General features: G+C 42.7%; 1 protein-coding gene across 10 annotated transcripts; it reads left to right on the forward strand.

Moving 5' to 3' along the window:
- The first annotated feature begins 14,763 nt into the window (after positions 1-14,763).
- Armc3 (armadillo repeat containing 3) lies at positions 14,764-116,932 on the forward strand. 10 transcript variants are annotated; one of them, XM_050152735.1, is made up of 21 exons: positions 14,764-15,059; positions 18,095-18,229; positions 32,506-32,641; positions 34,630-34,678; positions 43,818-43,935; positions 46,233-46,358; positions 52,748-52,816; positions 53,282-53,457; positions 57,611-57,805; positions 62,237-62,420; positions 74,784-74,936; positions 75,018-75,123; positions 93,927-94,176; positions 96,338-96,474; positions 101,602-101,770; positions 103,681-103,778; positions 104,680-104,781; positions 105,158-105,265; positions 108,700-108,897; positions 110,125-110,287; positions 116,347-116,932. In XM_050152735.1, exons 4-21 carry the CDS (start codon positions 34,631-34,633, stop codon positions 116,554-116,556), a joined length of 2,610 nt encoding a protein of 869 aa, XP_050008692.1. In that variant the 5' UTR covers positions 14,764-15,059; positions 18,095-18,229; positions 32,506-32,641; position 34,630; the 3' UTR covers positions 116,557-116,932. The 10 variants fall into 10 exon arrangements, with proteins under 10 accessions (XP_050008692.1, XP_050008694.1, XP_050008691.1 ...); XM_050152734.1 differs by lacking the exon at positions 14,764-15,059 and having other exon boundaries at positions 15,467-18,229; XM_050152732.1 differs by lacking the exons at positions 14,764-15,059; positions 18,095-18,229 and adding an exon at positions 31,940-32,170.
- Positions 116,933-144,179: the final 27,247 nt, after the last annotated feature.

Here is a 144,179-nt window from a genome sequence, read left to right on the forward strand (position 1 = left end):
CAGCCTTGTTTTGGTCTTAATTTTAGTGGAATTGCTTTGAGTTTCTCTCCATTTAATTTGTCTCTAGGCTTGGGGTATATTGCCTTTGTTATGTTTAGGTGTGTCCCTTGTATTCCCGTGCTCTCCAAGACTTTTATCATGAAGGGATGCTGGATTTTGTCGAAGTTTTTTTTTTTTTTTTTTTTTTAGCATCTGTGGAGCTCAGGGAGTCCTGTAGAGGACAGGAAATAAGGATCAGAAAAACCAGAGGGGACAGAAGCACCAGGAGGACATGGCCCACAGAATCAACCACTGGGACTCATAGGGGTTCACAAAGATTAGGGTACCTAAAGGGGTCTGACCTAGATCCTTTATAGTGGTATATTATTTGTATTTTAATAAATAAATCTTGCCTGAAGACCAGAGGCAAAACTAAAGCCACTGGAGTCAGGTAATGGTGATACACACCTTTAATCCAAGGACTTGGGAGACAGAATCAGATGGATCTCTGTGAATTCAAGGCTACCCTGGGCTACACAAGATCAATGCAGAAAAAAATCCAGGTGGTGTTGTCTCATACCCTTAATCCCAGTCCTAGGAAGTCACATGCCTTCAATCCCAGCACTAGAGGGAATATAAAATGAGAGGAGAGGTTCAGTCTGCTTAGTTTGTGGTCGCCTAGCCTTTGTAGAGGAAAGACATCTCTAGTGGCTTGGCTGCTTTGCTTTTCTGGTTTTCAGGTTGAACCCCAATTTCTGTCTCTGGATTTTTATTATTCATGCTACAATCCTCTACAAATATCTTATGGCTGAGTAACTTGAGGTTGTGAGATTCCTAACAGTGTTGTAATGGGGGGGGGGGTAGTTGCTGACTCTTTTACCTGCTTGTGGGACCCTTTTGTCCTACTGGGTCACCTCATCCAGCCTTGATATTATGGTACGTTCCTGGTCTTACCATATTCCTGGGAGGTCCGAAGATGGCAGCGCAGGGGAGGTAGATGTGGGGTAGAGAGGTGGTGGAGGGAGAGACTGGGGGGAAGGAAAAACTGCGGTAGGGAGAAAATATTTGAAAGAAGAATTAAAGCAAATCAAAACCAAACAAGCAAATAAACAAAATATCCAAAAATAAACATGCTTGGGGCTGGGAAATGTGTCTTAGTTGAGTTCTTAAAATGCTTGCTTTGCAAACATGAGAACCTGAGTTTGATTCCCAGCACTCAAGTAAAAAGCACGCATGGTGTCACATGTCTGTAATCCTAGACCTCACTTGTCAGTGAACCCGGCCGAATCAGTAAGCACCACATTTGCTGGAAGACTGTCTAACAAAAGAAGGTGGGAAGCCATTGAGAAAATCACTCAATATCAACCCCTGGCACCCATATGCATATAGACATAGATGAACACACACACACACACACACGTTAGGTGTAGCCATACTGTGTCTTTATATTTGACAACAGCTGTTCAATGTAAAGCAGTTAGCATTTTGAACACCCACTGACAGGGTGCTGTCTGAAAGAGGTTGTTTGAGAGAGAAGGGACCAGAAGCTTCTGCAAATAGAGGCTTGTAAACTGCTGCGATTCCTACCTGATTCTTGCATGCTGTTTTCTCAAATTCCCAGTGATAGATGTTTCCCTGGTGACTGTCATAAAGGAAAATTGTAATTTTCCTAAGCCCACTTGAATGCTTCTAGCCTTAACTGAGCTGCATACTTTGGGGACACATTTTTACTTTTCCAGAAATAATTTATAACTAGTTCCTGGGTTTGCCAATAACTGGAATGTGCATCAAATAGTGGTTTTCTGTAATTATGTTTGTGTAGTGTGCTATTATATAATTATCAAATTTTAAATTACTATAATATACAAGAGAACATATATTTTATAATGTACTAATTATATGACCCACAGAATATTGTAATTTGCAAGGAAATGCTTGCCTGTGAGTGTTTTCCAAATGCGTTCGGAGGGAAGGCAGCCCTTGCTGCTACTCAGCTGCAGAGCACTTCCCAAGCCCAGGGTGAAGTTTAGCAGTGGCAGCTTGCCGCACACAGAGCTGGCTGCCATGCCAGCTTCTGCTGATAGAAGAGTGTTAGCCACAGCCTGGCTATCCATCTTGAAAAGAGATCCAGCTGAGAGCGGAAATAGTAGGCAAAGGGGAGGACTATAAACACAAGAAAGGATGGATTATAATTGAATGGAAATTTTTCAAATTTGTCTATTTGACCACTGTTCCTTTTGCTATTTTTAACCTGAAAACCAATTACACTATTCACTGTTATTAATTCGTAATTTACTGCAGTGTTAGCTATAGCTTGAATGTTAAATGTCGTTCAAATGTCTGCATGCTACAGGCTTGGTCCACAGACTGCGATACTATTGACAGGTAGTAGAACACTTAGGGAGATAGGTTATTGGGTATACAGATTTTAAGGACACAATAGGATCATCTTGTCTCTTCTTTCTTCCCAGAAATCATAAACGAATAATATTCCTATACTATCAACTCCCAACATGGTGTCTTGTGCAGCCAGAGATACAACACAATAGGGGTGAGACAGCATGAGCCCAAAACTTTAAAGCCATTAGCTAAACTGAGCTTTCGTTCTTATAAAACAATCTTTTTAGGCATTTTGTCAAAGTGGCAAGAAGCTAATGTGCTGTCCAATTACAAAAGATCAAATAACACAGATCAAATAACGTTGTGTGTGTGTGTGTGTAGCTATCCATTCATCTATCTGTCTGTCTGTCTGTCTAATTTAAGTCAGGTTTACAAATCCAGATTATAAAATATTTTGTGCAATCTCACTGGGAGTTGGAAGTGTTAGTAGATGTGAACATGGGGACAGGACCTACAGTAATTGACCTCATACCTGGCCTCTGGCCTCTAGGGTCGTGTTATTCAAGAGTTGACAGTGAGAACCACCCCTGTGACTTCTAATTTCTCAGTTACCATAAGGTAAAAGAGACAGTGGGGATAATTGTGAATGATGTATTTTACTTAACCCAATATACATATTTATTGCTTAAACATGTGTGAACATAAAGTTATCAATGATGTATTTTGCATTATAACTTAACTGGCTCGTCCTTCCCACTGCAGTGGCTTTCCAAGCTGTTCTGTGTCTTTGAAATTCAATGTGTATATTATGCCTTCAGCACACCTTAATATCTAGCCACATTTCTAGTACTCAAAATTTCATATGACCAGAGAATACCATTCTTGGGAAGCTCAGCTCCAAGTGGATTTCCCAAAGATTTTTTAAAAATTTTGAAGTCAAAGTAGATTATTAGATTTTTAAAAGCCCATTTATATTGCGGCATAGAACACAGAGAAATAGACAGACCCCAAGTGCATTTTGAGACCTTTTCAGAGGACACAGTTGGGCTGGAGATATGAATCAGTTATTAACAGCATTTGCTGCTCTTGTAAAGGACCCAGGTTCAGTTCCCAGGCCCCACATGAAGGGTCATAACAGCTTGTAACTCTGGTTCCCTTCCTCTGGTCTCTGTGGGCTCGTGTATGCATGTGTTGTATATAAACTCATGCAGGCAGGCACAAAGACACATAAAATAAATAAATGAATGAATTTTGAAGAAATCAATTTTTAAAAGAACATAGATCATTACAATAAACTGAATGTCACTCTTGCTCCCTTAGATTTTCTAATAAAGCCACATACACTGAAATGTTTTCTTCCTTGCGCCCACTTCCAAGCCACACCCACTTTCAAGCCACACCCACTTATGTAACCCAAAAGAAGATATTCCCATAATGTTGAAGGCCAGTCCTTTTCTGTGGTGTAATTTCATCTTGATCATAAGCTTGGATAATGGAGCCTTAGAAATATAAAAACTCCTTATGGTACCAAGCCAAAAAGGAAGGTTGAGGGATGCCATCACTGGCTACTTAAAAATTTGATATGCATGAGACCCTATACAAACACATTACATTCTCTCTCTCTCTCTCTCTCTCTCTCTCTCTCTCTCTCTCTCACACACACACACACACTACATAGCAAGACACACATGTACATATGCTTGCAGGCACACATATACACCGAGAAAGAACATGCACACACCGTATTTAGACTTTTCCTGGTTCTCATTCAGTTTTAAGTACACGATAATGTGGACTCAAATAGCTTCTTAATCTTCTTTCTTTCTTTACAGTCATTAATCTGTGGATGAGAAAATGCTCAGTTATATCTGCTTTCATGGGATGCTGTGAAGACTGTAAATGTTTTTAATCAGATGAGTTTCCTTTTATAATAAGAACTGGGTATAAAATTTATCCCCAATAAACATTTTTCATAGGTGGGAGGGTAAGAGGCAGAATAAGCATCCAAGTGTTTGTGTAAGTCTGCAATACTGACTAGACCTAAGATTTATGGATGCAATGTCTTTCTAGAACACGATAGATGAGCAAGTATGGAAGCAGGGAGGCAAACACTACCAAGCTAGAGATCAAATTATACATGCTTTGCTGTTTCTTACAGGAGACTTCTGTGGGGGTGTCAAGAACCTTCCTCTTCTGAGAGTGGTCTTTCTTGGGGCAGACACTTCAACAGAATAGAAACTTTCATTCCTGCTGTGAAGGGTGTGGCTCCCTCCCTATCTCTTTCTGGCTCATCCTTCTTCTTGAGTAACTTTATTTGGAGGTAAATGTGCCCCAGCTATTTCCAAGCACCTGAGGAATGAAGGACATAATGAGAGATGGTCTGCCACAGTCATTTCAGTGGTTAAAGATAGAATGGCAGAAGCCCAATCTTTCCCTAGCTTTGTGATATTTTGCCACACCCTGTTCTGGAAAAGTGAAATGAATCTACAATATTAGTGAAGAAAGAATGAGGCTGCATAGTCTCTGCCCTTTTTCATATACTGTGACCTAGCCCCTGCCATGTCTGCATGTTTGCATGGGATGGAGTGTCTTATTATCAAGGAGTTGGAGTGAGTCCAGGGTATTAAATCTTTCAGATTCTACACAAAACTCTTGGGGGGGTTATTGCTTGAGTAAAGGCCTCTAGAAAATTCTGAGTTGAGAAAGGACACCAGAACATCCAGGAATAAAGTGAGTCAATATAGTCATGATATTTATATGCAAAGGAGATTTTAAGACAAGGAAGAGCTGAATTTTCTTTAACCAAAAAAAAAAAAAACCTGTTGACTAATAAAAGTATATTATGCTGTACTGTGAGAGCTCCAATAGAGCCAACAGAAAGGAGAGTTCTAAGTTATTTGCATTTAGCAAGAAGAGACAGCTATCTCTGTGACATGTGTCCTGTTATAGGAGGAGTTTGGGCCTGGGATAACCCTATGAAGCTCAGCAACCTACACTGCAAACAAGAGAAAGATGAAGAAGTGGAGGAGGAAGAAGATGATGATTATATATGCAAACACAAAAGAATCCAAAAGGAGGCTCTTTCTTGCCCTCTGTCTTTCTTTTTTACTGGTAAAACCCTGAAGAGAAGCAGAGGATACAGCTGAAACATCAGAAGTCTGCTTTGTGTGCAATTTCTTCTAGCTGAACTCATCAGTGTGGATCCTAAGCTGATGTCAGATTCCCCTCTGTATGCTATGAATATTATTGGTTAATTAATAAAGAAAACTGACTTGGCCTGATAAGGTAGAATAGAGGTAGGCTGGGAAAACAAAACTGAATGCTGGGAGGAAGAAGGCAGAGTCATGGAGAAGGCATGGAGCTGCCACTAGAGACACATGTGCTGAAACTTTGCTGGTAGGCCATGGCCTCATGGTGATGCACAGATTATTGGAGATGGGTTAAATTAAGATGAAGAGCAAGCAAATAATAAGCTAGAGCTAATGGGACAAGCAGTGATTTAAATAATGTGGTTTCTGTGTGATTATTTTGGGAGTCTGGGCAGCTGGGAAACAAACAAACAAGTGTCCTCCAACAACATCATCTCTTCCTCCAATCACTCACTCTCAGAGTGACACATACAGTCAGACTCACAGGTACAGAAAGCTATGTGTTAAGCATTCCCTCATTTGACTTCCAAATACGCAAAAAAGTCAGTTCCCATTGAGACAACCTTGTCCTCCAGCGACCTTTATTTCAGTGAATAACAGCACCATGTCTGTGGTTTGCCAAGTGTGACACTAGTTATCTCTGCATCTTTCATGTCAGTGATCTGGTTTCTGTCACTCACCAGTCTGGGTGGTTCCAGATCCTGGAACCTCTACACCCATCTACTTTCCTCTGCTCCTCTTGACTCTACTAATATTATCTCAGAACAAGATTTCTTCACACCAGCCATATCCCTGCACTGGGCATAGGGCCTCCTCATGTACACGAACTATTATAGTGAAAATAGGAAATATCTCTTACAAGCTCAAGTCACTTGAATGCCTGGTCTCCAGCTGGTCATACTGTTTGGAGAGGTTGTGAAAACTTCAGTAGTGGGGAACCTAGCTAGAGGAAGTAGATTCCTTGAGTCAGGTCCTTAGAACTATCATTTCCCTAACTCCTTCCTCTTCTTTCTACCCGTCCACCATGATGTGAACAGTGTCTGTGTCAGGCTAAGATTGCCACAATGTTCTGCTTCACCATGGATCTGGAATCAATAGGGCTAAGGACTATGACTAACACTTCTGTAACTGTGACCCCAAATAACTTCTTCCTCTTAAGTTGTTTATGTCAGCCTTTCTGTAACTGTGATGGGAAAGCTACTAACACACTAAGTAACTATGAAAAACACAATCTGTCACAGCTTAAAACCCTTCAAAGGCTTTCTGTTTCTCTAAAATCAACTCCAACACTTCAGCAGCCTAAATCAGGCTGCACATAAATGGCCGATTCTGCATTCCCCCACCACGTGTGTGCACACCATTTATGATGTGGGATTTGCCTCTGTATACCATTGGTTAATAAAGAAGTACTTTGGGCCTATCACTGGGCAAAACAGGGTAATGTGGAAATTCCAAGCAGAAATAGAGGAGAAAGTAGGCAGAGTAGGTGAGAAGCCATGTGGCTACTGGAGGAGACAGATGCCTGGGGAACTTTAACCAGTAAGCCATGGCCATGTGTGATGTACAGATTAATAGAAATGGGTTAATTTAAGATAAAAGAGCTATCTAGAAATAGGCCTAAGTGATTGGTCAAGCAGTGTTTTAATTGATACAGTCTGTGTGATTATTTCAGGTCTGAGCAGCCAGGAAACAAACAACGGGCCTCTGCTACAGAATGGCACCCAAATGACTGGGGCTAACCCATGTGGCAAGCCACACACTTTAGGTCTGGGTACTTGTATGCCCTCTTGTGGTTAGGAGGAAAGTAGTTGAAAGTAGGTCTGCCACTTAGCATCCCAGCCTGGGCAAGTAGCCAGATTGGGTCTGCTAGGAGTGCACAGGCAAAAATGTATGGTGGATTCTGGCTGCTACACACAGAGATATTTCCAGGCCACATAGTGTTCTGCATGGCAAATTTAGCTTTTACTCAGATAAAAAGAGTTTATGTGCTACATGGAGCTACCCAGAGTTGAGGTGTCCCAGAGCTGGTGGTATGGTACCTCTGCCATATTGAAAGCCTGAGAGAGGCTGAACCAGTATCCAGGGCTGCAACCACACTGCTTACCATTTTAAAATGCATTTTGTCAGAAAAGGGTTTCAGATACACAATCAGACAGATAGATTCAGACATAAGAGACCTCTTAATGAGACACAGTGTGTTTGAAAAATATACATAGGGTTGGGAGAGAGAAGAAAAAGAGTATAGAGAGTTATAAAAAAAAGTACATAGTTTTTTTAAAAAATAAAACAAAGTCTTTAAAGAGGCACAATACAGACAGTCATAAATTAAAGGAGTAAAGAAAAATAAGCCATGTAAAGCTGGAAAATACACAGAGTGTCTGGATTATATATATTATTTTGTTTTCTTTGAATTTTTTGACTACAGAGAGATATTTGATTCTGGAAGCTGCTATGCTAAACCAATATATACACTTTAAAGGTATCTTGACTTCAAAATTTGGCTCTAAAGATATGTTGCTTTGGAAAAGAGGTTCTGCTTTTGTTTCCACAGAGGATGAGAACCTGTGAATTCCTTTCAGGCTAATGTGATTTGATGGACCAAGATCCTCTGAAAGGTCTCCATAAACCCCCTTTAAAAAGTTACTTCACCCAACAAAAAGCAAGAAGCAGTTTGGAAAGAACAATGCCCAAATTCCCTAAATGGTTGTTTACAAATGTTTGTTTACATTTAAAGGGGGATATATGCTATAGAGATGAATACTTTGCATTGGTATGGATCTTAGTTTATTGATACAAATTTAATGTTAATTTGTTATATGTATATTTCTGCTCTTGACAAAGGTATTGGGTTTGTGTAGCTCATTTAAAAATGCCAGCCTAATCTACAAGAGCTAGTTCCAGGACAGGCACCAAAAACTACAGAGAAACCCTGTCTCGAAAAAATAAAATAAAAAAACCAAAAAAATGTAATGTACAATTAAGAAATACAGATTAATAGTCATCTATAAAAGTCAAGCTTGTAGTCATTTTAGTTAGATTTTCTAGATGTACTGAGATATATTTCAGAAGAATAGTTGTTCTTTAAAACTTTCAAAGACTAACAGAATATGGCACTTAAAATGTTTTAAGAACTTAGGACCTTTCATGACAATGAGACACATCTGCTCCCGGCAGAACCAATCTACTTCAAGAAGATGATGGGCATTGAAGAGGCTCCTTATGGACTTTGCTAGCCATTTGGGCAAGAAAATGCTCTTGCCTGGACTGCTTGATGTTATGCTGTATGAGCTGGACATCCAGGACCCACAGAAAAATGACAGCTGAACTTGCCTAAAGGCGAGACAGTCCTTCAGGGTTTCTGCTTTATGAAAGAATCTGCCAGACATTCTATAGGATACAGAAGAAAGTGACTGACAAGTTGCCAATATAGATGGAACTGTCTTTAAATTTCCTGTTTAATAGAAAAGTCTGTCAGATACTATGGGTTTGTAGGCTGAAGATGGATGCCACAGTGTTTCAGAAGAACTTTGGGTGACTCTCCAGGTAGCAAGATGTCTCTGTCAATTCTAGAGTTTTGGAAGTTGCTCACAATGTACTTTTTGTTTACCTAGGTAATATTATATCCTTCTGGAGTCTTTGATGGAGTTGAAGAATAGATAGTTATAATTATAGCTTTCCTTAGTTGTGATAAAAGATAAAGTAGATATAAATATTGTAACTGTAATTCTCACTTGATACCTATTTTTATATGTAATTTTACTAAGCTAAAGTTAAAACCTTCCTTTTTATTTAGACAGAAAAGGGGAAATAATGTGGGATTTGCCTCTGTATACCATTGGTTAGTAAAAAAGCTGCCTTAGGCCTATCACAGGGGAATCTGAACTGGCAAACCTTGGTACATATCCTTTTATTCAAACATACATTTATTGGTACGTGTTCACTGAATGGGGATTAGAGTGATAAAGGTAGTAGAGAAAGGAAAATGAAGCTCCCAAAATGGTGGCTTCTTGTTCCTAGAATACATTGTGAGGGGAAACAGCTAGAAGGTGTAAATGGGTGTCTAAATTGGGCCAATAGAAGAAAGGGGAGGACCCAGCCCTATAAAACACCCAAGCCAGGCTCTGTGAAGCTGACTGTCAGACTTAGGACTGCTCCCATCCCTAAGAGGTAATACAGTTACTTTTACTCCCCTCTGTCTTGGTCTAATATCTTTCTAAACTTTACAGTTCTTTGTTCATGCCAGGGAATGAACTCAGAAATCCCCTAGACAAGAGCCATCACCCCATTACAGAGTGTCTTCATGATAGCTGAGAAAAGGTATTATGTCCATCTCGCTCTATAGTGTTTGGCTGGGTATAAAAGAGATACCCAATAAGCAAGAGTTTGCTGAAGAATGAATGAATGTAATAATGTTTGAGAGGGCAGCCAGTCATCCCAGAAGAAGTAGAAGGAGACCCTAAGCAAAGATATAATGAATAACAGGGACTCAGGCATCAACCCAAGCTTAGTAAAATTTGGGATCAGAGACACAGATATTCAAAATGGCCCCTCTGCTAAAGACCTCTGACACTAAACACAGGTTTGTTTGTTTGGTTTGTTTGGGGAGAGGGCTGGGGCCACCCTCACTTCAGAGAAGCTGGATACAAATCTAAGGGTCTCCACAAACTCTTTTTGACTTTATGTTTGCCAAAGGGGCAAATAGGGAACTCACAATGGCATTATAATTATAGGCCTATTGTGACAATAGACATAGGTCAGAACCAGTTAATGGAAAAATCTCATAAGGTAAAGCCTGGGGCGGGGAGGGTCTTATAAACCAAGCATCTATGACTTTAGGGAGATGTCACCTCTTCTGCCCCATGTTGATATATGGACACGTGCATGTGTTGCTGACTTGAGAAGTTCCCATATTGCTTCTTTGGTGAAAGAACATCCTTTTGGTCCTATACTTCTTTAAGTATATAAAAGTCTATGATTAAGGAAAAAATAGATTGTTTAGGCAGGCATGCTTATTTTGTTTTTTGTTTACTGTAAAACTCATGGTATAATTTCCTATGAAGAATGCAAAAGGCAGAGAGAGGGACAAGAGTTAATATTACTGATTATGAAAATAGAAGGCAATGCCACGGTGAGCAATGCAGCAGAATTTAATTCAGCCAAAGAATACAATAATCTTGCCTTACCTGTTCCTAAAGATTTATAGTTCCCAAAGAGTTTTAGATGCCCTACCCCTTGAATTAAGTGTTAGTGCTACAAAAGTATAAATAATTTAAAAACTGAGTGGCAATTAACAGAGCCAAAAGATCATTCAACTGGTTTTATTTAAGAATTAAATTATCCTAGAATTCATTTTTCCAGCACAGCAGAAGCATGATTTACATAAGAATTGATATGCTAATTAAGATTAAGCTTGGAATTTTGCTGTGATATACTTTGTTAATAAACTTCCTGATATTTTCTAAATTTGAAAGTTCATAATTTGGTAGGTAGTATATTTTTGCCCTGATTTTTCCACTTTAAAAAAAATCAAAAGTATGGCATGGAAAATTATGGTGAAGAAATTTGTCCCATCAGAAGGATGTTGTTTTCTAGTTAAACATAACATTTATTCATCACTGTGGTTTGGATGTTGCCCTATACCCCATGTGTTGTGAGGCTGGTCCCCACAGCAGTAACACTATAAGACTGTGGAGAGATGGGATTTAGTGAAAGTCCTGGGATCGTTAGAATTCCTGACACAGGAAAGGATCAAGGCATTTCCCCAGGCTAGCTGTATTGGTTACTTTCCTATTGCTGTGATAAGACCCCATGACCATAGAAGAATGCATTTAATTTTATTTATGGCTTCAGAGTGTTATAGTCCATGATGGCGGAGTGAAGTCATGGTGGGCGGGAACAGGTGAGAACACACATCTCAAACCACAAGTAGGAGGCAGGAGACTTAGAGGAATAATGTGAGGTTTTTGAAAAACCAACACTTTCCCCAGTGACATAACACCTTCAACAAAGCCACACTTCCTATTCCTGCCCAAATAATTCCATCAAATGGGGACCAAATATTCAAACATAAGGGGCTTCTTATTCAGACTTCCACACAGCCTTGGTAATACTCATGAGAACACAGTTATAAAAGGAGCAAGCTGCACCCACTTTTCTCTGAGCTTCCTGGTTTAAGACATGGTTTCTGCCTTGCTTGTATTATGTCTGCCTGCTACAAGGTCTTCACATGCAGTGTGCTGTACTGCTTGGATTTCGAGCCTCCAAATCAAGAACCTATTAAGTCTTTTTATTACATAAGTAGGGGCCTGTAAAGTGGCTAAGATACGGAGTGTTTGCCATTGAGCCTGAGAACCTAAGTTTAATCTCCCAAACCCACACAGTGGAAGCAGAGAACTGACTTCCACAAGTGGTCTTCTGACTACATATATGCCAATTTTCCACATAAGTTCTAGATGGTTTATGTTTGTTCTTATATATGAATTGCTTTTGTCCTTGTTTCCTTACAGTTCTTCTCTTTAAGCTTTTGGTTTAACTATGGTATATCTTGGTACATATCTTTTTTTTTTTTTTGTTTCCAGTACTTATTGATTTGTTAAAAATTCTTCATTCTACAGATTTGTGGCTTTCATGAGAATTAAAATACTTGAAGTTATTGTCTCTCCAAATCTTCTATTCTCCCTGTCCCCAGGGAAGCTCCAATTGTATGTGTCAGTGCCTCATTGGCCGCTAAGATCATCCACTGTTTGTGAGGTCATGTTTCTCTCCTTGCTCCGTATCAGAGTTCTTCTCCTAGGTCTTACGTTCACTGATCTTTTCTTCAACAGAATAAAAAAGGGTTATTAATGCCACCTAGCAACTTTTTTTTAGTAAATATGTTATTTTTATTTTTTTAATTTTTACGATTATTTACACTTCCTTCCCTCCTCCCAATTCCCCCCCCTCCCCCACACCGCCAGAGGGCCAGGAATATTTCTTATCTGTGGCTTAGTTTCTTTCCCTATTGTGCTAATGTATTTCTTGAAATTTTTTAATAAAATAATAGAAATGGGTTAATTTAATATGTAAGAACATGCTAGGAATATGCTATAGTTATTGGCCAAGCAGTGATTTAATTTAAAAAAAAAAAAGAAATTTTTTTTTCCTTGAGATGTTTTAAGAATAATTTTGAGAGTCCTTTTTGGCCAGCTTCATTATTGGTGTCATTCTGAGCCTATTTTAGATTAACTGGTGTTTTTATTCCTCTATATTATGTACTGTTTTAACATCTAGTACTATTTATTTGGTAATGGATGCTATCAACATTATGGTATTGAGTCTGCAGAGATTAATGGAAGTTTTCTCCTGGCCTCTGAAAGTTTGCTAGTTGAATTTGCTGCTAAAAAAATGACAATAGACAAGTGGGGTGGGGGAAGAAAGGCACATAGAGTTATTATATGTGCCAGGATTTGGCAGGAAGTGAGTACCCAATGATTCAGCAATGTTTAGAATCTTCTAGATCCTTTCAAGATGAGATGGAAATCAAGATGTAATTATTTTTAAGAGAAAGAGTAAATTTTTTTGGAAGGGGGTGAGGAATGGTCCTATAGAAAAGACAGAAGCCCAGGACAGCGTTCATCTGGTTTCTGACTATAATGTTAATTTTGACCACTTTTCTGTGAGGTAAGCTTCCATGTTTGATGACACAATGGTGAGTGGGATGCTGAGTATTGGACAAACCCAGACCTCCCCCGTCCACCATGGGGACTTAGTCGGGAGTCTGTCAAAGCAGGATCTCGTTTAATGGTATCAGGCAGGAACTGATATATGGTTGTGATGGGGGTGGAGAAACTTGGGATGGGTTGAGGCAGAATAAGGAATAAGGGCCAATAATATCCTGCTGTGCTAGCGGTGGCTGGCAGAGGTGGGTCTAGGTTGGGTAGCCAGAGACAGGTCTCCAAACTTGAGCCAGGCTCAGGAAATTATTCTAGGCCTTACCAAACTCAAGTTAAGCTCAGAAAGTTACAGTGGGCCTCACGCCCAGGCCTCATGAAGCCCAACACCTTCCTTTCCGTTCCTTTCCTTTCCTTTCCTTTCCTTTCCTTTCCTTTCCTTTCCTTTCCTTTCCTTTCCTTTCCTTTCCTTTCCTTTCCTTTTCCTTCCCTTCCCTTAACCTTTCTCTTTCTTTCTTTCTTTCTTTCTTTCTTTCTTTCTTTCTTTCTTTCTTTCTTTCTTTCTTTCTTTCTTTCTTTCTTTCTGCTTATTTAATCTTGGTGTTGAGGGTTGAACCCACAGCCTCACATATGCTAAGTCCTCTAGTCAGATATTTATCCTCAATAAATAGCATTTTTTTCCTGAGCCCTAACAGGTAACTGAACCTTTTCCAAAACTTCTTTTAAAGAGTATGGGTTTAGACTAAAGGCAAGGTCTTTGTGGACAGCATGACCTTTCACCCTTGTGATGGTTGTCTACAAACCTTAGGAAGGGATGATCCGTGCTACTTTAGCATTGTTACTAACTTGGGGGATTGTGGATTTCTACTGAATGTTGCAGGGTTTACTATGGTCTCTCCATACTAGCTATTTAAAAAAAAAAAGTCAAATGTCTCCCAGCTCTGCATGAGGTTTGTTGCTTTTGCTGCTGTAGCTCCTATACACAGCCACATAGAGTCTAACTGTGCACAGTATTTGGCATACAGCCAAAAACATGACAGAGCTGTCATGGTTCAAAAGTCCCCTCAGAATCTCATAAGGACAGCCTATCTTCTATATGCAAAAGCATTTGGAGTTTGGTGTTTTGGCACTTAATGAGGATTTGATAAGTGAGGTTCCCTGTGGTGGGACTAGCCAGTTACACTCTGTTTCTTCAAGGAAGTCCTCTGCCACATTGTGTTGTGGACCGAGGACCACACCTGCTGCTGGCATCTTGTTCTGAGTGTTCTTAGTCTCTGAAAATATGAGCGAAATAAACTTAATTCTTTACAAATGACTGCTTTTGGTATTTTGTAATAGCCACAAAATCTAGACTAATACAAGATCCATTAGAATCTGTGGGGTTCTGGGCTGCTAGCTCTGCAGTTCCTACTTCCTCAGTATTCTGGCTTTCGTGTCCCACTTACACTGCCATTTCCAAACTCCAGTTCCTGTTTCCTGAGCTCAGCTGGATCCAGAGGTCATATCTCTATTTCTGTGCAGAAACAGAGGTGGCCATCAGTTTCATCTCATTTATTGTATTTCGCTTCTCTCTGATATCACAGTCCTTACTGTTTCCCAAGGCCAAAAAATAGCTCCAGTTTCTAATATTGTCCAGTCTTTCTGCTGTTTATGCCTATGTCAGTTCCAGGTATTTAATCATGGCTGAAAGAAGATATTTATGTTCCTCCTGGTTTCACAGTTGAGTCATTGAACATGAAAAACAAATAATCTTCAGACTTGGATGCATGAGCCATTTTATGACAGTATGAGTTGAAGTTTTCTGCTACAATTCAGCAAAATGCATACCCTAAGCAACATACCGTACAAAGAGCATCTCCAAGGCTCAACGTGAAAGTGCATTCACTTTACTGTTCTTTGTTTCCAAGTGGATCTCAGCAGCACAAGCCTTGCCTTAATCCAGGTCAGTTGTTCTCTGCTTACAGTGGGCACCTACGTAGGATTCTGATGTTGTGTCTGACACGAGGGTTTATGAGCAAAGTTTCTTCTCTCAGGAAGCTAATTGTGATGTGGGAGTGTCATATATCAATCTGTTGATTTCATTGGTTAAGGAATAAAGAAACTCCTTGGCCCTGATAGGTTAAAACATAGGTGGGAGGAGTAAACAGAATAGGATGCTGGGAGGAAGAGGAAGTGAGCTCAGACTTGACAGCTCTGCTCTCTGGAGCAGAGGCCCTGCTTCGCTCTCCTGGGCACATGCGATGAAGCTCAGACCCAGGATGGACGTAGGTTAGAATCTTCCCGGTAAGTGCACCTTGGGGTGCTTACACATATTATTAGAAATGGGCTAGTCCAGGTACGAGAATTAGCCTAGAAGAGCCTAGATAGAAATGGGCCAAGCAGTGCTTAAATGAATACAGTTTGTGTGTTGTTATTTCGGGGACGCAGCCCCGCGGCTCTTATTTCAACATAATTGTTTGCTAGGGGGAATTTTACCTTCAAACAAACAAGGCCAATACAGTTGGTTGTGTGTTGAATTATGTTCCCTTCAAAGACAAGATCAAGGTCTCCCTTCTGGTACCTGTGGAGGTGATTTCATTTAGAAATCATTTTTGCAGAGGCAATAAAGTTACGATAAAGCCAGGCCAAATTAGAGTGAGCACCAATTCAAAGGCTGGTACCCCTATAAGAAGAAGAAATTATGAACACAAACAAGTCCCGTGAGAAACTCCATATGAATTCAGGGACAGTAGGACAGACAGGTGACACAGGACGATAGAGGCAGGGTTAGAGTGATAACATCCGTAAATAGGGGGTGCACAGGCTGTTAGCACCCCCTAGAAGCTGGCAGAGAAAGGATTTTCCTCTAGGATCTTCAAAAGGGTAGGATACTTCTTCAAGTTTGGGCTTCTAGCTCTCAAAAGTGTGAGAGAGTTCTCTTGTCTCTGGGAAGTCAGTATGTTCCTTTTGTTCTGGTAGCCTTACAAAATGAATAGACAGCAACAGAAGATGTGCACAGTGAAGAAGTAGCCAAAGGGAGCTCATGCAGCCTCTTCAGGCTGCGGAGCATCTATCGAAACTGAGTGGAGGACCCTCTCTCCAGATAATAATCTAGGTACTTTGTGCCTCTCGGGAAAAGCCAGAGGGAGGGACAGCAGCAGCAGATTTGAAGAAGCACAGCCATAATTTTTCCAAAATTGAACAAAAGATTCTGCACATCAAGAGTCCCAGTTTGTTTGTTTGCTTGCTTTTGCTAAACAATAAGATGCCTTTCTCATGCACACAAAGTCCACTGAAACTATGGGTAACTACCAGAATATCTGTCTTCAGGGTAACGATCACCAGGATCTGTATAAGTTTTCAATCTCATACAGCATCCTCATCATACACTCCCATCCTCAGCATGGCCGCAGTACCAAGTACTTCTCATCTGCTGGCTTCACTCTGGAGTCCTGTGTTCATGTCAGACACAGTTCTGCTTTGATTGGACTTCTGGCTCCCCTGCTAGTCCTGATTATTTTCCCTTTTCATTTTAGAACATTTATTCCATGGTAAAATAATGAGTTTTAGTTATTTCATTACCATATGTTTATTAATTTACAAACTAATGGGCTTCATTATGACCTTCCCATAAACCTGGGTCTCCAAACACTGCCATTTCCATGTTCCTGTCCCCCATGCCCTCTTGCTGTCTCATTTCCAAACAGCCTCCCTGTCTACTTTCAAACTTTAATTTGAAAAGTCAGATTCCATTTAAGAGAAAACACTCAGTGTTCATCATTCTGAGTCTAACTCAAACTGCTTTGTTTAGAGTAATGAGCTCCAGTAGCATCCATTTCTTATACGAAACATAAGTTCATCCCTCATTATGACATAATAAAGATTCCTTGTATCTATTTACTGCTTTTGAAATTCACTTTTGGTGGACATCAAGGTCAATTCATAACTTGACTCATGATAAAAATCTTATCTTCTTAATTCTGTCACCTTTACTGCTTCCTGGAGGATCCAACATTTGACTTTTCCTATCTCATATCACAAAAAGACTGGCGAGGCGGTGACAACAGCCGGCGAGGCGGTGACAACAGCCGGCGAGGCGGTGACAACAGCCGGCGAGGCGGTGACAACAGCCGGCGAGGCGGTGACAACAGCTAAATCCTTGTGCTGCTTCTCTGCTGTGGGATTCTTTAGGATGCATTCGAGGAAAAACAGCTGTTTTATTTTTTACTTATAGTCATAAATGCTGTCTTACCTCTGTCCCAGTTCAGTGTGGATTAACCTGGCCAAAACAAACAAACAAACAAACAATCAAACAAACAATGGCAGCATCAAGAGAGGGGCCAGCTCTGTTCCTGATTGCCAATCAGTCACTGTCTGAGCTTTTCCATGACAGAAAGCAAAAGCCCCCAAATTGATTTTTCTTTAGCCTTCTTCTCCCAAAGGAGTGACAAATGACAGTTCTTGTGCACTGAGAAGAATTCTTTGTCATGCTGGGGACTGTGAAGGTCCTTTCTGCTTTTGCTCCTTAGCCATACAAAGCCTGCTTCTCGTCTTCCAAAGACTGATCTCTAAAGTAGCGCCATAGTACTCCACTGCATGCCCACTTTGCTCTTTTCAGGTGATATCAACTATAGATTATTCATAATTGATACATATGTGTCATTTTTTAAACATAAGAACATTATCTTATAAGTGAGAAAACCATTATGTACTAAATTCGACCCTTTCTGGCAAAGACTTATTTTGATTTCATTCCCTTGAAATTACAGATAACACTCAGGTAAATATTCTTGAACATGTGTCATTTTTACATGTGAAAGCAGGTACATTTGATATTTGCTAATAACTATTTTATAGAGTTTTTATGTATTTAAAACCCCATCATAGAAATACTTACTTCCTCAGATTTTTAACAGAAGGTGTTATCAAGCTTTTAATTTTAGATATTCCAACAAAAATAGCATACTATGATAATGTTTTACTTTCTTCTTACTGCAGGACTGCTGTATTGCTGTGCATGTTGTGCATGGAATGCATTCAGGAGCATCTCACGTTCAGTTTGATGTAAAGAATACTGCCTTGAAGTCTGTGATGGCGAACTGGCACAGCTAAGTGTGGTGCCCCTGCTCTGTGGTAGGCTGAAGCTTAGTTAACTTCAACTTCCTAAGACTGAGCCTCATGTAACTCTTTTTCTTTTTTTTTAAATTTATTTATTTCTTTATTAATTAATTAAAGATTTCTGTCTCTTCCCCACCGCCGCCTCCCCTTTCCTTCCCTCTCCCCCAATCAAGTCCCCCTCCCTCGTCAGCCCAAAGAGCAATCAGGGTTCCCTGCCCTGTGGGAAGTCCAAGGACCACCCACCTCCATCCAGGTCTAGTAAGGTGAGCATCCAAACTGCCTAGGCTCCCACAAAACCAATAGATGCAGTAGGATCAAAAACCCATTGCCATTGTTCTTGGGGTCTCAGTAGTCCTCATTGTCCGCTATGTTCAGCTAGACCGGTTTTAACTCTTTTTCTATTAACGTTCTTGTCTTTTTTTTTCTCCCATACATTGTCTGTGTTTTAATTTTCTATTTTTTTAGTTTGTAATGAATTTTATATATTATATAAGATATACTATATGGGTGGTCTGCACCAGAATGTTCCTTGTGTCATAGGTCAATAATCACATTTCTGTTCACTTTTCTAATGCACACCATTATAATCTGCTCATTTTCACCCCAAGTGACCTTTCAACCTTCCCCTCCATCCACTGGTCCCCCTCCCCTCAAAAGGAGTCATTCTTTTTCTCTTATGTATGAGGAAGATGACCTGGAATCTATAATTGCCTTGGATAATTGATCTATGAACATGGTGGTGGTCTTCCTATCTGCCACTGTTACTCTATGAACATGGTGGTGGTCTTCCTATCTGCCACTGTTACTCTATGAACATGGTGGTGGTCTTCTTATCTGCCACTGTTACTTTATTAATATGGTGGTGGTCTTTCTATCTGCCACTGTCTTTGTCAGTTTCTTTCCTTAGTATTTTAGTTTTCATTCTAGTCTTTTACCTCCTTGCTTCAGTTTGCTCCTCAGATTATTTTTAAAGCTATTGTAAATGGGCTTATTTTCCAAATGTTTTTCTCCATATGTTCCCTATTGGTTTATAGAAAATATACTGGGTTTTATATGTTGATTTTGTATCTTACAACTTTTCTGAGAGTGTATGTGTATATAATTCTACCAAACAGCTAGAGAGAGACACAGGACAATATCAGCATCACAGAAGTCATCCCTTCCAATCAACACATTCCAAGGGCTCATCTTTATTGTGACATAGAACGCCATGAGTGCTTGGCCTATTTCTGAACTTGAATGAAGAGCCCCCCCATGACATGCATCCTCTAGCAAGGCTGCACCATCTAAGCCTACCCCAACAGCACCGCCACCTGGGGTCTAAGTGTTCAAATGACGGAGACTATGGATGACAGTTCTTATCCAAACCACTATGCCATCTGCAATTCTAATAACCAAGGTCAGTCACTCTGCATCTTCTCCCCATTTGAAGAGGATATCATGTAGTCTAGGAGGAGCCCATGCTCAGCTTGAAGTTTTCATAGCCTCTGCTGCTTTCTTCATGCCCACTCTGTCCGCTTAAAATTTTTTTTTTTTACAGTGGCCCCCTAAGGTTCACTTAAACCCTCAGTTATTAGCAACATAGGCTGTGATATCCAAGATGCTAGTATTCAAATTTTTAGGGGTGAAGAATATGCCATCTCCTCAACATCTGCCTCCCTTCCTTTCAAAGGGAGTCTAAATAAACAAGACAGTCTGGACAACACCCTAACACTCTTTTTGATAAATATTTGCTTCTACAGAAAAGAAGATTTCCTATCTGGCAAATTCCCATCTCTTGACCAGCAGTCTTGAGAAATAGGGTTTTGGCTGAACTGGGTTCCCCAGAAATGTAAATGTTTCACACACAAAATCGCTCTTCTCTAGAGCAGCTGTTTTCTAAGCAAACCCAAGGATTACACTGAATGAGATTTTAAAATGGAGATAAGTAATGACTTTAATATCTGTTCTCCTTCTTCATCTACGAAAATAATTCTGTTTTTTAAAAAATGATACACTCAACTTATTAAATAAGTAAATCTCGTCCTTGCCCCCACAAAGAACTATGACTGCAGCCTTCATGAAAACAACAATAAAAACAGAAACTAGGTTGTTCCTGTTCAAAATATAAATAACAGAAGCAAAATGAAGAAACCTTCACATGAAAGACTGAGGCTCTCAGCAAAGAAAACAAGCAGGTTATCTGATTTTATGGACAAAGATGTTGTGGATAAAGAGCAAGGATTAGAGATATGATATGGTGTTTTTATTGCTTTTCTCCCCATGGTCTTAAGTTACTTCCTTTTGACAGTTCCAGTAATATCAGTATTCTGGGATAGATGAGGAGGCCAGTAACCCATATTTCTTGAATTACATTCTACAAACTGGGGAAACTAATAGGGACATGAAATTCTCACTCAGAAAAATGTTAGCTTTTGTATTCTCCATACTATCTTTTGATTATCTGAACCCTGTGCTATTCTACAATGAGTCACTTCTTGTCCCCCAATTTTTTATGCACCCTGGCAACACATAGCCTTTACTTTGATACGGTCAGTAAGTTTATTCTCCACGTTCATTCCCACCAACACTGCTAACAATCCCAGGCTAGTGGAATCCATTTTCTCTCAATCACTTAAACTTTGATTTCAATGACTTCGTACTTACGAGCCAGAAATACTTGCACTGGCTGTTTTCTTATGTACATAAAACAATCTTCAAATACGAAAAATAAAATTTCTTTTGTTTTTTTTTTTTTTGAGGTACAGGAATGTTTATAAAATTAAAATATAAGTGTTTAATTGAACTTAAATGTTAGGTTTGCAGTTGCTGCCAGGGCACAGCGCAGCAGAGCTCCACCAAGTAGTTGCAGCCATTATGCAATTTTCCAAGCCATGGTCCTTACTAGCTCACATTAGTGCCTGAATACATGTGTAAGTCCTTGCCTGTAGTACGCTTCCAGATCCCTAATCACAAAAATGAATTCCAGCAGGCATGCTTTGAAAGTCAGATCAGTAAATGATCTCTGAATATTTTAGCAGGTATGGAGAGTTTCCTTGACTTTAGACCTCAAGAAGAGTTTTATCTTAACTGGTGATACTTCAAGGATCATCTCGAGCAGTCAAATTATAAAGAGTTTATGCTAGACCCTGGTTCTAGGGGCTAAGATAACGAGATGACGGAGGGAGACATAGCAGCCATCAGCAGGCATAGCTTCTGGGGCAGAGCGCTGAGCGTGCCCATCTCAACTGCAAATACAAGCAGGGGGAGGAAACTGGGCCTAGGGCCAGGGCTGAAGTTCCCAAGCTCTGACCTAAGTAACATAATTCTTTCAGGAAGACCACACCTCCTAAGGTTCCCAAAGCCTCCCAAAACAGATACCACCGACTGGGAGCCAAGGGTCTAAATCATGAGCTGTATGGGGACATTCTCATTCAAACCATTGAAAGGATGATCATCCGTCCGTGTGTCAGGTCAGCTCTGCTCCAGGTTAGCTAAGCAAGCCCAAGAGATTAAGAATCCAGCTTCATTCAGTCCATGTGCTTTTGGATTTTCTCATTTATAGAATAACAGGCTAAGGGAAGGGCTTCTAGAACCCTGCACTCACTGCCAACCCTCTGTCTGTCTTGGTGCACCCCCACAATCATGTATTCATCACAAGCCATTCAGGTGATTCTGATCTGGACTGCCTGGGTACAAGGGTTCCTTCCTTAAAAGACACAGTGTTCAGCTTCTATTTAAAGAGGGGTTCAGTGTGCAGAGACAAACTAGAGAAATTGTTTCCAGCCAAGGGGCTCTTCCTGTTGCTTTTCTAGCAGCATGGGTTCCATAGTCCACGCAGAGACGATGTGGGCAGAGGAATCATTCTCTGTCATTTCCACAGAATGGCGTCTCCAGGAGATGTGTTGGCACAGGCTCGTGTTACCATTTTTTCTCTTTGAGTGGGATGATCTCCTATTTCCTTTTAAACTTCAGCAACTCCAGTAAACAAGCTGATAGGTCCATGGTGTGATTACAGAAGTCAAATTCAAAGTCAAAAGAATGTAAAGACCAGCCTAAGCACCAAAGCATTGATCCTTGTGGACTTCTCTACTAAGTTAAGCTGATTGTAAAGGTTCGTAGTCAACTACACAATGAGCATTATTTACTTTGAAGTTCTACCATTCAGACTTTCAAATAATCTGTTTTCTGGGGTGGCCGCCTCTCCTGTGCTGAGATTGTATTTTACCCCACGGATGCTTACTTAGTACCATGACCCTTTTGAATAGCCAACAGGGCTTCCCGCTGCTTCACGACCTACACACAATGTTAGTCTTTAGAGACTTTCATTTTTTTTTCTTCCCTGGTACAAGAAGACAAACGAACTGAAATTGTGCCAAGATTTCACTTCGACCATAGCATGAGATAAAGAGGATTTACAAGCAAAGAACTCTCTTGAACGGCTGCCAAAACAGCAGATAACTTTTAAACAACACAATGTGGTAGCAGAAAATGCCTGTGGCAAACCTACTGCTGAGGGATAGAGGAGCTGCTCACAGAACATGCTGGCAAACTGTGAGCTTAGGCTCTGGGAAGAGTGATGGGCTCCTCCTCCTCACACTAACCTGGATGGTACAGAACACACAAGTCTTTGGTTTTTATTATTGATCTTTGACAAATTTTGACTGATGTACAGCAATCAACTATGTGACTCATTTAGTTTGAAAGGACTTTAATTCAGTACATTAAATCAGAATGTGTTCTGATTAAATTAACTAAAACATGAACGTACTCTTACTTGAGTCAGGCTTAGGGATACCAATGGAATAGAGTAGATCATTTCTGTCTTTACTGAAGATTGTCCTCTTTCAGGTTTCTCTACAGATAGGACAGACTGCATGCACTAAGCATTTATTTTTTACAGTCTTGAAGTTTGATGCTCAAGGTCAATTTTTTTTTTGACAGATTTGGGGTCTTATAGTCACATTCAGTGACCAGAAGAAGATTTTCTGGAGTCACCAGGTGTCTTGGTGTAAAACAATGATTAAATGTTTTTTAATAACATATTTATAATAAGGAAAATAAAAGTTAGCTTCTCCTGTATGAGAATTTCTTTTTACAGCAGAAACCCTACGGGCAAAAAGAGAGTAGTGTAATATATTCACAACCCTGGAAGAAAAAAACCTTAGCTAAAAATATTATATTCAACAATTCAATTTCTAGAAAATAAAGGGGAAAAAAGACTTCCTCAGACAATCAGAATGAGAGAGAGTTTATCAGTGTTAAACTAACCTTACCAAAACCACGACAAAGATTGTCTCCAAGTTCAAAGAAGAGAATGCTAATTAGCAATATTGAAGCATAAAAAAATTTACAGACCTCACTGGTAAGATAAAGTCCATTCACAAACCCCACATACTTAAATACCCTCACATTTACGGGGAAATGGATTCAGTGTCAGGTATCAAGGTTTAACACTGAGACTATTAAAAGAATCTAAAGCTACAATGATGTCGTCACCGGAGTAAATTATGAAAATCTGTAAGTTACTCCACATGAATATAAATATGAGCGGAAGATGAGTAGCAGTGTACAGTCTGTGAGACCATCAAGGTTGTTTGTTGCTAGCTTCAAATAGCCTGTATCAAGTATTTTATGTGAGGATCAGAGAAACCGCAAAAAACAAATCCAATCATACCGTTGCAGAAACCACAAATCCTGAAGGGAAACAGCTAGACGGGAAGAAAGGAAGAACAGATCTACAAAACAAGCAAAGACCATTAGTAAAGTAGCCTTAGAAAGTCCTTACTTAGCAACGATTACATAAACTGTTTACAAACGAAATTCCTAAATCCAAAAGCGTCTCAGGTAAACAATCTGGCGTTATTTCCTGGAACTAGAACCAGAACAAAGGAGCTGCAAGGTGAGCAGAACAAAGGGAACTAAGACCAGAGTAGAAATAGATAAAAAGATTTGGATCCAGCAGAAAAGATGCATGAAAATGAAACGTGCTGTTCAAAACTTAGTTTCTTATTCTCTGTGTGTGTTGCTTTCATGTAGGTCACAGGCAAGGAGTCCATGGGGGCCAAAAGATAGCATCAATTCCCCTGGGTCTGGAGTTACAGAGAGGTGTGAGCTGCCACGCAGATGCTGGGATTTAACCTGGGTCTTCTAGAAGAACCAGCCCCTAAAAATGACTTTTTAAAAGAAAAAACAAACAAACAAACAAAAACTCATAGCTAGACTATGTTACAAAACCAGTAAATAGGCATCATGAGATGAACATCATGAAACTCCATGCACATGTGGACTACACGAATAGGACTCATAGACACAGGAGAAGAACAGTGGTTACCGTAGGGGAGGAGTGTGGATGTGCAGAAAGGAAGTGGGGCGGATGAGTTCAGGTGATCTACTGCAAACAGGATGATTGACATTTTAGAATAAGCAAAAGGTTCATTGCAGATGCTCTCCCAGCAGAGAAATTTGTGATGGTCGATATGATAATTAGCCTGACTTGAGTATCCCACAATGCACACGAATCCAAACATCACTTGTACCCCATAATAAACATGGTTATTTATCACTAATAAAATAAAATAGAAAACTTAGCAGATATTAAACACAGAGGAACTGGGAAGATGGCTCAGCAGGTAAGGAACTTGCCATACAAACGTGACTGTGGCGTTCGGTTCTCCAGCACCCATATATTTATATGTCAGGTGGGTGTGGGACTCACCCTGAAACTCTGGCCTAAGAGGACTGCAAAGGGGCTCCTCAGAGCAGCTGACCGGGTAGAATACCTGTATAGGTGAGTTATGGGTTCCATTGAGAAACCCTGCCTAGTGAATAAGGTGGAGTGTGGTAGAGGAAACCTGGCAATAACCCCGGGCTCCCTGCACCCACACACACGCAGCACACACACACACACACACACACACACACACACACACACACGTGCACATACCACATACATAGGTAAAAGGAAAGAAAAACTGAGAAAGGTAAAGAACTCCCGAGGAACAGCACCTGAGGTTCACCGGTCACCCTTACACATGGGCATGTGAGCCTCAGGTGTCCAGAGGACAGAGTACTCAACTTAAAGGGGCTCCTATTTGCCAAATTGGAAAATTAAAGGTAAAAAGAGAATGGTGACCTCAATAGGCTTAGCTCTGGGTAACATGCTGGGAGCCCATGTGTTTATACTGACATTTAAAGAGGAAGCAGCCTGAAAGCACTCACTTGGAGTTGCAAGGACAATGACTCATCGGGAAACCCCTTTCTCTCAGAGGCGAACACTACTCCAGTTCCCGGCTGAAGCATGCTCCACAGCACTCCTGGTCTGAGGCGTGTTTCACAGCAGTGCTTCTGAGAATTGTAGCGAGCAAATTCAGAAACAAAAAAGGGAAAGGAAAGAACAAAGGCTATAAATAGATAAACAAATCTATATTGGATCAGGGGAAGGAAGACTGTTTGTAGGTAAAACATTCTAACAAATCTGCACACAGTTTACCAGAACTGAGGACTAGGATTAGCAAGGTCACATCTTAGAAGATCAATATATGAAACTCAGATTTAATTTTCTACGGGAAAATTTTGACATTGCAGAGTATTCTTTATAATAGCATAGACAATTGACAGAATACTTAGATGGGAGCCTTTAAATATGAGACCTGTAGATGCAGAGAGAAGTCTTAAAGTGCTCAAATGGAGAAAGATATTGTGTTTGTGAATTGGAGAACTCAGCGTTATTAAAGTTACCAGGTCTTTCTGAATTTATCCATGGATTTCATGTGATCCTAATCAATATCCCAGCAGGTTTCTTATAGAAATTGACAAGCTATTTTCAAAATGTGTAGGAAATGTAAAAAGGTGTAGGGTGGCCCAAAGCACTTGAAAGGTTTCTAAGACTTACTGGAAAGCCAAAATAATTAAGACGCTGTAGTTATTAGTGAGTGGATAGAAATATTGATCAAAAAACAGAATAAAGCCCAGAAACAGCCCTCCTTACAAAGGATGGATTTATTTTTGAGAAAGGTATCAAAGTAACTGAACACATAAAGCAGAAAATTTTCTTCAAGTGTTCTGGTAATATTTGGACATTGATACACTAATTGTGGTGCCTAAACCACCCATAACATCTGCAAAACTTAACAGGAGATGAAGCTAAACAAGCATAAGATCAAACTATGAGCCTTCTGAACACAGGCAAAGCAAGCACAGAACAGAACATAAAGGGGGTTGGAGAAATGGCTCAGTGGTTAAGAGCACTTGCTCATCTTAAAGAAGACCTGGGTTCGGTTCCCAGCAACCACGTGGTAACTCAAATTTCAAATATCTGTAACTCCAGTTCTAGGGAGTCTAATAGTTGTTGTTTTTTTTTTAAGTAACAAAGAAATTTTATTTTATTTTTTACCTCAGGGTAGGCAAGAACTTCTTAGATAAAAAGCAAAACAAAACAAAACAAAAAATCAGCAATGAAAGGAATCTAAAATGAATGAATAGAACTCCATCTAATTTGAAGGCTCTGGCCTTTGAAAGATATATTTAAGAAATGAAAGATAGGGGGCTTGAGAGATAGTTCAGTGGTTAAGAGCACTAACTGTGCTTCCAGAGGGTCCAGGTTCAATTCCCAGCACTTACATGGCAGCTTTTAGCTGTCTGTAACTCCAGCTCCTGAGGACCCGATGCCTTCTTCTGGCCTCTTCAGATACTACACACTACAAAACATGGTGCATAGTCACGCCAGCAGGCAAAACACCTATACACACAAAAAATTAAAAACTCAAAAAGGAAATGAACCAGATAAACCAAATATTGATGAGAAATATCTCTAAATTACATTCTTGACAGATAACAAAAATACAGAAGATTTCTTACAATTCCAAACAGATACTTCCCGAAAGAAGATAAACACTGTAAGAACATAGGGGATCATCGCCATTCCACGTGAGAGAGATGAACATTAAAAACCAGAAGAAAAGGGTCGGCGAGATGGCTCAGTAGGTAAAAGAGCTTGCAGCGCAAGCCTGGAAACCCGAGTTCAATCCCCAGAACCCCCACGGTAAGGGAGAGAACCGACTCTCACATTGCCCCCTCCACAGGAGCACCATGACACACATTCCCTCTCCTTACAAAATGAAGAAATAAAATTAAACAAAACCCAGAAGAGCTACTGCTTTCCAGCCACTGGGAAGACAACAATTGGAAGAACCAACAGTATCCAGTCCTGCAGAGCACGCCGCCCAACTGGAGTTCACACCTATTTGCAGATACAGGGTAGGTGTTGGGGAAGCAATTTAGCAGGTTCTTATGACACTAAACACAGCCTTGCCTTAAGACCTAGAAATGAAATTCCACTCCTGATATTTCCCCAAGGAGGAGGAAGCATGCTCTCCCCAACCCTTGTATAATAGCTCGGAGAAGGTGGATTAATACCAGCCCCAGATTAGAAAGCGGTTGAATCAACATCAGCAGCCGTCCATGTATTCAACAGCATTCGTCAACAATGAAGAGATGCCAGGAACAATGCGCGGCAACATGGTGGAAGATGAAAGGGGCCGGGACAGAAAAGGCCACTCGCTGTATGGTTTCATTTACAAGACATTCCAGAAAAAGCAAATTATAGGGAGAGAAAGAAGGCAGAGCTTCCGCTTCCAGGGAAGGAGCAAGGGGAGAGAGGGCTGACTTTCAAGAAGCATGAAGGACACTTGGGATGACAAATGTTTTGTGTCCATGTGGCGTTGCTCACATAACTGTAAACCCTTGTCAAAGCTCACCAACTGCGTGTTTTTAAACGAACATGACCAAAAAATGGAAAAAGGCAGATGGAGTCAAGAGGAAGTCTGTGAAAAGAACAAAACAGCAGTTTAAATTATTTCATGAAAACCCCTTTATGGCTTGTTATACTACTGTGTTCTGAAGACCTGTGTATGATGCATTAGTTCAGGACCTGGCAATAAAAGCCATGCCAACCTCAGTTCAAGTCTGTCTTTGCCACTTCTTAGAAGAGTGGCCTTACACCAATTATTGCATTCATACTTCAAAGATGAGGCTAGGGCTTAGTGACTCACACTAACCGCTCACAACTCTGGCTCAGGATAAACATTTACCAAATGAGCATTCTGAAGACCGTTTGGCGATGACACACACACTACTTATAATGTCATGTGAAAATACGGGACGTAGCCCATGTGTGAGGTAGAGTGCTGGTGTAAAACAAGGAATGGTTTCGGTGCCTGGAAGCTGACGGAGACTTTCTGAAAGAAATCACGACGATATGAAAAAAGAGGGCCGATTAAATGAGTGAAGGACAGAAAACGTCACTGGGTTTGAGAATTATGTGCATCTTGCTATTTCTTGGTGTGAAGAGAAGTTATTACGAAAGGGCGGAGTCAGTCAGCATACAAAGGGCTTTGAAATGCCAATCATGGTGCATGCCATCCTGTGGTGGAGGGTGGGGGAGACTGCATCTTACAGGGTTGACTTTGATCACCCTGGAAAAGAGCAGCTGAAGCAAGGTCGAGGTTCCAGGGCTAGAGACATATCGAAAGGCTTTTTGAACCCAGGAAAAGGATGGTAGTACTCTGGGCATGGGCTGTGGGGGTGAAGAGATAAATCTGAGAAATCTAGAATCTGATAGCTGAGCATGAAGGAGAATGAATGTCAGGTTTCCTGTATGAGGGCACCAGTGCCCCGGGCCACTGGTTCTTAACCTTCCTAATGCTGCAAACCTTCAATACAGTTCCTCATATTGTGGTGAACCCCAACCACAAAAGTCTTTTCACTGCTGCTTCATAACTGTAATTTTGCTACTGTTATGAGTCATAATGTAGATGTCTGCTGTGAAAGTATCAATCGACCCTAAAGAAGTTGCAACCCTAGATTGCTACCTTAGACAAATCAAAGAGCATGTTTCTATCAGATAAACTATGAATTTAGGTGAATCTTGTTGATATATAAGGTGCCTGTGAACTATGTAGCAAGAGAAAGAAGATTTGAGCCTAGAGTTTATTATCAAAGTTAGATGCTGTGGGGAGAGACAGCAATTGAAGTCACAGGTAGAAGCAAGATCACCCCCCGCACACACACACACACACACACACACACACACACACACACATAAAGCATACAGTGTGAGAGAGAGTCAGAAACATATTACTGAAAAATATCAACATGTATGGGGGTGTAGAAAAGACCTTAACTGATGGGGGAAGCACAGAAAGCCCAGAGTTTCCTGAGGGAACTGCTAAGAGTGTCATGTGCACAGCAACATCAGAACACAAAGACCAATAAACATCCTATGGATCTAGGCAGTGTTAGTGCTGGGGAAAAAACAGACTCGAATGGGAAGTTAAAACGTGGAAGTATATAGCTCAGACTAATTTCCTGGAGAGCCATAAGTGGGAGCAGAAAAATAATTGAACAGCAAGAGACACAGTTTGCTATGGCTTTTATAAATGTTCCCCAAAGGCCCATGGGTTAAAAACTTGGTCTCCACAATGGCATGTTATTGGAGGGTCCCATGGACATTTTAGAGGGATCCTGTTGTTTTTAACTACGTCTCTATCATTTGATTTTTATCAATAAAGACTCAGGAGTCAGATGCCGCAGTGAAAACATGTTAGGTCAGAAAGGCAGAGAAAGTACCCAGCTGCTTCCTTCTCCATGGGCTTCCCAGAAAGAGAGCTTTCTCCTGTGCCTCAAACAAAAGCTACTCCAACCGGATGTCTCTCCCTTCTACTTCTTATGCATCTCTCTCCATCCTCCTGACTTCCTCTTCCTCTCTCTGTTCTTTTTTTTTTCTCCTGTCAACTGGTTGCTTGCTCTGCCTCTTGACCTATAGTTGATTTCATTTAATCTGTTTACAATATTCAAGCAGAAAGTTCTTGGATTAAAGGTGTGTGCGAGGATGGAGTCACACAACACCTAGAAGCAAGTTTTCCTGTTCGGGTGGAAGTTCCACCCCAAACCCCTTCACCTGGAGTTGCCTCAGTCCAGACTCCATCCCCTTCCTCAAGAAAGACCACTACCAGTGCCTCCCCAGGGCATTAAAAAGCCCCCACCTCATGGGTTTCCCTTGTGATCTCTCGCCTCAAGTTTCCCTGGGGCCACCCAATGCTTTGCTCAGAATAAACCTGTATATATTAATTTGGTTTGATTGACTTATTACATCAGTGGCAGTGCATTCCAAATAACCAGGAATTTAACTTAACATTTTCCAGTAAATAACACAGTCTTGGGGTTCACAGTGTGATCAAACATCCCGTAACCCTCTTCTGTCTGGCTTTTGGCTCCTAGCTTGTGAAAGGTCTCTATGATGCAGCACCCTAGCCAAAGGATGACACCTCCAGAATCATGAGTCAAAACAAATCTACCATTTTATGTTTATTATTTCAGATATTTTTTATAATAATAATGGAAAGCTTGGTAATAAAGAAAAAAATGTTTCTAAATTTTTATTACTTATTTTCTCTTTCCTTCCTTCTTTCTGTCTTTATCCCTCTTTCTGTGTGTGTGTGGATGTGTGCGCTTGTGGGGGGGGGGCAAGGCATGTGCCACGGCACATATATGGAAGCCAGATGAAGACTTCATGCAGTTGATTCTGTCCGTGCAGTCAGGCACCAAACTCAGGTCTCCATGCTTGCTTCACAAGCGCCTTTACACGTTGAGCCATTTTGCTAGACCCTGCCTGAAGGAAATTCTAATTTTGTTTTTATTTTCTTGTGAGGGACAGAAGAAATTATTATATTTATATACTTATTGGGAGACAGAAAGAAAGTCAATGAATTATATTAGTTAAGATATCAGTCAAGGTCTAAGCAAAATATAGAAATCACATGAGACACCAGATCTTAAGTACTTTGATAGAAATAGTTGTTAAATATGAAAACATCTGGATGTGAGGTGACTAAAATGGTGGAGAGAGAGTAGAGAAATAAACCAGCAGCTGGAAGAAGGATCCAGCTCTGTTAGGGCTGAGGTAACGAGGCTGGGTAGGAGAGTGGAAGGGGTGAAGAGATTGTCTCCCAAGATAACTGGTGGTTGTGCCTGACCAAGCTGAGTTACGGAGAAATGAGAGAATGTTCTGAGAGTTGCATACAACCTGGCAGATAACAGGTGCTTTGGAAAGCGTTGCTGGGAAAGGAGAGGAGGTAGAGTGTGAAGACGCCAGAGGAGGGAGTTTGGGGAAACCGGGGAACGGAGAAGAAAGGCTGGAAACAAAGTAGAGGGAATAGGATAGAATGGGCAGCCAGTCTTCGGGTTATCGCTGTGTTTTCCGAAGAAAGATGCAGACGTTTGAGCAGTGGAGGGATAAGACCAGAGCATCGATTTCTGGAGAGCCAGAACATCTGAGTGGAAGAAAAACTGGGAGGGAAAACCAGAGTCATATCTGCAGGGCCAAATGCGGTGGCCTGGGCTGTGGAGGCAGTGAATATTGGAAGGAACCAGTAAGAAAGGGAAGGCTCCGATTAACTGTTGGCTTCTCTGCTGCCTGTGGCTGGGGGCAGGGGCGAGAGAGCAAACAGGATCTTCCTTATTGGGCAGTTAGAAAGGATATCTGAGGTTGAGGAATTGAGGGAGAGAAGGAGAGTTTGAGACTTGTTAGTTTTGCCACGGCACGATTACGGTTCCTGCAGGATTGATCGCCGCCTGGGCGCTAGACAATGGGCGCCTTGGAGCTAAGAGCCAATTTCAGGCCGAGCACGCAGGCGCAGCCTGGTGTCGCCTAGCAACCAGGAAAAAACAACACTGACCCGCGAAGGCCAGTGCAGTTTGTTAGGTGTAGGGGGCTGCTGCTCCTAGGGATTCCGTCCAGGTAAAGGCAGGCCTGGCTGTTCACCTGCCCTGAGGGTGGGACCCTCTGGGACAAAGTGAGGGGACACCTGAAGAGCTGTCCCAGCCAGCACCCGCAGGTACCAGCGGCACCGGGCACTTAACAGGGAGAACCCGAGGCTCCAAGAGGGACGTGGGGGTCTAAGACCCTGTCACTTGACTGTAAGTGACTCTTGAAGCAGGAGTCTACCTGCTCCAGCCCTTCTCTGCGGCTTTAAGTCCGCTCAAAGCCAGTTTCTACCTTTGGGAATACCTGAAACTCAGAGACTGAGGGGGCGGCAAGGGGGGGAGGGTGGAATACAAAAGACAAATCGGGAGATAATATAGCTATGAAAGGCACAATCTTAAGTCAAATCCATTGCCATAATCAGTTTAATGAACTTAGAACCCATTCATCCCGCTCTCTTCCAGCTATATTTATATTCCTAAAGAAACTGAGAGGTGGGTAAATTTTTTATTTCTAAAGACATTCATTGCAGCTTTGCCCATAATTCCAGAAAATTGGAAATGAGAGGCTAGACGAGTAATGGATTCGAAAGCATTATTTAAATGATGTGCTGATCCACTGAAGATGCTGGGGAGAGAAATGGAGATGGAAATGTTTTGGACTTGCCCCTTAGGGAAATGATCCAGGTAAGGAAATTGATGATAGGCAGCAGAATTCGGGAAAGATGCTAAAATCACCGTAGAAAACACGCACACACAAAGGAACTGTAGCAAAATAACACAAATCCACCTGGGCTTATCTTTGGGTGAATTTTCTTTTGTTCATTGTGCTATCCTTTGTTTTCCCAATTCTCGACGGTGAAATGCCTAGTCTTTATAAACAACAACAAAAAATTAGCTTGTGTGGCTAGTTGTTCCCACCTGTACTAGTGGTTTACTCCAGTCTCCCCCAAAGAGCTATCCCGATATAGTGGTCCAAGTCAGCCACCTCTAACCTCATGGTGTTGCCCAGGATCCTTTCCAGGATTGCAAAGCTGTGTGTCTTTATCCTCTGCACCCTTCGTTATTCTATTGTTCAAAAAACCTACCCTGGAATAGGAGACAATAGCACGAGGAGAACGGAGATAACTACAGACAATGCTGTGTGGGTGTAACTTAACTGTTTTCTTCAGAAAGAACCGTTATAATTCTATATATAGCAACTGCTGCTATATCATAGAATTGCTTACAAACTTAGCTCCACACCTAGAAATTGACTCTCTGATAGCTGCTCGGGGTTCTGGAATTATTTCAACGTGTTTCTCTACATGAAACAGGCTCACAGTAAAGGGCCTATGTACTTTTCAAGCAAGTATGAATATTTGCAATTTGAGAAAAATGTTGGCTCTAATCTATGGAAAGAACATTGAAAACAAGTATTTTAGAGTTGTATTTATATTATTTCTCCATACATTTGAAAATAGTTTTCTCATCTTGTAAGAATTTTCAGGCATTCATAATAGCTGCTGAGAAATTTCAAAGACAAATCCTGATGAAGCTGTGGGGCCAGGGATGGTTCAGGGGTTAGGAGCATCCGTTGTCCTTGCAGAGGGTTGTGAGTCTCATCATCCACACTGCTGAGATGTCCGAGATGCTGGGGATATGGTTCAGGGGTTAAGAGCATCCGTTGTCCTTGCAGAGGGTCATGTTTGAGTATCATCGTCCACACTGCTGCTCAAAAGTCTGTAACCCAGTATCAGGGGACACACACTCTTCTGACCTCCTCAGGCACCTGGAAAGCACACCGTGCACATACATGAAGGCACAACACCCCCACGTATAAAATAAATAAACCTAAAACATATTTGTACAAAGTTATATTTAGTGAAGAATGTATCTTTTAACATTTTAGTATACTGGATAAGGCACAAGGTACCCCAGGATAGGATACACCTGCCCAGTTTCTCAAAGGCCTTATAACTCAAGTTAGGCACATGGAATTGATGTCTTTTAAAAGCTCCTGAGTTACTGTGGTTATGTGGCCTTTTGATGCATTCAGTGCATTCAGGGTCTTTAAGACCTGGGGCAGTTTTTGACTCCTGACAAGCAGTCTGAACTACTTCTGACACTGAAGGGCCTTTTCAGGGATCTTATGCCTTCCGAGATTTCTCGCAAGACTTCAGTAACTTCTTTTCAGCAAGGCATTAGTCACAGGAAAATAGAACTAACAATTTCCATAATATTGAATCCATATCATGTGCTAGATACCTGCAGGTGCATGACATAGTTGCATGCAAAAAAAAAAGGGCACAAATGGCTGCTTTGTGGCATGTCATGTGAATTTCAAAGACTTAACCACAAGTCCAGCATAGGTGATGTGTAAAAGTGCTGTGCTATTGCTCACTTAGTCGAAAGTCAGTTCACAAATATAGTCACCTTTCTCAGCTGAGCAAAACAGCGGTGCTCAACTGTCTTATCAGTAAGTTCTTCCAAAACCAGTGCTTCCAACAGGAGCATATAGAACAGTTTGTGCACTTGCAGTAATCCCTACGTACATTGCAAGCTTTAATTGGGTAAAAAATGTGAAGAAGAAATGGCCCTCCTCCAAAGAACATAGATAACTGAGAAAAATGATGGATGTACGAATTAAGATGTGCAAATCACACTTTCATACTTTTTGCATATTTTTTTTCTAGGATGGGTAAAAAGATAAAGAAAGAAGTTGAACCTCCCCCTAAGGATGTGGTAAGTTTCTGGTGTAAATAACCACCAGTTTGAAAAAATCAATTGTTCTGACAGTTTGGCATGTCCCACGGTACACATGAATGCATGGTGGCAGAAGTCCAAAGTCTGACTAATGATAAGATTAGCCAGAGAAACCTAAGAGAATATAAACAAACATGTACAACATTGTCATTATCTAATTAGTACAATTAAACAGCGATTACAGTTTTTCCAGCATGTAGATAGGATGTTTACAGTCTAGTTAATGAACAGAGTTTCAGTGTATTCTTTTAAATACTTGAAGTTTAGATTCACTAGCCACTCATTAATATGAATTATCCAAGAGAATTTTCAGAAATAAAGGGAAGTCATGCTACAGTGCTTACATATTTGTTTATGGCAGCGGCTGGTGGTCTGGGACATGAGATGTTCTATATTTTCCAGTTGGAAAGTAGTCTGGGGTCATCGGCTCCTTCTCTTCCACATGTTAAGCATTAACATGGCCCCTTACAGAAAGCCCTTTTCACTCTTTTGTTTTGTTTTGTTTGAGACACGGTTTCTCTGTGGCTTTGGAGCCTGTCCTGGCACTAGCTCTGTAGACCAGGCTGGTCTCGAACTCACAGAGATCCGCCTGCCTCTGCCTCCCGAGTGCTGGGATTAAAGGCATGCGCCACCATCACCCGGCATCCCTTTTCACTCTTAAACACTTGGTTTACCTGCTCACTTTAATCAATTACTGAAAGACTACATTACTGTAGAAAATGACCTTTGAGGATACTGACTTTGGAGACTTTCTTAAATACATGTTTGATATGTTTGTCATCAGACGCAACACAAACAGAGATGAGGAATTCCCAAGTTTTCAAATATTGAAAAGCACAACAGAAAGTTGCCCTCCAAATTAGAGCACTACGGTCAGGCTGGAAGCTTTGTCTTATGGCCCCTTACAAACTATATTAATCACTTTGACCAAATTGCCAAATTTGGCCAAACTATTTCAGCTTTGTTTATCTTTGAAATGGGAATTGGGCTCTCTGACTCATTTGGATTGCTATGTTATTAGTCCAAAAAAATTATATGAAATTCTCAGGGCTTGACATATAATTCAGTAAAAAAATATTTGTTATTGTAGGAATCCTCAGTACTCCTCTCTCTCTCTCTCTCTCTCTCTCTCTCTCTCTTACACGCACACACACACACACACACACACACACACTGATGCCCACCAAGATATATGATACTTTATGATGGAGTAATGATGAAGGCTTCTCTACCAATCACTTCTGCCCGTTTGTGCATTGGGTCCACTTCCAGACCTCTAGGCGGTTCACGGAGGATGCTCAGAGGGTGAAGACCCACTCCCAACAATGAGCACTAGACAGCACCAGGTGCTTGGAATACTGCTGAGCACCAGCCACCACCCCAACTGCCCCACAGGCCCAGGGGTGTGTGCCTACATCAGGACTCAAGTACTTTAAGGTCAACTTGGACTACACAGTGAGACCCTGTCTAAAAAGAATGAACAAAAGCAAAGCAAAGTGAGCCTTGTGAGTGCCATATTGAAAGGCAAAATGAGGAACACCACTGTCTCTGAAGTTCTGCTGGAGAGCGATTTCTTACGGCAGTTATTTCCCTACCGGAGCTGGGAGACTGGCTCTGTACACCTCAGAGCTCTCACAACAGACTGGCCTTAAAGAGCAGAGCCTAGCCAGGTGCTGCTGCTTACTGTCATTCTTTCTGTGGTAATTTTGGCTCACCATTCATTTTATACAGAGCGTGACATTGTAATTTCACAACAAGCTTGCTGGTGGCTGACTACCTCACGGGGAAGCAGATGGGCTTTGTGATTATAACTCGGTATTATTTATTTAGTCGTGTGGCATTCTGTTACAGTCATCATTTTATTCTCAGCACCTTTTTAAATAAAGAATTCCTGTAATACTGTAGGCCCCGCAGGAGAAACAAATGCCAGGCCAAGCTCCTCCACTGTCTGCCAAGCACCGGCATTTCTGCCACACAATTGCTCATTAGAGCGTAGCTCCTCTGGCCTCCGTCTTCCTTTATGTTTCTCATGATCTATACTGCCTTGTTCCTAGTGATGACTGGAAGGCACAGCAACGTATCAGAGGGTTAACTAAACCTCCAGGAGAGATCAAATGGTGTTTAGTTATCACTCTTGTTTCAATGGATTTTTATGTACTCTCTCTAAAGACTGTAGGTGTCATAGCATTCTCACATGCAATCATTGCAGAGTTAGTTGATAAAACAAGCTTTAAGATAGTCAAATACTGATTGAGAGTTAGTTCTTTATGGTGTGACTGTAGTCTCAGCTACTCTGGAGGTTGAGGCAGAAGGGTTCCTTGAGTTTGGGGTTTCAAGGTCAATCTGGGCAACACAGTGGAAGCTAATGTCAAAAAAGAAAGAGAGAGGGAGGAAGGGAGGAAGAGAGGAAGGGAGGGAAGGAGGGAGAGAAGGAGGGAAAAGGGAGGAAGGGAGAGAGGAAAGTAGGGAGGCAAGGAGGGAGGGTCTTAGGAAACGGTTCAGTTGGTGATGGTACACAAACATGAGGACCTGAATTCAGATCCCCAGAACCCACAAAGGTGACTCTCATCTATAACTCCAGTACTGTGGGGATCACTAGAGGATGGGGAGACGGGTAGATCCGAAGCTCGATAGCTAGCAGTCTCTCTAGTCAGATCAGCGAGCTTGGGTGTAATGTAAGAGAGCCTGCAAAAGAAAGAACAAAAATGTGAGAACTGATTAATAAAACACACTTCCATCACACCCTGGCCTCCAGATGCACTCACACTAATGTGTACACACCACACCACACACACACTCATACACATAGAGGGGGAGGGAGAGAGAAGAAGAGGTGAGAGAGAAGACACGAGGAAGACTTATATTAGGAAATTAAAGATCTGAAATGGGGTTAAGCCTTTTTTGAGTGTGGACCCAAAATGTTGGGAAGAATAGGCAGCTGGAACGTTGAAAAACTGTTTAAAGTCTACCCACAGCTGTGGTCCTCAGAGAATGACAAGCAGTCAGGGAGCCTTACGAGGGTAGGACAGAAATTCAAGATACTTCCGCTGTGATTTCCGAAACAGAATGCACCTTTTGAAGCCTGTTGATGGTTTAGGTTTCCTGATATCAGAAGGCAGTGCACACATAAATCACCTTAACTTCACAAACTGAACTCAGGAGGCCCAACAAAACATGGGGTCCATAGCTTCAACCTTTATTAAGGAAAACAATGAAATGATCAAGAAATGGTAAGAGGCAGGTGACATGGTAGTCCCTGGTGGTGGTAGCCTTAGAAATGGTCCTTTTGAAATTTGATAAAAGTTAAGTTCAGCTTGGATAAGCCAGCAGAAAATGGAGAAAAGAAACATTTCACCATGTTTTTGATCCTGAAAGGGATGGCAGGGCAGAGGGTGGATAGTATCTAAAGAAAGTTTATTTTTTGTTTCAAAATAAAAAGAGATTTGATTGGGGCACAGAGAACCAACCAGAAAGGGCCAACAGCAGAGAAGTCCAGTTAATGGTCCCCTGGAGACTTTAAGTTGTAAACTGTCTGGGTGGAACTGTGCATGAGAATTAACATGTGTGAACTACTATGTACTGAAGGATTTTTAGAGCTCACATGAGTCTGGGAATTCTATTTTTCATAAGAATGTCTTATTGAGTTTCTAGGGAATTAGCAGGCAGAGTTTCCAGAAGTACAAGGTCTCTATAGTATGACTAGCCTTGCCGAATGGTAAAGGCTTTCCTGGATTTGCCATGACAAGGTTTAAAAATGGGCTTGAAGTAGACATTGACCCGGATGTAGAATAAGTGCCTGCCATAGCAAAATCCAGTGCCCGCTCAGTTCTCTTCATCCCTATCACCAAGAAAAAAAGATCTATATACTCAACTACATAGTTTTCATAATGTTAAGCAGCTGTTAAAAATAATAAATGATGAAAAAATGTGAATTATATCAGAAAAACAACCAATAAGTCATTAGAGGAAATAAAATAGAAAGCTAAAAAAAAATCAGTTACCAAAAAAGAAGACAGGAAAAAGAATAGATTAGGGAAAGTGGAAACAGAAAGATGGTCAATAAAACTCAGCCATATCAATAGCACACTACATATAAATGTTGCAATGCCTTTAAGGTGAGAGATTGTCAAATTAATGAAAAGACAAGACTCAAGAAAACTTTAAGGATATATGGATACATATAAGTTAAGGTTGGACAGAAAGACACATGTGCCATACAAACGCTAATCATAAGAAAATGCCCATATAGCCAACAAAATAATAATTACAGAACAAACATTTTTATCAAAGGACAAGGTGGCATTTCATAATGATAAAAATTTTCATTTTTAAGAAGAAAATGATCTTAAAGCACAAATTTTAAAAATATGAAAAAGGGACATTTCTATTGCATAAAAATGAAATATTTAAACACAATATTAATTTTGCCAAAAATCAATATCCATATCATATAAAGCACTACAGAGACAAAGTAGTCCTAATGAAGCAGACACACTGTGCTGCATACAGGTACGTTGATGGTGGAATTGCAAAATGGCTGAATTACTTTGGGGAAACATGGTGTTTTCTTGTGAATTTAACTACACACTTGCCATTAACTAGAAGTCTGTATGAGTGTGTGTGTATGTGTGTGTGTCCAGATGTATGTGCTGTTCATCAATTTGGAGGCTAGAGGCCAGCATCAGCTATTTTCTCCAATCGTTTTTCACCTCTAGTTTTTGAGATGGGTCCATCAAGGAACCTGGGGTGCACTGACTTGGCCAGAAAGTCCCAAGGCTGCTCCTGTGTCTGCCTCCCAGCACTGGGATTCCAGGGAGTCCCTACTGCATCATCTATTACCCCTGGGTACCAGACACAGAAATTCTTTATCAATGTTGAGACAGTACTGTCCTAAAATCTGGCAGAAGGCATTTGCAGATAAAGGAGCATGCCACCCATCCTGATGACCTGAGTGTAATCCCAAGATCCATATGATAGGGGAGCGCCTGCTCCTCTGAGCCGTCCTTTGACCTTCCATGTATTTGCACGCATGCACACACACACACATACACACACACACACACACACACACACACACACACACACAGAGTGAACTAAGAATATAAAAATCTTTCAAAAATCCAAGATGTTTTTCTCCTGTGTGTGATTTTTTTCCATTACTGATACAACCTTTTAGGTTACATCCAGTGTCCATTTCCCTTTCCTTTTTAACCTCGTTTCACACAATGAGGTCACCTTATATCCCCAAACTTACTGAGATGTTCAAATAGGAAGAGTCATCCCAGAGAACCAACTAGCACTTGTGATGTGGGAATGATTTCTTACTAATAAAGAAACTGCCTTGGCCCATTTTATTGGATAGAAAATTAGGTAGGCGGAGTATACAGAAGAGAATTCTGGGAGAAAGAAGGTTAGAGGAAGGGTCGCCATGATTCTCCCGCTCCAGACAGACGCAGGTTAAGATCCTCCCTGGTAAGCTAGCTCGTGGGCTACACAGAATATTAGAAATGGGTTAGAACAATATGTAAGAGCTAACCAATAGGAAAACTGGAACTAGCCGGGCCAGGCAGTGTTTGAAAGAATACAGTTTCCGTGTAATTATTTCTGGGTATAAGCTAGCCATGCGGGCGGCTGGGTGCCGGGGACGCAGCGCTGCCGCTCCTATTTCAACAGATGGCGCCCAGACGTGATGGGCTAAATCCACTTAAAAACCTGAGAGGGCTTAAAAAGGAGAGAGAGAGAATTTAAGACAGCTTTTTGCTGTTTCTGGGTTGCGTGCCACAAAGAAATTGTCCTGACTCGGCAGCAGGAAAAAACTGGCTGTTTTAAAATGCCGGCTTTCTGGGCTGTGCCGCCATTGTGATCTCTGTCTGGCTCCGGTGGGAGACAGAGCTTATGAATGGAGCATTTGGATTAAAGTGCTACGATTTGTTTGATGGCAACTAGACTGCTGTGTGCCTTAAAAGGGACATTGTGTGCCACAGCTCAGAGGCACAAGCAGCTCCGCCATGCTACTGGTGCAATGTGCAAGGATCAGAGGCACGAGCGGCTCCGCCATGTTGGACTGGGCGGAGCCAGCATACAGTACCTGTTTTTGACCTAGGAATGTCACAGCTTAGATTCTTAAGTGCTTAGTGATTTAAAGGCGCCAAACAAAGTGCTCCTGGATAGTAAAAAATTACAGATTCACAATAAAACAGATTCAGACACTGTTGGATGAATGTACGTAGGCTTGGAAAAGAGAAAAAAAAGAATATAAAGAATAAAGTTAATGTCTTAAAAAGAAAAAGGGTAAAGTCTTTAAAGAGACAGAGTACAGATAGTTATAGATTAAGAGAAATAAAGAAAAATAAGCCACGTAAAAATGGAAAATTCACAGAGAGTCTGGATTATGTACATTGTGTTTTCTTTAAAATTTTTGGCTGTGAAGGAGCTAAGTACAGAGAGACATTTCATTACGTGGGCTGCCAAGCTAAACCAAAATGGATATAAGGGTATTACGATTTCAAAATTTGGATTTAAGGATATGATGCTTTGGAGAGGGTCTTCTTTTGTTTTTGCAGAGGATGAGACCCTATGGATTTCTTCTATTCCAATTTGGTATGATAGACCACGCCCTCCTGAAAGGTTGCTGTGAACACCCTCAAAAAATTACTTCACTCAACTGCCAACTGAGATGACCCTGGCACACAGGTTATACCATGAAAGATCTAATTAACGACGCCCCCATTCAGCAGGAAGCAGTTTGGAGAGAAAAAACTACGCCCATGTTCCCAAATATTGTTTATAAATGTTCTTTTACATTTAAAGGGGGATATGATATAGATATGAATAATTTGCATTGGTATGGATTTTAAGGTCAATTTTGTTATATGTATATGTATTTTTGATCTTGATTAAGGTATTGTGATTGTGTAGTTCATTTAAAAATGTAATGTATAATTAGGAAATATAGGTTGTTAATGGATAATCATCGCTAATACTTAAGCTTGTAGTCATGTTAGTTAGATTTTCTAGATATATAGAGAGATATTTTAGTTAGATAGGCATTCTTCATATCTTTCAAAGGCTGCAGAATATGGCATTTAAGATATTTTAATAACTTAGGGTTTTTCATGACAATGAGACACATTTGCTCCTGGCAGCACCAATCTATTTCAAGAGGAAGATGGGCATCGAAGAGAATCCTTATGGAGTTTGATAGCCATTTGGGCAAGAAACTGCTCTTGCCTGGACTGTTGCATAAACTGGACACAGAGAACCCGCAGAGAGAGGACTGCTGAACTTGCCTAAAGGTGAGATGACCTTTTGGGGTTCCTGCTTCATGAAAGAGTCTGTGAGACATTCTGCAGGACACAGCAAAAAGTGACTGAACTGTCTTTGGAATTTCCTGCTTGATGAAAATGTCTGCTGGATACTGTGGGCCTGTAGGCCGAAGATGGATGCCCCAACGGTACAGAGGAACTTTGGGTGACTGTCCAGGCAGCGAGATGTCTCTGTCATTTCTAGGGTTTTCTTATTTCTTGTTTGATAGGTAATATTATATCCTTCTGGAGTCTTTGATAGAGTTGAAGAATGAATAGTTATAGTTTTCCTTAGTTATGGTAAGAGATAAAATAGATATAAATATTGTAACTGTAATTCTTACTTGATAACTGTTTTGTTATATGTAATTTTACTATGATAAAGTTAAAGCCTTTCTTTTTTGTTTAAACGGAAAAAGGGGAAATGATGTGGGAATGATTTCTTACTAATAAAGAAACTGCCTTGGCCCATTTTATTGGATAGAAAATTAGGTAGGCGGAGTATACAGAAGAGAATTCTGGGAGAAAGAAGGTTAGAGGAAGGGTCGCCATGATTCTCCCGCTCCAGACAGACGCAGGTTAAGATCCTCCCTGGTAAGCTAGCTCGTGGGCTACACAGAATATTAGAAATGGGTTAGAACAATATGTAAGAGCTAACCAATAGGAAAACTGGAACTAGCCGGGCCAGGCAGTGTTTGAAAGAATACAGTTTCCGTGTAATTATTTCTGGGTATAAGCTAGCCATGCGGGCGGCTGGGTGCCGGGGACGCAGCGCTGCCGCTCCTATTTCAACACACTTGGAAATCCACTTACCTGCATCATAAACAGAACTCCTTCCTCCATTCGTCTCTGGAAATGGAAGAAAACTGTGTCATAATTTGCCCCCAGAAAGCACCAATGCTATGAATTTGGTCTCGCTTGTTTTCACTACACAAGAATTGCCCAGACTCGGCCTGACACAGGTCTCAGAGTCCTACAGCTTTCCTCTGTGCTATGCTACCAATACCCTTTCCAGAACTTACTCAAGTTTGTATCTTATTATATACATTTCCCACTTTTTTATCATTGTTCCTTTTCACATATGTTATTCCTGCTTTTCCATTAAGAGTCTGGTAGTTGGAATACATATTGACTGTTGAGACAGGGCACCAGATATACTCAAGGATTCTTGTGCAAGGGCTTAGAACAATAGCAATATATCTTTATTTCAGTGAGCATCTGTGATATGACAGACAAGGGGTTAAGTGTTTCATCATAACCTCTCTAACCCTCCCTTGATTATTCCAGTTATGCACATTATCCCTAGAACACAGAAATAGGAACCAGCATTCTAGAAGCTTCAGCAACTTATCTGAGACAAATTAAGAAACCACATCTGTAATTCAAATCCTTTTTCCCCTTCTCACTGTGCTCTGGAAATCAGAGATCTGTCTTTAAGACTTTTTCTTTAATTTTATTCTATGTGCTCAGGTGTTTCACTTGCATGCATGTCTGTACACCACATGTATGCAGTGCCCACAAAGGCCGGAAGAAAACATCAGACCCCCTGAAACTGGAATTACAGAGCTTGTGAGCCACCGTGTAGGTGCTGGAAACTGAACTGGGATCTCCTGGAAGAGCAGCCGGTGCTCTTAACTACTGAGCCAGCTCTTCAGCCCCGGGGATTTCTTTTGAAATAGGAACGTTCTATTTCACCTACGGGGTGGAGACCACATCTTTTTGCAGGAATGTGACTTCTTTAAATTTTAAACCACTGTGCATTGTTTTGTGACATTTAACATGTGAACCTGGTTACTCTTCTTTTTTCATTTCAGTTTGACCCACTCACAATCGAAAGCAAAAAAGCAGCCACTGTGGTGCTCATGCTCAACTCTCCAGAGGAGGAGATCTTGGCCAAAGCCTGTGAAGCCATCTATAAGTTCGCTTTGAAAGGTTTGGATTCCTTCAGTTTGTCTTTCTATCTCATTTCTATTTGCTGCAGGCTAGGACCTTCTTCACTAGTCTGTAGCTTACTTCCCGTGGGAACATTAACACCCTACTTGAAGGCAGTGCATCTTCCTGTATGCTTTACTCGGTGTCCAAGGGTCAGTCACAGTATAGAGAAGTTAGGCTACTCACTATGGGAAAAGCATAGGAGTCAAGCGCACGCCCGTCATCTCAGGATTTGGGAGGTGGAAGCAGAAGGTTGTAAAGGCAAAGCTAGCCTGGGCTATGCAGTAAACACCCTTGTCTTTCCCATCACTCATTCACCCACTCACTCACTCATTCAATCAACCAACAAGAAGAAATAATGCCACAGAAGCAAAAAGAGCCACCATTTGAGCAGTAAGATAAACTTGCATTGGATCATAACCCAAAGTATAAAATAAATATCCCTGTGTATAAACAATATTGATATGAAGGGTAAAATTTAAGACCAGCCCCCCCCATCTCTATGCTCCCTTCCAGACAGTAAATATCCTTTTACTCCCCAGAAGTCCCCATTCTGACTTTGTTCTGTTGTCTTCCAAAGCCCCTCCCTTAGAGACTTCATTTGCTCTGTCTCATTGGCCCTTTCCCAGTTTCCTTGCTTTTACCCATATTTCCTTCTGCTTGGATGTGCAGCTGTAACAGTTAGAGGCTACGGTCCACACAGGAGTGAAAAGAGAGAACACAGTGTTTGACTTGCTGATCCTGGCTTACCTCACTTAAGGTTTTCTAGTTCTGTCCATTTTCATGTTAATTTTATAGTTTCATCTTCCTTTACAGTGGAATAAAATTCCATTTAAATAAAATTTACAACAGAGAGAGAGAGAGAGTGTTGTATTGAATTAAAAATCAAAACCAAACTACATGCTGCCTTCAAGAAAGATGCTTAGACTATAAGGGCTCAAATAGAAGATGAAAAGAGATCACCCATTAAAAGACTAAATAAAATAAACCTGGAGTTGCAGTAGTAAAATAAGATAAAGAAACAGCAAAAGGAGTCAGAGGTCATTTCATTATGATAAAGAGGTCAAATCCCATAAAGTCTGCAGAATCTCTTCCCTAGCTAAGGACCTAAAACAGGAACTTCCAAATGCATGAAACTGGTATTATAAGGAGAGATAAGCATCCATACACACTCCCCAGAGAGAGAATGCAAGATCCTTTTTTCAAAAAAAAAAATCAATAAATGAAAGAATGAATAGACCACATGTATAAGAATATAGAAGATGTGGCCATCGATACTACTGAGTTTCATCTAGTATTGAAAGTGCTCTCTAAGAACTGTGGAGTGAACATTATTTCTCAAAAGCATCTCATAGAACACTTGCTTCAGTAAAGTGCATTGTGAGGCATAAAACAAGACAAACCAAATTTTAAGGGTTTAATTTTAGAAAATTTAATTCTAAAATATTCAAAAATGTATCTCTGAACCGCAGAGGAATCACATTAGAAATCAATAGTACCAGATATTCCGGGCAATCATTAAACACTCAGAAAGTAAACAACATACTCCTATGTAACTCACGAGTGAAAGAAAAAGGGGGATAAACATGAAAATTGAGGTAATCTATAACAACGTATAGAGGGCTGGTGAACGAGTTTCAGACAAACCTTTATTGCACCACGTTAGAAAGGAAGCTTTAGCATCAGGGAGCTGACTCAGTGGGGTTGGGTAAGGGTGCTGTCCTGAGTTTAAATCCCTAGGACCCATGTAAAGTCTGACTTCTATCCATGTGCGTGCCCTCACATGCTAAATGCACACGCGCACATACACAGACATAAGATTTTAAAAGTTTCAAACTAAGCTTCAGTGCTTTTTTTTTTTTTTTAAAGAAAGCAATGGTAAAGGAGAAATTAAACTCAAAGTCAGTGATAAATATAAGAGGTATCTGAAAACAAATCAATGGAACAGAAAATAATAAGAAGCAAGCAGAAACTGTGAGCTAGCAAAAATGAGGCAATCTTTAGCTCAGTATGTCTCTTAAACATGGGTGAAGAATTTGTAAAGAAAACTCTAGCAAATTAAATCTAACAACTGAGTTTCACGTGAAGACCCCAAGATTTGTTTAACTCTGAAGGATGAGTCAAGGTATTCTATGCTATGTGATAGACAAAGAGAGAAGTGAATATCCAGGGTGCTGGAGCACCTAGATTTGTTCTGAGAGAAAGCAAAGGGCAAATAAGAAACTGAAGTCGCACAAATTGGAGCTTCTGGGATATACAAGGCACTCACACGTGGTCTTGTTCTACCTGGCTGTCAGGTGAGGAGAATAAAGCAACTCTCCTTGAACTTGGAGCTGTGGAGCCTCTGACCAAACTGCTTACCCACGAAGACAAAGTCGTAAGAAGAAATGCTACAATGATCTTTGGCATCCTGGCTTCCAACAGTGAGTAACGATATTTTGAAATGAACAAATTTTCCCATTTTTTTCAAAGTTAACTTTAAGGGATTTGCCTAAATTTAATTTATGCCAGCTTTAACATCGGCAAAAAATGTGGTCAATGCAACACATGATTTCATAGTTTTAAAAGATGTGTTTATTTAATGTGTGTATATCTGCACATGAGTGCAGATGTGCCTAGTGACCAGAAGAGGGCGCTGGATCTCCTGGAGCTGTCCCATGTGGGTGCTGGGGACTGAGAAGAACAGCAAGGGCTCTTGAGCAATGAACCATTTACGTATCTGATTTCCTGTTTGAACAGATTATTAACAGAGGTGGAGACAAGTATAACATCTCACCTCAAAGTTAGTGATGATGCCCTAATCTAACAGGTTAGGAAAGAAATTACCTCTTAAAATGAGCCCCCCCCCCAGTTAATATAGTGTAATTTGCCTGCACGCATGTTGGTTATACTTCAAATAAATTTCCTAGTATATGAAATCGACAGTAGATCCTGAGAAGTTGACTTTTTAAAACTGTTAACTATGGCTCATATAAAAATATTGAGCCATATTGTATATGTTGAATTCAAATTATTTAAGTAGAATGCTCTTGAATCAGAATTTGATTAATTTTTTTCATCTATTTAGGAGTGTGGTATTGCAGTATCAGCTAACACATGCTCTTCTGGCTGTTAGAAGGGCAGTTTGGCAGGGCCGTGCCAACAACGGTGGTCTCCACTGGTGTTCAGCACGTATTTCTCCAGACATAAGTCACTTCTCTGTGTTTTAGGATAGTTTTTGAGACACAAATTTTGTAACTTACAAAAGTTCAAAAAGTATTTTGAGCCAACATCTTTGTAACTACAAAAAGATTTAATGATACTCTTAGTAGAGTATGAATTATAATAGAGAATGAATTCAACCAAAGGTAGACAGAAATAAACCCACCTCCCAGAAACAGAATGTGACTAATATCATCACTTTTTCCCTTGCCATGACTTCCACTGGGTACATTATGGATTTTTCCCTTTCTGTCCCTAACTGGCAGTTTTTCTAGACAACATGTGATATACACAGATTTTTTACATATTCAATGACTTTTTCCTGTTTGTTTTTTTCTTAATTTCTATTGATTCTCTTACTTGTTCATTCATTCATCTATATTCTAATATATAAGGTATTTACTTCTTGAGCAACTCTCCACACTGTTGGTGAAACTTCTCAGCTCAGGATCTGCACATTGCATTTTCTGTGTTTCTGGGGATTTTGTGACACCAAGTTACTAAGAATTGGGGGCTGGAGAGATGGCCAACAGTAAAGCATGCATTCTTCCCTTGCATCTGCACTCACATACATATACCCGCACACTACCTACACACATACCCACACACATACCCACACATACATACCCACATACAGACTTACACACAAACACACACACACATACCCTCACACAGACACACACACATACCCACATACAGACTCACACACCCACACACAAACACACATACATACCCATGCACAGACACACACAGAAACACACACAGACAAATATATATACACACATACCCACATGATTTAACTTTTTAAAAATTTAAAGAAATATTTTCACGTGTGGGTCTTAAGTGAGGGGTTCTCTGGGATCTCCCAGGCCCAGCCCCCACTCTATAAGATGAGTTTGATCAGTACTAGGAGGACCACCACATCTGCTCTGCCAGCGAGGAGAGCACTGCTGCCTTCCGGGTCCCTGTAAGTACCTAGTTCTGTTGTCTGAATAAAGACGACAGGTCAAGAATACATACCTGGTGTGAGGAGCAATTGTGGTATAATAAAAGGCTTTCTTTGGATTTCATGAATTAGATGCAATTTGAATTGGTTGACTTGTATCTGATGGTGTGGCTAACACATGGCATCCCCAGCTTGGCAAGGTCTCCTTTTCTTGGAAGAATCGACATGTTCACAGCTAAAGCTCCACTTGCCACACAGGTCCTAGAAAACTTGGATAGAAGTTGAATGAATACCTGTAGATTTTATCGCGTCGTGCCTCCGTGCTAATCTGTAAATGAGTGCACCTTCACACTGCTGGGCTACAGCATCGCTGGCGTGTCTAATAACAGCAACAGTGGCTGCCCCTTAGAAACGTGCCGTCCTGTGGCTTCCTACTCAGTGAACAACTGTGCTCCTGTCAGATGAACTCATGTTTCAACAGGATGCTGGTGCTGAAACTCCATGTGAGACAGCTCTCCTTTCACAGCCTCCTCCTCTGCGGCCTCCTTCACTCCTTCTCCTCCTCCTTCCCCTCCCTCTTTTCCTGCCTCTCCTCTTCCTCCCTTTCTACTTTTTCTTCCTCCTCCTTCATTTCTAATTACTCCTCCCCCTACTCTTTCACTTCCTCCTCTCCCTCCTTGCTCCATATTCTTCCTCCCCTTCCTCTTTCCCCTTTCCTCTTCCTCCTCTTCTAGAAGTTACTGAGCTATGTGTCTCTGCCAAGCTGGAGTGATTCAAAAAGACAGTGAAGTTACTTTACTGGATCTTCTTTTTTGGCCCAAACACAACTGCTACTGTCTTCTTTCTCCTGCTAGTTTTTACTTAATTCATTCAGAGCACACAACAGACACAGTCAGCCACAGATGCAGTGATTGTAAAACAGACGCAGTGGCTGTAGTCAGTCACTAAGAATTCACCATAAATCCTGTGTCAGGCTGTAGTAGGGAGGAGTGGGCTGCATCCCACTGCCTGGCTAGCTTAACTCCCAAAATAACCACACAGAGATTGTCTTAATTAAATTACTGCTTGGCCCATAAGCTCTAGCCTCTTATTGGCTAACTCTCACATCTTGATTCAACCCATTTCTAATAATCTGTATGTCACCACGAGGTCGTGGCTTACCGGGAAAGATTCAGCATGTGTGACCTGGAAGCTTCATGGTAGCATGGCTCTATCTGCTGTTTTCTTCCTCCCAGAATACAGTTCTGTCTTCTCCGCCTATCTAAGTTGTACCCTATCAGTTTCTTTATGGTTAACCAATGAAAGCAACACAAATACTGAAAGACCTCCTACACCATCAGGCAACCTGAGAAACTAGCACTTTGGATCCCTCAAAGCCAGCAGAGAGAGGTGGTGCTGGAAACCAGTAAAGGCCAGGAATGAATTACATGGTAAAACCAAGACACTGTGATTAGGAAAGTAATAAAGCCTGATACAGCGGTGCCCATTTACAACGTCAGTATGGCGGAGCTGAGGCAGAGGAATTGCAGTGAGTTTGGCCTGGCTACCATAATAAATTTAGCCCTATTGGGACTACATAGTGAGGCTCTGTCTAAAAAGTAAATGCAATCAGAAGAGAGCTAATGAAGTTAGAGCAGGGATTAAAGCCGTTGGCAGAGCTGCCTTGACCAGAAATCACAGTGACACCTGCTCAGATGCTGTTCACCTGGCCCGGCACAGGTCAGAATTTCCATCCAGTTGCCGAAGTTGAGGCGCTTCCCTGGTGAAAAAGAAGGAACCAAAACTAATATTGTGTTTACAGAGCTTGAAAGAGCAACTCACCTGACATTTTCTGCTGATTTCACATAAAAAAAAAAAAGGATTAGATTCTCTGAATGATCAACTGTCAAAAGGAGTAACCAACTGGGACACAGTTCTCAGAGCTGCAGTGAACTAGAACCTTTTATCCAGCAGGGAGGAGTGGCTCAGCAGACGGGATGGACCCTGGAGCCGGTCTTGGGCACCTCTGGTCATCTGGTCTAAATTTCATGGCATGAGACTCTCTGGAGAAGACTTCTAGCTTCTTTCGGCAAAGCAAGGTGTGGTGTCCACCTGAGGCCACAAGGACCATGCAGCTATGGGCTTTGCAGGTGACTGCCAATAACCCAGAAAGAAAGGAACTGACAACCACACATCACCAACATGGCCTACCTTAAGGTCGGGATCAATTAAGAAGGTCTGAAGTGCATGGGGATGGTTTTATATATATGGGGAAGTGCTCAGAGATCCAACTTCCAGAGATTTTTAGGATGTTTTCAAGCATCTAAAAATAAGGAATTTTCCTACAGCTGTCACAAAAATTGTTCTCGCCGTGCCAACTGGCATCGGAGCAGCACTTGTTGAGACAGGTGCATGGAATTTGGGTCCCAGAACCTTGCAAGGATCTAAGTATTATGCCAAGGCTGTTACCTGTCAATCAGTGGAGTAAACACTTCTTAAAACCTGGTGTTGGACCATAAATGTCATCCCCTACTGTGTCGAGCACAGATTGGGCTAGAAACCTGACTGAGTTGACAGAGGAATGAAGAAATGGCAGATGTACATACAGAAAGTCTGGGATCAGGTGGGCTGTAGTCAGGCTGATGGAGAGCAGCAACTTCTACCCAAGAGCCCAAAGAAGGCTTTGCCATTTCCCTGACCCTGACCTAGAAAAGGCTATGTCAATCTCCTGAGCCTAACCCGGGAGAGGCTTTGTCAGTTCCCATGGGTCTGAGGCACTGGGGTCCTTCTCATTAACACATGCTCCCCCAAAACTACCTCTACCTCTGCTTCCCACAACACAGTACCCTGGAACATTGCATGTCCTGGGACATTGCACGTCGGGAACATTGCATGTCCTGGAACATTGCATGTCCTGGAACCCACAAAAGCAACTGTCCATTTGCTCTGCCTTCAGCCACTCGCAAGAGAAACAGAGAAATCAGAAGTTTTGACACATTGAAGAAAAGTCACAGCTCTGAATTCCTCAGGAAAGGGTGCTCAGTGAACACCAAACCTATTCAGCTATTAATAAGGACAAACTCATCCTAGACCGCGCACTTCGGTGACCTTTCCTTTGAATCTAGTGGGGTTAGCCTTTTCTTATAGATAAAGGAAATGGATTAGAAGTTGCAGAACTAAAGAAACAGAGGTATCTTTTTTTCCTCAAAAAACTGGAGTTAAGTCAGCAAGAAGTGGAGGCATACCTGGCTACCCTTAGCCTAACAGACAGTGAGCTTCAAAAGCCAATGTATTTATCTCTGAGTACTTTTGACATCTCTAATAACTAAATAAAGTGTAAGCAATAAAAATATATCAGTCAAAATATGTTAGGATAATTGTCTGCACTCTACACAAGTTTATGGAAATCAAACTTAAAAATCACCTCAAAATAAAGAGAATAAGTGACCATAGATGCCCACCTCCATCTGATGCACCTATGTAAGCTAAGGCTCTGGAGAAGCCAAGGAAGAAGGGTCAGAAAGACTGTAGGAGCCAGAGGACCAAGACACCTACTGCAAAATAGGGTCTTCTAGACATGACATGAAGAGGCACCGATGGAATCTCAACAGTATGGTTTCCTAAACAAGGCCTTGCATAATGACAACAGTCGATGTGCCAGTGTGGATGGGAGAAATGACACAAAGCTCCACCCCTACGTGAGGAGCTGCTCCAAGGGGATGAATCTGTTTTCTCATGAACAAGCTTGATAGGTTATACAATCCCATATAGTCAGCTTAGTAAGTTGTACACACACACACAGAGACAGACATCATATCACATCACACACTCAAGAGAGAGAAAGGAGAGCAATGACAACAATTGAAAGTGCCAGCATTGGCAAAAGATACCCCAAGACAAGTTCTTAGCACAAAGGAGACTTATTTGCCCCAGAAGGACAAAGGGCAGGGAATAAGAGACAAACAGAGGAGACAGAGGATAAAGAGAAAGGAATAGGAACAAAGGAAAGGGGAAATGATATTTGATTGAGCATGTTAATTAGGGTAGCCAAAAGGGGGCTTTTGATTGCTGGACCTTGGTAGTCAGCCTCAAGAGGAGGAAGTGGCCAAATACAGGAATAGTCTTCATGACTAGTTTTAGGAATGTAATCTAATGGAGTTTTTTGGGTTTTTTGTTTGTTTGTTTGTTTGTTTTTAGCAAGCAAGAGGAAACAGGGAAAGGACAAGGCCTGGCAGAGCCATGTTTGCCATGCTCAGACTCGTTAGAGCATCTTCAACAAGAATTAAAGAAAAGATCATGAATTTGAGAGGAAGTGAGGGTATGGGAGGAGTTGGAGAGGGAGGAAGGGTGGAAACAATGTAATAAACCATTCATGTATAAAAATTTCAAAACAAAAGATTAATATAATAAAAAATATAGGACACTGTAAGTCAGATTTTCTGATGTGTTCCTGGGTATATCTGGAAATTCTGCTGTTATTCTTTTTAGTGTTGAGCAAAAGGTAGTGGCTAGATGATGTCCAAGTGGAATCAACTGACCTGGGCATGCATCCTGCCACTGCCTTTTTGCTGCTTAGATCTCAATATCCTTACCATGAAATCAGACAGGAACACCTATCTTAGCAAATGCTTAGCAGACGTCACTATTACTTTAACAAACATCCATATTTTGTCTCTTCTTTTGTAGGTGATGTTAAAAAGTTGCTGAGGGAGTTAGAGGTCATGAACTCTGTTATTGCTCAGCTTGCTCCAGAAGGTAACTTTGCATCCTATGGCTCCAAAATGGGACTGATTTCTTTTTATATTTTATTAAACTACATATTGTAAAGAACTTACGAGCCATCCACTGTGAACTGTCATTATAATCTTTCAAGCCACAGCACAGTTTTAACTTTTCAGAAACTGCGACGTGAGCAAGATTTTTAGAGCTTTGGATTGCAAAGCTTCTGTGTGTTTGTGGTATGTGTGAACACGTGTGTACACACATGTATGTGTGTGTGTGTATTGTGTGTAATGCTAAAATTGAGTAATTGAGTCCAGGGCTTCGCATATGTTCAGAGAACACTCTACCACTGCAATATATCCCATAACCCTGGATTTGCAGAACCTCCTGCCCCAGCCTGCCAAGTAGCTAGGATCATCACACTCCTCCTCAAAGCCTATTGTAAAGCAGAGCTTCCGTAATAGCTAACACATTGTCTTGTTTATCTATGACATACAGAAGAAGTGGTAATCCATGAATTTGCAAGTCTTTGTCTCGCAAACATGTCAGTAGAGTACACTGGGAAAGTACAGATCTTTGAGCATGGTGGACTTGAGCCACTCATCAGACTGCTGAGTAGCCCAGACCCAGATGTGAAGAAGAACTCTATTGAGTGCATCTACAACTTGGTACAGGTAGGGATGGCTTCTAAACAACGTTCTGGTGGTAGGGAATACAACTCAATGTTAACATGCTTGCCTAACACACAGAAGGCCAATTGTGGGGGTGGGGCCGGAGAGATGGCTCAGAGGTTAAGAGCACTGGCTGCTCTACCATTGAACCCAGGATCAGTTCCCAGCACCCACATGGTGGCTTACAACTATTGGTAGCTCCAGTTCAGGAGATCTGATGTTCCCTTTTGGTCTCCGTGGGCACTTGTGTGCATGGGATACACAGGTATGTAGGCAAACAGCCACACACATAAAATACTTTTTTGAAGCCCATCATGGAATTTATCTTTTCGTTTAAAACAAAATTTAAAACTCACCAGTTTTACATAGTAGTTCTCAGCCCATTTTGTAGTAGGAGTCCCCTTTTTTGTTCCCGGCTGCTCAACCCCGAAAAAAAAACACACAGAAACTGTATTAATTAAATCACTGCTTGGCCCATTAGCTCTAAATTCTTATTGGCTATCTTAATTTAACCCATTTCTAGTAATCTGTGTATCAGCACGTGGCTGTGGCTTCCCTGGCAAACTTCCTGCATCTGTCTCTAGCAGGGCTACATGGCTTCTCCTGAATTCATCTTCTTTCTCCCAGCATTCAGTTTAGTTTTTCCTGCCTAGCTCTTCTCTACCCTATCACAGGCCCAAAACAGCTTCTTTTTTAACCAATAGTATTCACAGCATGCAGAGGGGAATTCCACATCACCATTTAGTACTTATCACTCAGAAAAAGATATGAAAATTCCATGTAGATGCCTTTCAAATTTACCATTTGATAAATAATTGTCTACCACATGAAAAGAAATAAATTTCTCTTTTAAAAGAACACAGTGGCATACATATTAAGGTAGGATTCATGTGAGTCCACTGTGTTTCTTTTAAAATGGGAAATCTACAATTCATGTCAAATCTGGGAAGTGTCAACACAAAAACACAGTTCTCATCTAAAAGCTTATTCTGAACCCAAACTTGAGTTTCCTTGCCCTGGAGAACAAGAAGTTAAGCAACCCCAGGTTCCATGTTCCCATGTGGAAGCAAGTTCATGAGGTTTGATAGTAAGCAGAATAAAAAAGTCACAAATCAAGGCAAGTTGAAAATACATGGGGGGGGGGGGTTACATCAGAGATGTGGTTACAGCAAGTAGGGAAAATCCCTCCTGTAGGCCTCAGATGGCATCTGGTAACATCCTTAGCTTTGGGTTGGTAGAAGTTTGTAACATAACAGATTTCAAAAGATGTTTATCTGTTAGCCAGGGGATATCAGTTCTGACCCAGAGATGGGTCAGAGGGGGCTGAAACTAGCACAAGATAAGGTAGTCAGGCTCTGAGCTGCAATGTTCCCCCCGTGCGCATCACTTGCTAAGACAGCATCAGTCTTCGCAGACAGCTGCCTTCCAGAATTCTCATTTGATGTGGGAGTGATTTCTTATTAATAAAGAAACTGCCTAGGCCCATTTGATAGGCCAACCCTTAGGTAGGCGGAGAAAACAGAACAGGATGCTGGGAAAAAGAAGCTGAGTCAGGGAGTCGCCATGATTCTCCTGCTCCAGACAGACACAGGTTAAGATCCTCCCTGGTAAGCCAGCTCGTGGGCTACACAGAATATTAGAAATGGGTTAGAACAATATGTAAGAGCTAGCCAATAAGAGGCTGGAACTAATGGGCCAGGCAGTGTTTGAAAGAATACGGTTTCCGTGTAATTATTTCGGGGCATAAGCCTGCCATGTGGGAGCCAGGGGTGCTGGAACGCAGCCCTGCCGCTCCTTTAATACTCATTCATAAAGGCAAATCACTGGGACAGTCCTCTCGGGCTTGGAGGACCAGCTGGTCAAGGCTTTGGACTGTTCATTGGTGAAAAGTCTCATCTGAGTCTGCTCAGGGCAATTCACAACAGCAAAAGCTGTCTCATCAGGCTGCTTTCCTGTACATAGAAAACAACTCCATTCCGCTCCCCGCTGCGCTATTCCCTGTGTCCTGCCCTCACCCACAACCGGTCAGTTTAGAAAGACCTTCCCTGCTGCTTTTCCTGCTCAGGCTTCTTAACAATGAAATAATGTGCTTGGTAAGCAATGGGCTTTCCCTCACCATCTCAGCTTATTTTCTTGTTGCTGTGATAAAAACACCCTCACGAAAAGCAGTTTCTGGTCCATAATTCAAGAGTGTATAGTCCATCCCGGCACGGAAGTCAAGATGGTGGGAGCTTGCAGCAGCTGGACACATGACATCCACAATCAGGAAGCTGAGTGCAGTGGATCCCTATGCTCAGCTAATGTCCCCCATTTCATATAGCCTAGGGTCTGCCACCCAGGGAATGGCCCCCACAGACAAGATGGCTCTTCCCACAGCAGTGAATGGAATCAAGGTAATCCCAGAAGCTAGAGAACCTCTTAATCTAGGAAGCCTCTCACAGGCTTGTCTCTGGGATGATTTTGTCTTATTCATAGTTGTCAATTAACACTCTTTATCCAACTCACTCAATGACTTAAAAGTGCCCATCCATGATATGTGGTTTTAACCTCATGACTCCTCCTGGGTGCAGTCTTCTACTTTTTCTTTCAAGTGAAAATAAAAAGCATTGCCTTTACAGTTCTTCATAACAGAAACGTTGGAGACTAAGAAGATATTAGGGCTGCTGCAGCTAAATACCACAAACAACAAAGTGGAGTTCTGAGCCTAAAGGTTCAAAGTCATGGTGTTAACATGACTTATGCCCCAGAGACTGGGCAGGACCGTTCCTCAACTGCCCAACTTTTGCTAGCTGCCAGCACTCTAGTCTCTGCCTTTGTCATCTCCATCCTCAAGGGGGCATCAATTTTTCCTTGTAAGGACACCATTAAGCCGGGCAGGTGGTGGTGTATACCTTTAATTCCAGTCAGTATTCAGGAGGCAGAGGCAGAGGTGAACTCTTGTGAGTTTAAGGCCAGCCTGGTCTACAAGAGCTAATTCCAGGACAGACTCCAATACTACAGAGAAACCCTGTCTCAGAAAACCAGGGAAAAAAGACACCATTAAGGACTATGCTCCGCATTGACCCCGTCTTGTCTAGTTATATCAGCAGTGACTCTCTTTCCAAATGCAGTCACATTATGAGTCCCTGGGGACACTATCTTAAAGGTCACCTATAACGTTTATGCCTGAAGGAAACTAAACATTTAGAAGTTGGGTAAATGATGAAAGAAGGAAGGCTAAGCAGAACACAAGAGTTTTTCCAGAGAGTGTGTCTGTGTGCGTGTGTGTGCATGTGTGTGTGTGCATGTGTGCATGTTGTACATGCATATTTATGTAGGTATGTGCGCATCTGTGCATGTGAGTGTGGAGGCCAGAGATCAATGCCCCGTCTTCGTCAGTTACCCTCTACCTTATTTGTTTGAGGCAGGGTCTCTCCCTAACTAATGACTAAGGTAGGCTGGCCGGCCACTGCGTTCTGGGAATCCACCTGCTCTGCCTCCATCACACTGCCACTCTGACTTCACTACATGAGTTCTGGTAGCCCACACTCATCTCCTAGGCTAAGTGGCAAACACTCCATCGATTGAGCTACTTCCTCACTCCTACCCCCCTTTTCCACCTTCAGTGCTATTTTAAGCACCTTTGAGTTTGTTCCAGAGTTTTCTCCACTGCTCAATACAACACCCTTTGCCCTGCTACCACTACCAAAACTGGTTCATCGCATATAGGAATTTAACTACACTGACTATAAGAAATTAAGAGTCTTAAGTAAAGATCATGTATTTGAAAAAATCCTGCTTTAAATTTGCACACTGGGTTATCTACAACACCGAAAAATGTTGCTGTTTCACAAACAACCCCTCAAAGAGCAAGAATCTAAGTTATTTCATCAAATACTATTTGAAACAGTATATTCATGTGAAAAGAATTGTATTATGTATAAATTTTAACATAATATTGTTTATAGAAGTTTGTAGCAATATAAATCCTGCAAGAGATAGTTAACATTGACTTCCTGTTGACAATGTCTATGTCAATAAATTTATTTTTACTGTCCATTGAGAGTTTTGCTTTTTTTTTTTTTTTTTTTTTTTTTTGTCTGTGAGTTGTTTTGGAATCTGGGATCAATGCTGGAGAAACTATAACTTAACAATGTTCTCTACCATTTCATGGCAGGATTTTCAGTGTCGGACAACACTTCAAGAACTAAATGCAATCCCTCCCATCTTAGAACTCCTGAAGTCCGAGTACCCAATCATCCAGCTGCTGGCTCTGAAAACCCTGGGTGTTATCACATGTGATAAGGAGTCTCGGACAATGCTGAAAGACAATCAAGGACTAGACCAGCTCACCAAGATCCTGGAAGCCAAGGTATTGGCCATATTCCCGTTCATGCAGCTCTCTGAAACATTGTCCTAAAGTCTGAAAGTTTTTAATTTTAGTAAGCAAACTTTACAGGAGTAACTCATTAATGGTTGTGCAAACTTTATTTGGCTTCTTAAAGCAGGCTAGCTGTGGAGGCCATGGAGAACTAATAGAAAATCTGGCTTTGAAGGTTTAAGATTGTTCAGAAATACCTAGAAGTAATCCTTTAATTGTCTGTGGGATGAGGAGAGAAGAACAATTTACCTTCTAAAAACAACGAGAAACACTGGAGGTGAAGGTGCACAGTTCCCCTAAGGCTCGCAAGGAGTCTGTCTCCAACTTTGTGTCTGTCTCATGTCTTCTGGTTACAAATGCCAATCTAGCAGTGTGCTGCATAGACGTGGCTCAGATCCACGCTGAAAGGGTCCCCAGGCTCTATTCCAGAGCCAACGCTGATATGTAGAGTTCAGATCCACCGCCTCTATTTCAATGTCTTAGATCAACCAAGCTCTATTTAGTGCCTTTTTGAAAATAAGAAGAGAGGCACATTCTAGGAGGTTAAAGGCTCCTTGAGTAATAATTTATTAAGTTTCCTGCAACATCCATCTACCTCTGATTCCATGACATCCTGTATACCAGTTCTGTGTCAGGATTTTACATTTGTGGTGTAGAACCCTAACAGTGCTATAGGCTGTATGGTTTGTGAACTATATAAAACCCTAACAGTGCTATAGGCTGTCTAGTACTGTGAACTATATAGAACCCTAATGGTGCTATAGGCTGTCTAGTACTGTGAACTATATAGAACCCTAACAGTGCTATAGGCTGTATGGTTTGTGAACTATATAGAACCCTAACAGTGCTATAGGCTGAATAGTATGTGAACTATATAGAACCCTAACAGTGCTATAGGCTGTCTAGTACTGTGAACTGTATAGAACATAACAGTGCTATAGGCTGAATAGTATGTGAACTATATAGAACATAACAGTGCTATAGGCTGTCTAGTACTGTGAACTATATAGAACCCTAACAGTGCTATGGGCTGTCTAGTACTGTGAACTATATAGAACCCTAACAGTGCTATAGGCTGAATAGTATGTGAACTATATAGAACTCTAACGGTGCTATAGGCTGTCTAGTACTGTGAACTATATAGAACATAACAAACAATACCATTATTTTATCTTATCATGTTATGCTATTATTTCAAATGGAATGTGTAAATCATTCATCACAGGATGAATATAGCTTTGTCTGATAATGTCACAGTTCTGTCTCCTATCTTCATGAGAAAAAATGACATGAAAAGATCCACCCTGTCATAGATGTGATACAGGTGTTTGGAATATGTGATTTTATTACCTTCTTATTTCTTTCAAAGTATGATAATCTATAAAAACATTATATCATTATAAATTATACTATATAATACATAATGTATCTATATCTTATATATAAATCTATATCTGTCTATTATATATACTCTGTATAATAACATCATATAATCATATATTTATATCATATATAAACTATATTATTTGTCATATATAATTATCGCATCTTTGACCTCATTTATAGATGAGAAAAATTAGGTTCACAAGTTAAATAAGCTGTCTGTAGTCACAGAGAGTACAAATATATGGAAAGTATTTTTTTCAGAGTTAATATGTGTATTCTATTTGGAAATTTTTTTTTGAGACAGGGATTCTCTATGTAATAGTCCTAGCTGTCCTGAAACTAGCTCTGGTAGACCAGGCTGGCCTCAGACTCACAGAGATTCACCCGCCTCTTTCCACCAAGTGCTGGGATTAAGTTTGTGCCACCATCTCCCAGCTCTATTTGGAAATTTTTTAATTATACTAAAATACATAGAATGAAATATGAAAGTTTTTCTCCCATCCCCACCTAGGCTGGGGCATAAGGCCCAAAGAATCCTTCATTTAAGTTTCTCATGCACTCAAACTCCTTACCATGGTAATGAGGCCCAGACAAAAGAAAGCTACAAAAAACAAACAAACAAAAACTAACAGATTTGAAGACAGAAAACCCGAAGAGACCAGGAAAGTCTACTTGTGAAGTAGATATCTAAAGTTAGATTAAGAAATCTAACTTTTAAGTAGATTTTCTCAAGTTCAAAGGGTAAAGGTCAATTCATGAAAATTATGTTTTTTTATGCTAGTGTTAGGAATATTTTCTTAAAGGGAGCTCTCAGCCGACGCAAAATAATCCCCATCAAGCCAAAACAGACCAGATTAAAAGACCCCTCCGGGAGGGGTCAAGGTTTGAGGAGCACAGGGGAGGGGCCTCCAAAGATGGAGGAAGGAGGCTGGGATTTACAGCTAATAGTGAGCCTTGGAAAAGCAAAATAAATGTAATTCAAGCTGCAATATTTTCTGTGTATGCATACTTACCTATTTTGTGTGCCTCTGTATGCATGTACGAATGTGGTGTCTGAAGGCTCACGTGTGCAGGGCAGAGGTCAGCATCAGCTGTCTTCCTGCATTGGCTCTCCAACTTGCTTTCTGAGGAAGTGTGTCTCACTGAGCCTGGAGCTGACCGATTCAGCTAGACCAGCCAGCCAACAAGTCCCAGGGATCCTCCTGTTTCAGCATGTCCAGTCCTGGGATCTCAAGCATTCGGTGCTCAGGTTCACAGGCTTGCCTGAAAAGCCCTTCACTGACTAAGCTAGCTTCTTAGACACCTACCATATATGCTTAAAGGAATTAATTCTCAAAATTTGTGTAAAATCTCTTCATGCCAAACCATGCACCCCAGTATTAAGGAAGACTTGCATAGAGAGCTCTGCCCATTTGTCAGAGCTACTGTTTTGACTTGGTCCCCCACCCCTTGCTCCTCACTTCTGTCTTCTGATTTTTTTTTTTTTAAAGACAGCCTCACAGCCCTGAGTAGTCTGGAATGCTTGTATAGACCAGGCTGGCCTTTAATTCAGACTTCCACACGCCTTGCCTCCTGAGTGCTGGCATTAAATGGATGTGCTGTTGCCCTGGGCTCTGACTTCATAATTTTTAATGTTAAAATTAAATTATACTTTTCAAGGAAAAACAAGGACAAAGTCATACATCCATCTGACACAAGTAACCACCCTGTGTTCTTTAGAAAATTCACCACACTTACCCTAGAATGAGGGCAATGTCCATGAGTGACATCCATTCTTCTTAACTTTCAGAAACTTAAATTCTGTATTTTAAAGGCAATGAAACCCAAATCTTAAATTATAAATGACCATTTCAAATTGTATGATAAGAAGACAAGAGAGTAAAAAAACAAAGTCATATACTTAAAATACACAAATACAAACAAACTTATAGACGAGCATCCTTACCAGAATGAAGAAAAAACACTTGGGCGATTACAGCTTTCCCAGCTGTAACTAGTGACGTGGTCATGACTGACGTCCTTCGGTCTAGGTTCCTTTTGCCCTCAACAAAACCTCAATTGATCAGAGCCCTTAACTTGTAAGATGGCTCACCTTAATTAATTCTAATTGCTGTGATTACGGCATGCGCCACCACACATGGTTGTTCATTATAAGTTTTGAGCAAACTAGGTCATTGTTTCTTCCAGTGGCTTTAACCACAGAGTGGTAATACCAAGAGATACACTAATAGAGCTCACATTTTCTAGACATACCTTTTCTTTGATTGGCAACCCAACTTTCCATTGTGTATAAACTTTCCTTTTTGCCTGTTGATTCAGAGGTTACAGACCAGTGGTAGAAAGTGTGCCTAGCATGGACAAAACTCTGGTTCCATGCCTACACTGCCAAATTATATGTACTTTTTCCTTGGGGATTTTAGATTTGTGTTTGGTGGAAGATAATATGAGCAGTTTCAATTCACTGTAATTATCGGATGTTTCCTTTATTATTTTATCCAGAAAATGTTTGAAGTAAGAGAAATGAGAAAAGATGAGGCAAGTGGTAGGAGATTAGTTGTTGATAAAAAAACTTCTGCTTCCTCGGGCTTTTGTCAATACAGAATTAATCATACTACGTTCTGTTGAGTCCCACTTCTCACGGTAAAATCTGAAGAGTAACTTTCTTTAACACACTATGGTGTTCTGAATGTGAAATGTCCCCCATAGGCTCATGTTAAACACTTGGTCCCCAGATGGTTGTGCTGTTTGGGAAGGTCATGGAACCTTAGGAGTGGAACCTTGGAAGAGGAAGTGCATCACTAGGGGCGGGCTTTGAGGGATTATAGCTTTGTCCAACTTCCTGTCCTCACTATGATTTCTGACTGCCCATGCAATGAGAGTGGCTAGCCTCATGTTCCTGGTTCCTGGACATGACGGACTATATCCCCTTGGAACTGTAAGCTGGAATAAAGCCTTTCTCCCTTAAGTTTCCTTGGTCAGGTGTTTGTGAAGCAGCCAAGAGGACAACTTTCAAGTTGTGTTTGTTTTTATTATTAGGAACTGAATGACCTTCATGTAGAAGCACTTTCAGTGATAGCCAACTGTCTGGAGGATATGGACACGATGGTACTGATGCAGCAGACGGGGGGCCTCAAAAAGCTGCTTTCGTTTGCAGAGAACTCGACAATTCCTGACATTCAGAAGAACGCAGCCAAAGCCATTACTAAAGCGGCTTATGATCGTATGTGTCTTCTTAACATAATCTCAACATACATTTATTTCCTCTTGCATTATTAATTTTGATGAATACTTATAAAACTAGAGCATCAGTCTGTTTTTAACACCCCTTCTGGGAAGAGAACAATATAGTTAGAACGCACGCATGCATCTCACAGCCAACAAGTTAAAGTGCAGATTGCTTTGTCAGGGGGTTACAAACTTAATTATCATCCCATTTTTAAAAAGCAGTTCGTTATAAATTTAAGCTTTAAGTCTTTATTTCTCCTGAAATTGGAATAATGCAGAGTACACATGGTGTTTGTTATTTTCTAAGTATTGTTTTGAGAGATCCTCACTCGAATGATATCCAAGGAGGGTTGAGTTTGAGCTGGAAGCTAGCAGTGCCATGTCATACAGCCACAGAAGCAATATGCTTGTGCTATACACACAGTACAGCTTTCATTTCTGGGACAAGCCGTGTTGTCATAAGTCTGTATTATAGGAGTGATCAATTACGTCCCCAAACTGAAGGTGCAATGATAGCCTTAATTTATGTATATATGGGGGATTCTGTAAGCAAAAGATGGGAACTTATTTCACTCCTTCTGCATCACTACTCTTAGAAATGATGGCAGCTTTGACTGCTTCTATGATTTACATTCTAAACAGACATACTCACATCTGTACATATGTCTATGAGTATACTGTGGAGAGCATTTTTTTTCACCCATATTGGATTTCCTAAAGGCTCAGCTTTAATGTTGCAAACGCAAGCATAATTGCGGCTTTGTGAGTTACACTGTCAACACCAAATCTAAAGGCAGGCTGTGAAATTAGATTTTTTTAATATTGGAAATGTATGTGAGGGGTGCTATAAAGAAACTTCTGAAATGACCTCTTCACTGTGGGGAAGATGCGTATTGTGAGTCAGGGGACCATCCGGAGGGATCTGGAAGGGCCTAGAGCAGATGGCCAGGGCTATCTGCAAGAGAATAGTGGAAACTGTAACTAGCTAGAGAGATTAGTCAGGATAGTGAGCTTAGCTCAGGGTGGGCCAGGGATAGGGGAGAAGGGTCTGGATGCTATCATGGAGGCTTTGAAATGTAGAACAAATACTTGTGAGTAGGGGCTATAGGAGCCCGAAGACCAGCATGGGCTTTGATTTGCAATCGCAGGTCCAGTTACAGGGGCTATATGTCCAGTCTGCTAGAGGCAGGGAAAATGACTCCTTTCAGAGAAGGAAAACCTGTTTCACCAGTTTTTGGGGGATGCTGGCTTTTATCTAACTGCCAGGAACCCTGCCAAGCTCGAGCTCCTTTCTCCATATACAGACTGCCTGTACATATACATACAGGCAAATGTTGGCTTATCGCCGTTCTCCCCAGTGACTTAGATGTTGTCACACTGGGCCAGTTCTGTTTTTATTCTATTCCAGGATTCTTGGTGAGGTGAGGCCCAAAGAGTGGTGTAACAATAACACAAACACTCAGTCCCAACATGCTTAGTGTATCTTCTCTGGGGTCTGGGTAGCTGGGGGGTCTCTAGATTTGCTGCAGCCCCTGATGGTGTAGGTAGTTTCATGGAGAGTGTACCAAGTGAGGACATGACTGCCTGAGCTATGGTTGAGGGGAAGGTTTTTATTGTCCTTGTGTCCAGAGGCATCTGGAAGCAGGGACAGAGATGGGGAGAGGAAGAGAGGAAGACAAGAGAGAGAGAGAGAGTTCATGGCCAAAATAGCAGGGTTATGTAGGAATGAGAAACTGGAAGAAGCTTAGGACAGAGGCAGGGTGAGAAGAGCTGAGAAGAGCCAGGACGCAGCATGGACTCTGTAACTGGTATTTATGATGCTGAGAACATGAAGGCCAGCATGTGATTTGGTATGTCAATAGGCACCAGGGATAGCTAATTGTCCCGAGTTTCTTTTGGACCTAACGGTGATCAGTCATGTTCCAGAGCATGAGTAGGGCAACGAACAGTGTGCCTGGAGTACTAGGCCCAGTACCAGACCTGTGGTTACCTGCTTGCACTGCTGTGAAGGTGGAGTAACACCTACAGACCTGCCCATTCATCTGTCCATCCATGCTTTCTTTACACAAACCAAGACAGGAAGCAAGCAGGCATTACAGAAACAGCCAATCATATTTGGGCAAACACAGGATCACTGTGGAAGACACCTGCATGAACACTCAAGGTCAAGTCTCAGGTTCCAATAAGAGCTTTACAAGTCCAGATGTGGAGTTGATAGTGGACATTTTCTGGGCAAAGAAGATCTGGGTGTGATGTTCACAGAAAGGAAAGGTGTTTGAAGACTGGAAGAGTACAGAAAGTTCCAGACCTGGAAATTGCAGAATGCCTTAGCGAACGGAATGCAGCAAGACGCTGAGAATAACAGCTGAGGTAGAGAAGCAATGAGGATTCCTTGTAAACCAAGATATTTAATGTCTAGGACAAGCCACTGAAGGCACATTTCACTTCACTCTATAAAAATGAGCGCTCTTGCTATAAGTGTTGTGCCCAGTCCTTGGGGACCCTAAAAGACCACCAGGGAGACCGACCGACCCACCTAAATGCAAATGCAAGGTATTATCATGCACGTGTCCAAGCCAGCAGGGACCTCATCAGCACAGGAGCAGAGGGGGTACCCCACCCTTCTAGAGAACACTATTTAAAGGCAAAAATCAGAAAAGTTATATTAGCAGGGTTTGGGATGACAGGTTCAATCCTGATTGGCTGGCATTTGTCTAGGGGTGTCCTGGTGAAAAGCCATGGGTGTGTGCTGGCAGGTGATGCTATCTACAACTGTAGGAATGTTAGGATTTTTTTTGGGGTGGTCTGTTTCTGGGTGCTGCCTGGGTAGTTTTAGTTTGTGGTCTTTCTTGCAGCCAGGTATTGCCTTAGGGAAAACTGAGACTCTGGCCTCTATTAAGCTTATCGTGGTTGGGTCCTACAATAAGGTTGAAAAGAGATTGGAAGGTTGTACTGCCCAACACAGAGACCCAGAAAGAGGTTGCTGTGGTGATCTAGGTGAGGTAAAATGGTTACCTGGGAGGATTTGGAGGTGTAGCTGAGAGGTAAAATGCTGTTTTAGCATGCATGGGGCCCAACAACACACACACACACACACACACACACACACACACACACACACACGTCCAGAAAGTACCCTGACAGAAGTACAAATAACATGATTTCTCCAGGTAGAAGCTGCAAAATTGATCCTATATGCTCAATCCTCCTAGTAGATACTAGAACTGTTTCCAGTCTGCAAAAAGTCTGGGAGAGGGGGATGGAGAGGGAAGGGTTAACAGAGACAGCCCTTCTGATGTCCTACAGCAGAGTGGGGTGAAATACTTGACATTAGTTCTTTCAAAACCGTCTATAGAGAGCATTTTAGTGTTCCTAACTCAAAAAATGATACATAACTGACATGGTGCATAATAAACTAGTTACCGTGACTAGTTTATTACACATTGTATACATGTATTGAAATACCACATGGGACTCTGTATAATTACAATACAGTTACTGGATGCCAATTAAAAATAGAATATACATTAAAAAGCATATACCATACTCCTACTTTGACAAATATATGTGCATAAAAACAAATCATCCAGAGTCTTAGGGCTTGGGAAGGATCAATGGGTTATCAAGGTTGTTGTACAAGCTTGAGGACTGAGTTTGTATCCCCAGCACCCACAGAGATGGCATCTGCAATCCCAACACTGGAAGGCAGAGACAGTAGAATCCTGGAACTTGCTAGCCAGCCAGTCTAGCCAAATCGGTGAGCTCCAGGTTCAGCGAGAGAAAATACCTTGGAGAACAGTAGAGGGAAAGATAGCAACTGTTGACCTCTGGCTTCTGTACATATAGGTGTAGGCGTGTATATTCCCCATACATGTACACATATGCACACACCACAAAGGCATACTCACACAAGTCTTGTGTGCAATTTTAATACGATTTGAAGCTGATTGTAGAGACGGTAGACAGATAGATGCATACATATAAACCGATCTCTGGTGCCATGGCACAGATGCGGTAAGTGCAGGCTCAAGGCACTTGGCCCGCAGAGGGGCTCTGTGAACATCTGTGGAATGATTACATGGCCGGGGTGCACAGGGGGTGACACCCAGGATGAGATCAGGTACCTGACTTGAACAACTGAGAACAATATGAAATGAGACTCAGAAGAGGTGCAGGTTTGAAGAAAAGGAAATGAGCGCCTGCTGTAAAAGTCCGATAAAATACGGGTGGTATAAAACTCCCCTCTGGACCCATTGTTAGATGCCCAGTTCAGTGGCATGAAATACATGCATCCTTCTGTTCCTCTTCCCGTATGCAGAACATCGTCCAGAATGGCTCAATGATTGCTTGCTTCCCTCTGCCAACTGCCCTTCTACTTTATGCTTACACACCTGACTGCTGCGGTCACTCTGTGCCCTTAGGGCCACACGGAATTTGTCCCTTTGTGGCTGGGTGGCACTTGGCGTGCTGTTCTCATAATGCCCAATTCATTTAATGCTGTGTCAAGACTTCCTTGTTCTTAAGGCTGGCTAATACTTCTTTATTGATGCCACACTTGGATCTCCCATTCAACTCCTGATGGACAGTTGAGTTGCTTGTTCCCTGTTGGCTATTGTGGATGCAGCTGCTAAGATAAGAATGTTCATGAACAATTCTTTCTCTGACTCTTTGCTTTCACTTCTTGAGGTGTGCACCAAGGAGTCTTGCTAACTTATATGCTAAATCTATTTTTCAATCTTTTGAGGAACTTCTATGTTGTTTTCTCTAACAGCTGCACTGTTGTTTTTTTTTTTTTTTTCCCATTCCCATGGACAGTGCCCAGGGTTTCTGTTTCTCCACATGCTGGCCAGCCAAAACTTGTTACTTTGTTTTTTGCTAGTAACTGTACTACTAGGCACACAGTGGCATCTCATCGCTGTTTTTATTTATATTTTCCTAATTATTAGCCATGTTAACTGACTTCTTCACTCTTTTATTAATCACATGTGTATAATTTTCAGAGAAATGTCTTAGTTGTTTGTGTGTGTGTGCAGGTCTGAACGCATATGTGTGGAGGCCAGGAAACAACCTTAGGTGTTCACACAACACTATATACCTTTTTTGTTGTTCTTGCTAGACAGGGTCTCTCACGGGCCTGGAACCTACCAAGCAGTCTAAGCTGACTGACTAGCCTTCTCATCCTGGCCTAGACCCTACCAAGCAGCCTAGGCTGACTGACTAGCCTGCTCGTCTCTGACCTGGAACCTACCAAGAAACCTAGGCGTACTGACTGCTCCAGGGCTCCACATGCCTCCATCTTCCTGGTGCTGGAATTGCAAGCATGTGTCAGCGCTCCTCAGTTGATTTTTAACATGGGTTCTAGGGAACCAAACTCAGGTCCTTGTGACTGAACTATCTTCTGAGACCCATTTTTTTTTTTTCATTTTATTTTGAGACAGAGTTTCACTAAGTGTTTATACTGGATTTGAACTCACCCTGTAGACCAATCAGGCCTTAAACGTGTGGTCCTTTTCCTCAGTCTCCCAAATACCTGGGTTTTCAGGCCCACTTTTTTTATTTTTAAAAAGATTTATTTATTTATTATGTATACAACATTCCTTCCATGTGCACCTGCACACCAGAGGGGAGCACCAGATCTCATTACAGATGGCAGTGGGCCACCATGTGGTTGCTGGGAATTGAACTCAGGACCTCTGAAAGAGGAGTCAGTGCTCTTAACTGCTGAGCCATCTTGCCAGCCCCTTTCAGGCCCACTTTTGTTTTGTTTTGACAGAGCTGTAGGGATTCTTTGTGTATCATGGATACCAACCCCTTAACTATGATTAGCCAGTGCCTTTTCCCATTGTGTGGTTGCCTTTTTACTCTGATGATTATGGTTTTTTTTAATTATTCATGTGTGTTTTTATTTTGATATAGCTAAGTCCATCTATTTGCAGCATCTTGTCCAAGTGCATTTGACTAAATCCACTGTTGTGAAGGCTTCTCCTATTCTAAGGGTTTCCTGCTTTCAGCTCTTACATTTGGTTCCTGGCCTACTTTGAGCTATTTCTTGCATGTGATTTAAGCACGTATCCAATTCCTCACTTCTTGTATGCATATAGACAATTTTCCTAGCCTCGCTTGTTGGAATCCATGTTTTTCCTTTGTAACACAAAGTAATTCAGGCACATAGTCTTGGAGCTCTTTGTGGCACTTAGTGTCTTCTGGTTTTACTTCCTTATGTTAGTCCTAAAATAACTGCATTCCAGCTTCAAGTCGTGTCTCCTCAGTCTTAATTTTAGGATCTAATGACTAAATCTGCATTGGCTTCGCCTCTGCCTTTGTCACTGTGTCGTTCCCTTTAACCAGGACTGTCTTAGACTCGGGCGTCCTCCTTTAGACTCTTCCCGCTGCATCACGTCCTCAGGCCAGCATGTGATTTTTCTTGCATCTTCTTGTGATGGTAAGATGTCCCCCTTGAGGTGTGGACATGAATATCGTGGTCAGTTGCTGTGGACAGTAGACTGCTCTGCATTGGCCTGGGAGTAGCTAGCAAATGAGGCTCTCACAGAGCCTTTGGCTATGTTTCCCATCAGCTGAGATGTCAGCGGAAGCCTTTGGTCCAGGTTTGGATGATAGCAGGGGTCTCCTTGTACAGCAGTGCCACACTGATCACTGCTCTATATTCTCCTGGTGCCAGTGCCAGCCAGCTGGGGGTTAATAGAAGTGGGACACATACTAAACGGTGCATAGTTTTGACCAGGAATAATTTATACAAGTTTTTCTCCTCTTGCCCCTTGTTCCTCTTCTCCCTTCTTTCTTAGTCAACCTCTCTGACAGACAAACTAATTTTAAATAGCTCCCCTTCCTCAGCTTCTCTAAACCCACTGATCACAAAACAACCTTGCAGAACCCGACACGACCAGGACATAAAGTAGTAACTGTGTCCTTTAGACAAATATCTTCCTTCTTCAAGCTCCAGCTCTGTGGAACACCCACTGTGGATGGTCACCTCCTCCTTACTCGTCTTCCTTGCTGTTTCTAGAACATGTCTCTCACTTAGCTCTTCCCCAGTTGTCAAGCCAACCCCTTTGCATTCATTCATCGTTTCCATACTGAGCTTGTCTTCCGGTCTCCTGTCTTGTTCCTTCTAAACCTCCCAGAGAGCTCTCACTTATGACTAATGTCTGCATCGCTTCCTTCTCTGCTTGCAGGTCTTAAATCTGTCTCTAATTCCGACATGCCCGCTGAATCTCTGCCTGCTGCTTCTTATGGCTCCCAAACACATGCAAGCACTGTGCCCAAACTCAGGCTTTAGGGGAGTCTTGAATTTCTTTGAGAATCTGATCAGAGTAAGCTTGTCAACATTTAAATATGGACATTATTCTGCATGTGATCTCAGAGGTATCATGGCCTGTCTAAAGCGACCTCTGTCCTCTAGATTATAACCTCCAAATGAGGAAAGCAAGGACAAGCAGGATCAAGCTGACAGACCCTCGCTCAGTGTTAGTGTTCGTCTGATGAACTCATACACCCTTTGGTTAGATTTGTCTCTGCTGTGTTGTATTCTGCCAGACAGAATTTGTGCTAAGCTATGATTTTGTGGTCATATGCTCCGGTTTTGGTCTTAGTCTTTGGATTTGGGGAAATCTCATTTTGACCTATTGTTGTTCACGGTCTTAAAATCGTTAGATTCAGAAGGAAAATAAAAATGTCTATTTCTGTTCTTTTTCAGGGTGTCAATGAAATAACAGGTTTCTCTTTCTGGACCTATAAGATTAAATTAAGTGTGTGTGTGCCTGTGTGGGTACACATGTGCATATGCATGTGTGTGTCTATGTGTGTATCTGTGTGTATGTGTGTGCACACATGTGCATATATGTGTATTGTGGAGCATTGTGGAGGTAAACGCACAGTCTCAGGTGTTGATCCTCTCCTCCCTTGTTCAAGAAAAGGCCTCTTCTGCTGTTTGCTGCTGTGTGCACCAGGCTAGCTGGCCTGAGAGCTTCTGAAGAGTCCCCGATCTTCTCTTCCCATCTCCTCAAAGGGACGTGCTGGGATTGCAGAGACCTTTGAGATGCAGTGGCCATCCCAGAAAACGGGCAAGGGCAAGCCTTCCATGCGAGGTGGTTTTGGCTCTGAGCCACACGTCTCTACGTGAGCACAAAGAGTGTTATTTTCAAAGGGCGTTACTCTATCAGTCTCCCTTCCTGTGTGCTCTGGGGATCTGAACTCAAGTCGTCAGGCTTGTGAGGCAAGCACTTTACCCACTGAACCATGGTCCAAACCCTGAGACTTTTGACAAATGTGCTTTTGGGTCATTTAAGCCTGTAGAGCCCGTTCTGCTTTAAACACATGCCCAGTTTCCTGCACGAGCCCTTTGTAGATCTCTGCTATGATAAATCTTAAAGACTGTGCATGAACTCAAATAATCCGCTATTATGGAAGACTAGGCAAGCATGGGGATCAACCTCCACTGCCCAGCAGTGTCCATTTCTGGATGTGTGGCAGTTCCATCTCCGCTAACATCACTTAGGGGAGTATTCCTGTAAATCACAACTCTTAAAATCACTGTCCTCCTTCCTAATCTCAACTCTTAAAATTGTTTATCTTGAAAAAACTTGAGCTCTCTTTCCTAGTTCTGGGGATCAAACCACTCTCTTGAACGTGCTAGGCCAGTGCTCCAGACTTGAGCTATACTCCCAGCTCTAAGGGTTAAATATTTACAATTCTACTTATTTGCCTGGTAATTTCCCTTTGTCCTTTCTTGATCTGGAACTTAATAAAAGGAATCCCACACTAGCTCAGAACTAAGAAATATACAGGTATTTATTAATAGATAAAACTCACAAATCAGGATTCTCTGCCTGAATGATGGATAAAGATGAGATCCAAACAAACCGAACCAGCAAAACCGGGGTCCAGGAGGAAAGGCAGAGAAGAAGAGAGGATGCTTCTGCATCCAGGTAAATAGTCTATGAGGCCATGCCCCAGTAGGTGGGTAGTTGTTAGCTATACACCTTTCTGGCATGTTCTCCCTGAGTCAATTATGCCTTTGATGACTACAGGGACATTGGAAACCTGTGTCAAGTGGTTCTTCAAATCCAGGGCTTTGATTTTCTCAGATTAGGAGATATCTGACCTGAAACCTTCACTCTTGGTTCTCAACGCCTAGAAAAAGAGATGATTTCATGAATCCTCTCTTTCTGTCTTAATAAATCCACGAGAGTGAACTCACTTCTGATGGAATACACAGGCTGTTACAATCTCTGCTTCCAGCTTGTCAGTTTAGCTACACGTTGGCAGAAGTGTTCAGTCTAAGCAGTAGTGGGCCAGGGTCAACCTTCCTGGGCCCCTGCTTGAGAACTGGATGGTGCCTTTGTCGCTTGCTGGGTTATTAATTCTGTCTACTTGCCCACAGCCCCAAGTCCCCTCTCCCTATGTGCCTAACAGTAGGCCATTTTCTTTCCACACCCTACCTATATTTCTTGTCTGTTTTTCATATTAATTTGTGGACGATTTGACCTCCAGCTGCTGGATTCATTAGACATGCATTATTGTATTAGCTACACTGGTGAACCCTCAAACATAACAAGGATTAACAACATTATCTCCTAGTATTTTCCGTGTTGAAAGTAAACCATTAGGTAGAAGTTTAAATGTTTCTCTAGTTAGGAAGTGCCATAAGTCTGGACAGATATTAGTCCTTATTATCTGAGAAATAACAAAGCTACTACCGGTATTAATTTGTAGTGTGGTTTTACTTTATTTTCTATCATTAAAATGTTTTTTTTTTTAGATAAGTGTGTGTGTTTTCATTGTTTGTCCAAAACAGTTGAGACATGTAAACAAATGACAGCCATTTTTAAAGTTTTGACTTGCACTTCCCACAGTGGGAAGCAGGGTCAACACGCTGCCTTTGACCTGGTACCAGTCAGAAGGTGGGAAGGTGTTAATTGCCACAGAGAGTTTTATGGGTTGGTGCTAACATCTCAGCAGGCAGCAAAGGTGGGACAAAGGCCAATCCTGAGAACAAGCAAGGACAAGCGTTTACAGGAGAATTGTCTTCAGCTCTTCACCTCACCCTGCTTTGTGAGCACACTGAGTGCTATTTTCAAAGGGCGTTACTCTATTAGTACATAACTGTCTAGCGTCTTTATTATCTGCATAATTAAAACACAAATACTTGGCATAGCGATTCAGTGAAAGTGCTTGGTTAATATGTTAATTTATCTCTTAAATCTATTCTAGCCACACTGCAATCAGCACTCTTGAGGTTTGGTGAACACAGCTGGATTTTGAGAACATTCCCAGCAGGGTTGAGAAACTAATTGCCCACAGTCTTTATTTAAATTATTTTGTAAAAATCTAATTGCCCAAAGTATTTTCTTAAATTATTTTTTTAATCTTTCAAGTTTTTACATATATACTGAGTTTTTTTTAATGCAACAATTATGTGCCCCAAAATTGATCTTTTCACATTAATTACTGCTGTATCTTGCCAGATTTTCCTGATAGAATCCATGCTGAGTGTTCTGTTTAGGACTTGATTCAGAGCCACCGGGGAAAGCTTAACGATACAACTAAGTCATTTTTTTCTTTAAAAAAAAATGTCAGTCTCTGGAAAATTTTTCAGTATTTTTTGGTAAACTAATAAGGACTTCATGCATTTAAAAATATATTAGAAGCCACATACTTTCGATGTTATTAACTGATGCTTTTTAATGAAACGCTACCACCACCATTCTGATCAGCCTGAAGCCAACCGAGGAAGAAGCATAGGACTGATGGGTTCCCAGGACGTGGCTCCTGATTGGTTACCTGCCTAGGTCAGTTACTGGGATGGATGAGCTGAGGCCAGAAAGTCCTTGCAAACCTGACTGAACGCTGCTGCTACAGAGGAGAGCATTGGGACGTTCATTGTTAGAGAGAAGGAGAAAGTGGGCCTTAACTTATCAATGGAGACCCCATTAGAGTTTGTTTTTGAAAATATTGCTGGGGAAAAATTTAATTAAAACACATCTAATTAATTAATTAATTCCACGTACAGATTGTAATATAAAGTATCATTAGTGTTCGGGGTAGCAGATCCTTCTCTTATGTTAATGTTCTCAGACTGCAGAGTCACACAGTCTGTGCACTGGCCACGAGAACTGACTTCATCATGATTGTTTCAGGCTTTACAACCCCAATAAGTAAAGACTCAAACCCACAGCAAATATTTTAAAGAAACCAAATGTAACTCAGCAAGGAATTACCCTGCAGCTCTTTCTTCCCCTCAACAGCCTCTGGAGCCGCTGACCCCAGTTTTTAGCACATTTTCAGACTCTTAAATAGTAGTAAGTTTAGAATTAAATAGAACATGAATTTTTTTTTAAATTTTACAATGAGCAAAACACAAAAATAACCTTAATATTCTAAATTTAATGTTCTGGTTTGATGTTTCTATTTAAATTGGCAAGGTATTTCCCTCAGTATACTATAAGATTGGCATTTATTTAAAAGAAAGAACTAGGACAAGAGAAAAAATGTTTAAAGGACAAAGGCAAACAAAAATCACTTTGTTTTTCAGGCTGGGGAAGTCTCATGACAGACCACTTGCTTAGTCGGTCCAGGGCCCTAAGCTTCTGCCCCCAGCATATCTCTCCCTCTCTCTCTCTCTCTCTCTCTCTCTCTCTCTCTCTCTCTCTCTCACACACACACACACACACATTGATTTGAAATTTAATATTTTATAATGGGGTGAATAGCATGATGTGGACATAGAATCCTTAGTGCTTTCAAAAGAAAAAATTATTCTAACATTGTTATATTATGTCTGATAATTCAAGTGATTTTTGTAGCCTTTGCTATTTGAGCATGTCCAGTTATTGGGGGAAAGACTTGCAGGTTTTGATGGGCAGTGAGGAGAGGCAGGATGCACTATTCACTTCTTCTTCCTCCTTGCTGCTCTTCTCCTGGAGTCTTGAGTATCCGGTTCTCTGATCCATACATTGTAGGCGTCTTAATAGTGTTTTATATTTAAAACAATATCAGGGACTTGAGCTTCCATACTTAGTGGGGGCAGAGCCGGTGTGAACACTGAGAGCTGAATCAGCTTGTGAAGAGTGTTAAGTGCTTGTGAATTCTGAAAGTGTGTATCCTACCACGCACAGCTCCCTACCACAGTACTGGAACACAGCGGATGGGGAATACGAAATAAGTGTGGCGCCGGTCATTCCCTTTGTGTCCCGGCTGTGTTCTGAAGCTTAGCTAGGTACACATTCAGTTTAGCTTAGGCTTGAACATTAAAATTTGCAGATAGCTTCCATCAAGTGGTAAATAGTAATAAAGTTTTACCAGAAAATTCTGACATGCTCTTCTTTTTGGTTTATGAAAGCGGAAAATAGAAAAATTTTTCATGAACAAGAGGTTGAAAAATGCCTGGTGACCCTCCTGGGATCAGACAGCGAAGGAACCAAGATTGCCGCTTCCCAAGCTATTTCAGCCATGAGCGAGAATTCCAGCAGCAAAGATTTTTTCAACACCCAGGGTGAGTAAACCTGGGACCGCCATGTTTGAAGGTTACTGTGCCCTGGGTTTGAACTCAAGGCTTACACTCGTTTCTCCGCAGGGATTCCGCAGATAGTTCAGCTGCTCAGAAGCGACAATGAGGAAGTAAGAGAGGCAGCTGCCCTGGCCCTGGCAAATCTTACCACCAGCAGCCCTGCGAACGCCAAGTAAGTACAGGGATGTCACTGCCCTGCCCCAGCTGTGACAGTTGACTTTTATATATATGTAATCTGACTTTCATTATTCCTCAGGGTCTCTTATGAAAGTAGTTTCTGATTGGCCTATTTCAGTCCCCAAAATTGGGACTATTGGATTTTGTTGAGAAACTTCAAACAATTATACCCATTTGTCAAGTTAAATCCTTGAATTTGTGAATACCTGCTCCTCTGTGGGGTGTGTGTGCGAGCATGTGTGTGTGTGTGTGTGTGTGTGTGTATGTGTGTGTGTTTACATGTCCATGTGTACAGATGGATACAGAGTCCTGACATCATTCTCTACCATTTTCACTTGGTTTTATTTTTACTATTTTATGTGTATGGATATTTGTCTGTTTGTATATCTGTGCACCATGTGTGCACTCGGTACCCACAAAGGCCAGGAGAGGGAATTGGATGTCTTAGAACTGGAGTGACAGACTCTTGTGAGCAGCCACGTAGGTGCCAGAAATCAAGCATGGATCCTTTGGAAGAACAGCCAATGCTCTTAACCACTGTACCATCTCTCAAAGCCCAAATTCCCTTCATTTTCTTGAGACAGTCTCCCACTGAACATGAAGCTCACCAGTTCAGCAAGCTTAGCAAGTCAGTGGGCTCCAGGGATCATTCTTGCTCCTTTTCCCCAGTGCTAGGATTACAGGCATGTGCACCAATCCCGATACTTTTCATAGGTGCAGGGATCCAGACTCAGGACCTCATGTGTGTGCAGCAAGCGCTTGACTGACCGAACCATTTCCACAGCCCCTCCGCTAACTCATACAGTTTTCAGTTCCGATGCAAATGAAAGTAAGCAATGCTAGAAATATCCTTGACAACATTATTAAAAACAATAGGTAAATGTTAAAGAGTCTCCAGATTCCATTAGAGAAAATGGGAGCATTTAAAAAGGGAACTAAAGGCAATGAACACAAAGGAAGGAGGGTAGGGGAGGAGATGCCTTCTGATTATGAACACTGTTGATGGAGGCCGCCCAGACTCCAGAAATAATCACACAGAAATCTGTATTAATTACAATACTGTTTGACCAATAGCTTAAGCGTATTTCTAGCTAGCTCTTATATTCTAAACTAACCCATCTCTATTAATCAGTACATCATCGCGAGGCTATGGCCTACTGGCAAAGTTTCAGTGGGCTCCAATGGAGGTGTCTGTCTCCTGTGGCAGCTACATGGCTACTCTGTTACTCCACCTTCTTTCTCTTAGCATTCAGTTTAGGTTCCCCACCTGACTTTACTCTATTAAGCCATTGGCCAAAAGCAGCTTTATTCATTAACCAATAAAAGCAACAAATAAATAGAAGGACCTCCCATACCAGGAATACCACACCATGGAATGTGTTTTGTAATCATTTTTTAAATTAGTTACCTAAGTAGTCCATCAGTAATGAGACAAAACTCTGCAATCTTAGCTGACTTGCCAGGGTTCACCTATGTGTAAATAGCTGAATTGGAGACTGAGCCCAGGTCTGTCAGATACCAAAGGCCATGCTCCTTTCTCCATAGAAGGTGATACAGTCTTGCAAGAGAGGGATTTCCTGAACCAAGCTTTCAAAAATAAGAAAATCCTTTCCCTTCCATGCATCTCACTTAGTATGCAAATTAGCAACTATTTCTCATCCTTTTGTGTGTGTGATGTTCTGGCTAAAGTTCCCTTTCTAACTTGAAGCATGTCCTCCTTTTCCCCTCATAGAGCCTTTTTCTTGACCATTCTTCCTCTTTCTCTACTCCCATGTGAGCATTTTATAAATTGTTAGTGGAGTGACTAACTATGCCCTGTGAAAGCCGCCAACACCAAGGGCGCTCCTCTGTCAGAGGCAGTCGGCATGGCTTCTGGAGCCAGCGCATCACTCTTTCCATCCAAGTGCTGGCTTTAGGGTGCCTCTGACCCAGGAAGCAACAGTTTAAAGACAGCAGCTCTACCATTTCAGGAAGTTTTATCAGTGACATTAAAATCTCTCTGTCATATGCTTGGATCTACGTATTATCCGAAATGCTGTTAACAGACAGCCAGAGTGTATGCCCTCCTCCAGAGCGTATGCCCTCCTCTAGAGCGTATGCCCTCCTCCAAAGTGTATGCCTGCCTTCATCTGAGCCTGGCCTCTCTGAGTTCACAGTTCTGCACAAACCCAAGGAGGTTGGAGGCAGCTGGTCCTCTCAGGGACTTGTCTGCTACAACCAGATTCTCTCACCTCTCAGGAGTGTTCTTCATTCCTTCCACCTTTCCTCGCTTGTGTTTGGAAAGGCCTTCACGGGTGCTCTTTGAGAGAGATCTGTATAGTCCTACTTTTTTTTTTTATCTAAAAATATTTCTGAAAGCAAATATTTTTAAGATTGATGTATTTATCATTTTAGATGTATGAGTGTTTTGCGTGCACATATGTGTGCATAGCCACATTCACGACCTTCCAAGGTCAAAAGAGGGCTTTGGGCCCCCTGAGATTGGTGCTGATGGCTGTGGGGTGGGTGCTTGGGATCATACCACAGTCCTCTGTGAGAGTAACAAGTGCTCTACTGCTGAGCCAACTCCCCAGTCCTAAAATAAGTAGTTTTCGGAGTGAGTCAGTCTTGGTATATTTGTGCCAGATGCTGAAAACTAGAATCAGAAAGATCTTATAGCCAACTCAAATCAGGGAAGCCAGCCAACTTGGAGATCCTTCTAGAATGCTAATAACTTGATGATTATAAAGTCAAATTCAACAGAAGTGACAGCAAATGTGATTGGTTATTTTTAATGGAAAATGTTTTCTCCGTTGACTGTGTTTAAACACCAGTTAGCGTAAACCTGGCTTTCCTGGGGTCCACAGAATTCTCTTTTTCGAAGCAAGCTATTTCACAGAGACTCTCTCAGCATGAGCGATTCCGCTGCTGGGGTGGCTGAGTTTGTTTTTCTAATTGCTTTCTGTGGCTCATCGTGAAGGAAGGGGCAAAGCCAGCGCTGAATCCAGGTGCATTTGGGAGCTGTTGGAACACTTACCCACTTACCCGTTTCCAACCTAATTAGTAACAAAGCCCTGGAGTCGCCATAAGCACTGTGGGCGTGTCTTGATGAGTCCTGTCTCCTATAGGCACCTTTTGATGCGCCTAAAGTGAATTTCTAATTCTTTTTTAAAATAATAATTTTTACTTATTTTTGAAATACAATGTATCCTGGTCATATCCACCACTACTCTTCCTATCCAATTCTTTCCAAGACGGCACCCACACCCACACCTCCTTTTCCAACTTTAACTGTCTTTCTGTCCCCTGAGCAACACTAGTGCTGCCCATTTGGCGTGCAGGGTCATCCGCCGGGGCATGGACAACCCTACCAAAGGCCACCCTCCCCCAAAGAAAAGTAACTGATTCTCTCTCTCCATCAGTCATGAACTGCTCCTCAGCTACTGCCTCAGAAGCCCCTTCTTCCTCCATGCTAGAATTCTTAGCACGATTTTGTGCCGATAAGCACAGCTCCTATGGGCTCGCATGTGCAGCAGCGCTATCATACCCAGAGCACAGTGTTCCCTGTTCTTCCCCTTCTCCATGTCTTCCATGCTTTCTGTGCCCTCTTGTGAGATGCGTCCTGAGCCTCTGCTGGGGTAGGTATCTCAGCTAGGGCTGAGCACTCCGTTATCTAGCCTCAAATTCGGGGCATCTTCTGGAGTTAGAGGCTTGTTTTGCAACCTGAGTGATGTATGGGTAAAATGAAATTAATTAAATTAAATTAAATGATGCCAAACAAGAAAAAGAAAAGGAGAAGGAAAAGGGAGAAGAAAGAGGAGAGAGGAGGAGGAAAGGGAGGAGGAGGAAAAGGAAAAGAAGAAATAGCCAGGAGAACTATACTTGACAGCGACTCTTTTTGCAAAAAGGATAAATGCTTTTTCATTCAAATTTTTATGATATAAAAATGGAATTTTATAAGCTATCTATAAATCAATTTTTCATCTAATATATTTGATCTCAGGCTACCATGTGTCTCGTATCTCACATGAAAACACATTTACCTTTAGCAGTGATTTGTAGACGGAGACAGCAAATACCAAGCCCATTCAGGCCCCTTTGTGGACGGTTTGAAACCCCTGAAGGGCTCCAGGACTGCTGGTCGATGGTCTCTGGGAATGTGGCTTCAGGGATGCTCAAGCTTTCTGGACCGTTCAGCCTTTTCTTTCTTCACAGAATAACACTTTAAACAGTTTGCAATGAATTTGAATGGAAAGATTCTTTTTTTTTTAAGACTTATTTATTTATTATGTGCACAACATTCTACTTGCATGTATGCTGCAGGCCAGAAGCCAATTACGGATGGTTGTAAGCCACCATGTGGTTGCTGAGAATTGAACTCAGGACCTTTGGTAGAGCAGGCAAAGCTTTTAACCTCTGAGCCAATTCTAAATTGCTCCCATTCTCCCCTTGTGTTTACCAGGCTACTGAGGCCATGGTGGGTGGGGGTGGGGGTAGGGCCGGAAGGTGAGAGCCCGATTGAATCAGAGACTGAACTTCTCTGAAGAGCTGTTTTCCCTGAACCCTTAAGGGGCATGAAGGCCATTCAGCCCCACTGAGTGCAGATTCTGGGGGAATGGTCTCCCAGGGTTTCCAGAGTTTCTCTGGGCCCTTTGTTGGAAGGCTGCATTCATTCATCTTTAGTTTCTGCTTGGACCTGTCTGGCTGACTCCTTAACTTCCTCCTTGCAAAAATTCCCTTGAAACCCCTGTCGTTCTGTGAATCAGAAGCCTGGGTGCCAAGTAACTAGCCTTATCCAATTTTATATGAAAGCCATAAAGGAGGGTGTACTTCTCAGAGGCCCTGTCTAGCCCACCTGCCAAGTTCTCTTAAATGAGATTGTAGCTTACTTCAATAACACACTTACAAATTAAAACATTGTTGCAGAAAACAACCAAGAGTAAAATAGGCCATAAAATATGTTCTAGAAGTCCCTTCCAGTTCCAAGAGTATTTTTCCTGGAGCGTTTTGAACTCACAGTCCTCTTGCCTAGAATGTTCTTCTAGAAAGCAAAGTTACTGTTCAAATCCCCTTGGGAAAGCTCTCTACCATTGCTACCAGTGCAATTGAAACACTACTATCCACTGCCCACCCTCATTCACTTCCTGCCTCCCATCCTGTGCGGCTAGCCTGTTAGCTTGATTGCTGTTTATAGCGTCTCCCACTATCACTAGATCGGTGGAGGGGCAGTCTTTCTCTGTTTATTCGTTGACACATCCCAAGTATCTAGAACGGCATTGTCCCACACATGGGGTGGGGGTGGGAGAGGGGGTGAGATTTAAATAACAAAAATGAAAATGTCACCCAAAGTGAGAAATGGAAAGTTTAGTGTGATGGGTTAAGTGGCAGTTGCGAAAACAGGTAAACTGAGGCTGCTGGAGGACCCTAAGAAGATGAAACCCACTGAAAAATATTTCTGGGTGGACAGGGAAGGGAGGGAAGTTCCAGTCGGGGTTGGGGAGGGTTGAAGAGCGATCTGTCTATCTCCAGAAAATCCCACCAAGATCTCCAAACTGATATTTGCCACGGCAGTTGAACACTAAAGGAGACACCTGCTGTCTCGTCAGACTTGGGTCAAGTAAGCCTATGCTATTAGGAGTCGGAGCGGCTCCTAATGAAGATGAAGATGGCGAACTGGAAGAAACGGGTCCAGAGGATTACTGGAGAATATTGGAAGGGGGAGCCAGCGGCAGCCAGCCCCCAGTCCTTTAACAGAAGAGCCTGGGGTTTCTATACTGGAAGCTGTGGAAACGAAATACAGGAGGTCATCTTGGAAATGTCCACGAACAAGACAAGTCAGGGAGCGACTTTGAAACTGGGATGTGGTGGGTGTATAGTTAAAAAACATTAAAAACAAACAAAGACAAAAGAATAATTTAAGACTGTATTTGAACTCCCTTTTTGTCTTCTCTTTTTGTAAGAGATTAAATGGAACACTACTAAAATATGGGAGTTTGAAACCAGAAGTAATCTTTGTTTTACATACAAATCCAAGGCATTTGTTTGTTTTGTAGTGTTTCATGTGGTTTGTTTGCAAAGGTGACAGATGATAAAGAAAACATAGCTGTTTTTTTTTTTTTTTAAAATCAGGATTTTAGACACAACTATTAGCACATTAAAAGGAGTCCCTTTAAAACTCTGGGTAGTTCCTCTCTGACTTCCCTAGTCTTTAACCAATCTGGCTCCCAGGAACAGCCTTCTAGAGAAAGTGGGTATTGTACTGAAAAGAAAACATTACTAGACTCTGGTCAAGGAATACATTTAAGTAAAATTAAACTAGATTCGCCCTCCTTTTCCTTATGGGCATCCTATACCTTGTATTGCATTGCCAAGAGAGAGTATGGACTTAGATTTTACACACACACACACATCCACACAACACACGCAAGCACACATGCACAAATCTTCCCCACCAGATGTTACGTGAAGTATTGAGCATTTGAAATAGAACACTTGGCTTGAATGGACTTCGTCTACTTTCACGAGTCTTCTGAGAACATCATTTGCTAACCATAGGAAATCAGCATTTTGAATGTACTTCTCCTGGTTTTTGTTCCTAGTTCCTGTGATTCCACCAGAACTTGAGGCAAATTCTAAGGAAGGAGATTTAAAATATAAGCTACCACCTAAAATCTAAATGTGCATACAGCGTTGTTTGGTTAGTTTTCATTTTTAAAAGGTTTGAATGAAAACACACCCACACCCACACACCCACACGAGAAAGAGAGACAGGCAGATGGGAGGAGGTGAATATAGCATTGTATGAAGACAGAACTGGAAAGAGGCACTTCCTATGTCCTTCCTGGAGCAGTTGTTATTAACTTGTTAGATCCAACTTGAGCAGGACTCATGGCAAGATTTCTCACTAGTACAATTACACACTTTATTTGAAACATGCAAGCCGTGGCTAGTGGTGTCTAAAGCACACCTTAATTCCTTAAATAGAAGGAGAGCAAACACATGTTCTTCTAGTCCCTTGCTACATATAGTCCATCAATTTGTGTGTTGTAAAGCTTGTTTAGCAATTTTGGTTTAGTGTTGTATACTGGTGATTTTTAAAAGGGTGGCAGTTAAACACACGTTTAAAAACAGAGTCATAGTCAAAATAATCAGATGGGCATTGATTTACATAGACCTTTTTTTAAAAAATTTCAGTTTGACAAGATTCACTGGTATTAAAATACCAGTAAATACTAAAGTAAAGACATTTCTCTCTTCCTCTATCGAGTTCTGGTTGATACCTCTTTTGGGTCAAGTAAAGAAGATGTAGTGACTATTTTAATAAGCAATAAAATGGGCTTAGTTTGCCTACATAAATGTAAGTTGTTTGTGTATCTTGATGTAATAAAATTATATAGAAACAAATTATGCTACGTACATTTTAGTTGTTTTACTTAAGAGTATTACCAACTGGTGACTTGTTCGTGGAGGCATTAAATGTGTGGATACGCATGCCTCATAGAAAATCAGCACCTGCTTAGAGAGCTCCTTACCACCAAGCAAACCGAAGCGGCCCCCAAAGGTTGTCATGTCCAGGGAAAGCATCACTTGGGTCCCAGAGGCCACCCCAGGTCAATAGTGTCTTCCCTCCCCAAGCTTTCTGGTCTTGCGTTCAGTCCTTTGTTTTCTGCAAATAAAGGTTAATGAGTGAGAAGCTACAAACAGAATCAACGCGCTTAGCTGAGAGTTAAAGGCGAGAACTGCCAGAGTCACCGGTTAAGAGGTGAAAGGAGAAAAAAACTGGTTTATGTGAGCAAATAAAATAGGAGGGGTGGAAAGAAGCCCAGCTAGAAGAGAGGACGGAAACGGAGCTGAGGCAGCAGTGGGAAGAGGTAGCCCCTGGTTCACTCGGCACAGCCGCCTTTCTTGGCGTGCTGCTAATCTACTTGACATCCTCTGTGTGTAATGATCTTTGGAAATGAGAAGCTATTAATTTTTGGACATAGGAAATATATTCAGTTGAATTTCATGTTTTATTTACTCTGTACTTTTCTACCCAATTAATCATTTCAAATTTTTAAATAATTTATCCAAGTGCAGAGAGAATGATTTGTGGTTGACGTCCTTCTGAGTGGCTGGTTCTATATGTAATGAGGATATTTTAAACAATTTATAATGTCACTGCCATCTGTTGGATCCCATCAGAAGTAGAGTTTTCGGAGTTGCCCTGAGAACAGAAAGGGTTTGGTACCCTTCATTTCCGTTTGCACAGCTAACTAAATTTACCCCTTTGATAAACCATGGAGATTTGAAAGTAAGTATAAATGTTGGTTGGGCATCTTAAAGCGATACCATTTTTTAAAAATATATAATTTTAGCAAATAGCAGTGAATGAATATAGAAAGCAATAACTACAATCATTTTAATACCTAAGAGATGAAAACTGATAACCAAGGCTTGACTCTTCATAGATAACAATGTGTTCAACCACACTGACCTTGATTCTTCTTAGACACCCCACCTTTTCTCCTTAAAGAGAATTTTAAAGGAGTTTTTATCCCCTTCGTCCCCATCCTTTTGTGAAAACTTCAGCTAATTGTATAGCTTCTTCACTGTCGACACGAGCAGCAACTCCAGAAATTCTGAACTGCAACACGTAGACTAGTCACTTAAAAAAATAATACATTGATTAGATGTCAGGCCAGCTCAAGCCTTGGAAATAGCAGAGGCAAGCTCCTCTCTGGGGTGAGCTCTGCTTTTGTGTGAGCTCTGGCTGGGACACAGGAGCTGGTGATGGGTAAGGCAGGGATAGAGTGACCACATTTCATGGATGTACCTGAGAGAGTGCTTTGTTAACGTTCTGACAGCTTCAGCTGCATACCCATGTCAGGATGAATGACTGCTCGTTTTGTAGTATTGGCTTAAAATTTCTTTTGACTAATATAGAAATAAAGAAAAAAATCTTAAATTTAAATAAAGCTGGGGGAAGACAGGCAACACCACTTTAATGTTCACGAAGATTATTTGCTATCTTGTTTAGGAGAACGATATAATATGTGGAGAAAAATATTTAGATGCATCCCCAGTATAGTCTTTTCATATACTATTGCAAAAGTCAGTACCTCATCAGTATGTCTCAAGACAAGCCAGGACTCACTTAGTGACCATGCCATGTGACAGTCCTGTCAAATAGTCAGGGATGGGCTAAGCTGAAGCAGGAATTATCTCTGGCCGAAAGGGTGTATGTGTGTAAGGTTAAAAAATTACCACCCAATTAAATAAAGCTGGAGGTGGGCTGTTAATATAATATGCTGTGTTTATTTATTTTACCGTTTCTTTGTTATGTCTTTAACTTGTAGATGTGGGACTGGTTATCCTTAGAGCAGCCAATATTTTATTGTAGAATGATGGCGGTAACAGAGCGAGCAATGACCGGGTATTTTGAAGACAAGAATGCAACAAAACACGTCTGTTAAAGTGGCCAGACGCCACACCTTCCCTTCTCCCTCAGCATCCCTTGCAGGAAGGGACGCTGCGTTTGTGTGCTGTCGTCCTTTGAGAATTGCCACTAGACCCACTTCTCCGCAACACTCAGATTCAGTTAGGATAAGTAATCTCGGAACTCAAAACACTTAAAGAAACATTGGCCATCGAAATGACCCATGAAAGGCGCAAACTCAGCGCATAGGTTTGATGTGTGGGTCGGACCTAGAGCCCAAGCCGCGCAGTTATTGTCTTTGTCGCCCAGCGTTCTGAATAAATAGGTTTTCTGCGTGATTTCCCTTCGCCCACAGCGGCAGGAACCGCGTCTTACTACTGCCCCCTAGTGGCGACTCAGGAAGAAGTTGGGGGGAGGGGCAAAAATGGATTGCTCTCTCTGTGTTTTAATGAAACACACACTAATTTAATTTGAAACACTCTGGTGAGTCTAAAATAATATTTTTGGAACATTATTAAAAGATTGTGATCTGGAAAGCATTTCATTGTGATAGTATTTTACTGCTAACTACACGGCTAGCAGATGTTTGTCTTTGTCCCTTTCTGAGGTGCAATCATTTCAAAATGTTTTGACACCTTTTTTTTTCTAGCGGTGACTGAATTTCTGTCGTGCTGTGTTATCACAGGGACAAACGCAGCACGTTTGAGCAATAGACACTAATGAATCCCATTGTAATAGAAAAGATTATTTAAAATTTTTGTGTAAATTTGTGGTAAAATTCTAGAAGCTTGGCAGTCTCCCAATATAAGTGACATGTGACACAAATTGAGCTGGATTAGGAGGACTGGTTTTGTTTGGAGAATTTTTTTTAATTAGTGATGATATTTCAAGGAGCTTGGTACTTTAGAAGTCCTTTAAGAGCCCCCACGATTGGACAGTAGGTAAAGACACTTGTCACTAAGCCCCATGTCCTGAGTTCGGTGCCCAGGTCCGACCTAGTGGAAGCAGAGATAAGATGCTCAAGGGTTGCCCTCTGACCTACACACGCATGCCTTGGCGCAGACATGTTTATGATAAATAAAGTAAAAAGTTCTTTGTATTTAAGCGATAAAACAGAAAAAATCTTCATGGTATGCTTATGAATTAATTATTCCTGTATTCCGTCTGTCCAAGTTTACCAAGTGGCTGTTTCTTGGGACCACTCTTAGCTCCCTATTCCTGTCCACATGGTAGAATCTTGTCATTACTTTGCTTATATTGGCTGGGAAAAGTCATACTGGAGTTAAAAGTACCGAGACTGCAGGGCTGCGTTTTCAATACAACCGCTGGGCCCCCCCCCCCCCGCATGCTTTGCGTCGGCGGATGCTTGCCAGACCTTGACAAACAATTTGAATTTGATTAGCTACCAGTTTTGTGAGGCTCAATGAATCTCATAAAATGTTCAATTAGAAAATTATCCGCGCTGCTTTTATTACCTGCAGAGCAGGGCTGATATTTGCATAACATTTTAAAGTTGCTGGTACTCTCTGGTTTCCGGCATTACTGACTTACACAGAAAATTATCAAACAGATTGGATAGCCTTAGATTATTTCTCTTTTAATTTGAATCCTATTTAAAGCTATACGTTAGTTTGTAGTCACCCTTGACTTTTCATATTAATAATTCCCCACGATTTTTCTCCACTCGGAAATAGTCGCTTACCACTGATTAACTGTCCCTCTGTGGAAAGGCTCTGGTCTGATCGTGAAGAAGCTGCTTCTTTTCTAGTCCTGCAGGTGTATTTTGGCTGGCTGAAAAGTTGTCTGAAAAGTGAAGGTTTCGTTGTCACATACAAGGGCTGAAATGTGGTCTTATTTTCCGGTGATCTACAAAAGTCTGCCTGCCGTGGCTAATGGACATTCTGCTGCTGTTGGGAGCTGACAGTCATGGGCAGGTGTTTAGCCGAGTACCCCAGTGGAGTGTATCTTTGGATCTGACAGCAGTCTTATGTGTGAAGGACTGTCCTTGTCACTGTCATGTGTTCATGAGCGAGTAGAGGCACGGTACTTCCCCGGCTTACCCCAGGTAGTGGGCAGGACACTCGCACAGTCTGCCGGTCTTCCCTGGAGCCACCGTCCTTCTCCCTACTCTGGCAACTTGTCTCCACGGTGTCTCCACCATGTCTGTCTCTGAGCGGGTGTGGGAGGCTCTTGTCCTTTATGCAGAACTCAGTCTGTGTCTCCAGTCCCTTTCTTTCCTTTCTCTTTGCTCCCCCTCCATCTTTCTCCCCAGACTCCTTTGCCTACTCCCCCTTCTTCCCCCCCCCCATCTTCCCTGCCTCTCCTCCTCTCTCATTCCTTGAACAACATCAAAGTGAAGCAAGCAGACTCCACATTTGCTTTTCTTGGAGAGGGAGGGGCAGTCACAGAAAATACTGTCTTCTGAAAAGATTGTAATGCTTGAAACAATGATATCTGGACAGGACGGCATGTGGCTGTGATCCCAGCACTGGGAGGTGAGGAGGGGGTATCGGGAGTGTGAGGTCTTTGTGAGCTTAGGCTTACCTGGTCTAGGAAACAAGGCTTCAAGCAAGCGAACAGATGAACACTTTCTGTCCATCTGGGTTGGTTCCTCCTCAGCTAGGAAATAATAGCTGAACTGTAGATTGCCTACTGGTTTGGACCTCTGAGCCACTCGGTTTGGCAGCTATTCTGTCTCTTCTCTGCAGAAATGGAGTCAAAGGTCCTGGGGATCTGCATTTCTTGAGCTTGCCTCTGGGAGATGTCAGCACAAAACTATTATATTTTAATTTTGAGAGCATGACAAGTAGCCCAGGCTATCCCAATCCTACTGTGTTAGCCTCCCAAGTGCCAGGATTGCAAGCGAGCATTAGCACACCAGTCGTCTTAAAAGACTAATTTCCAAAGTGATGGAACTGTAACTGAAGCAAAACACCATGTGTCATAAAGAGAAACACGACCCTGCGGTCTTAAGAGAGGCCCCAGGGACCTGCACGGAGCTAACCAAGGAAGAGGACATAGCTCAGTGCTGCGGATTTACGTTTTTTTCAGTCATGTTAGAATATCCAGTGTCCTTATTAAGAAAAGAAAACGATATCTTTAATTACCGTGGGATGCTATTCCATGTCATTTACCGATATTACAAACCAATTTCCAGGGGAAGCAGAAACACTTGATAACTGCAAAACCATTTATTCTGAGCAGCCAAACACCTTGGCCATCATTCCTATTTTATTAGGAGCTGAGGCAGCCGTGTGAAATGAAGAAGTTGTTCTCTCCTGTGGCAGGTAGCTAATTACTGCAGAGCCGCCCGGCTTTTGAGAGGGCAGCGGACATGTAGGGAAGTGAAGAATTGTGATCGACTAGATAGGTCAATAAATACCCCTCATCACTCTGTGTAAGAAATGACATTTGATTCCCTTGGACTTTGATCGACTGCCTCCAGATCTGTAACAAAAACAATTTGGGATGTTTGTGGACGTGCTGGGCTAGCACACTTGATTGCATAGCTCCTCGTAGAACTATGTGAAGAACTTGTAAACATAGTTCTTCATAAATTGCATGGAAACCTTAATGTCAGAGAAGCTGTAAGAAAAGATCATTCTTGAAGCCTCAGAGCAACAGCCAAGGCAGATCATTACCATACAAACAGTTTTCATTCTCATATTTCTGAGTATTTTATTGCATCTGTATCTTTGGCTAGCATTTAGCTTATAATAATCATCTACTTTAAAATCTTTCATTTTAAGCATATGCCTGCAATTGTGATTTCCCCCTTTAGAGCCAAGGGTTCTTTAAACATTATCTAAAAGAAGAACTCTTCTGGGCTGGTTTTGTCAGCCCTGGTGTGCAGCTGCAGTTTGGCTGTGTGTGCCGGCATTCTGAAGCTGAGGGCAGCCACCAGGTGATCTCTGTTCTCAACTCTGAAACAGTGTATCACACTTTCTGTCTTTTGGTTTCAAGCTTTACCTTTAGCAGCTGAGCCATCTCTCCAGCTCAACACCACAGTTTCTGGATCATTAAAAGCCATGAGGAAGAGAAAGAGAGAGTCATGGATTCTGCCCTCTGTATTCTAGCTCTGGCTGTGGTAACCAGGAGATGTCCCACTGCCTACTGGTCAGTGGGTGCTGGGTTTTACCTGCACAGGTCTCCTGTCAGCTGGCATAGCTACAGGTGCCCTCCTAAGACGTGCAGAGTGTGCCACTGATGCCTGGCTGTGCCAATATGTCCTCCTTGGTGCGACAAAACTCGAAGACATATGAAAAGTCATGCTGATGGGGATGGTTGTAATCACTGTTAACAAACAAGGTTCTTATTGCCAACATTACCATCTGTTCCGCCGAGTTCCACATTTTACCCTGTATGTGGGCTCTGTAACAGATTTCCAGAGTGCCCAAGGTCACCCATGATTCATGTAACCAGTTATTACAGATCTGTTGAACACGACTCTCAAACCAGCAGAAAGATCCAGTTCCAGAACCAATGGTGCGGCTTTGCGGCACACTCAGAATCATCGCAAAGACAGCGACTCTCCAGGTATAAGGAACGAGCAGGTTCCTAAGATATGCTTTGTTTAAACTGTAAAAGTCCATTACTGAACCTCATCTAAAAGCTGTCTCAATGTAAAAGAGCACTGTGGTGAGGAATGGATGGACTGACCTCCATCAAGGTCAACCTAGACAAAGAAAGTGGACATTGCCCATTGTTAGCTCCCTCTTTGTCCTTTCTCAACACACCCAAAAGTTTTCTTCACTACCCTGAGTTAATCCAAGGCATTAAAAATAGTTTGGTCTCCCCAAAACTGGAGATACAAATCAAATAAGGGGCAAACCGGCTCTAAGAAGTCTGTAGTGGACAGTAGGCCCAGCAGGGAAGAGGTCACACCAGGACAGCACAGAGCAGCTGAACAGCTATCAGAGGAGATGCAGTTCTTCAGGCAGAATGCAGGAGGGATGGGGAAGGGTGTTTAGGGCAAAGGGAACATTGGTGTGAGCAAATACTAGGAAATAGCATTGCAAGCCAGCAGTTGATGCCATGGGTATAATGGAATTCTTTTCTTAGTGAAATCTAGTAGCCATTTTTTGGAGGGTGGGCTTGTTGTTTTTGGCTGTTGTTTTGTTTGGATCTTTGTTTGTTTGTTTTTTATTTGATTGCTTTGGGAACTGCAGTGAAAATCTGCCGAATTCCTTGACAAATGTTGTGAAATAATTATATTTTGCTGTGTTGGATTGTGAATGTTTGGACAAAACATTGTTTTCTGAACAAAAAGAGATGCGTACATTTAATAAAGGTTCAAGTTCAAGTTTTAAAAAAGAACAGAGGCATCTAGAAACCCTTTCTTGAAGAAAAGCCATTTGTGCCAAACTGAAAAGGGATTATCCAAAAGAGAAGGATGCCAGAAGTGGAAAGTGTGCTGAGGGGACACGCAGCAGCAGGGACAGGGGAGGAGTGGGCTCGGAGCAACAGAGGGAGACAGAGACAGGTGTCCAGAGCTTTGGAAGCTGTGTGGTGATCTGGGCTTTATCCTGGCAATGGGAAACCGGGAAAGTCTGGGGTAGGCAGTATGATTACAATTTCAAATCCTTGCATTAGCAGTAAGATAGAGAAAGGGTCGAAAAAGTGTGAGACATACTCGGACTTACTGATTGATGTTTCCTGTGTCGTGATGGGCTTATAATTCCATAAATCCATTGAAAACTGAAATTAAACCCAAATGCCGTTTATACCCCTAATCTACGTGACATCATAGCCTCATGATACAGCACACTGTAGAGTAGGGAGGAGGTGGGCAGGGAATGGGAAGGAATGGAGTATGGCATATGTTGATATATTGCCAACCTGGCAAGAATGTTTCAATTGAAAACCTGTAGTATGAATTTGATTGAATGTCTGGAACTTCTGAAAAATCCCAACTTAAACTGTAAGTCAAGGACTATTTGAATGCGTGGACCTTCTTTCTATAGTGGTGCTAATCCACATGAGGGGGGTCAGGTTGGATTTAGCTGGAGGATGAAGAAAGGAAGGGGTGGAGGTGAGAAATTGCGGCAGTGGGCGGTATAGGCATGGCCTGGTTGGGGTGAACGCACTGAGCGGCGAGACTGCACCTCGGCTCTTCACACAAACACACAGATGTTTTTATTCATCTCCATATTTGTTGTTAACTTGTTTTCTTTTAAATTTACACTTAAACTCATTTGAGTAAACTCCAACTGGATGGCAATGAATGATAGTAAATATCAGAAAATATTTCCCAACTATTGCAGTGACATATGGCCCTGTAATTTCAGATCCCCTAATCCAGCAATATGGCTTCCGTCTCTCTCACTCGGGTAATGCTGTTATTAAAGAAGCTGAAACATGGTTTTAAAATACGACAGCCTTTGGTCTCTGGGTGTCCACATGAGAAAGAGGAAAAAGCAAAACAATATCATGAGTTTGAAAGAAATATGATGAATGTAATTTTTTAATATACAAATCCTGCATTTTATTTCTATCCCTGTAATTTGTTTTTAGGCAACAAGGGTTTGGTGTCCTGCTACAAACTCATTTTAGTGATTATTTCTAGAGTTACACAGAAGATAAACTAGAGGCAGAGAGTGGAGGTCCACTGTGTGCCTTTCTTCCCAGGGACGAGAGCTTACTTTATCTCTGGGAGGCTGTTCTGCTCAGGGCAGGAAAAGTTATCTTCCTCTGTGCACCAGGAACTTGGGCTTTTTAAGCAGCTAGGTTTTTATGGACTTCTTTTATTGTCTTCATAAAGAGCATGGAAAAAGCTGAAGGCAGCCGTCCACTGACCAAGGCAAAGCACGTCTCTACCATAAAATGCCAACTCCGAGCACAAGGACCAAGAACTCAGGATTCCTCATGGAAATCCTCAGTCTTGACCTGCTATTTCTTAGTTTCATCCTTGTTCCTCTTGCTTCTGCTCATCCTCCTCCTTTTCTTCCTCTTTTTCCTTCTTCTTCCTCTTCTTCTTTTGAAATATAAGCTGAGTCTTTTATATTATTTTTATTTCATTTGATTTTTTGTGTTTGGTGTTTTGCCTGCTTGTGTTTCTGTGTACCACTTGAATGTCTGATTCTCGGAGACTAGAAGAGGACATTCAGTCTCCTGGAATTGGAGTTACAGGTGGTTTTGAGTCATTGAACCAAGTCCTTTGCAAGTAACTAGTAAGCAGGTAGTAAGTGTTCCTAAGTACTAAGCTGTCTCTCCAGCCCCCACCCCCATTTCTTAGTTTCTTGTTATCATGAGACGCTAACTAACTAACTAAATAAATAAATAAAATTATATGTGCTCTTTTAATTTTCCAAGAATAAAAATCCCTACAACTTGACAAAGGAATCTTGTGTCTTAGGCAAGGTATACTTGTAGTGGCTATAGATTTGAAGCATTTGACATGAGGAACTGGGTTGCAAGTGTCAAAAAATTACTCAAAAGAAGAGGAGTTTTGAAAAGATTTCAGCGTTTGTCAACTAGAAAAATTACACTGAACTTGAACTTCCAGGGTTTGGGAGGTAGTTTTGTGGGAAAGCGTGAGTTCTATTCCTGGCATGTGCACACAGAGACACACACACTACAGAAAGTTTCTTAAAATTCAGTATGTGAACTCTAAAAATTACATCAGCAAAAAACAAAAAATTCCTGATAAATGTGTAAGTTCTAATTTATTCTTATTGCTTGGTTTTCAGCTCTTAAACTAAGATCAAGTGTAAAATCTTCCTTATTTATAAAAACAAATGATCACTTAAGAATTATCCCAAGGAAATGAAACTAAACATTGACTCCCCAGCTACTATGCTCCAATGTGGGGCCTTCCAGCATGTTTATACAAGTCAATTTTGGTGACATCTTTCTAAAGAATGGAAGATGTCATAAGAAGGGTCAACTGTATCCTAAGAGCAAGCAGCAACATGGAAATGAAACTGGGTGTCACCTTCTCCTTGAGGGCAACAAGTATGTTGGAGGGACGGGCCTAATTAGTCAAAGATGCAGGCAAGTGGACCTGCGGGTCAAGCCTGTCAGCCCATCATTAACCCGGGCTTTGTTCTCTCTCCGTCTGAACTCCTTTACATGGTCATCACCGCCTACTCTCCCCGGAGACCACTGTGTTCCCTACTCAGATTTCACTTGTTATCTGCTCTGTGATGGACAGCACAATTGTCATAACTTTTGTCTTTGAGGACACAGGTCATCCCTCTTAGAAAACAAATCTAGATGATGTTACCAAATCAAATGCACGGGGACACTGGTGGCTAAACTAGACAAATTTATTTTTTTCTTCAGTTTTTTCTACTATCCTAAAGGAAAAAGAAGACATCCAATATAAGTTCAGGGTGTTCAAATTTGAGATGTTTGTTATTGAATGTATGGGATGATGTTGTTTCGTTGTCTCGGTGACTTCTACTAATATGATTTAGGTGAATAGTTGTTGCTAACGTGATTTTGTGTTAGTGGGATTGAACCTAGAGCCACGAATGTGCTAGGTAAGCACTCTACCAGGAAGCTACTTTTCCTGCCCCCTTTGCCTGTTTTCCTCTTTCCTTTGAGACTGGCTCACCAGGTAGCCAAGGTTAAATTTGAACTTACTTCATATTCCAGACAGGCCTTGAACTCCTTGCTGTCCCCATAACTGAGATGACAGCCCTGGCAGGTTTGCCCCTGTGGGTCCTTTAGGGCCAGTGTGCTCCTTAAATCTTATTACATGGGTTATTTTTCAGGCACTTAACACAGCGCGGCCCCTCCTATTGAATGTTTTTATCTTTAACCATCACAAGCATGTCTTGGTCAAAAGACATGACTCCTTTGTCAAGTATGAGGAGTTGCACTTCATCAGCTGTGGGGAAGTGAAGGCAGAACCTGAAGTCGCCAGTCAGGTCATACCCACAGTCGAGGGCAGACAGCTATGACTTAGACATGGCTGTTAGTGCTCAGCTGGCTTTCCCCACTGGTACAGTTCAGAATCCCATGCCTAGGAAATGGTGCCACCCATAGTGATGAAGTTTTTTTCAACCCAATTATCAGAATCAGGATGACCCCCCCCCAAAAAAAATGCCCCAAAGACATGCAACCAAATCAGGACGACACTTCACTGAAACTCTTCCCAGGTGACTCCCAGTTTTCATCTTCACTGAGGAAAATAAGCGAATAAACACCCAGGATTTAAGAGACCTGAAAGGTTTTAGTCATGTATTTTTCTGCATCCCAAAGAAACGATGATTTGATTTCATTAATTTTCCCCAGAAAGCACTTACATCACTAGCACCCCATTCTGGGCTCAGGGCACAACAAACCATCCTGTCTCTAAAATCGTCTCTGGGCTTGCTGGAGGGAACTCGGTTACAAACTCCTCGGGTACTGTCTTGAACTGATAGAATAGCAATCCTTTCTCCTGCTGTGCACAGTGCGGCTGCAGAAGCCGACGCCATCGACCCGCTGATAAACATCCTGTCGAGCAAGCGGGACGGAGCCATCGCCAATGCTGCCACCGTGCTGACCAACATGGCCATCCAGGAACCTCTGCGCTCCGTCATCCAGAGCCACGAAGTGATGCACGCGCTGCTGGGCCCGCTGCATTCCACGAACACAGTGGTGCAGAGCACGGCGGCGCTCACCGTGGCTGCCACTGCCTGTGATGTGGAGGCCCGCAATGAGGTGAGGCTGAACCGGCACGTGGCTTGGAGTCATTCCATCTGCTCAGACCACTACCTAATCCTCTCTACCTGCTTTCATTCCTGTTGGCACCGTTTCTTCCTACCCATTAACGGGGGCATCCAGCTGGCCTCTGGGTATTTATTTTCCTACTACTCAGTGCCAGTACTGTGTTGGTTGGTGGTGATCTGATGAGAAGCGACGGGGCTGTGGCCATGCTATCCCGCACTTGCAGAGGGTCTGTTTAGCCTGGGACACTGTAGAAGATTCTTTCCTGCCTTCCCTCCCCATACTGGCCCTTTAGCCTGTGACCCTCCTTACACCATTGCAAAGTCACAGAAAGTAAGAATGATCTTTATATACAAAAACCCCGCGTGACTCACGACTGCTGCCCAATGGCCCAAGCAACAGCTTTTCCTAGAATATCACAATACAGATATACTTGCTGTCTGCAAGCCCATGTGAATGTGCGCTCTTATTTTACCTCCTCTGTTTCTCTGCATGGAAAGGTGGTCTGCCCTTTTATCTACCTGGTAAATTCCTCTTCCCATTCAAAACCAGCTCTACCACCTTTACCAGTTTTTTTCCAGCCCTTCAGTTTGGCTGGGCCGTTCCCCACCCCTACTCCACATTTTATGGTTCTTAAAGGAAAAATTATAAACCCCTTCAAGCTTTGGGGAAAGGAACGGAATTTTCTGACCAATTGTCCAAGTAATTACTATATACATGAAACATAATGTTTATTTCTGTATTATTTATCTTCAGGATCTCAGTCCATAACCAGGGCTAGCCTCTGGCCTGGAGCTCACCACCCTCCCCCCTCTACCCTCTGAGAGCTGGGACTATAGATGTGGGCCTCCACACCTGACTTTCATAATGCCTCTTTAATGAATAGATGTTAAATGAATGAGAAAATAAATGGATGGAGGAATTAATAAGTTAGCTCTCTGCCAAAAAACACACATATTAGATTTCTATCTTGTTTTATACCCAGAAATAAATATGGTCAGAAAATTGGCTTCCTAAGCACGCCATGCTTCAAATGCACCAGTGAGTTCTGTGTGGTGATGCACAGATGCAGCGATGAGCTCTATGTAACAATACATGAAGCCTCCAGGGTGCTGCTCTCCCAGAAGGTTTTTTTTGGAGGGGGTACTCAATTTTATTGGTCATTCCAGCTTCTAGAGCAGTGGTCCTCAACCGGTGGCTCAGGACCATTTTGGGGGTCAAACAACACGTTCACAGGGGTCACATACCAGATATCCTGTATATCAGATATTTACATTACAATTCATAACAATACCAAAATTACAGTTTAAAGTTAATTTTCTGGTTGGGGTCACTACAACATGAGGCTCGCAGCATCAGGAAGGCTGGGATCCACGGTTCTAGAGACATCCACGTGCTTTGGCTTGTGGTCCCGTCTCCCGCCTTCATAGACTATCACAGCAGCGTTGTTCCCTACCATACCCTTTCTGCTTCTGGCACTCCTCTTCCTCTTGTCAGAATCTTTGCAATTACACTGAGACTGCTTGAGAGTGCAGTGTCGTCTCCCAGGCTCAGCAGCTGTGATTTTATCACACGCACAAAGTCATCTTCAGGGGTAAGGTGACACATTCCTGTCTGTCAGGAGCAAACGAATCTCCAGTGTTCAGGTGCAGGGTGGATGAGCACAGATATTCCCCCACACTGCGGGAGGAGATGGGCCGCCACCTCCCCCTCATCCCAGGGAAATTCTGAAAAATTCTGGAACGACTTTCCTGGGGCTTCTTAGAATGGAAAAGTACATGCCTGTACAGACTGGCAGACTTCCCCCTGAATTTAATAACTCTAAACTGACACATTCTAAAATTGTCTTTGCACAGTTGAAACTTTTGCATAATCAAATAATGAGATTTTTCTAATGTATGAATGTTGATTTTTCTATCCTCCATGCCCTGCCGAGGATGACACCCAGGGTTCTAGTCATGGCAGGCAGTGCTTTGCCCATGAACCGTATTGACAGGACAGCCCTGGGATTTGGGATAGGGTCTTGCTCTGTAATACAGGCTGGCCTTGAGCTCAGGAGTCTGCTGCCCCAGCCTCTGAGTACGCAGATTACAGGTGTGGTTCGCCTGTCCCGTTTCTATACTCTTATCATGTAAATTGTGGTTTCTGGTTGTAGCTGAGGAACTGTGGTGGTCTGGAGCCCCTGACTGAACTCCTGCACTCCAAGAATGATGAGGTACGAAGGCATGCCAGCTGGGCTGTGATGGTCTGCGCCAGTGACGAGCTGACGGCTGTCGAGTTATGCAGGCTTGGGTAAGTGGAGTTGCCGTTCATCAAGGTCAGGTACAGAACACAAGAGAAAGAAGCAGACCCTTCAGGCTGAAGAAGTGTCAAATAGAGGCTGCGGGGTTATTTAGCGTAGCGTCTGGAGGGGCCATCAGGGTAGGGCATCCTTTGCTTTTCTGTCCACCTGATGGTGACCTCCTTGAGTGTTCCACCTTCACTTTCAATGTTTCCTTTTCCACCCCATCCTCATAAATGGTACTCTTTCACCTTTGCTAAACACATCCTGTTTATTGTAGCACGATTAATAGAACTCAGAGACAGATATTGAGGTTCTACCCAAAGGTCAGAAAATCAAAACAGCCAGCCACTGTCTTTTACCTCTACCTCAGTCTGAAATGGCTTTCAGGAATCCTCAGAATGGGATTGAGAGCTGTCTCCTCCTGTCTTTATTTTTTTATTTATTAAAGATTTCTGTCTCTTCCCCACTGCCGCCTCCCCTTTCTCTTCCCCTCCCCCAATCAAGTCCCCCTCCTTCATCAGCCCAAAGAGCAATCAGGGTTCCCTGCCCTGTGGGAAGTCCAAGGACCACCCACCTCCATCCAGGTCTAGTAAGGAGAGCATCCAAACTGCCTAGGCTCCCACAAAACCAATAGGTGCAGTAGGATCAAAGGTCTGGGATTAAAGGCGTGCACCACTACCGCCTGGTTTCTATTACAAACTAGTGTGGCTACTGGGATTAAAGTGTGCGCAACCAAACCACTACCTGATCTATAAGGCTGACGGACCAGTGGGGCTGTTTTGCTCTCTGATCTTCAGACAAGCTTTATTTATTAAAATACAAACGAAGTATACTACAGTTTATGTCCCAGTCTCAAGGCCGAAATAAGCAGGTTGGGCCTCTACTATCTTATTTAACCCCCCCTCCCCACAACACCTAACCCTTGCACCTGATATCTGTATTTAATCAGCATCCTTCTCCCAGTTTATTCTTCCCATGTGTTGTGGATGAACTTGGCTCTCCTTAGCATGGTAGCAAAAGAGCTGTGAAGGCCTCCACACAGTCCCAAGTGTTTGCTCTTGTTACACAATTTGTTAACAAAATCTAGGGGCTCCTCCTCTTTGTGCATAAATGAACAATGAGAAGAAAAGCCAGGGCCGGCCCGACTCACTGCTGTGTTCTACTGAATCTGTAGGGCACAGTGCTCCTCAAACTGCTCCACGAGACAGAAAGGAACAGTCCCAAATGCTCTCTGTGAAACCAGCATTACCCTAATTCCAAACCGGATAAAGGAAATAATCTCCCCGATAAACATAGACACAAGCATTCTTCTAATGTGATTTCAAGAACATACAAAGCTTAGACACTGGAGGGTTGTAGTGTAACAGAGCGTGGTAGTTTGAATGAAAATTGTTCTATAGGTGCACAGGGATGGCACTCTTAGGAGGTGTGGCTTTATTGGAGGAAGTGTGTCCCTGGGTAAGCTGTGAGGTATCAGATGCTCAAGTCAGGCCCACTGTGGCATTCACTTCCTGCTGCCTACAAGTACAGATGCAGAACTCAGCTACCTCTCCGGCACCATATCTGCCATGTGTGCCACCATGCTCCTTGCCATGGCGATTATGGACTAAACCTCTGAACCGTGAGCCAGCCCCAATCAAATATTTTCCTTTATAAGAGTTGTTGTGATCATGGTGTCTCCTCATGGCAATAGAAACCCTAAGACAGAGTAAATATCTGGACAAAAGAGCAGAAGTCACATGACCATTTCAATTGCTGGAGAAAAGGCATCTGGGAAGGTTCAACAACCCTTCATGGCAAAAGAAATTTCTGAAGAAATTAGAAAATTAAAAAGGACCATGTTTTGTACCAGGCTTTTTCTTTTTGCCCATCAACCAGTTTCCAAATCATGACATGGAGGCTTCTTATTAGTTTTCAATGCTCAGCCTAATTTAGGCACATTTTTGGCTAGCCCCTTTAACTTAAATATACTTGTTTCTCTTTATCTACTTTTCTTTGGTATATCTTTCTTTTACTGCTTCTCTGTGTCTGGCTGACAAGTGTCTGCCTAACTTCTTGCCCCTGGCATCTCCCTTGATCCCTCTCTTTTTCTTTGACCTTATATTTCTCCTCCTATTTATTTTCTCTACCTGTTAACCCCACCTATCCTTTCTCTGCCTATCTATTGGCCATTCAGCTCTGTATTAGACCAATCAGGTGCCTTAGGCAAGCAAGGTGAAACAGATGCAACACATCTTTACATAATTAAGCCCACATCCTTACATCATTAAGTAAACGCAGCACAAACAAAAATAACACATTTTTACAAGTTAAAATAATATTCTGCAGCACAAATGTAATACACCTTTGCCTAGTTAAAATAATAGTCTACAACAATACCTCAACAGAACTAAGGGAACATACAGCAAGTCTATAGCCAATATTTCTAAGTGGAAAAAATCTAAAATCCTTGTCTCTGAAATCAGGAACAAGACACAGGCAGCTACAGCGACTTCTGAGATTCAATAGTGCAGAGTCTTAGCTAGTGCAACAAGAGAAAGAAAGGAACAAGATACAAACAGGAAAAGTCAAATTGTCCCTGTTTGCAGAGAGCTTAATCTTTTATTTAAAAGATGCTAAATACTTCACAGAAAAACTCTTAGAATTGACAAATACTTCCAGCGACTAGCAGGATCTAAAATCAACATCCAGACATCAGTAGTTTCTCTATGTGCCAACATTAAACTTGCTAAGAAAGAAATAGGAGCGAAACAAATCCTATTTACAACCATTTAAAAATCCATGTCTAGGAATAAACAGAGACAGTGAAGTAAAAGACCTCTAAAATGAAAATAAGGACACTAGAGAATAAATTGAAGACACTAGAAGATGGGAAGATGCTCTTCACTCTTAGATCGGCATAATCAGCACCTGCACTGCAAAAGCTATTTGCATATTGAGCACAGCATCCATCAAAGCTCACAGTGACAATCTTCACAGAACTAGAATAAACAATCCAGAAATTTTTATGAAAGCCTAAAAAACTCAAAACAGTCAACGCAGTACTAAGAAAGAGCAGTGCTGGAGGTGTCACTCCTGTTAGTCCTAAATTACACTGTAGAGCCATAGTAACAAAACCTACATGGCACCAAAACACATATGGACCAATGGAATACAAGAGAGCTTCCAGATTTCAACCTTCATAGTCATAGCCCCATGATTTTTTGACAAAGATGCCAAAAATACACATTGGAGAAAATTTAGAATATTTGACAAATGATACAGGGGAGAATGGCCATCCACATGTAGAAAAATAAATAGATTCTAATCTCTTACAGTGCAGAAAGAAATTTAAAGTAGGTAGAAGACCTTAATGTAAGACCTGAAACCTTGAAGCTGATGGAAGAAGACAGGACTATACTTCTAGGTATAGGCTCAGGCAAGCACTTTCTGAAAGGAACTCCAAGGGCACAGGAAATAATCCCAAGAATTCACAAATGAGATAGAATTTCTCATTTATGCATAGCAGAATATGGTCACCAGCATGAGCAGATAGTCTTAAGAAGAGAACAATACCTTCAATAACTACTACATATGGGATTGATAACTAGAACGTGTAAAGAATATCCATCTAAAGGATCATCTAGTCAATAAATGGGCAAATGAACTGAATAGATAATTCTCAAAAGAAGAAATACAAATGACTAACAGATATCTGGAAAAGTGTTCACTATCTTAGCCATCAGAGAAAAGCAAGTTAAAATTATTTTGATATTCTGTTATAGCCAGTCAGAAAAGTTGTTATCAAGAAACAAATGACACTAAATGCTGCTGTAGGGAAGGATGAGCCCTGATACACAGCCAGGAGTGTAAACTGCATCCGAAGGACTGGAAGTACACTACCACAGAGACCATCGAATGCTCACCCAAACCAGTGGAGCAACAGAACCAGACTAGATGTCCATTAACAAACAGATAAAGAAAGCTGTGGAATTTTATCTAGCTCCTTCTTTATCTCCAAGAGCTAGTACCAGGACAGCTAGGGCTGTTACACAGTGAAACCCTGTCTTGAAAAACAAACAAACAAACAAACAAAAAACTCTGCAGTCATGACACCTGAAGAAAAGTGGATAGAACTGAAGATTACTGTGTAAAATTCATATCTAGACTCAGAAAGACAAGTATGTATTTCTTATATGTAGAACCTAGATTTAAATTATAAGTGTATGTGTGTGTTTAAAGGAGACCCTGGGAGGAAAGGAAGAAACCTTAAAAGAGTGATGGAGAAGGGAAAATGAAGGGTAACAGAATACATGTGACATGTGACAAGAGTCTAGTACCGAAAGTAGCGATCTTTAGCGGGTAAAAGGGAGCCAGCCAAGAGGGGCAAGGAAAATGAGGAAGGCCGGTGAGTGTGCAAATTAGAATAAAGTACAGTGGTGCATGCATACAAAAATGTCACAATAGAACACATTAGTTTGTAAGTCAGCCTAAAAATTAAAGAAATGACAAAAAAGGACAGAGAATTGTTCCCTAAAAATACCCATTCATCTTTTTCCTGTTGCTGTGACAAGTGCCTGAGGAGGAGGAAAACTACAGAGGAAAGGTTGGTTTTGGCTCACGGTTTCAGAGGTTTTAACTCATGGCTACTTGGTCTCCTTCAGGTTTCAGAGGTTTCAGCTCGTGGTTGCTTGGTCTCACTGTATCTGGACCTGGGGTGAGGCAACACATCACAGTGGGAGCACAGAGCTAAGCAGGGCTGCTCACCTCCAGGGCAGCCAGGAAGCAGAGAGGGGGAGGGATGGCTCCCAATAACCCTTTGAAGGACACACACCAATGCCCTCACTCCCTCCCCTGGACCCCACCTCAGTGCTCCGCCACCTCCCAGCAGTGCACAGCCAGTCAACCAGGCTTTGAATGCAGACATTTATCCAGTCCACATTGCTACCAACTGTTTGAATATGAGCTATTGCGTGGCATTTGTGTTCTCAGAAAGCACGGATTTGTCTTCATAATTCTGTCAGTTTTACTTCGTTTAAGAAGGCAAGGGAGGCGCTAACCTTTCATCTCAGTTCTTCACTCGGGAGCTCAATGTCAGTGGCTTGGAGAAAACAAACAGGGCTTTTTTTGTCTTTTTTTTTTTTATTTTGTGACAGGGCTCTAGATATCCTTGAAGAAATTAATCTATCAGTAAGTCGGAAAAATAAATTCAGCGAGGCAGCCTATAACAAATTGCTCAACAACAATCTTTCCCTGAAATACAGCCAGACTGGCTATTTGTCATCCAGCAACATAATCACCGATGGGTTCTATGATTTCGGTCGGGTAAGTGACAGCATGTGTTGTGTTCTACTATGATTTCCCCTTACAGACAGAAGTGTGAAAATCAGCACTTTAGCCTGGACTCCTGGCTAGAAGACTTTGCATTCTCACACAGTTTTAACTAGGTTCTGTTTTACCAGTAGTTTAAGTCAGCATGTTAATTCAAGTCCAGTAACACCCACGACACACGCAAACTACCGAGAAATTGCACCACAAGAGTTCATTGTACCCAACACTGAGTGGTTTTGAGAGAACTGCTATAGCATCAGCAGAGATGCTCCAGGAGAGCTGAGGACAAGAGCTGGAGATCCAGCCCAGAACACACAGGGAAATGCTGACAGAGAGCAGGGCATGAGCGTTGAGAATTCAATGAACCTATTCTATGTAGAGGAGAATTCTGATCCATTCACTCTGTAAGTACCATGCTTCTGATGTTGTAGGCTTTCACTAAGATCTCTGATCCCATGGGACCAACAGGAGGACACAGACAAGAACAAACGTGCTAGAGTTGGGTGGGGATGGGGGGGAGAGTCAATCAGAATTAGGGTATGGGCATCTACAAACCTATGAGGTAATAAAGCGGATAGTCGCCATTTTCAAAATGGTGGTGAGGCAGCCCTCACTGAGTGTGATATCTGAATAAAAACTTGGAAAGAGTAGGAAAGTCAGCCTGGTGGCTATCTAGGATGAACTTTCTGGGCAGAGGAATGGGGGCAAATTGCCGGGCATGTCTAAGGAGTATTAGGGCAGGGACAGTATAGGAGCAGAGCTGATAAAATGGGAGACTAGAGATTACTTCAGATGGGTAAAGGAACCCAGACCATATGATCCTCGAAGACGCCAACAAGAGCAGGGCCTCCATCTGAATGGGAAACGGGGCAGGATCCCTGTAGAATGGTAGAGTCTACTTCAGTGTTAGAGGATTTCTTTGCATTGTTTTGAAAGATTATGAAAACTATCTTAGTTAGGAATGAAATCTATTTACTTGATCAAAAAGATCCAGAAGTTTATCTAGTCTGCCCTCTTCTCTCAGGCTGACAAAATTGCCCTGGAATCACTTCTGTGCCCTCCCACTCTTGAGTTGATAGCCTCCTTTTCTTTGATTATTATTGTTATATAGATAGATAGATAATATAGATAGATACATGCATGCATGGAGAGAGAGAGAGAGAGAGAGAGAGAGAGAGAGAGAGAGAGAGAGAGAGAGAGAGAGAGAGAGGAGAGAGAGAATCTGCTGAGTCCATTTTTGTTGTTTTTGTGTATATGGTTTCAGGGCTGACCACTTGGCACTGGATAACCAATAAAAGGGCTCATCCTTAGGAGAGGTTAGTTCCCCTTCTCCCAGCAATCGTTAGTAGCCTGTGGTTCCTTATTTAGAGGTAGGAGCCCATGAAATTTTCTCCCCTCTGTGTTAACATGTCCATGAGTGTTTACCTGAATATATATGTGTGTGTGTGTGTGTGTGTGTACCATGTGTGTTGTGTGCTTGGTGCCTAAGAAGGCCAGAAGAAGAGAGCATCAGCTCTCTGGAGACTGGAGTTACAGACAGTTGTGAAATGCCACTAGGTTCTGGGAACTGAACCTGGATTCTCTTCAAGAGAAACAAGTGCTCTTAACAGCTGAGCCATCTTTACAGCCCACAATTTTTAAGGAATCAGTTTCTGCTTGCAGGTACTTTTACAGGTGAAGTCCTCTCTCTCTCTCTCTCTCTCTCTCTCTCTCTCTCTCTCTCTCTCTCTCTTTCTCTCTCTCTCTCTCTCTTGTCTGGTCTGTCTTTCAGTTCTCCATCTGTAGTGTGTGTGCACATGAATGGATTAGACTCTTCAAACTGTCAAGAACCCTTCCTATCAGCACTCATGTTTAAATCACGGCATACACGGAGAACCCACTCTGGCGTTCACATCATCTTACAGATAAATCCTGGTACCAAGCTTTTGCCACTGAAGGAACTCTGCTTACAGGAGCTGAATGATCACCGTGCTATTCTGTTAGTCAACAGTAAATCTGAGACGTGAGTCTTTGGGGTAGCGGTGCTTTAGGGAGGGAAGTGTACCATTTCTGCTAGTAAATACACATGCGTGTAAAATGTCCCAGTACGGTCTCCTCCCAGCTGTATCTAATGCTGAAAATAAGGGCCAGTCCACAGGAACAACCCATGTTCTCCATTGATTCCACGTTAGTAACTTCCAGTGAATTTGGGGAAATGACCAGAGAATGTAAATGTAGAAAGTATTGACAAGTCTCCAGGAATGTGTAGTAGCATTCTACTACCACCATAATTTTTCTTTAAAATAATAAATGGTTGAGCTAAAAATTAAAGTATAATAAAAAAAATACAGGGTCTCGTTATGTAGTCCAGGCTGGCCTTGAGGTCGCAGAGATCCATCCACCTCTGCCTTTAAAGTGCTGGGGTTAAGGGTAGAACCACCACACCTGGTTTACACATTTTGGGCTTTTTAAACTGGATTGCTTATAGCACAAGTTGGCTTCAAACTCCTGTTGTAGCTGAGGATGGCCTTGAACTTCTGCCTCCAAACCTGAGTGGGTTATAGGTCTGTACCACCAGGCATCATTTATGTGGTGAAGAAGCTCAAACCCAAGCCTGTGTGCATGCTGGGCAAGGTCTCTGCCAACCGAACTACCGCCCAGCCCCAGCTCAATATTAAAAAAAAAAAAAAAAAACAAACAGACTGATCCTGTGAGCCTGTGTATCTGTCTACCACCAACATGTTCTATATGTCATGCAAGTCTTTCCTGCTCTGGCTTGGGGAAAGTTTGACTTTATTTTAGTCTTAGCCTCTCTTTCATGCTTTTAAAAATAGTATGACTTTCCCAAACAATCTGCTTTATAGGACAAAGTTAGTGTTGACAAACTTCAATTTGTACCTAACTTCAAATGTATGACATTCTAGTTCTCCACCTCCATCTATGGAGGATAAATTGTCAGACGTTGGCTATGGACGAAGCATTTCTTCTTCATCTTCCTTAAGAAGGGCAAGCAAAGAGAAGAGCACGTAAGGACATTATCTTATTAACACTCAGATAAGCCCCTAGAGATGAAAGATGAAGGTTTTTGTTGTTAGATTTTTAGATTTTTTGGCAACTCAATTCTTTTTCTTCTTATGGTAATAGAGCTTTATAATTGTTTTGTAAACTGCTTTGGTAAAGATCTCTGAAGGGGAAATTAGGTGTGGGGGACCTGTAATTGAGGTTGAGTTTCCCTGAACTGTGGTTGGAATAGGCTCTGACTGTTAACAATGGTGATTGACCCAATCATAATGGGAGAGAAAGGACCTTCTAATAAAATTAGCTTGTCAATGTAACCTGTTGCCAATGTTAGTATAACTAGAATAAGATGTGTTCTTTACAAATGACAAAAAAGAAAAATAGTTTTCATTTTAGTGCTGGATTTGGATCTCCCACAGAAGAAAAATCAGAGCCCACATCAGGACGAAACACTGTCCTTAGCAGAGGTGCCACCAAGGAGAAAGGCTCAAGGTAGGAAATCTTCTCCGGGTTACAACCATGACAACTTGTAATTATACAACAAGGGTCAGAAAGGGAGATGTAGCTTTTGTTTATTCTATGCTGGGTATGGAACCCCTAAGTCTCCAAGGTAGGTAAGGGCTTACACTGAACCATAACCAAGCACCTAAAACTTCCTATTTAGTAGCCACCTCTCAGGTCTTAAATAGCTTGGTGCCAGAGAGTCTGTCCAGCAAGTGATATAATCTGGACTTGGGCCCCAGTACTACCAAAGTGGGGGAAATATGGTTTGTACTTATTAATGGCAGTTGAAGGAATATTTGAATTTTTTTTTCAAAATATTAAAAAAAAATTCACGTGAACTTCAGTTGATTTGTTCCTTCTACCCTGTGCGGTAAATAATGGGTAAAGATAAATAATTCCCGGCCCTGGTTTGCTCCATTGAAACATCGACCCAGTACTTGGGAATTACTTAACTTGGAAGCCACTCATGCCTACCCCAGGTTAGCCCCATAGTCTTGGCTTGTTTGAATCTGGAACAAATTCAAGTTCCTTGTCAATTAGGTAATGAATGTTTCAGTAAGATCTGTTGCTTAACCATAATATTGTGAGAGTCTAGCCTCCTGAACACAACATAAAATGTCTGCACCCATACATAGGAGGATTTAGCATGCTTTCTAAACAGTCTCTTTACCTTAAAATTAATATGCTTATTTACATATCACTAATGACCAAGTTACAAAATTCTGCTAGAAAAATTGATAGAACTAAAGTCATGCAGAATATTAACCTTCATCAGGCGATGAAAGGAGACAGAGACAGAGACCCACATAGGAGCACCGGACTGAAATCTCAAGGTCCAAATCAGGAGCAGAAGGAAAGCGAGCACGAGCAAGGAACTCAGGACCACTAGGGGTGCACCCACACACTGAGACAATGGGGATGTTCTATCGGGAACTCACCAAGGCCAGCTGGCCTGGGTCTGAAAAAGCCTGGGTTAAAACCGGTCTCACTGAACATAGTGGACAATGAGGACTACTGAGACCTCAAGAACAATGGCAATGGGTTTTTGAGCCTACTGCACGTATTGGCTTTGTGGGAGCCTAGGCAGTCTGGATGCTCACCTTATGAGACCTGGATGGAGGAGGGTGGTCCTTGGACTTCCCACAGGGCAGAGAACCCTGATTGCTCTTTGGGCTGACGGGGGGGGGGGGGGCTGGATTGGGGGGGGGGGGGGGAAGGGGGGGGGGGCGGTGGGGAAGAGACAGAAATCTTTAATAAATTAAAAAAATAAATTAAAAAAATAAAATACTCTAAAAAAAATAAAGTCATGCAGAAGCAATAAAGCACCCAGAAACCCTCATCCCCTAAAAACCACAGCTGGCTGTGAGACTTGTCCCTGCAGCGTCCACAGCTGGGGAGCAAGTATGTGGTTGAACTGAGGGACACTCTGACCTGCCTGGACCTGTGGGACTTGGTCTTTCCATTCTTTCTGAGATACCCCACCCACCCCTTCCAAGTATATTTGGATAGACCTCTTGATCTGCCCATATGAGTATTGGTTCACCAAAGACTTGTCTACCTTAAGAGTCGGGAGTGGTGGCACACGCCTTTAATCCCAGAACTTGGGAGGCAGAGATAGGTAGATCTCTGTGAGTTTGAGGCCAGCCTGGTCTACAGGGTAAGTTCCAGGACAGCCAGGACTGTTAAACAGAAAAATCCTGTCTTGGAAAACCAAAAAACAAACCAAACCAAACCAAACAAAAAAAGTGTGTCATTTACTGAACTTGCCCTTTGGCCCTTATTAAGGAGAAAACTTACTAAAGGCTAAAATCACAAATCAGGACCATTGGAGTCTGGGCCATCTCAGAAGTGGGAAAGCTGAGTCTTACCTGAGACTCTTTCATGCTTACGTTTCTGTGGTTTCCTCACAAAGGGGCTGTGGTGGCCATCTAGGGAGATCGTCCTCTTCCTCTTAGAAAACTCACTAGTTGATTTCTGGTCAGCTTGAATCATCTGGGAAGAGGGAGCCTTAGCTGAGAAAGTGCCCAAGCAGGTGGGCTAGTAAGCAAGTCTGTGGTCATGTTATTCTTATCAGTGTTAGTGTTAGTGTTAGTGGTTGATGTTGAAGGCCCCAGCCCCCTGTGGGTGGTGCCATCCCTGAGTAGGTAGTCCTGGGATATACAGGAAAGCAGGCTGAGAAAGCCATGAGAATCAAGCCAGTGAGTAGCATTCCTCCAAGGCTGATGGCGACTTCTCTTCACGAAGGAGTGTAACCTAAGAGATGGGAGCTTAAATAAACCCTTTCCTCCCCAGCTAGAAGTTGCTTTTGGTCATGATGTTTATTACAGTAACAAGAACACTAACCAGGACACAGGATCGCTTGCTCTCCTATGGGTTCTTCTCAGTACCCTCAGCTAGTGCCATCCTTTGAAATCTCCAGGGGTACAAACAACAGAGAAGACTTTATCTACTAGCTGGAGATTCTGATGAGTCAATGATAACTATGGGGTGGGGCCAAAGGTTTAGGACAAGCTGTTTGGGGGAAGGGTGCCGAGCTGGAAATGGATTCAAGGATATAAATACACCTAGTGTTAGCGTGCATGAAGAGCAGGCACTGCCATCTACCACGCTAGACATAAACGGTGTGAAAGTGCAGACTCACTCTTATGCAGATGTAAGGAGAGTTCTGTACGCAGCACAATTACAGTTTTAATTGATATGCCACAAAATAGCCTTTTGTCTAAAACCCTGTGGAATTTAGAGGGGGAATTTGCGTAACCGGCACCAGTCAGAGTCTAACATAGTTCAAGCGTCCCAGTACCCTAACCCTGATACTCTCCATCCAGTCCCTGATACTGCATTGCAGACTCTGAGGTTGACAGGACTTGGTGGTGGTGTTTTCTGGGGTTTTGGTTTTTCAAGATCTCACTATGTAGCTGTAGCCCTGGTTGACCTGGAATTCACTTACGTAGGCCAGACTGGCCTGGAACCCACAGCACAGGTAGCCTATCTCTACCTCCTGAGTTCTGGCAATAAGGGTGTGTACCACCAGGTCATCGACGATGACTTTTATGGGATCCTTGGTATGTTACATCTGATACTGCTGTTTTCCACCCAGCACAATGCCTTTGAGACAGTTCCAAATTATTTTGTGTATTACTAGTTTATTCCTTTTTATTCTTGACCAGTATTTCATTGTAAGGGTTTATCACTATATATACTCATTTCTTATCGAAGGGCATTTGAATTGAATTGTCTCTAGTTTTTTTTTTTTTTTTTTGGCATTTTATACATGTGAGTCATTGCATTTTGTTCTAATTCATTTCCCTCCCCAGTTGCCTTTTCCTTATTCCTCTATGCCTCTCAGATTAATTCAGAGTATAGTAAGTATTTGGTCATTTGATTGACTAGATACAGGATTTTATCATTGTTTACTCTCAAAGGAAAGGGAGGGGGAAAAAAGAAGAAGAAAAGGTAAAAGAGGAAGAAGAGGTCCTAGCAGTGCCCAAACTGACAGAAGGCAGCCCCGACAAAGAGTGGTACCCGCCTCCTGACCCTGAGTTCTGCGTATACGTGTACGAGGTGACCAAGTCCATACTGCCCATCATCAACATTAAGGACCAGATCGAGGCCCTTGCCAAGTGAGCTCTCCCCTCCCACCCCCATCTTCCTCTCTCTGTGTATACTTACTTCTGAATTTTTAAAAGCTTCAGTGGTTTGCTTTTTTTAAAAGTTAATTTAGAATAAAATAAACAAAATAAGCAGTAGTGGTTTGTGGCGCCTGAGCTCTGACTCCACAGTAGGAGTGCAGGGAATTAAAGGGGCTGTCATTTCTGTTACGTAAAAATCAGAGCAGAAGTTGCTCAGAGACAAACGCCTGCTACTTTTTTTCTGGTTAAGCTGATTAAATGCACCTTTGATATGAGAGAGGCTATGAATGAATTCGTGTTTAAAAATGAAATCATTTCTTAGGTGTACATGGTCCTCATTACTTAAAGGCGTCCTATTGTGAGTTCTCTATAAACTCCCTCGTTTTTCTTTTAAGTGCAAATAGGCACCTGTTTTTCTGATGGGTGTCTGCTGGTTTATTTGCCCTTTCTCTCGAGTGGACTGTGGGTATTCTGAGAGCTCGTCGCAGGCCACACCAGAGCTCCCTGTAAGGCTCCGAAGTTGCCCCCCTCATTCGGGCTCATTCCATTAACGAGGTTGAGGCTGGCGGGGGGGGGGGGCATGCTTACTGTACTAAGTCAATCACAAATACATATGTGAATGGAAATCATGCTGATTTAATTCAGTGCAGAGAACAAAATGAATGCTAAGATCCCAATGGGTACACACAAGCTAAATGATTATCACACTAAACATACATGTAATTTTAAAGCTTTATCTTATTCTTGAGTAGTGTTAAGTGTTTTAGTCTGAAAGTGAAAGAATTTACTAACTGGTGGACTTTCTTCTTTCAAGGCATTTAACCTCAAAAGCAAGAGGAAACCAGACAACTTTCCCACTAGACTCATAACATTTTCAAGGGGGGGGGGGTGCCTATACTTTTGAGATGAGATCTCAGTATATGGCCCAGTCTGGCCTCACCCTTCTGAGGCTCCTTCTGCCTCTGCCTCCTAAAGACTGAGCTTATAAGCAATGTAAATTTCATAATTTGTATTTAAAATTTTTTTCATTTAAAATATATTTTTTAATGAAGAAAGATACAGTAAGCATGTCCCCCCGCAAGTACTTTTTTTAAGTAAAGCAAATAAAAACCAGAGAAAATGTAGTTTTTACATGTGTAATTGTATATATAAGCATACATAAAACATCAAAAGTAAGTGATTAAAACTGACTTTTTCATCTCCATGTAATGGGCACAGGTATGTGGCGGATAAAATGGGTGGTAAGATTTCAAAAGAGAAGCTGTCTGACTTCAGCTGGGAGCTTCATATAAGTGAACTGAAATTTCAACTGAAATCCAATGTCATACCAATTGGATACATCAAGAAAGGAATCTTTTATCATCGAGCTTTGCTCTTCAAGGTATTTAAAGTATTTTTGTCTCATTTCTCATTAGGTTAAAAAAATTTGTCTTTATTGCATCAGATGGAACCTGTTGCTAACATTTAACTGGATGATATTTACTTTTGCATTTATACTTATTTAGTTTTAAAATATTTGTGATTACATATACATATATGTACACACATGGGTAAGTAATATAAAAATTCATTAGGTAGAAAAATTTCATGAACATCTATACATAAAATAACACTGGCATGAGAACCAGGGTTCCTTGCAGGGAATGAGGAGGACATCATCTAGATAGCAGAAGGGAGGGAGAAGACTTGGAGTAGAACAACAAAAAGGACTCGGCAGCTACCTGACTGTGGTGAGGAGAGTGCCTGGGAAGAGCAGAGTTACCCCAGGTCCTGGGAAGGGCAAGCGAAGAAGACAGCCCCATTCACCAAGACGGAGCCCTAGGCAAGTGTGAGGCTTAGGAGAGTACTGATCCTCTGTGTAGGAAATGAGAAAATGCTTCCAACTCCCAAGTAATTATAAACTCCTGTATTAGTTACTGTGTGTGATGTTTTGCTCTTTTGGCTTTTTGGGAGGCCCACCACCCAGCTCCCAAATAAATCACACACAGAGGCTTATTCTTAGTTATGAATGCCCAACCTTAGCTTGGCTTGTTTCTTGCCAGCTTTTCTTAACTTATGTTAATCTGACTGCCTTTTGTCTCTGGGGTTTTATCTTTCTCTATTTCTATACACCTTTCCCAACTTTTTTCTCAGTGGCTTACTGTGTAGCTGGGTGGCTGGTCCCTGATGTCCTCTTCTCCTTGTTCTCTCCTCGCTCTCTGTTCTTCTGTTTATATTCTTTGCCTGAAAGCTCTGCCTATCCTTGCTCCTACCTTGCTATTGGCCATTCGTCTCTTTATTAGGACCATCAGGTGTTTTAGACAGGCACAGTCACACGGCTTCATAGAGTTAAACAAATGCAACATAAATAGAAATCACACACCTGAAAATAATATTCCCCAAGTTACTTTTCTGCTTTCTGTGACCAACTATCTGGCAGGAAGCAATTTAAGGGAAGAAGGATTTGAGACTTAAGTCCACAGTGGCCTGGAGGTACGGCAGCAGCAGCTGAAAACACTGCGCCCACAGTCAGGGAGCAGAGAAAAATGGTCATGTGAAGTTCTTTTTGTTCTTTCCTCCCCTGCTGTTTGGGATGCCCACGCCGATGGGATGGTGATGCCCACATACAGAGTTGGTCTCCTTGTGTCCTTCTTCAGTTAAACCTCTGAAATTTCCTTACAAAATACCCCAAGGTGTGTCTACTAGATGAGGCTAAAGCCAATAAGCTGACAATGAACTACTACTAATCTACCACTTACCGCTTTGACAACTAAACTCATCATTTTAAGTGAAAATATTCCATATCTCATTCTGGAGGACTCCTGGGCATCTCATGATGCAAACTTTCTTTAGTTAACTATGAGAGTCTCCCAAATCTTAACAGTCAAAAGTCTACTCTAAAAGTCAAAGCAATTTCTTAATGACGATGCCTATAAAGAACATTTTCCAAGTTATATAATTCTAGCATATAATGTCACAGAATAATCATTGCCTAATAAAAATGGATGAACAGGAACACAGTAAGAAAAGATTGGGTCAAAATAAGACCAAAACTCAACAGAGACCTAGGTGTGGCTCTTGGTACTTGGGAGGCAAAGGCAGGCAAATCTCTGAACTCAAGGCCAGTGTTGGTCTACAGAGTGACAGGTAGAACTATATAGAGAAACCTTGTCCTGGAAAACCAAACAAACCAAAATAAAAATCTCAACAGGGAAAACAGCAATCCCTACGCCACCATGTTCAGCATCCAGGGCTTGTAATAGAATCACCTAGGCTTCTGAAGCCTTGCTCTTCCAGTTCCGTCTCCTATAGTACATGACTAACCACTGTCTTGTCAAGCTGTGCTTTGTATGCACAGCTTTCCTTGGCCGATGGCCCATGATCTTAACATTTCCATCATCCTGGGGTGGCCTCCTCTTATGTTGGATTGAATAAAAATGTTTCCCCCATAGGCCCAAAGGGAGTGGCACTATTAGGAGATGTGGTCTTTTTGGAATAGGTATGGCTTTGTTAGAGGAAGTGTCTCACTAAGGATGGGCTTTGAGGTCTCAGGTGCTCAAGCCAGGCCCAGTGTCTCACTCTCTTCCTGCTGCCTGAGGATTCAGGTATAGAATTCTCAGCTATCTCTCCAGCACCATGTCTGCCTGCATGCCACCATACTTCCTGCCATGATGATAATGGACTAAACCTCTGAACTGTAAGCCAGGCCCAGCTCATTGTTTCCTTCTAAGAGTTGTTATGGTCATGGTGTCTCTTCACAGTAATAAAATCCTAACTAACCACCACTGTGGAGCTTGGGGTTTATCTTCACAGCTTTCCACATGGTATTTTCACAATGAGTCTTTCCTCTTCAGTTAAGCCTGTTCGGAAATACCCTCAGAGATGTGCCCAGGGTGCATCACAAGTAGACAAATACTGTCAGTCATTGTCTCAGTTAGAGATCTGTAGATGAAAGTTTCTGTCCTGCCTCGTCCTGCAGCTGATCAGTACCAAAGAAACACACAGAGGCTTATATTAATTATAAACTTTGTGGTCTATCAGCTCAGGCTTATTATTAACTAGCTCTTACAACTTAAATTAAACCATAATTCTTATCTCTGTTTAGCCATGTGGCTTGGTACCTTTTCTCAGTGAGGCATTCTCATCTTGTTTCCTCAGCTTCTGGATGACAACTGTGTCTCTTTTTTCTTCTATCCAGAATTCTCCTAGTCTGATTGCCCCACCTATACTTCCTGCCTGGCTACTGGCCAATCAGTGTTTTATTAAACCAATACAAATGACAAATCTTTACAGGGTATAAGAATATTATTCCACAGCAAGGTTACTATTGCTGTGATGAAACACTATGACCAAAAGATAATTGGAAAGGAAAGGGTTTATTTGGCTCATGGTAGTCTATCACTGAAACAAGTCAGGACAAGAACTTAGGCAGGGCAGGACCCTGGAGGCAGGAGCTGATGCAGAGGCCTTGGAGAGGTGCTGCTTATTGGCTTGCTCCTAATGGCTTCCTCAACCTCTTTCCTTATAGAACCCAGGACTACCAGTTCAGGGGTGGTTCATCCACAAGGGCTAAGCCCTCCCTCATCAACCACCAATTAGGAAGATTCCCTACTAGCTTGCCTATAGTCCAATCTTATGGAGGCATTTTCTCCATTGAAGCTCTCTCCTCTCTGATGATTCTAGTTTGTGTCAAGTTGACATATAACTAGCCAGAATAGCCACCATATTCTCATTCACACCCATTTATATCTCACGCCTGTTTCACACCAATCTTTTTCAGCATCTAAATGCCTTTCTTATATCCTTGGAATTCTTGCTCTCTGAGTTCTTATTTTCCTGTCTTAGAGCTCTTTCTCTTTTATTAACTCTTCTTCTATTTAGAATCTAAACATGCTGAAGTCAGCAGTGTATACAGAGAAAATCTAAATCTGTTCTCACAATGTCTACAACCAGAGTTATGATTATCCTCTCTCGTGACAGTTATAATTTTGTGTTATTTGTCAGGTATTTGTCCATGTAATAGTGAAGAGTCTCAAAAATGGCAGATATTGAATTTACTAACCTTACTTTGAAAGATTTAAAAAAGAAAAAAAATTAATACTTGGAAGAAATAGTTTATCTAAGATCAACCAGGTCCATCAATTCCCTCGCTTCCTCATTTCCCTCCTGTCCTCTCCTCCCTCTCACCACTGCTTTGCCAACCACACGGGGCCGTAGAACATGATGGGGGGGGCACATTTAGGTATAGGTGCATGACAATCTTTTCCAACTTATCACGTATACACTTTCCTAATCTCTCCAACAACAAAGCCCCACGCCTGCTCCTATTCCCTCTGAGAGCTGGAGACCTTCGTGTGTTCCTCGTTACAAAGAAAATACAGTTCTAAATAAAAGTTGGTTCCATCCCTCAACAGCTCACAAGGCCGTGTTCTCTTCCTCACCAGCTCACTGTGTTCTCTCCTCACAGCTCACCGTGCTCCCTCCTCACAGCTCACTGTGTTCCCTCCTCACAGCTCACTGTGCTCTCTCCTCACAGCTCACTGTGTTCCCTCCTCACAGCTCACTGTGTTCTCTCCTCACAGCTCACCGTGCTCCCTCCTCACAGCTCACTGTGTTCCCTCCTCACAGCTCACTGTGCTCTCTCCTCACAGCTCACTGTGCTCCCTCCTCACAGCTCACTGTGTTCTCTCCTCACAGCTCACCGTGCTCCCTCCTCACAGCTCACCGTGCTCCCTCCTCACAGCTCACTGTGCTCCCTCCTCACAGCTCACCGTGCTCCCTCCTCACAGCTCACTGTGTTCCCTCCCTCACCAGCTCACAGGCCGTGTTCCCCCTCTCACCAGCTCACGAGTCACTACACATTGGAGGAGGCAGACACTTGATCATTCTTTTAGGTCTCTAACTGCACTGGCCTTGGGAAAGTACCTGACTATAGTAGCACTTTTTCGTCTGAGCTGTCAGTCCACAAATAACGACAAGGAGACTTATCATTAATTATGGAAGTTTGGCCTTAGTTTAGGCTTGTCCCACTAGCTCTTATTACTTAAGTTAACCCACTTCTATTACTCTACGTTTTGTCACATGGCCTTTTACCTTTCTTTCCTTCTGTATGTCCAAGTCCTTCCATGTTTCACTGGTGTCTTTTGGCGTAATCTGCAGGCCTAAATTCCTCTTCCTCTCTCTCCCATTCCCCCCCCCCCTTATCTATGCTGCCTAGCTATTGGCCATTCGGTTCTTTATTAAACCAATCACAGTGACACATCATCAAACAGTGTAAACTAATGTTGTGCAACACCTCACCTAAGTTTCACGCTAGAAAATAGGGACAGTGATTTGTTGTGATCTGTTGTAGTGGTTTAGAGTGCTTTAGCAGGAACCAAGAGGCCTGCATACCCGTAAATGTTACTTGGAAAACAGCACGCACAGTCTTTGCATCACACCGGACTGCAATGGTGATAGATTTTGATGCTGTGTGTTCCATGGTCACTTCTTTCTAGGCTGTCTCCCACTAAAGGTCCAATACTACCAAAATCCAACCCTAAGAGTCCTGGCATGACCACCAAGTTTCATCATTTTGGCCTATTCCAAACTATGCAGTTTGGTGCAGTAACAAATACATAGTATTTTGCATAGTAACAGATACATTTAGTTAAAATGTGAATATACCCACTACTCAAACACAATTCTGCTCCCTGGTGCTATTTAGCCTTTGTTGAGTACTTACTCTTGGGACTTAGTACCCATTAATTCATCACACAACCTTAAAGATACCATGATTCTCCCCAGTGCACAGAGGAGTAAATAGAAGTCTGGGCTTGCAAAACCCTTGGCTTATCACTAGTTGGTAAGAATCTGGGTTAAATTGAAGTGCAAACCAAAGCAGTCTAACCAAGCTCTTCTTTTCATCACAGTAAGGCTGAAAAAATTTTTAAATTACTGTAAAGACACAAAACAAAAACAAACAAACAAAAACCCTTCCAAATGGGGGGGGGGAGGGGTCAGGGAACTCCCGAGAGATACTTGCCGAGGAGTGGCTGCAGAGAGCCAGAGAGGCCGATGCAGTCTGGGGTCTCCTGCCCCATGGCGCCAACCACAGTGCACAGCAGACTGGCTGGAAACGGGGTTCACTTCAGTCTCACTGCCTACAGGGATAGAGCAGCCTGGGCTGTGGACAGACTGATGGGTACCCTGGGATTGCGCCCCTCCAGCCACCCTATCCATCTTGTGCTCCACTACGTTAACTGCCTGAAAAGCGTCATTTCCCAGGTCACTGACACACTCTGAGTCCACTGACGGCAAGCCATCAGGGACAGCCAATGCTCGGCTCCTTTCCAGCTTCCAGTCCAAGCTTTTCTTTGCATGCCTGTGTTTAATTCTCTCTAGAGGTCGTCTCCCACTAAGGACCTCTTCCCACCAGTTTGCTTATGGCCCTGAGCCCCAGGTATCTTGTTCCTCCCTCAGGCACTGGCTGATAAAATCGGTGTGGGCTGCTGCCTGGTGCGCGGTGAGTACAGCCGAGCGTGGAACGAAGTGAAGCTGCTGAACGAGGCTCGGAAGGGCATCATCGGGCGCCTGCCCCCACCGGAAGAGTACATCGTGGATCTCATGTTCCACCCGGGGGCCCTGCTGAAGCTCCGCAGCAAAGAGGCAGACCTCTACCGCTTCCTTTAGTCACCAAAGGAACGCAGGAGCACCCAAACCAGAAATTATCTCCTCGTGCTTTCTAAGAAGGGCACTAGCTGATTTGATAGCTTCAAATAAAGGCCGTAGAAACGGTTTGTGTGTCGAAATAAACTGAGGGTGTGGCTGTACGTGCTCCGGGGCTCTAGGCTGTGAAGTTCGGGATCCGTCAGGGCCTCCCACGCTCCCCATCCTCACACAAGGTTGCTGTGGGTGAAACCGTTCAGCCCTCTTGGAGCTTAGTACTCATCAACGATGGCGCCCAGCGACTGCTTCCTGTGATGGAGTGAACTTGCCACTGTCCCTCTTGGTATCCAGCATGAGTCAGGTAACACTTGATTTAAATAAACTCCCGCCCATTTGTGCTGTCTCAGTACTGGTTCCGCCTTTTGAGACTCTAGTATTTCAAAGTAGTTTCTGACTTGATTATTCATGTTTATTTGTTCATTATTTGACTTCTGTTGATTCTGATCCCACCCTCCCTCTGTCCCCTCGCATTCACCCTCTGCCCCTGCTACCTCCGCTCCAAAACCAAACTAAATATAAAAGAAAAACCAAAACTCAAACAAAACAAAGAAACAAAAACAAGCAAGCAAAAAAGAAAGAATCTTGTCCTGAGAGCTGCAGTGTGGACCGCTGAGTTTTACAGTTTACCCTTTAGTCTGTTTACCTTTTCCTGCAAGTGTTCACTGCACGGGTCATTGGTCTGGCTCCAGTCCTCTGGCTTCCACCTGCCACTGATAAGGGGCCCTCACTGGGGCTCCTCCTGCACACGCTGTTGTCGTGTGTCATGGGGGTCCTGCTGTCTGCTCCTTCCCATGCTCCAACAGCTCACAAGTGAGGAGGATGTTGGGCTGGGCCAACTCACAGCCCTGGTTCTGGACCTGGGTGGTAGCTGGGTTGTTCAGCCCACCAGGCTTCCCTCATCATCCCACCCAGGAGAGCTCTCCAGCGCGGGCTTGGCTAGTTCGCCCAGTGCAGCCTGCAACAAGGAGTGGGGCCAGTTCTCCCGTTCTACAGACCTCAGGCTGGCACCCAGAGTCATACCAGGGCCAGCTTTACCATGTCGCTGTAGGGGCACACGGGCACACGGGGAGGTAGGGGCAGGGTCAGCTCTCCTGCTGTCAGGCCCTTAGGGTCTGCTCACTCCTGCCTCCAACAACAGGGTCAGCTCTAGTGTGCTACCCAGGTGAGGTGCATGTCTATGTGCGCTGTGTGTGTGTGTGGGGGGGCATCTTTCCTATGTGTCGGGTTGGGGGGCCTAGGAGGTGGATCTAGCTCTCCCTGGAGGGGAAGGGCCAGCTCTCCTGCTGCAGTATCCAGTGAGGGACAGGGCCACCTATCCCAGGGCCAGTCAAGGGGAGAGCTGACTCAGCAAGCATGGTTTCAATGACTACATGCTAACATCGACCAGGGACATAGTCATAGACACCAGCTGCAGCAGGACAATGACCCCAGACATGGCCCTCACAGCAACTGGGATGTGGATGTCATCATGGCCCTAGTGTCAAAACAGGCCACCCAGATGAGTATGGCCCTCAGGCACCAACATGGTCTCAAATAGCTGACTGAGCAGAATCTGGTTATCCTCATGGTCCTCAGTAGTAACAGGAGCCATGGACGTCAACTCAGACCCTGACTTCTGTAGGGCCATGGACACTGACATGACCCCTGATGACAGCACAGGCCACTTAGATCAGCACGACACCGGCAGCGGCATGGCCCTCTGACACCCTCATGGCACAGGCTGCATTCTAGACCCCAGGCATTTGTATGGACCAGGAGCATCAACACAGACCCCGGCTGTGGTAAGACTACGAACCCAAACATGGTCCTCGGCAGCCTGGGCCAGGATGTTACCATGACTCCAGGTGACAGCCCAGATTACAGACCTCTGCACAGCCCTCAGTGGTGACAGGAGCCACAGACATCAACATAGGCCTTCTTGGCTGCTTCAGGGCCTTGAGCCAAGACCTGCCCTGATATGGGAGGTGATTTATGTTGTGAATATGTTTTATTGCCCTTGGTTAAGCTGCTTTCAGTCAATGGCTTAACAGAGTAAAGCCAGGCTAAAAGAGATATAGAGAGAGTAGGCAGAGTCAGGGAGAAGCCATGCAGCTGCCCGCAGAAGACAGACACACCAAAACCTTGCTGGTAAGCCACAGTCTCGTGGCAATACACAGATGAATAGAAATGGGTTAATTTAAGATATAAGAGTTATCCAGAAATATGCTTAAGATACTGGCCAAACAGTATTGCAATTAATACAGATTTTTGTGTGATTGTTTCAGGTCAGGGCAGCAAAAGCAAACCAGTGGCCTCCCCCAACACTAACCCTTGGTCATAGCCCAGGCCCAGACCTCCTTGGACTCGGGTGGCAAGCCGGACATTCACATCACCCTGTCCCTCGCCACTCAGCTCTTCAGATCCGCCTCTCTCCCCAGCCTGTGGACCCTTCTGTCTTTCATTTCCCCACCCTATACTGGCTCACCATAATTGTGCCTGACTGCTCGACACCAGGGCTCTTGATTGAGTCACAGGTGGTGCTTGGTTGAGTCCTGACCATTTTTCTTCTCTCACATGTCTAGGCCTAGAAAGCTCAGGCAGTGCTTGACATGATGGTGCCCGGCACTGACCAACAAGTCTGAGGGGGAGAGCCATCTGTGTCCTGTGCTGGCTCAGGCCTGGAAAAGGCTGACCAGCTCCTGGTTGATTGTGCCCCCAACAGACTCATAAGATGGTGTATTTGCTTATTTTTAAGTTGCCATTAGGAGCACTGTTTAGGGACTGTGTGGTTAAATTAAGAATGCATACTCTAATCCCACCCCACCCCCAGGCTCATGGAATTGAATGCTTGGTCATTACAGACTGGTGCCTCTTGACAGTAATTAGGAGGTGTGGCCTCGTTGGAGGAGATGTGTCACTAAGGTTTTCAGAAGCTCGAGGCAGGCCTAGCTTCTTTCTCTCTTCCTGCTGCCTGTGGATCCAGATGTAGAACTCTCAGCTCCAGCACCATGTCTGACTGCCTGCTGCCATGTTCCTGCCTCGATGATAATGGACTAACCTCTGAAACTGTAAGTAAGCCCAATTAAATGCTTTATTTTATAAGAGTCGCTGTGGTCATGGTGTCTCTCACAGCATTAGAATACTGACTAAGACAACGACTCACTGGGGACGCTGCTTGCTGCACAAAGATGAGTACATGTGCTCCTGCCCCTGGCAAGCACCTAAAAAAGCCACCACACTCCTCCTGAGCTTGAGGATTAGACTAATGTCTGACCTCTACACCTTTGCATGCATGCACAACCACACGTACAAACACATGCACACCAGCACATTTGATTTAATACTGGGTCACCCCCAAATTGTTTTACATTAATATAATTAGAAAATTACAGGATCTGAGGGGAAAACAATTATACAGAGCAAATAGAGCAAATTTGGGTGAGAAATTGAGGTTTTAGATGAGCACAAAGAGAGGAGGGAATACATACCCATTTTATTTTATTTTATTTTATTTTATTTTATTTTATTTTGACCCACAATGGAGCACCGGACTGAAATCTCAAGGTCCAAATCAGGAGCAGAAGGACAGAGAGCACAAGCAAGGAACTCAGGACCGCTAGGGGTGCACCCACACACTGAGACAATGGGGATGTTCTATCGGGAACTCACCAAGGCCAGCTGGCCTGGGTCTGAAAAAGCCTGGGTTAAAACAGATCTCGCTGTACATACCCATTTTAAATGCAATACAGATGAGGATTATCAATACACCGACTCTCATGAAGTATATATTTTCTAGTAAATCATTTAAGTCTGAGTTTATCTGTATAATCATTTTCCTTATGTGTTTTAAATGGGGTTGATTTTAGGACCTATGATTAAGATTGTTTCTCACAAATCAGTTTGTAGGGTCGAGGACATGGCTCAGCAAGTAAGGACCCTTGCTTTGCAAGCATGAAAACCTGAGTTTGAATCTCTAAGTGCTTGAGTAAGAAGCAGGGAAGCTGGAGACATACAAGCCCTTAGAACTCTTTGGCTAGGCAGCCTACCCAAAACAGCCAGCCTCGGGTTCAGCGAGACACCCTGTCTCAAAGCACTAAGGCTGCAAGTGGGGCACACCAAGTATCCTCCTGCTCTGGCCTCTGAATGAACACACATGGGCACATATGCACCTACATACGTGTGCACACACATCGCAGTGTGTACCTGAGTACACACGCTCACATAGAGACACAAATCTGTAATTTTAAGGCATAAAATTCTTTATCTCCGAATAAGCCTCTTCATTTTTTTCCAGTGACATGGTAAATTCTATTTATCATATGATTTAATGAATTAGAGTATGGACGATAGGGCATGAGCCCCTCTCAGCATTTTTCAAGCCTGTTTTCATCCAGCAGATACTTAAGATGGATTACGGAGGTTTATAAAGTGTAGCAAGATGAAAATGAATAAAGAACAAAAGCGCAGGAGAGAGCTCTAGGCCGGGAATGAGCTGAGCATGTGAAATGCATCCCTGAAGATGGTGAGTGAGAGCCTGGCTCCACTCCAGGCAGCCGCTGGAAAGGCGACGCTGTCGGTTAAGTGATTAGACCAGTGTCTACCAGCTACCGGCACAGAGGACCTTCTCAGAAGGAACAGAAACGGGTTCCTTCTGAAGCTTCATTGTGATAAGCAATGTAATAGGAAGAAACCAGCGCCCTACGTTCTAGAACTGATTTCGTAGGCCAGTAGTCAGACATCATGGTAGAATGAGCTAAGAGTTTAAAGTGGGGCCATTATGATGGACCCAGGTGGACACGCGCTCTTAATCTGGTGCTGACCAAAACATATTTGGTTGGCTTGTTTCTTGCATCTTTCAGACAATTCCATGCGATGTCCATCTTAGGCTCTGGGTAATTATTGAACAGACAGTTTAAATTCTATTCTCAGGCAGGTCTTTGAAGTTTAAGAAGCATAGAGTTTAATAACCAGCAGCAGATTACATGAAATAATTTCAATGACAACAAATATTCTGGAATGCCTATAAATGAACTTCAGAGGCAATATGAGAGAGAAATAAAATTTCCATGACTACATGGCAAGACGAGGCCATGCTTTTTGCTGGGAGACTCAGCAAGACGCTGCCAGCATTCCCACATAAACACATGGGCAGTATTTCTTTCATTAGAACCGCTGTGTACCCTTTATGAACTTGGCAGAAAAATCCATCTAGAAGAATGCATGAATATCCACACTAGTTTAAAATGGAGAAATACAGAGGGATTGGCTGCCCACTTCCCATCGTGTATTAGAACGAATATTGAAAAGCAATCAGAAGTCAATTAGTATGGCACGAACATAGAAGCAGAAGAACTAAGACACCACATGAAAATGACAAAATAGCAGCTTGGATTTAGTATTACAAAAGTGATTTGTTTGTCCAGCAGGAATGTGGCAGCCTACTCAATAAACAGTATTGTAGTCTTAGCATGCAAGACCTCTACTGTATGTGACGGAAGAAACAAGAGCACATGTAATGTGGCATGTGTCGCAGCCAAAAATGTTAATAGCCTTAATAATGAAAGACTTCGATAAGTCACTGAAAAAAAAAAAGCAGTCCATTTGAAAACAGACAGGAGCAAGTGCATGTTTCTACCACAGCAACAAGCAATCCCTAGTCTCAATGTTCTAAATTCATCATCTTTAGTGAGAGTGTATGTCAAATGCGAATCAATGGGTAGAGGTTTCCTGCATACCCGATACCTGCTGGCTATGGCTTGACCCCGGAATATTCATGCGCTGGAGGCTCGCCCCCCAGTTCTCTGGTGCTAAGATGTAGTGGGCTTTTGGAAATGAGAGGCCTAGAGGGAGTTGATTGGGTTGTGAAGTCAGAAGGGACTGATGCCAATGCAGTGAGCCGGTTAAGGCTCCCGGGAGTGTCAGCTTCATCAAGATCAGGTTGCTGTAAGAGAAAGTGTGCCTCCCACCTCCTCTCTCACTCATGCTCCTGCCATGTGCTGCCATCCACTGGGGACCCTCTCTTAGACTTTTCAGCCACCAAAACCATAAGCAGCAAGAAGCTTCCATCACCCCCACAGACAGTACCTGGCATCAGGTGTTTCTGATGAGTGATGATGCAAAGCTCCCACTGGGCACCCGGGTCTCCCAGGATACAAAGCTCCCACTGGGCACCCGGGTCTTCCAGGATACAAAGCTCCCACTGGGCAGCTGGGTCTCCCAGGATGCAAAGCTCCCACTGGGCACCCGGCTCTTCCAGGATACAAAGCTCCCACTGGGCACCGGGGTCTCCCAGGATGCAAAGCTCCCACTGAGCAGCTGGGTCTCCCAGGATGCAAAGCTCACACTGGGCACCCGGGTCTCCCAGGATGCAAAGCTCCCACTGGGCAGCTGGGTCTCCCAGGATGCACAGCTCACACTGGGCAGCCACGTCTCCCAGGCCCTGCCACCACCAGAGCGGAAGAGGGAAGTTCTGCTGAGTCACCACTTGGGTGAACACAGCCTGTGACTCAGTTCAAGCTGCACATCCGAATGAGGTCCTTGGTGTTAACAGTCATTCAGGCATACTTCATTTCATTTTTTTTTCTTCCTGTGGGACTGCTGGTTAGTGGTGATTGGTGAGACTGGGAGCCGCTGAAGCGCTTTACGCGTTGTGATGTGCAGTTGTTATTTCAAAGCTAGGGTTAGAGTTCTGGGGTTCAAAGCATTCCATTAAAATTCACATCTAACTTTAGAAATACCTTTAGGAAGAGGACAGATGAGCAGCTAAAAGACTGGAAGCCCAGCAGTACTCAGGAACCTTGTCAGAATTCCAGGTCAGCCCGAACTACTAGTCTTAAAACTAGTAGAAAATGGGGGATAGTGGAGAGATGGCTTGGTGGTCAAGAGCACTTTCTGCTCTAGCAGAGGGCCTGTACCTACACGCAGCTCACAACCCTTTGTAACTTCAGTTGCAGGCGATCTGACACCCTCTTCTGGGGTCTTTGGACACTGAATACAAGTGGTGTATCAGATATGCATACAGGCAAAACACCTGTACACATAAAATGAAAATACATCTTGAAAGAAATAAAAAAAAAAGAGGTGGAGAGGGGGAGGCAAAGAAGAAAAGAAGAAAGGAAAGGAGGGAGGGAAGGAAAAGGGAGGGAAGGAGGGCCGGTTAAGCAGAATCCTCCGCATGGGCTTCCCACCCCTGAACAGGTGCCACAGGGTGTTTGTGGCTGACAGCGCTCTGGAAGCAGACATCTGTTTCAGGGTGTAATGACCTTGGTAAGGAGGGACTGCTGTCATCCATGAGAAATGTTTCTCGAGTGGCACAGAGTGGCACAGAAAGTCAAATGGACGTTGACCTTTTCTTCTTATTGAGGCAGAACCCTTAAAAAACCATCATCTCGGCATGACATCACCCAGTATTTCTCCGCCTAAGCCAGCTACCTGGAGATGAACTGTAGGGTCTCAGAGACAATGCACCCAGAGCCACTCAGAGAAAGCGCAGTCTACATACACACTGGTTGAGTTTTTCACGTCAGTGGAAACCTCACCAAGGCCTCTGTGAAGATGGTTGCTGTTTGGGGTCCAGTCTGACAGCAGTGGGACCCTGGCCAGTCACTGTCTAGGGCCGAACCATACTGGGTTGGTTTGTTTCTTTGAGTGATTGACTGACTGACTGACTGACTGATTGATTGATTGATTTTTGGAGCCCAGCTAGTCTTAAATTCACAACTTTTTTCCCTTCACCTCTTGAGTATTGTGCACTATGATCCCAGGCTCAGTGTTTATTTAAAGTCACAGTTCTCCACTTAAAATCTCTTGAGTGTTGTTTAGATCACTGGCAAACCTTTTCTTAAATTTTACTTCTCAAGCCAAGTTATCATGGGTTGGTCATCTTGTTAACTTCACTTTTGAGGCCAGCCACCAAAGTATCAGGTAGCTCCCTTAATAGAGTAGATTCAAATGAAGCTCACGCAGGGCTAACACAGTGCAGAGAGACACCAAAAGCACACCACAGGTCACGGTTAACAATTAAAGCTCCACTGGAGGAAGCAAGGATGCTCTGTTCTAATGACTTTGTTCATGAATCAAATGAGCCTCTCCTATGGAGAGGTAACACGGTGACACTGTAGCATGTGATGGCACTGGCGCCAGAACTGACATTTCGTTCTGTTTCTCTCTTCCCCAAGCTCTGTGATATTGGAGATATTACTTAGTCCCTCCTTTGCCTTCTGGAAAATAACAAATACAATAATTAGGACAAAATTACAAATGACAATAGCAAAATTTGCATATTGTGCGCTAACGTGCCAGAGGCTATTATCCTATGCAGTTTAAACACCAATGCTGCAATTCAGTTAGTGCAAGAGAAATCAGACACAGAGATGTTAAGTAATTGATCCAGGATTGCTCCGTCAGGTGCAGGCAAAGCTTTAGACTTGGACCTCATTGGCTCCAGAGGTGAGTGACGCTCTGAACCTGTATGTGTCATTACACTGCTGGAGGACAAGACACAATGGGGCACAGAAATGACATGAGGTGAGACCTGGGTGTGCAAAACACACACATGCGTATAAGTGTGCGTGTTTGTGTGTACGTGCGCATGTGTGCTTCACCTGTCTATGGGGATTTTTCATTCTCTGTGTGTTTCTTTTCCTTTCAACTCCTGTATGGGGCCAGACAGTAAGTTAGGATTTCAGGCTTTGCAGACCAAATTAACCATAGTGAAACCCGACTGACGGAACATATGTGGGCCAGTGTAGCTTGGGTCAACCCTCACTTGAACAGTGAACATTCTATCCTCCGGGTGTGGAAAGGGCCCTCCTAACCCAGTACTCGGGCACTGTGCCTAAGCATCAGGGACAACCCTCCTGGCACTTTTCCACTCTTGGCCTCTCTGTGCTATAAGATGGGAACCCCTTACCTGTCACAGAGAGTGAGGACATTTGGAGCTGCTGTATCTACCGGTTGTGCCACAGGCTGAGGGCCATGCTTGGGGTGCTTCTCACCTACACACAGAACTGGGTGATGCATGGTGGCAAGAATGCATGCTAGCCAGCGTCCCTTAAATGTATGTATTTACATGCATGAACGCTTTGGTTTCTTTGTCTCTAAAGTAGGGATGGTTTATTGTTTTCCTCAGTGTAACCGCATACCCAGCAAGAAGCAACTTAATATAAAAACGGTCTCTTTTGGGTCCTGGGTTGAGAGGATCTAGTCTGTGATGGTGGGGAAGGTGTGGCAGAGTTTGTAGAGGCAGGAGGGGGATAGAGAACAGGAAAGCATGACTAGACTATCATCCCTAAGACTCACTGGAGGTCAAGTGTTCAAACTCTCGAGGCGGTAAGGACATTTCCCACTCAAACTCTACCTGTGGGGATATAATAATATAACAGTGCAGGCCATTCTTGGGGGCAAACGAGACAGTGCATGTTTATGGCTAAATACAATTCTCCCAAAACACATCGACTTAGAATTTTCAAATAGTTTATCAGGAGCTAGAGAGACGGATCCGTGATTCAGAGAATTTGTTATTTGTGCAAAGATCCAGGTTTGGCTCCCAGCACCCGCACGAGGAAGCTCACAAAATCCTGTAACTCAAGTTCAGAGTTATGATGCCTTCTTCTGGCCTTCTTGGGCAGCTGCATGCATCTGGTGCACATAGGTATACTCGGGCGCACACGCATGTGCACACACAAGCAAACACACACAAACAGACTCCAGTCAGGGAAACAGATCAGTGCTTTGCTCAGCCATCATCAGAGGGGCTTCCTCCTGCAGCAGATGGGAACAAACACAGAGAATCCCAGTCAGACATGGAGATACTAGAGACCTTGGAATACTCAGCCCTAAACAAGGGGTGCCCATCCAATCTCTCCCTTTAGGGCCCAGGGAACCTAGATGAAGAGGAGGAGGAAAGAGTATAAGAGTCCGAGGGATTGCAGGACACCAAGAAAACAAGGCCCTGTAAATCAACAAGATCAACACAGCATGCATGAATTCAGGGGACTGGGGCAGCATGCACAGGGCTTACATAGTGCGCACCAGGAGGATGCCTAGAGCTGAAATGGAGAAGTGGACACGTGTCCCCATCTCTAACCTCGAAGCTATCTCCAACTGATAACCACTTACAAATGAAAATTTAGTTTTCTCCAAGTGTATCTCACTGGAGAAACAAACTATTCTCCCAGGAGGCTTCATGCCCCAGCAGAACAACAACAGAAAATGCATTCAGCATCTTAAAAGAGGTGTTGTCTTAAAATATCATGTCAAGGCTTCTCTTTTTAAAATTTACCTTATTCTTTATTTTTATTTTTAATGTATGTATTCCTTCTTCTTTTTCCCCTCTTCTTCTTCATTGTCATCATTGTTGTCATCATTGTCTTTGTCGTCATCTTCCTCTTCCTCTGTTGGTTTGACTTCATTAAATTGTGCCAGCAATGAGTGTCTGCTTGGCCAAACTTTAGTCAAACTCCTGAGCCCTCCTCCCAGGGTCATTTATGGTCTTTCCTGTTCAAAAAAAAAAATCCAGTTTTAGCAAAGGATCCTGCTGTATTACTTACTTATTTTCATTGCCATGACAAAATACTTGATGGTAATTCAAGGAAGAAAGAGTTTGATTCCGAGTTTTAAAGGGGCACACTCCATCAGGGCCAGGAAAGCATGATGGAGCGCTGTGAGCTGAGGAAGGCATGGTGCTTTTCTAGCACGCGGTAGTCAAGCTTTTGCTGCTGTGACAAAAACATCCAAGATCAACTCTTAAGGACGAAATGTATCTAGGCTTACCATTTGGCTTTCTTTTAACATTAAAAATACTAGATTTTCTTTATTTGATCTGTAGTTGGCTGTTGATGTGGGCCTGCGGTGCAACAGGAGGCCCGTGACAGTGCAAAGCTGCCCAGCTCCTGCTGTCTCAGAAGCAAAGAGAGAACGGATGTGCCCTCGATTCCCTGTATCCACTTCAACGGCCCCCCATACATACCAGCAGTGACCTGCCTTCCAGCAGCCTTGCATCCTAAGTCTCCCCCAGCGGGCCACAGGCTGGAGACTAGCCTCAGATCCATACTGTGACACAGTCCAGAAGCAGCGCCCCCCAAGCCCTGCAGACAGCCAGACTGTGATTATCTTGAGAAAGCCCCCATTTGTTTTTCACGAGAACAGCTGGCGCACGAAGGGAATCAAGCTCTAAGAATCAGACTAATCACGCTGCAAGCAGCTGAAGCAAGCAGGGCTCTCTCTCCATGCTTATGTACCCGGCGCACAGATCGAGCGATAGACCAATTAGTTTATTTATATATCCTTTCTCTGAGGATTCGGAGCCAATGTCTATCTCTCCTTTTGATGAAAAGCTCCGAAGAGTCCAGGCCAGTGCGTTTATATCTGCATTATGGGGTCCCTCCTGCTCCCTCACCGATAGGCAGCGTCTGCACGCATCATCTTCTAGCCGCGTGGCTTCATTCATTTAGCTATCCAGAAAATGGTGGGGCTTTTTTTTTTCTGGTTTTGTTTTGTTAAGCCTCATTTTATTAATATAGATGAGAGAGAGAGAGAGAGAGAGAGAGAGAGAGAGAGAGAGAGAGAGAGAGAGAGAGAGAGAGAGAGGGAGAGATAAGGAGCCTGGTCCCTTAGACTCTTAAAGAGCCGATAGCTCAGTGTGGACGCCTGGTCGGCTTCAGTCGGGGAGTGGGATGGATGGAAGAATTCAACACTTAAAGATGTGAGGTGGTTTGCTTCCGGTAGCCATTATTCTGCCTTGTTAAACAAAGTAATAATAAAATAAAAATCAAGAAAAAAATTAAAAATCTGTTCAGTTCGGCATAAATTGAGTGAGCTTGTGACAAGGCATTAGGCTTGATCCCAGCCACCCCCTCCTTACCCACCCCACCCCCAAAAGAAAAGACATGGAAAGTGCTAGAAACAGACCGAGAGACCCACTCAGAAGGGGCCTCTGGGATTTGTGATGCTTAGCGGTTTTTAAAATTTCTTTTGTTTTTTCTTGTTTTTGTTTGTTTGGTTTTGCTGTAGTTTTAGTTTTGTGTGTTTGTTTGTTTCTGTGTCTTTGCCACTCTGTGTGTCTCTTTAACCAGTTTTTTTTTTATTTTGTTTGGGTTTTGGAGATGATCTCAGCATACAGCCTAACCTGTCCTTGAACTCATGCTAATCCTGCTGCTTCAAAGCCTCGGGAGCTGGGATTATGGGTGTGTTCCATCACATCCAGCAGGGTTTTTTTTTTTTTATTAATTTCTTTAGTTGTTTCATTTGTTCATTAAAAATTAATATGTACATTTTTTCAGAATTTAGGGCCCAGACCCCTGATTAGGACGGGTGTGGGGACGGAAGGGCTGAGGACATCTGACTCCTCGTGTCTGGAGTTGGGGTGTATAGCTCACTTTCCCTGGTACCTTTGTACCACTGTTCTCTCTTTAAAGGAAGCTGAGAAGTCAGGAGGAAAGACACGTACTTAGATCAGTTTGCTTTGGAAAGCTCTCCTCCTGGGCTGACAGCAGCCAGTCCTTTCTCATGCCGTGGCTTTGTGGGATGGCAGCCATACCCAGTGAGAAGCCGAGCCATACGTAGTATATTAATGAGCAACTGCCCAGTACCAAATGCTTTCATAACTCACTGCCAGAGGCAAGCGTACAGTCCAGGGAGGTGCTGAGATGAGGACTGGAGGGAGCAGAGAAGGGCTTCTGCATACCCTCTAGAATAGGCTTCCTTCCTGGGGTGCAGACACCCCACTTCCATACTGCTAAAGTCAATGCGCCACCGACCAAGGTCAAGAGCACCTGATAGACTTGGGGGGCCATCTGGGAGTTCCAACCCAAACAAGGATGCGCACCTCCTGGCGGACAGTACCCCTCTCTCCTGACCTCCTGCGGAATGACAAGCTTCACATCAGTGGAGTTTTAGGATCCTAAAAGTAATGCTGCCTCCTTGTAGAGTATTCCCAGACTCTTGTCATGATCAGGGAAAGAATTCAGAGACAAAGATCAAGAAGAAACCGGGAGAAGGTTTTATCGTTTAAGGCAAACATTCATACTTAAGAGTGAGTGCAAGAGTCAGAAGAGATGGGCATGCCAAGGACACTGAACAGCTAGTCTCAACAGATGTGTCTGTAACACTGGATGGGAGCTGGAGGCACAGCCTGAAGGGTTCTTTTCTGGGATTTCTTTTCAGGAACTCTTGGCTATGCTAGTAAAAAGAATTTCAACCTAAGTCAATGTTAAGAAGAATTGGGATTTATTAAGTGATTTGAATGTGAATATCCAGATGGGGTTTACAGAAAGAGGAACACTTAGGAAAAGGTGAGCACAGCCCCAAGTGCAAGAGTAGATTTCTCAGGAGAGTACCACCTAAGTGCCTTAGCCAAACCGCAAAGAGGAAGTCAGTCGTTCTGAAGTTCATATCAAGTGCTGTTGGGGAATTTTTTGTTAAGTAAATGAGACCATAGGTGGATCCTAATGTATGCTGTGTGAGATGACAGCTGAGAGGATAAAGCCACAGGACAAAAGGGGGTGTTAGGATGTTGTGAGGAGCAGCGGGCTGCGTTCTCGCCACCTGGCTCCTGCACGGCTAACTTTACCCAAAATAATTACACGGAAACTGTATTCTTTTAAACACTGCTTAGCCCATTATATCTAGCCTCTTCTTGGCTAATTCTCACATCTTGCTTTAACCCATATTTAATAATCTGTGTAGCACCACAAGATGGTGTCTTACCAGGAAGGATTCTAGCCTATGTTGTGGGAGGTCCTTCCGCCCCTCCAACCAATAGCTGCTGTGATACCAGCCCATTGGGGCGTGGTCTCTCTCCCTTTAAAAAAGCGGCTATTTCCTCTGCTCGCTCTCTTCTCTTCCTGCTCCGCTGGAGACTAGACTCCCTTCCTGGTTGTGCAGATGGCTGTTGTCTGGGATGGTGATCTGTAAGTTTTTTTCCCCTTTAAATAAATAACACCCTATTAATCATAACTCCAAACTGGTGTGGCCTTGTTCGTGACTTACGCCTTCAAGCCTACATCCATCTGGCGTCGGAGAATCATGGCAACTGCCTGAATCTGCTTCTTTCTCCCAGCATTCTGTTCTGTCTACTCCGCCTACCTAATTTTCTTTCCTATTAAAGGGCCAAGGCAGTTTCTTTATTAACCAATGAAATCAACACAAAACAGAAGACTCTCCCACAACATTAGGAAGCTAAGATGTTTGTGCTGTTAATAAAGTTATTTATGAGATTCCCAAATATTTCAGGTGTACATATGAGGAAGAAAGTTGTATCTGCTTAGGTTGTATGCATAACTCATTGCTGTTTTAGCATTCTTGTGTGAACTCTCTCTGCATAAAGGGGATGCTGTCTTTATGTAGACAACCTTCTCAGCCAATGCTGTTGATTATGCTCAAGTCTTGACTCTCACTAGCAAGAAATTTTACCCAGAGACCAGGGAGGACTCTTTTGCCTTTGCATATTCCCTTAATTTTCTCTGTCTTCCCTCAATCTCCCTCTCTGAGACTTTGATTCCTTAATCTTAAAGGTAGGTGATGGCTGAAGATTCATTCTCTGTCACCAACAAACTCTGCTGAAGAGCAGGATTTTGGATGAGTTAAGGTGGGGTCTCCGGGAATGGGTCAGGATTGTCCTGGGATAGGTTTGTGGATGCCTGTGTGTGTGTCATGGAGCCATGTGCATAAAGGAAACTGCCAAATTTTAAGTCTAATGATATGCAATGAAGCAAGGAACAGTCAGTGGTCGTTAGGGCTACACTTGTCCCAACCTATCGGGGAAGGGTTGAGTGGTCCCCTGACATCCTACTGTAATACAGCTGCGTGGTGGCCTCAGCCTCCAGCCACTGTGCCCTCAGCCTCTTGCTTTCCTAACATATTTAACCTCTCTCAGCACCCAAGGAAGTCATTACCTCAGCAGTAGAGAAACTGAGGTCCTACCTTTATTAAGATTTTGTGCGTAGAAATAACCAGTAACAATGTAAAGCACACATACACAAACACTTCTAGGGGAATAAACAATAGTTTCTTCTGGAGCCAAATATAGGTGACCACGACTGCCAAATGACTTAGGTTACTTCAGATTCCATGTTCCAATGAAGTAACACTTTCATGATGCTCTTATAGTAACAAAACAAAGAAAGTTATAATCAGGGCACGCTCCAGATACATTGGTGAGAACACCAGGCAGGCAGGGAGACCTCTGCTCGTGAACCCCTGAAGGTATCTTTAGCTTTGCAGGTTGGTAGTAGCCAACAATCTATTCACACATTCCAAAGGATACACCCAACAGTCCCTTGGACGTCTGGTCACATACAAGAGGTGGACAATAAATGCTATTCAAGGGGCCGTGATTGACAAGCTGGCTTGGGTCTGCAAGCTTTCTCACCTCTCCAGGATCCCCGACATCGCCCTCAGGGATCAGCCTTTGCTGACTGGACAGCTTCCTTCTGCTCAGAGGGGTAAAGTTGTGGCTGTGTGGCCTGCTGTACTTTCCTGATACTTCTCAAATACAACCGGGTTTGGTCCCGGAAGCTACTCTTAGTTCTTACAACAGTATTTTAGGTACAGGCAAAGTGGAATTTTCAATCAAAGTCAATATTCTTTGAGGCACCCCCTCCTCTCAGCCAGTCTCCGCAGACCAGCCAAGGGCCCAGATAATTTCCACGTCCTCCTTGGCCTGTCTCACCTCATGCACCTTCCTTACCAGCTGGTGCAGGACAGAATTTCCTCTGTGTGCACAGTCGCACAGGCATGCCTAAATGAGAGAACATACCTTCTGACAGAATCAGTTCCTCAGCAGGAGAATGGAAATCTCCTGTGTGAGCTTTCATTGAGATGCACATTTGCATATGCTAATTACCCAGAGAGCTCCGGTGCAGGAGGGGTTCAGGATGTGAGGCCAGAGCTCCTAGAGCTTTGCTGCCTGAGAAAGGGAACGGGCATGCAGATGGCATCAGTGGAAGCAACTGGGGTATAATCTATTTTTAACGTCATTTTTCAAATCCACTTGTGCTAAATTAGTCATGATAGATTAACCAGATAACTTTCTGTGGGGTTTGTTGTGACTAGATTTCTTTATCAAAAGTAATGTTTCTTTTCTTTCTCTCTTTTTTTTCTTTTTCTTTTTAGTTGTGTGTGTGTGTGGGGGGGTGTTTCTGTGTCATTTACAGCTTAGAAAGACTGATTTACTCAGGTCCCTGAGTTCTATGAATACAGAAATATGTTTCCTTCCCATTGCTAAGTTACTGTGTGATGATCTTATAATAAAGGACAGATTATTGAGGACAAGGCACATACATGTATTAAGTTTTGCATGGCATTGGGCCCTACATGAAGAAAAAGAGAGAGGGAAATCCATGTCTGTATAACAGGGTGGTTGTGGAGAAGAACAATTAAAGGTGACAGGAACAGCTTCGTGACAGTGAGCTGGGGGTAGCTCTGTAAGGTCTGTCCATATTCTTCCTCTTGTCCAATTAGCCAGGCCCCTGTCTTTTTATAACACTCTTCCATTTTGGATGAACTTTGACCATTTCTGAAACTACAGTAATCTGATATGAACTAAAGTCATTTGTATTTCTAGATTCTTGCCCTTCCTGTGCTCAGCTGACTCAGAGACAGCCTGACACAAGGACATGCTATAGACATGGTGTAGAACCTCTGCCCTTTCTCAGAATCTGTAAGTGACTCCCCCCCCCTCCCCGCCCCCAGTCTGCCGCATGGAGAAGTCTCCACGGAGCCCTGCCGTTATGCTGTCGAAGGCACTGGTAATTCTTCTGACAAATGTCTTACCCAAAAGGACAATACATCTGAGAGCACCCTTGAGCCTCAGTGCCCCTGTGTCTTCAAGGAGAACAGACAGAGATGTGGCACTCTCTTACATGAACAGTGTATGGACCCGTCGTCTTGGCCCACTAAATGCAGAGTGAAGGCCTTGTAGCTCTTCTTCATTTTGGTGTCTGTCTCCTTTCCATTTTAGATCAGATTCCCCCGTGACTCTGCGAAGGCACTGTCATAGTTTCCCTTCTTTTGAGGTGATAACATATTCCTCTTGTAGGAGGCTGCTTGTTCGTTCCCAGCCTCTCAGCCCTGAAATAACCACACAGAAACTGTATTGATTAAATCACTGCTTGGTCCATTAGCTCTAGCTTCTTATTGGCTAACTCTTACATCTTAATTTAACCCATCTCCCTTAATCTGTGCATCGCCATGTGGCTGCACCTTACCAGCAAGGTTCCAGCATGCCTGTCCCTGGCAGCAGCTACATAGCATCTCCTGACTCCCCTTCTTTCTCCCAGCATTCACTTTAGTTTTCCCTGCCTACCTCTATTCACAGCATACAAAGGGGAAACCCACATCAAGCCTCCCTTTTCTGTCTAAATGAAAAGGAAGGTTTTAATTTTAACATAGTATAATTATATATAACAAAGCAGCTATCAAGCAAAAATTATAGTTACAACATTTATATCTACCTTATCTTTTATCATAACTAAAGAAAGCTGTAACTATAACTATCTAGTCTTCAACTCCATCAAAGATTCCAGAAGGATATAATATTACCTAAGTTAACAAGAAATACATTGTAAGCAGCTTCCAAAACTCTAGAATTGACAGAGATATATTGTCGCATGGACAGTCACCTAAAGTTCTTTAGTAATGTTGTAGGCACCCATCTTTAGTCTACTGCTGGCCCATAGTATTTAGCAGACTTTTCCATGAAGCAGGAAATGATATGGGATTCCCCTCTGAATGCTGTGATTACTGTTGATTAATAAAGAAACTGCCTTGGACCTATAGCAGGGCAGAACAAAGCTAGGCAAGGAAAACCAAAGTGAGTGCTAGAAGAAAAAAGGCAGAGTCAAAGAGAAGCCATGGAGCCACCACCAGAGACAGATGTGCTGAAACTTTGCTGGTAGGCCACAACCTCAGGGTGATGCACAGGTTAATGGAGATGGGTTCAATGAAGATGTAAGAGTTAGCTAATAAGAAGCTAACTTTTCTCCCTTTATTTGTTCTAACAAAACCAGCATTGAATAACTGTCCTTCCCTGCTGTCCCCATGTCTATAGTCGGTATGTTGGCAGGTGAGCTGCTTCCTCTGCGGCTGTCAGAACCCACACTTTTGTCTTAAGAACTCTGGGAACATCTTTGTTGAGTTGTTATGCCATTAGAAGCTCACTGTGTAGACCATAGAGGCCTGGGGGCTTGCACTAATCTCCCACATTTCCTGAGTGCTGGGAACCCACACAGGTCACCGTGCCCACCCATCTGTTACATGGGTTCTGGCCTGAAGGGCATTTGCAGGGCATTATCCACCAAGCCTCCCCTCCACCCCCTGACTATAAGGTTTTTAATGCCTTATATTCAAAGCAATTAGATTTTCTAGAATGTTGGTTTACTTGTATTTAACTTTTCAAACTTAATTTTAAAAGATAAGCATTTAATGATTTGTGTTTCCTACTAACTATTGTTGAGCTTTTAATAGAACCAGGCTAATTTAAATTTCTGCTTAGGCAAAAATCTTTTCACAACTGTTTTATTTTTGGTTGTGAGCCTAGCCTTTGACAGCTGAGCTGTCTCTCCAGCCCTCCAGTAGCTATTTTATGACTCTAGGTAAACATGGCTGTCACATGTATGAGGTATACTTACAGATCAGGAGATGAGTCTATGCATGGTCCTCATGTTATTTTCAAATATATGTAAAAGATGTTTCAAGTTGTAAACTTCCTTTTTTAAGAGACAGACTTGCCCTATGCTGATAGTCCTACCTCTCCTGTGTAGACCAGGCTGGCCTTGAACTCACAGAGGTCCTCTTGCCTCTGCCTCCCAGTGCATGGATTAAAGGTATATACCATCCATCCGGAATAAAAGCTATATTCTAAAATCTTTTTTTTTAGACAGGGTCTCATATAGCCTAGGCTAGCCTAAAACTCACTATGTAGCCAAAGATGACCTTAAATTCCTGATCCTTCTACTTTTACTTGCCAAGTGCATGTGCCGACACACATGGAAAGGATGGGATCAGTGCTTAATGTAAAGTAAGAACCTAAGTAAGAGTAGGCCAGTGCCCTAAGAAAGGCTGAGTTCTTTCATCAGATGTTATGGTCAGACACAGTGGAGCATGGCTGCAGCCCCAGCACTCACGAGGCAGTTACAGGAAGATCGCTGCAGGTTTAGACTTTCTTCAAAATATTGTTCCACTCCCAGTGACATTTGCAACAAGGAATTGACTTAGCAGACCAGATTTTGTTTTATTAAGGTAATTGTTTAAGGGAGTAGAGAGATGGCTCAGTAGTTAAGATTGCTAACTGTCCTTCTGGGGATCTGGGTTCAATTCCCAGCATCCACATGGCAGTTCACACCTGTTTGCAACTCCAGCTCTGGGGGATATGACACCTTCACACCAATTCACAGAAAATAAAGGTAAATATTTTTTAAAAGATAATTGTTTATATTTTCTGCTGGTTTTGCTAGGCATTGGAGTACTGAGGACACTGAGTTTAACCAAGTCTGGGTTTATTTAAGTACCTGTTTATGATAAAGCCTCTTGGGTGACCACTTTATGCACACTGCTATTTTAGTTTATAACATCTAAACCTTTCTGATCTGTGACTAAACACGCACAGAGCTGTTGTCTGAACTCCACTTAAACACTGTGAAAATACTTGCAGAGTCAAGGCTGGTGTGTTTAATGTATACAAAGTGACCCACAAGGATTCTTTGTTATACAGTGTATATTGATTCTGGACTTGTAACACAAAATGACTACTAAAGCTCTTTTAACGTTTCTACTATTTATTATATAATTGATACAATTCCCATGAACTTGCTGTTTAGGCAAAGCTCCTATTTAAATCTGTTTCATATTTGTTTATCTCACCCAAATAAGCATGTTGTTGTTGTATATCTAAACTCGCATGAACAACAGAAAATGAGTCTATTTGTATGCATTGTCCCCAAAATTTCTAAGTAGTCTAAATTTTTATACTTGCCATGCAGTGAACATATTATTTTACCTATGTAAGGATTCTAAATTTTGCTCCAAAAGTAGAACCTTCAGCTGGGGAGCTGGCTCAGTGCAAGAGTACCTGCTGCCCATGCATGTGGACCAGAGTTCAAATCCTCCTCGGGCCTCTGATCGTGACTGTGCACCATATTTCTCTGCCTGGTGGGCTTGTATGGATCTGGCTGGAGACTAATGCTTTGAGCGTCTCACTGGTGGAGCTGGCAAGGAGTCCACATGCTCTTCATTGGCCCAACTGGAAAGCTACTCATCCAATCATGGGGAAGGAACACACGTGCTATGTGATTACCTCATGACTTACCCTTGGGCCTTGCCCCCACTGCCGGTCTTAGGAATACAATGGGAATAGAAGCTGACTTAGTGTCTGTGTGAAGGACTTCTAAGTAGTTGTGTGCTCCTTGCTGTGGGGTCTTTGTGTGCTCAGCGTGTCTATGTTATTCAAGTACATACACCTTCTAGAGTACAAAGCTTAGGAGAACATTTTGCCGACTGGGTGTTCTCTAAGCTGAGATGGTTAGTGGTGCTTTTCCTCCCCAGCTTGTGATCCCGTGTTTCTATTTAAGTAATGACTACCACCTTTAAGAAAAAAATTTCACACAGGCCTGGACCTGACTCCAAGTGGTGGCTCTTTGGTGAGTAGAAGGTGTAAAGTGCACTTGTAGGCAAGTGTTACATTAATAGGAGCGGTGGGGCTGCATCCCCGGCACCCGGCCGCCCGCATGGCTAGCTTATGCCCGAAATAATTACACGGAAACTGTATTCTTTTAAACACTGCCTGTCCCGGCTAGCTCCAGCCTCTTATTGGTTAGCTCTTACATATTGTTCTAACCCATTTCTAATATTCTGTGTAGCCCATGAGGTGGCTTACCAGGGAGGATCTTAACCTGCATCTGTCTGGCGTGGGAGAATCATGGCGACTCCTTGACTCAGCTTCTTTTTCCCAGCATTCTGTTCTGTTTACTCCGCCCACCTAAGGGTTGGCCTATCAAGGGGCTTAGGCAGTTTCTTTATTAATAAGAAATCACTCCCACATCAGACAAGGGCTACCTTTTCAAGGTATTTTTATCTCGTTTGTTTCCTTCATTTGTACATGGAGCACTTTGTAACATGAACCGCCTTGCAGGACAGAGCTGAAGTAGCATTGGATCAGTGTTAGGCAAGACCATACCTTGACTAGAACTGCTTAGCTAGGCCTATCTCTGTGTGGTGGTTTGAATGAGAATGACTTCCATTGGCTTACACACTGCTTCATTGACAGTTGGTAGAACTATTTGGAAAGCATTAGGAGGTGTGACCTTGTTGGAGGAAGTGTGCCACTGGGATGGGCTTTGAGGTTTCAGAATCCCAGACCCTGTCCAGCTAGTAGGCTCCACCCCCACCTTGCATTTGTGGATTAGTTGCAAGCTCTCAGCTACTGCTCCATTGCCATGCCTACTGCTGTGGTCCCCAAAATGATGGTTATGGGCTCTAACCCTGTAGAACTGTGAACCCAAAATTAATCGTTTTCTTTTATAAGTTGCCTTGGTCATGGGTTTTTTTTCATGGCAACAGGAAAATGACTAAGATATAGCTCTGTCTCTTTGTTTAAACCTAAACTTCATGTCAGTTCCCTGAAGATGGAGTTGACTTCTCTGGACCTTCATATCCGTTCCTTTTTCCAATGTGGAATGAATGTCCTCTCTCTGCTTTTCACCGTTACTTGTCTCTTTCACTGGTGTTCTGGGCACAGGTGGCTGAGCCTCCCTAACCCGTGGTCGCTGGGACTTTTACTGTAAAACTCTGGTGACAGTGCTGTAATCTAAGAGAGTATGATTTGTGCCCCATCGACACAAACATCAAAATTTCTAGGTTGCGGCAGAGAACCACTTGCTCACAGCTCCACGGGTTCATCAGATGGGTAAAAATATGTTGCTTTCAAACAGAGTTCTAATCAAAATAAATTCTTCCCTTCAGAATCAAATGCTGCTACATCTGTTCAGCAAGGTCAATCTGTGAATTCAATTTGGAAACAGGAATAAAAATAGGAATGCCTGTGTTCACTCATACGGACTAATTACTAGAGGCCATTCATTTTCAATTTTCTCTTTCTGGACTCTTGTAGGGCCATATTTCTGTATGGCAGCCAGGAAAAAAGCCATAGGCCCAGTCTGAGCTGGACATGTAGCTCTGCAGACAAACTATCTCTGCCTAACAATGGTCAGGATGTTTGGAGGATGTCTTATAGAGATGCCAATTCAGGTCTACGTGACAGCTAGCATTCAGGTAGATGCGGACGTGACTAAAGCCCATTCACCTGGTTGCCTAGGAAACAACCTAATGTGTTTTCCCGCTCAATTGATGTGATGATATATAAGTTGTTTGGAGAATAAACGAGAGAGATCTTGCCCTTCCATGACGACCATGTAAGTTGTGTCTGATTATTCCTCGCGACTCTGTACCAGTCCAGTTAGGGAAGATAATTATCTGTGTTGGACCCACACGGCCTCCAACAGACTCTGAGTGTGTGAACACCCCCACCCTGAGACACACTTTGAGGATGTTGCATTTCCCATGTTTTTGTCCTTTTTCTGTTTTGCATCTGAAAGTGTTTAAAATACTAAGAGAGGTGGCTCACAGTGAAGATGTTCTTCCTGATCAGCTGGCTGCCTGGTAGTGTTTTGGAGTCTGGATTTGAGCTGACCTCTCTTTTATTCTGAGTGTTCAGCACACCCCAGGACAGCGATGTCCAAACCTGCCCCACCCAGGTCCCTGGGTTGAGGGAGCATGTGTAGAATCAAGGGGGTGGCAGGCTTAAGCACGCCCCTGTTCTTTGTTTTTGAGGTACTGGGAATCAAATCTAATGCCTCATGTACACTGGGCAAGTTCCTCCACCCCTGAGGTATATCCAAGCTCACTAGTTTAAAATGATTGTCTCTAGAGAGATGGACGGGCTTGGAGACAGACAATACTGGTGGTGAAGTCTGGGAACTCTGGTGACATTCCTTTATCTTCTTTCTAGTGGCATGAGTTTAGCACTGTGTTGACTGTGTTGGCTTGATGTTGACCTTAGAGCTTCTTGTATGCTAGCCACATGAATGACCACTGAACAACACTCTAGCTTCTGCTATGAGTTTAGTTAGTGAAACACGGAGAGGGGACCACGGCAATCCATTTGGTCAGTATGTCTTCTAGCACAGAGAGGGGATCATGGCAATCCATTCGGTCAGTATGTCTTCTAGCACAGAGAGGGGACCATGGCAATCCATTTGGTCAGTATGTCTTCTAGCACAGAGAGGGGACCATGGCAATCCATTTGGTCAGTGTGTCTTCTAGCACAGAGAGGGGACCATGGCAATCCATTTGGTCAGGGTGTCTTCTAGCACAGAGAGGGGACCATGGCAATCCATTTGGTCAGGGTGTCTTTTAGCCGATGAGTGTGATGGCTAGTGTTAACTGTAACTATGAATAAACTCACTGTTTGGTAATTACACTAAAAATACTCCTAAAAAGGATTAAGCTGTCCTAGAAAATAAATTATTTTCCCTCCTGCAGATAATCTACTTACAGCTTATTTCAAGGTCTGTATGAATTGCCCATTGATTTTTTCCCCCCAAACTTTTTCAGGATGTATTTCCTTTCTTATCGTGTATAAAGCAGTTAACTATTCAGAGCCCTTAAACAAACAAATGCTCCAAATGTAAAATGGACAGAACAAAGTCTACCACATCACTTACACCAAAAAATACTTCTGTGATGCTGGGAACAGGCCAAGAACCTTGTGCCAGCTCAGTCCCACAACCTACACTCTAGGCCAGTAATAGAATTATAGTCTGAAGGATTCGGATTCCAACAGCCTGCCCTGCTCACTCATCTTATTTTTCAGGAGAAACCTTGAGGTCCAAAGAAGCAAATGACTTGCTGAAAGTCTCTGATACTTTCATGTTGTTCCTAGTGTTCATTTGGAGCACAGTTCCAGCATGCCTGGGGAGCTGTCTTCCCACACATTAGGAAAGGGTGAAGCAAGATTGCTTTGCTTCTCAACAACTGAGCAGCTGGCTTCTTTTTTGTTGTCTCTATTCAATGAGACTATGATGCCCTCCCGCCATTGCCACTTTCCCAGGAACCAGAATAAAATAAATTTAACAGTGTGGCAATTTGAATATAATTGGCTCACATATGCTCATAGGGAGTGGCACTATTAGAAGATGTGGTTTTGTTGCAGGAAATGTGGCCTTCTTGGAGGAAGTATGCCACTGTGGGGGTAGGCTTTGAGGTCTCATATATGATCAAGCCACAACCAGTGTCTCAGATCACTTCCGATTGCTTCAGGATCAAGATGTAGCTCCTTCTCCACTCTCAAGTACTTCTCCAGCACTGTGTCTGCCTGCATGCTGCCATGTCCTGCCATGATGATAATAAACTACACCTCTAAAACTGCAAGCCACCTGTCTTAGTAGGGTTTCTATTGCTGTGAAAAGACACCATGACCATGGCAGCTATTATAAAGGAAAACATTTATCTTACGTGGTGACCTACAGTTCAGAGGTTCAGTCCATTATCATCATGGCAGGGAGCATGGTGGCATGCAGGCAGACATGGTGTTAGAGAAGTAGATAAGAATCCTACATCTTTCAGGCAACAGGAAATGAACTGAGGCACTGGGCAGTATCTTGAGCATAGGAAACCTCAACGCCCACTCCACAGTGATGCACTTCTTCCAACAAGGCCATATGTATTCTGAAGTCACACTTCCTAATAGTACCACTCACTATGAGTTTATGGAGGCCAATTATATTTAAAGCACCACACCACCCAATTGAATGTTTTCCTTTATAAGAGTTGCTGTGGTCACCTAAGAAACAAGCGGATGTTGCTATCCTAATATCTAACAAAATAGACTTCAAGCTAAAATCAGTCAAAAGAGACAAAGAAGGTCATTTCATATTAGTCACAGGAAAAATCCATCAAGAGGAAATTTCAATACTGAACCTCTATGTCCCAAATACAAGGGCACCCTCATATGTCAAAGAAGCACTTCTAAAGCTTAAATCATATATTAAACCCCACACACTAATAGTGAGAGACTTAAACACTCCCCTCTCACCACTGGACAGGTCAACCAGACAAAAAATGAACAGAGAAATAAGAAAACTAACAGATGTTATGACTCAAATGGACTTAACAGACATCTACAGAATAATCCACCCAAACAGAAAAGAGGATACCTTCTTCTCAGCACCTCATGGAACCTTCTCAAAAACTGACCACACATTCGGTAACAAAACAAATCTCAAGAAATACAAAAGAATTGGAATAACCCAATGTACCTTATCAGATCACCATGCTTTAAAACTAGAAGTTAACAGCAATACGAATTCCAGAAAACCCACAAACACATGGAAATTAAACAATGCTCACTTGAATCATCAATGGGTCAAGGAAGAAATAAAGGGAGAAATTAAAGACTTCCTAAAATTCATTGAAAATGATCACACAACATACCCAAATTTATGGGACACAATGAAAGCAGTGTTAAGAGGCAAGTTCATAGCACTAAACGCCTACATAAAGAAGCTTGAAAAATCCCACACTAGTGAATTAACAGAACAGTTGAAAACTTTAGAACAAAAAGAAGCAAACTTACCTAAGAGAACTAGATGGCAGGAAATAATCAAATTGAGAACTGAAATAAACAAAATAGAAACAAAAAAAAATGCGAAGAATTAATGAGACAAAGAGTTGGTTCTTTGAGAAAATCAACAAAATAGACAAACCTTTATCTAAACTAACCAAAAGGCAGAGAGAGAATATCCAAATGAACAAAATCAGAAATGAAAAGTGGGACATAACAACAGACACGGGAAAATACAGAAGATCATCAGGTCATATTTTGAAAACCTGTACTCTACAAAATTGGAAAACTTAAAGGAAATGGACAACAGAAGTTGGTTCGCCGCTGCAGCCTGTGAGCTTCCCAACTATGGGTTGTTGGCCAGATTTACAGAATCAGTATGTGTTTCTTCTCTTGGTCTAAAATCTAACCAAAGGGTAGTTGGTTATCCCCATAATTTTCATACCACTCTTTTACCCATGAAGACACCTTGTCGAGCTGGTCGTTACTGTAGTTCTCAGGGCTCACAGCTCAATACGACTGTTGATGGCATTTTCCTCCCTGACCCCCAGCAGCTTACAGAGCATTCTCCAGTACTATGAAAGCCAGCAGCTAGCTAGCAGGAAGGAAGCTTCCTGGTCAGTAACAGTTTGATTTTTACATGTCCTGTAACCAATGTGTGTGGTGGGTTTCTGTTTGTTTGCTTGCTTGTTTTGTTTTGTGTTTTCAAGATAGGTTACTCTGGGTAATCCTGACTCTCCTGGAACTCACTTTGTAGACAAGGCTCAGCTTGAATTTACAGAGATCTGCCTGCTCCTGTCTCCCAAGTGTCGGGGTTAAAGGCGTGAGCCACTACCATCTGGCGTGTGTGTGTTGTCTTTAGCAGTAGGGTCTTTCCATCAAGCCCTTGCAGGCAATCAGGAGTGATGCCAATAACCTGTATTACTCTGGGTTTCTCTGGGACAACTCTGGGCTTTTTGTTTGGCAACTAAGGATTTTGGTGAAAATACGATCATCAATTATCTTTTATATGTATACACCCATGTGTGTGTGCACATGTGTATACACCAGTGTGTGTGCACACATGTGTATGCACGCATGTGCGTATGTGTGTGCGCGCATGCACACACACACACACACACAGCTTTGTAAAGTAGTAGGCTTTTTTCACCTCTAGCCTTTTCCCATAGATTCCAGGAACTGAACTTGAGTGCGGGCCATCAGTCTTGCTTAGCAAACACTTTTATCCACTAAGCCATTCTGCCAGCCCCTAGTTAATTCAGTTTTAAAATGTCTTCAAAAAGAAAATAACTTATTCTATGTCATCTTTAGATGCGCAGTATTGTATTGCATATTCCCCCAAAGAGTTCAAATAGCCTAGAAACTAGAGCAAGTACTCGGCCTTGAGCAGGACCCCCTCTTCCGTCAGAAGCAGGTGGGAAGTGTCCCTCCGCTGGACCAACTACTCCTTCTTTGTAACTTGATAGGAGTTCTCCTTCGGTCAGGCTAGATCAGAAACTGGCCGGCAGCAGGGCTTGCTTTTAACCCAGGATAAAGCAGTCAGTCCTCTCTGGCTGGAGTATGTGAAACACGGCCAGCACAACACAGAACAGCCCCGTCATTTCCATTTCACCGTTTTATGACTCCATTGCCAGCTCCCCACGCACACACATGCATGTGTGCATTTGTAGTTAGAGGGTAGAAGGGGTAGAGAGGCGAGCTCCACAGACTGCATTATCGAGTCCATGGAATCTCTGATGTGGTTCATGCCTATGTACCCCAAGTCCAAGGCACTAGAACCCAGTCTTTGGCCTCTCCTCCTCACCCAACATCTCTGGAAGAATTCCACTTACTGACCAGGTCAGAACTCCTTCCTCAGCCCAGGAGAACATCAACAGTGAAGGTTACAATCCTCAGAGATCTATAGTCTCCTCGGTATTTGGAATGAATCAAAGTCTTTCTACCTCTTCCGGGGAGCTCCATGAACTGACGGACCTGCGCTGCTTTCAACCTT

The sequence above is a fragment of the Alexandromys fortis genome, unplaced genomic scaffold (assembly GCF_014885135.2).
Source record: "Alexandromys fortis isolate MF-2015 unplaced genomic scaffold, M_Fortis_MF-2015_v1.1 scaffold_54, whole genome shotgun sequence".
Taxonomy (NCBI): Eukaryota; Metazoa; Chordata; class Mammalia; order Rodentia; family Cricetidae; genus Alexandromys; species Alexandromys fortis.

Coding starts and splice junctions, on each gene's coding strand:
- Armc3 (XM_050152735.1), top strand. CDS start 34,631: ATGGGTAAAAAGATAAAGAAAGAAGTTGAACCTCCCCCTAAGGATGTG. Junction 46,359..52,747: donor TGGCATCCTGGCTTCCAACA/GTGAGTAACGAT, acceptor CTTCTTTTGTAG/GTGATGTTAAAAAGTTGCTG. Junction 94,177..96,337: donor ATGTGGAGGCCCGCAATGAG/GTGAGGCTGAAC, acceptor TTCTGGTTGTAG/CTGAGGAACTGTGGTGGTCT.